Below are 144179 nucleotides of genomic sequence, written 5' to 3'. Positions count from 1 at the left end.
TTGAGGACCCTACCAACACAAACCATACTGTGATTCTATGATACTATCTGTCCCAGCATTACTCAGAGATACGCTGGACGAATCATACCAAAAAGGCCCAGAGATATGAAGTAGAGGAAGTCAAAACCAGCTAAGTCTAACCATGTAGCTTGTTTTCAATCAAAGGCATTTTATGGAGTCAATACAGGATTTCCTTGAGCAAAGGAGGCTCTGAGAGCATTGCTGTGTAAGGCAGTTGTAACGAGGACTCTTGAATATAGGTGCATGGTTTGTAGAACTATGTGCCCCATCATTTCTGCAAGGATTTGTAGCTGTATTACAGCTCACATGAAGCCTTTCCAATAGGGTAAGTCAGCTGTGGGAGATAGAGGTATGAAATGAAAAGATGCTGTCAGACCCTCTGTTCCTCCCCTGGGGAGGAACCACACCTTCCATCTTCCAAGGCTTTGGTGGCAGATCAAGGCAGATATGAGTTCCTTCTAGCAGTCAGGCTGGAGAAGACCTGGGAGGTCGATTTCCGTTATCGTTTTCAGGAATTCTCAGAGCTTTGTAGCCAATACTCTCCTTTCCACTGCTACCTCATAGCACGGGAGCACACATTTACATTTTCTGAATAGGGCAATTAGTGTTCGCTCCTTCCCCCATGTCGCTCGCACCTGGTCTCCGACATTCGTGCCTCATCAGTACTAATGGCTCGACCATTAGTGGTGATTACTGGCCATTGTTTCTATCCCACTGACCCTCCTGAATGGCAAAGGCATCCCTCCATCGTCCTCCCAGAACAGAGCCTGGTGTTTAATAGCCCAGTTTAATACCACAACTTCCAAGTACATAAATAAAATCAGACAGGCCCAACCTATATTTTGTACGGCTAGAGAGAGGTGAATACATGTTTTTCTGTTAATGCTGCTGTTTATTATTTTCATTGCAGTCGTTCTAGCACGTTCAAACGTCACATCCTATCAAGGGTGAAGTAAAAAAATTTATTAGAACAAAGATGATTACTGCATCAGGCAGATGGTATTTCAGGGCAGTGAAGACCTAGCATAGCTTATCTCTTGGAGAAGTACAAACCAAACTCAATTACTTTTAAGGAGTTCAGAAAGTTTACCAGATTGCATACTGTGTATGCACAGGGGCTTTGTTATAGTTATGAGTGAAAGAGCTCTTCTAGCTCTACGTCCCTACTTTCCTTTGGGCATGAACCACCTGACTTCCTACACATCATACAACAGTTCTTATAGCTGCTGTATTAAAGAAGAAATTACTGCATTTAAGAGTATAAATAGCTTTATTATTATACCTTCACTCAGCTGGCCAAGGTGTTCTTCTTCAACCAGATAGTGTAATAAAGCCTAAGATTCAGAAACATATTTGAAAGAGCAGTAGGAATTCACATTTGTTTTGCACAGTCTTCTCTTCTGTCATATATATAAAAATAAGAGCAAAGAGTCATCAGGGGATTTTCTTTCTGTAAATTTCCTTTCAGCCTAATTGCGAGGCAAATTTTTAGCCAAATTCAGCTGAAAACAACCGTTCTTCCCAGTTGCATTTGGGTTGCATTATTCCAGCTATTTACCAGGTGGCCACGGGAATTTTCTCCTGGTTAGTCTGCAACCTTGAGCAATCTAATTGAAATGTGGGACCATGAGAGGATTCCACTACTCCAGTATTAAAACAACACGCATGAATTTGGTTAACTAGCTAATCTTTTTTGGTGCCTTTTCAGAGGAAACCTGTCTTTTTTGAATTTATGCTAGTGTTAACATAGATTACCTAAAGGTGGTCAGCTGAGGCCGAGGTCCAGCTTGCTGCTCTACCTACCGCTTCAGAGATAATTAAGCTCTATGTTCAACGCTTTTTAAGACTTCTCTGTAAACTGTGTGACAGGATTTGTGCATGGCCTTTAATGTTGATCTGGATTTTACCTTGAATGAATAATGTTATCTGTATTATAGCTGTCACAGATGAAAAAACAACTTCTATAGATGAGTGAATCCATTTGTTGGTTTATGGATCCCAAATCCTCCGGGGCAACAAATCCATCTGTCATCGCTGAATGCTTGCATTTTATTTGGTGCTGCGAGTCAGCTGACAGGTATTAAAATGCACATGGAAGTGGACTGATCTTTGCTGACTTCCCAGCAGAGAAGGCCCATGGGTGTTTTTATTCTAGCACATGAAGTAAAATAACATAAAGTCAGGAACCTATTCTTAGGGGATAATGCAAATTGTCAGCTCTAGTTAGGATCGATATTTGGGCAATAGGCCTTTGAAATACCCATCTGCCTAGGTCACCCTCGCCCACTGCTTACTTCATTTTCCTTACTGCTCTTTTCTTTCAAGGATGCATCTCAGAAGAGCCATGCTCTCTCAGCCAGTCTCTTGTGTTCCACTTCTCTTCCTTCTTGTTCTTGCATTTACTTTTCTGTTTGCAGGTCCCTTGTTTACCTCAGGAGGAGACAAATAAAAAGTTAGTTATAAAAAGTTGAGTAAACACATTGTTGTAGCAATGTGGGAATTGCTTTCTCTCTAGTTTCCAACTAAGAGGAGCCTAATTCCTTCAACTATTCAACTTTCTTAGGCAAACACTGCAGGACTGAGTTTTGTTAGGGATCAATTCAGCTGCATCAACATTGGAGAATAGCACCTGCCTTAATTAGTGATCCTTCCAAAACTCTTTCTAGGATCTCTCCACATGTAGAGTCAAAGCAATTTAACTTGCTTCTTGCTCTGGATCATTCTCAGAGAAGCTTATCTTTCTCCTCTTGTAACAAAGTTATCTAAGTGAAGAGTCAAAAGTTGTTGTGAATAATACCTGATTTGTCCAGTCCACATTTAAATCATGTAACCCAGTTATGTTGTCTATAGTGAAAGACAACTAGCGCACTTTCAGAAACAGTTGAAAGCGCAGCATGGACAAAATCTACAAGGCCACCACTTTTTACATAACCCTGAAAACACATTGTATAATCAATGAATGTACAGACATCATAGTTATGAAAAATACCAGAGAGTCTGGCTATGCAGTTATTATCACAGAATTGTAGGGGTTGGAAGGGACCTCCAGAGATCATTGAGTCCAACCCCCCCTGCCAAAGCAGGTTCCCTACACCAGGTCGCACAGGTCGGCATCCAGGCAGGTCTTGAACATCTCCAGAGAAGGAGACTCCACCACCTCCCTGGGCAGCCTGTTCCAGTGCTCCGTCACCTCACTGTAAAGAAGTTCTTGCGCATGTTTGTGCAGAACTTCCTATGCTGCAGTTTCCGGCCAATTCCCCTTGTCCTGTCTCCACTCACCACTGAAAAGAGTCCGGCCTCGCCATTCTGCCCCCCCCACCTTAGATATTTATAGACCTGGATCAGATCCCCTCTCAGTCTTCTTTTCTCGAGGCTGAACAGACCCAGTTCACCCAGCCTTTCTTCATAGGAGAGATGCTCCAGGCCCTTCACCATCTTCGTGGCCCTCCACTGGACTGTTTCCAAGAGATCCCTGATTCTTTTTTGTACTGGGGAGCCCAGAACTGGATGCAGCGCTCCAGATGAGGCCTTACCAGGGCAGAGTAGAGGGGGAGGATCACCTCCCTCGACCTGGTGGCATGCATTAAAAAAATGCACCCCAGGATGCCATTGGCCCTCTTGGCCACAAGGGCACACTGCTGGCTCATGGCCTGTTGCCCACCAGGATACCCAGGTCCCTCTCTGCAGAGCTCCCCTCCAGCAGGTCATCCCCCAACCCGTACTGGTGCATGCAATTATTCCTCTCAGATACAAGACTCTACACTTGCTGATAGGATGCTTACCCATATCCTGGGCTCACTATGAAACTCCAGAAAAGGGGATCTCCAGAAGAGAGCCTTCCCCTCTGGCAGTCAGCTCTTAAATGGGTCTAGGAGAGGTGCAGCCATGCTCCACCCCTTCCGGCAGCACAGCTAAATTGCCTTCACCTGTGTTCCCATGGCTGACTTATTGCTAGCCTCAGGTGATCAATCACAGGTTTAGGCTATGATTCAGTAGTTCCCGTACACACATCTGCTCTGGTACTAGCTCAGAATTGGCCATCTGTGGTCAGCACCTGGTGTCCTGCAGAAGCGGGGGGAAGGAAGATTATCTTCTAACTGGAAGAAGCTAACTCACAGCAAGGAAGTGTGTCTGTACGCCCTTTGTGCCATCTGGCACACACACACACACACACACTCACACACACACACAAAAAATTGCTTAGACTTTTTGCACTTTGTTCATCGGTTACTCTTCTTTAGTAGCCAAATTTAGAGTAGGAGTAAGGCCCAAAGGACCCATTCAGTGATTCGACCTTCTTGGCTGACCTTTCAACTCAAACAAGATATCCCTATGTTAAGAACAAAGGTTCTCACTCTTTTTGTAGAATCCATCTCATCCCAACAATCCCTGCATTTACAGTTTCTTTATTACTGCTGGTTATTGTTTAAATAAAGCATGCATTCTGGTAAGTAGCAATTGCTCAGACATCAGCAGCTTTAAAGCCAAGAAGTAGCCCTTCCAGTTTCTAGATGAAGAATGATTTGAAATGAATTGATGTGTTTTGACTGGTGAGTCAAAATAATTCATTTTTTTCCCCCCAGTGTTAAACCAAGTCAATTTTTTTCAAACCATATTTGATATCTTATTGTTTATTTTCGGTCAGCAGACAGCAATTTTCAAGAACTGCTCTTGATATACAGCTCAGATATCTTACAGGTCACATGTCATTCAAGAAAGGTCAATGATTCATTTAAAGTTTCATCATTCTTCACATAAACAGGCAAATACCATTTCATTCACAGTGCAGGCTTTTGCAGCAGTGATAGGCCTCTGTAGTAACAAAGTCTATGTAATCTTATTCCCTGCCTAAGAAAGAGAGAATTGACATTATTATCATTATCTTATCGTATTCTCGTATGCACTACCAATAGAAGTATGTGGACCTAAACAGAATTTCATTTAGAGTCAATTCTAAGGACTTTTGTAGATCTCTGTTTTTTGCTCTGATTGTTTTTCTCATCATTCGTAAAAACTGAAATAGTGTTACACAATTACACCTTCCTGGCTTGTTCACTCAGAATGCCTACAGGCAGATATTGCAGTGGAGCAAGTGACACATGCATCATTGGCAATGCATTCATAATTGTTTGCTAGAATTAAATAAAAAATTTTATTGTTGTTGATTTCCTAAGAAAACAAGAGCTTCAGTAGAAAAAGCACATTTAAAAATGAAGTTTCTTATACATAAGCAATGGTAGATGATGTTTTCTATTTTCTTTCTGCATTGTCCTCAGTGTAATGTTTCAAGTTATTAATTTCACTGAGCAGCACTAGGACTAACTAAATAACAATGCCAGCTTCTCAGACAGGATCCAAACAAACCTGCCTAACCATCATCTTAAACCAACTTCACTGAAATTTTAAAATGCAAGTTTCTTACCAGGAGTGAAAAAAGCAGATAAACAAAAAGTAATAAGTTTTTTTTCCTATGAATTAAAATTTGTTTAAAAAACAAATGATGACTGCCAAGCTCCTTCTGCTCCCATTAAAGATCTCTAAATGCAGAAATGAAAGGAGAGGTGCAAGTGCTTTCCCTGGGGCTTGAGCTGATTTAGCCATCAAACTTTCAGTTTGTTTCAGTTGTGTCTGTGTGCCTAATTCCTGCACATAAGTGTTTGGGGAGGCACCCATGGCACCTTTAGAAGTCTAAGTATTTTTCAACATTTATACCTTTTCTACCTCACCCATGAACCTTTCCACCAATGCAATGATTTAAGGCAAATTGATCACCCAGAACCTCTTGAGAAAAGTATCTTTTGCTCACTGACTATTAAACGTCTTTGCAAATCTGGCTGTTAATCTTGACAAGCTAATGATGGGACTGCCCTTGCTGAAGAGGTTTATGGTGTATTCTGCTCCGAATATTTATACATTCAAAAGTGTGGTCTACAGAAGTTAGACAGGTACTCAGGTTAAGACCTCAATTCTATATAAATCACATTGGTGATCAGGATTGTACTGTCTTCAAGATGAACAGTAGCAGCAGTCAGAATTTTTAGAGCTACTCAGCAAGTAGGGTTGTCCTGTGAGATTAAGGAGTCCTGCTTGTTGACCCATGTTGAAATTTCCAGCATGTGGTGCAAAACCTGGAGTTAACATTTTTATTCTTGCCTCTGTTTTCATTATGGAATTACAGATAATGTCTTGCTTGAAGCTTTCAAAATCTTAGTTGTTCAAGCAATGCATGCAACTAAGTAATATCATGTAATGAAACAGCTGCTTTAGTATTGGGTTCCTTTATCTTTATCTATCTAGAAGCCATAATCTTCTAAGGCTATTGGCACCTTTTAATTTTTACTGTCATCTGTATGTGTTCATGGAAAGATAGCTGTAGAGACTAATGCTTAGAAGATAAAACAATGCAAGAATTCCACTGAAATTGTAATGACAGCAATGTTTGTCTCTCCGCATACCGTACAAATCAGTTAATTCAGAAGTTCAGGATAGAGCTTACTTGTATGTTGGCAATTATCTGTTACTCAGCCTGTGGGTGAACTTCACTGTGGAGGAATGAATTTATCCATTCATACTGAAGAGTGCTGGCAGAATAGGCCCACAGCAAGGAAAAGAGAAAGCTGTTTGCATTTTGCAATCTGACAATGAAAATAGCTTTGCTAAAGAGGAGCAGGAGTTTGATAGTTTGAACAAAATGCAGCAAAACATATTTGCTTCATGAAGTCTTTCAAATGCTTTGGAACAGGTTTTAAATAGTTCATTTTAATTTCAAAAGCCAAAGACAATTTGTCTTTGATTTTCCCATTACTTGGGAAGTAAGACAGCTTATTAGCAGGCAGTTTTAGGGAAAAATCCTCTTCCCAGACCTGTGCTGCCTCTTGGCAAAAAGTCTGTGTGTACAGATGGTGTCTTGTAGGCAAAATTTTTGGACTGTGGTGGTGCAGGAATACATGCAAGTGTTATTTACAATGAATTTTGGAAATTCTTATTGTTAGTACTTTTTCCACACTTCAGTTTTACAGCAGTATTAAGGATGTACTACAGACTGCATTGAGGAGGTTATTATCTAGCAGGGCAGAAACAAAAAGAACTTCTGACAGACAGAAGACAAGCAATACAGCTCTTTCCATCATCAGTAAATAAAGAAAATGAAACAAACAAACAAGAAAAACCAAGATAATGTCAATAACTTTAATGTAGAAAGGCGTTTTCCAGACACTGGATAATTTCAAACCCTCTTAGAGGTCTTGAACAGAGTGACCTTGATTTTCTTGGTCTTACTTCTGTAGGGTGAAAAAGTGAGAGATGTTGAGCATATCCTAGGGGATACCACATGCTCGTCCTTCTTACAAACATCAGCAAGGACTAAGGGTATTCACTTGCTCTTAGGGTGGTGTATTGAGCCTTAACTCTCCTGCCTATGCAGAAAAATGAAACATAATATTGGTTCAGTGCCATTCTGAAGGAATTTCCCTCACTGTAATTAAGATGTTCTCTCTGAACTCAGATTTCCCTTATTTTTAGCATTTATGATTATCAATTAAAAACAAACAAACAAAATACAACAGAACATAGACCTGAGGCAGTTTAAGCTTTTTGCCCAAGCCCAACTATTCCTAGGTGGTCTCAGTAGGACTTCATCCTTGTTCTGCTTCCTCAGCAAGACAAGTAAACTCTAAGTGAAGATCAAATAACCCCTGCTAGAACTATTTCCATGTAACCTTCTTCAGAAACCAAATTAAAAAGAAACCAGTAGGTGGGATCCTTGGATCTGGCTCCTTGCTGAGCTTTTCCCATGTTCTTTCACTCTTCTGTTATATATCCCATGACCAAAGCAGCATTAGGGAAGCTAGGGGGAATTTTTTGATATTTGCAGCTCCTATCTGGGATTTGGACTTCATGGACTCTAGGAGTTGGACTCAATGATCCTTATATGTCCCTTCCAACTCAGGTTATTATATGATTCTATGATTACAACTGTTTGAAACTGCCTTGCTTCTGAGGAAGGATCTTGTATTATAGCATCATGGAATGTCTTAAGCTGGAAAGGACCTTAAAGATCACCCACTTCCAACCCCCTGCCATGGGCTGGGGTCCTCCCACCAGATCAGGCTGCCCAGTGCCCACCCGACCTGACCTTGAGCACCTCCAGGGATGGGGCACATCAAAAACTTTAACAGAAGTGCTGCCAGGAGCAGTTCTGTCGGTCCACTGAGGGGGTGGAGAATATACTCATCTCCAGACATAGCTGCAACATCAGGGTAACCAAGGGTATGGCATAGCCCAGCAAGGCATCACAGTGAGCGCAGGAGAAAAGTCAAACAGGGCATCAGCATCTGACCCTCTGTGTTCAGATGGTAGATTTATCACTCCCACAAAATTTTAATAAAGCAATAAATTACAGCCCTTGTAGATGAGCACTTATAGCTTGGATTTGAAATGACAATACAGGATTGAAGGGCTTCCTGGGCCTTATTATTGATCCGTGAGCTGGCCAGTCAGTTAAGAATCATTTTCAGGACCTGGTTCGTTAAGCACTGAATTTGCATCTGCACGCCGAATATGTGTGTGTAGTTCTGCCTGTGTACAAATTGGGTGACAATGCAAATGGCCACACACTGCACTTAAAAATCTGCCTTAATAGGCTTTTAAAGTAATTAAAGTGTTTACTTGAATTTCTCATTAGGTAGCACTTTGCACAGAACACAACTGTCATACACCTTCAATAGAAGGATGCACTTGATTAGTGAGAAATTTCAATTAGACTGGTGTTCCACACAGCAGATGACAATTAATGAAGCCTACAAAAAACGCAAAAAAGGATGTATGCGTTAGCCAGCTCCTCCTGAATTTTGCTGGTGGTATTTGTAGCATACCATTAATGCAGTTTCACTCATCTTTTATTGCCAACTTAGCTTCTTTTTGCTGTTCAGATCCAATGAAAAGCAAAGGAAGAAGTGATCGTGAGTATCTGTGGTTTTGTTGTTTTGTTGGCTTTCTTTTTTAATTACTTTTTACCATTAGTGAGGTGGGAAAAAACAGAAGGGTCTCTGCACAAGTGCTGCCCATTGAAAAATATCATTAACTTTACTCTCTCTTGTTTTTATTGTAGGACCCATTAGTAAAAGATGTATCAGTGAACATTTCCTTGTCACACTTACACTATACCTCCAAGAAAGGAATTTTTTTGTGGCAATCCATTGGGTAGCAGCACATATGCTTTTTTATTATTGCTAAATAAATGATACTCAGGTATGGCAACCTCTCCTATAATTAGCATAGCTCCTTAGAATTGATGTGGGTGTAAATAAAAGCACCATTTGACCCATAATGAGTCAAATGTGTGCCCTCTCAGAACAGAACAATAAGTTTTGACTTCCACATCTGGTCTTTGTTTTAGGTCAGGAACTAGCAAAAGCTCTGGGTCTCTACTGGTATATCTGTAGTGTGTGCAACCACAGGCAAATACACAAATACAAATACCAAATAACACTGGTAAGTGCCATTTCTCTAAGATTTCTCTAGAATTCCCTGGAAGTTCTTATGACAAGACCTTACTTTATATTACTTACTATTTTTTCTTTTTTTTAATGTGAACTGGTCCAATTGAAAATTTTCATGCTAGGCATCTCTCCTGGCTGCATATTTTAGAACAGTAGTCAAAGTGCTGATGAGTGTAAAATAATAGAAAAATACACTGTGTTCATGTAAGAAAATTTCCCTTCTTAATAGTTTAGTGGGGAGATGTATCTTCATCATGACTTAAAGTATATTAAGAAGCAGTTGTTCTGCAGCTCTGCATCTTCTGAAATATGGCTACACTATATGCACATCTGTAAGCCAGAAGAAACCTCCTAGAAAAGGGCAGTCAGTGATTTCCTCTGTGTTAGGCATAGTCCTCTCTGAAATTGCAAAAGGAGCAGAACATCCCTAGCAATTTCTTCCAGTCTTGATGGAAGAAGCTTGTATGAGGTTTTCTCTCTGCAGTGGGGCAAAGGAAGGACCCATCATTTGATTTGTGAAGGAGCTGGAGAGGGTAGCTTGTAATAGCCAGTCTGTAAGAAAAGTTGGTGAAGGAAAACGTGTTTGGTTGGGGAAAAAAATTCTGGGATTACAGCAAGGAGGCAGATGATGCAAAGCCAAAGCAAGAAGCTGAGGGGTGGAAAAAGATGAGTAATCAGTGAGGAGAATAGAATGAGGAGAGTGGTGAGTAGCATGGAGCACTTTCTTTCCTAGGCTGGAGGATTAATGTGTCAGTAGCAAATTCACAGGAATGGGGAAAGGAGACTTTCTGAAAAAGGGAAAATGACTGCTGTTTTGTCATTGAAGGCATTTTGTGTTTGAATGAGGGGAAGATTGGTTCCTGCTTCAGCATGACCAGAGTTTCACAGATGTCTCTCCTTTACCATAGTAACTACAAGCAACTAGGATTATGCTTGAGGCCTGAAACCCTCATCTGACTGTGGGCATTTTTGTGACATAAAGATTCCTTGTGATGCAACTCCTGCTTTGAAAGAAAAGCATTTAAATTTGCATGATACAATTGAGTACTAAAAAGATAGTAAGGTTGAAAAAGCAAATATTAACAAAGATGAAACTATGAGTATTAATGCAGTCCTCCCTAGAAGGCAGCCTTCTAGGCTGCGCTGATATCTCTAGGAGCTCATCTGATGACCTTTTTCTCATTTAAGATGAGGCAGGTGGGAGCAGGAGTAGGGAACATATGGCCAGGAAGGTAGGTGCAAGGGTAACAGAAAACCTCAAACTGGATCTTGTCTCAGGCATGTGCAGATTGGAAACATGCATGGAAAACTAGGTGAGAAGAGATTTTCTGCTACTTTATGTTCCAGGTAAATTCCATTTTAACTTCCTCTGCAATGGGAAGAAGAATTTCAGGTCTCATATTTCCAAACAACTCTACGTGTGGGCAAGCAAGGTTGTAATTCTTTCTTAAAGACGAGATGAGGATAAAGTGCAGTAAACTCATCACAGAGTCACCGACAGACAATAAAAACAATACTGACTACTTTCTCACTGCTCCTTTTCTGTTGAATGAGGCAGAGCTGCTGGAAAAATTCAGCTATTACTGAAAACTTTGTCATGGTGTGCTAAAGATCAGGGTGTCTTAGCTGTGGCATTTACCAGCCTTCAAACTCTGAGCTTTTTCATGTTAAGGTTTGTACATGCAGACACATCTGTCTGTATGTACTCACGTGTGTCTGCCTGCAGAAGCACACATGCTGGAGGGGCAATACTAATTGTACACATATAGATAAATTGAGACTTTTTTCATGCTACCGACACTATTCAGTCAAATCCAGATCTGTAAACAATTTTAGGATTTGCCTTTTGGTTTAAATATTCAACGTGTTCTGTTATTTGTAGTAAAATGCTGATGTTGATAATAATCATAAGTAGCAATGTACATTGCTGTAACATATTGTTTTCAAACATGGTACAAATGAATACATGTTTATATTGGAGCAGTGTCCATCTCTCTTAGCTGAGAGTTTTACCCTAACTTCACTTTTTGGATGCTTGCACAGCTCCAGTTGTCTGGAGTTGATTATTTTTGGAGTGTGGCTTAAAGACAATGAGTCTTTCGTTGTTCCCATCAAGGAGAGGTGGGTAAACACATTTTGCTCCTGAGCCATATATTTTCTCCTGATGGTTACGCAAAGCTGAATGCTGTTTAGTTGAAACAGGGAAACTAACCTGAAGGAATGAATTTATTACATATATTAACAACTAACTATGTTTCCAATTGATAAGGATGTTATTTTTAAGCTCAGATTTTGCTTCAAAGTAAAAAATTAATTCAGTTAAAGCATCTGCTTTCTTGTATTACTTCTGAGTAGGGTGATCTTTTCACCGAATACATATACAGAAGCTTATACGTATGCGCCCAAATGCACTTACAGGGAAAGTTTTCAACAGTGCATTACACACAAGAGCAAGCAGCAGATTGCTTAAGATTACCCCGACATCCTGGACCAGTCTTGGAGCAGTAATATCTTCATGTTTGCTGTCAAGGCCCGTCACCCTTGCTGACCAGCGGGGATGCCAAGGCAACCCACATTACTCAATCAACTTTAAGTGTTATAAATACTAAGGTCCATAAAAAAGTATAATGTAATGATGACTTAAACAAACCCAATTCATCATTCCAGCTGCACACATATCATTTCCCCCAGGGTGACCAACCAACCATCAGTTAACGTAACCCAGGACAGATTCAGATTCCATTTCTCTTAATCAATTTGACTTTTGGGTTTACCCCACTCCAAAGGAAATGAAAAAATATCCCCTTAAAAATGAATAAAAAATCTCACAAATCAAATACAACTCAGCTATGCAAGTCCCCTTTTAGTTGTTGTACTCATGTCCATGCATTTTGCCTCTAGTGATACAAAGGGAAACCCTTCAATTTAAAGGTCAAATGGGGGCCGTTTGTTTTAACCCAGTGAAGCATGGCAATGGTATTCACATATATTATCTTTTGTCCTTCAACAGTTGTTAGACTTGTAGCCAGAGGGGAGGCTTGGCAGATTTGCTTGCACTGATTTTTTTAAGATATAAAAATACTAAATTTCTGCAGTTAAGTGTGCTTGATTGAGTAATATTCCAAAAATCAAATCAATACCAAATCTGATTCTCAGTCAATGATAAGGCACATTCACCAACGCTATTAAAGTTTATGGTTTCATTCATTTAAAGAGGAAAAGTAAAGATTCACAGTTTGTTGTGGACTATTCCCTCTCCTGCCTCTATCCTCTTCAATTTCTCGTTTGATTTTACTGTTCCCCTTTTGGTAATAACAGGGATGTCATACAAGAACACAGTTAAATGTTGTTCCACCTTCCAGTTCCTGTGACTTCACTGTGAATTTCATCTCCTGTTCATTAAAGAATTGCAGTTAGAGGACACGGAGCTCACTAGATAAGAGAGTACTGGTACAACGTGCTGGTTTAGGTGAGATTCCAATTGCTTCTCATATCCACACAGTGCAAGGGGCAAGCCAGTTTGCAGAGAATGGGATTATTCATTTTTTGTGCTATATTGACGTACATTTGTTTTTCAGCTGTTGAATTACTGCTGCTTCTTTCCCCACAGGTGACTGAATTTTAAAGGACACATTTCTTCTGTGTACATAGGTGCACAGTTTGCAACATTTGTACCTTTTTCCATGCTGTTGAAATTAATGGATGGAATATGATAATCAGTGGAGCTGGAAATCTGAATTGCCAACAAAATTTGTCTTTAGCCTATATGCATGTTTGTGGAAACATCAACCTAGTTGGATGCCTCTCTATGAAGCACACTGGAGTAGCTGCTTGCCCTTCAAGTTGCCACAGAATTCAACCTTGCAACTAGGAAACAATCCCCAACACAACTGAATTTTTCCTTTCAAAATTTTCATTGCACTGCTATTTTCTGGTGGGAAAAAAATAAGTTTCCTAATATATTTGTTTGTATGCAGGACCTGAAAAAGTGCTGTTGACTTCCTTTTCTCCAGAGATCATAAAAACAAAATGTTACAGTAGAACAAACTAAAACTAAAACAAAAAACAAAACAAAACAAAACAAAACAAAACAAAAAATTTAGTCTGTTGCTATGAGAAATCTGGATCATTAACTTTCAGATCTTCATCTTTGAAGGTATAATATCCTGATCCCTCTATTTAAACTGTAAATGCTTTATAGCCAGGCTGTTCCCACACAGTTGGAAGAGACCCCCAAGATCATCCAGTCCAACTGTCCACCAATATTTCCCCACTATACCATGTACCTCTGTACAACATCTAAACATTTCTTGAACACCTCCAGGAATGGTGATTCAATCACCCCCCTGGGCAGCCCATTCCAGCACCTGGCCACTCTTTCAGGGAAGAAATTTTTTCTAATATCCAACTTGAATCTCCACTGGTGACCAGATCTTTGCTCTTGGGTGAGAATCATTTTGGAGATAGGTTTTCAAAGGACAGGAATTTAAATAGAATTGGGATGTCCTCTCAGAGTCTACATGCTCTACCCACATGTTAATGTCTGTTGAATATATGGATGTCCATCAAAGACCTGGCCAAGAGATTTCTGTCTACTATGTGTATTTCAAAAGCCATTACTCTTTATCTTTTAACTGATTAGAAAATAAGGACTATGTCCTTATGTAATAGGACATGTATGTAATATGTCCTTATGTAATGTCCTTATGTAATACAGAAAAAAAAAAAACATCACAATGGTAGAATCAAAAAAAGAATCATTCAAGTTGGAAAAGACCACTAAGATTCTCTAGCCCAGCCATCCCCACCATGCTCACTAACCATGTCCCTCAGTGCCTAATCTACATGTTTCTTGAACACCTCCAGGGATGAGGTTAGAGTGGTGGTGGAGGCCTAAGTCTGCAGAAAGAACAGAAACAGTCATATTCTATCATGGGAAAATAAAAAGCCCCCAAATCCTCTGCTAAAGCAGAGTGGCAAGTCCCTGGCATAGCTACAGAGCTGCCTAGGAGTATGGCCATGCACCGTTATCCCTTTGCCATGAGGAAGACTGGTCAGTTTGTAAACCTGTCCATCAGTTTGTAATTCTGTCTCAATCCTACAGCAATAGGCTTACTAAGAAGGCAGAAGATAAGATTAGACAACTGGTCTCTGACAGGCAGAAGAAATGGGTAAATACAAAGGAACTGAGGCTATGCCATTGCCAAACTCTTGAGGACAGTGTGGTAACTGCCTCTTGGGGTTAGACAATTTTGTAGCAGATAATCTTAAATTATTGTTAGCACCTCATTACAAAATGTTGATACTTGCTCCATTTCACGTTGAAGGAGTTCAATATATTTCTTGTCCTGGGTAGCGATTACCATGATGCTGTGAGGCCCTGGCACAGGTTGCCCAGAGAAGCTGGGATTCCAATCCCTGGAACTGTTAAAGGCCAAGTTGGATGGGGCCCTGGGCAGCCTGATCTAGTGCCTGATTTAGTGGTCGACAACTCTGCCTGCAGTGGAACTGGGTGATCTTGAGGTCCTTTCCAACCCAAGCCATTCTATAATACCCAAATTCTGATTGGCATTGCAGCCATATCTCCAATCAAGATCTGACCCAAAAATCTGGTGCTAAAGGTCAGGTTGAAAAAATGTTCAGAAAAAAAAGCAAACACCATCTGGTGACTTTGCTGAAACTGAATAGGTGTAAGTATTTATCAGTTCATTCTTAGTCAAGTCTGAGGTCAAATTCAAGTCAAGTTTTGAAATTATTGAGTAAGTTTTTAGTGTTGTTTGTTTGTGTGTTTTTTAATTGGCCTTATAATAAAAAAAAATATATATGAAAAAGATCAGATTGCTTTAACAGCATTGCCATTCATATGTATGTTTTTCTTTTGTGCTATTAATTTTTGACATTATACAAATGATTTAGTTCCCTGAAAAGCAGGTAACTCAGTGATTCTGTGGGATCTGAGCACTTGCAGCTGACAGATTCTCCCTTGAGTTGTACATACTGCAGCTTCTATCATTATAATACTTTGGAGTCTTCCGAAATCTAGCAAGCTGATCTGGCATGCTGCTCGCATGCATCTTATATTTCTAGTTCTACTATAAGAACCCAACACTCCATATCGTTTGCACAGTCCTCTAACTGATATCCTCTTCTGCAGTCTGGCCATCCATTCCCTTTGGTTATCAATGTCTGTTTCTTCAAGAAGACCAACACACTGGAAAAATACTTTAAAAAGTCAAATTTCCCGAGGTGCTATCTCTAATGGGGCCATTATTTGTTGTATTGCTATATCCTGTGCTATTTCTGTTTCAATCCCTTAGTGAGTTTGCATGGAATTTTTTTTCTTGAAGGCAGATCATCCTTTACTTACTTTGTTCCTCTGTGATTTTTCATTCATCTTCATACAATTTCTTCTTCTTATTTTTTTTTTTATGCTCAGCTTGTAAGTTTATTCTCTAAGAATGCTGATCTTCCACAGACACATACAGTACATATATTACCATTCTGTCCTTCATCAGTTCTTGGACTCATAGCCAGAGGCAAAGATGTTAGGATTCGCTTGAGCTGAGCAATACAATATTTTTGTTCAGCTGTGAAGATGATTAATAATTTGGAAATTAAATCAATATATTCTTTCATTTTCATTGCAGTAAGGTTTGCATGTAAACATTTCATACTAGCATTTGCAGCCTGAGTAGGGAAATATGGGAAAACTAAGTTAACAGTTTTGGTGTCATTTTCCCTGAAACACAGCAAAAACAAAATGAAACTCCAAGGATTAGCAGCTTGATAATAAATTCTGCGATTTAACTTCCTTGATTATTCTTGATCACTGAAACAGAAAAGATTTTGCAAACTTCTAGCAGCAGTGTCGAATAAAGTAATTTACTTATTACAAAACTGAGCTCCTTTTTATCAGACAAATGGGATTCTTTCAGTGGTCATGAAGCTCCAAAATTCTATGTCTGACAAAGCTCTGTTGTCTTTTAATGGATAATAGAGGCTGATTTTCAGAGGTATGCAATTTCAGCAACTCCAAAAACAAAACAAAACAAAACAAAACAAAACAAAAAAACACAAAAAAAAACCTAATAAGAAACATTCCCTGGGTAAGAAAATATCATAAAACTCCATTGAATTCACTGTAAAGACTGCAAATTCCAGACAACTTGTGCTAAAGTCCAATGTACCTAATTCTAGTTAAAATTGAGTGAAAGCTTTGGCTTGAGATTCTTGCTGATGTGATTTACAGAGCAAACTTTCCGAAACATTACGATGGGAAAGTCTTTATAAATTTGTAAACGTACTGCGTGATCTTAGAAGGATCTTTCAGACTTTGAATCAGATGAGTTCCCTGTCATTGGCCCAGGCAGGGACAGTCAAAAACTGAAAATTTCTGCAGCTAATAGTGTTGGTTTATTCCAGCTGTGTTTTGGGAAAGCTGTGTGGTATGTAGTTAACCTGGGTATGTAGCAGAAGACATTAGACAAGTTTTGTGATGTGCCTTACAGAGGTGACTAAAAGAGCTTACTGCAATTACTAAATCTAACAGTGCCTGAAGGAGATGCAATACTCCAGCTGGGGTCTCACAAGCACAGAGCAGAAGGAGACAGTCACCTTCCTTGCCCTGCTGGACACCCCTCTTTTAATGCAGCCCAGGGAACAGTTGGTCTTGTGGGCTGCAATCACACACTGCTGGCTCATGTCCAGCTTTGCATTCACCAGGGCCTCCATGTCCTTTCCTGCAGGGCTGAGAACCTTGCACTTGGCCTTGTTGAACCTCATTACGTTTGCATGGGCCCACTTTCCAAGCCTGTCCAGGTCCCTCTGAATGGCATCCCCTCCTTCTATTGTGTCAACTGCACCGCTCATCTTGGTGTCATCAGCAAACTTGCTGAGGGTATGCTTGATCCCACTATGTTATTGGTAAAGATCTTGAAAAGCACTGGTCTCAGGACAGACCCCTGAGGAGCACCACTCATGACCAGCCTCCACCTTCTTTATCTACTGAATAGTCCAGCCTTCAAATCCATGTTTCTCCAATTTAGAGATAAGGATGTGGGGGAGGACCACATCAAAGTCCTTGCACAAGTCTCAGTAGTTGACATCAGTTGCCCTTCCTTTGTCCACTGATGCTATCACACCATTTTAGAAGGCCATCAGATTGGTTGGATGCAAGCTGCCTTTGGTGAAGCCATGCTGGGTGTCTCAGGTCAATCACTTGTCTCACATGTGCCTTAACACCTCTTCCAGAATGATCTGCTCCATGATCTTCCTAGGCTCAGATGTGAGGCTCACTGACCTGCAGTTTCCCAGCTATTCATTTCTCTCTTTCTCCTTTGCCTCTTCTGACCAATGTACTTATAAAATTCCTTCTTGTGTTTGTTGTTGTTGTTGTTGTTTTATTTTATTTTATTTTTTCCACATCCATGACCAAGTTTAGTTCCATCAGTGCCTTGACTTTCAATGCCACATCCAGATGGCATCCCTGTATTCTCCCCAGGCCAGCTTTCCCTGCTTCCATTGCCTGTACATGTTCTTAGGCATTTGGTACTGCAAAATGACCTCCAAGACCCCTCAAGGAGAGACTCCTAACTACACAAAGAATGAATATGCACCTCGCTGAGGTCACTGCTATATTAGAATCCCCATATTTTTGCCTTGTCCAGAGGAGATTTGAGTCTCACAAGTCTCGTAGAAGTTCTGGGTTCATTCCCTAGCAGCTCGGACTCTTGTAATTCACACATTTCCATGAGACGGTGGTACACACTATGAGAAATGAGGAGACTGAGATCAATTTTTAAGGGCGAGGGTGATATCATCATGTGTTTCTGCAGAACCTAGTGCTATAGGGCTCTGGTCCTGAATGAGGTTTCCAAGTTATGTTGCAATACAAATATACAATCATAATGGAGAATGGGTAAAGATAAGGGAGAGAAGTCATGATTAATTTTGATCAGACTTCCTTCTGCTTTCCACAGAGCAGTTCAGTGTGAAGTCAAAGTTCATTGACACGTTCTCTGTAGTCGGTGGGATGATTGTTTTATATTAGCCATTGACTTGGCCTGCATTGATCCTTGAGAATGTATCGCACAAATCATTTTGCACTAAACTGCTGAATCAATGAAGAAATCTCCTGGAAAATTTATATTAAAAGTCGCTGTTTGCCTAAATGAGTTTCCTGTGCCCCATATTGAATATTTTGTTGATGAATTGAATGAGTTTAAATTTGAACATTGCAGACCCATTAAAGAATGAATTCTTAAATCAACTTCTGCCATTTATGATTGAAATGAGATTTCCCCTGCAATAGACTAGCTGTTATATAAATCAGTTGTGCATTTTATACTGTACCATAAACAAGATATAATTCTTCTAAATACACAACAGGTGCCTTAAATCTTTTGATGCATCTTGTATTTATCTGGTGTTGATTTTTAGTATATTTACAGCAGGTAACTAACATGGCTTTATAATAGAATATAGTTTCTGAAGGTTAAAGAAACCATAATCTTTGTTTTTAAATGCAACTGAGTTTTCAGAGATTATACTCTACATCACTGCTCCACAGCTGAAATCTAAATTTAATATAAAATGAACAATTGTCCTTTGCACCACAAAAAAAGCAAGCTGACTTGAGTAAGATTGTGATTAGAGCAAATCTGACTTCTAGTGTGACATAGAGGAACATTTTTTTCTGTTATCTAGTTTTATTATTGCAGTGAATATTTGAACTCCTTTCCTTTATACCAGGACTCTCTGCACCCTAGGCGACCTCTGTATTGACTCACACAGGTAAATTCTTTAGGCTAGGACCAAAATTTTTTCATGCACTTGTCCACATACGTGGTAGGCCTTGAAGTTATCCCAGATACACTGATAGTTTGCTGGAGTAATTGGTATCAAGGACAATTCTTCATTTTCTCCTCAAATAACAGCTTCTTACAGAGATCATGTTCAACGTGAGAGCTGGTTGTTTCCCTCTCAAAGTGAATGAGGAGGTCACTGCCAGAGTCAAGGATCTTCTGATCTTACAGGTTGTTCTTCATGTTTCAGAGCCTGAACCAAGTGGGTTTCTAAGAAGCAAAAAAAGCTCCAAAACATTCTTCTACAGGGAACACATGGAGCAGGATCTAAACCAAGAATGTGAGGGTCAAATCAGCAGCTGGAGTAAATAAGTGCATTTTATCTTTAGGAACGGCACCAATGTGGGCTTTATGTACTCAGCAACTTTTGAATAGATGAAAAATGCCAAGAAATGACACAAGGAGCTTCAATAGCTACAAATGAGGAGTAGCAGCTGCACTGTGGATTAGTGAACAGGCAGGTCTGGAGGTTAATTTGACATTGCTCCTTTTTTTAATCTAGATAATGTGGTGTTTAGAAGTGCACACAGTATAAGTAGGGGAAAAATGCCTACCCATTAATTCACAGTAGTGTATTTCTTCTCTGATGAGGCCTCAAACATACCCTAGAAGGCAGGTCTGGGCTCCAGCATGCGAACAGAGATGAGGCCTGCAATCCTCCCCTTCCGTTGTTCTTGTCCACACCTCCTCAGCCCATAGAGTAGCCATGTCCCTAATGATTTAAAAAAAAAAAGCCAGAACTCAGTGGGTGCAGCAGCTACATTTTTCTCTACATACATAGAACTTACCTTCTCTAGATGAGAGAAGGAGTGAATACAAGGTACTGGGAAAGCTCTTAAACAAAGAAAACCTTCCTCAATTTTGTCCCCTTCCTGCCAGTAACAGGGTTCAGACACAGCTTCCAGGGTAAGGATATCTTTAAATCACAAGTGCTGAGAAAGGTTGGAATCGCTCACTTTAACCAGGCTGTAAAATCCTACAATTGAGGCTGTAGTAACTAATGTTTCGTCCCATGGCTGCTAATGTGTTCATGTCTCTGTGGGACTCTTTCAACCAAGGACAAACATCAAGGTTTTTATAACTATCAGTTGATCATTTCTGCTAAAGTAGGGCAGGTGGATTCTCAGAAAGATAACAAAGGTGTTATCTCTCTCCAGCGAGGATATAAAGGATATTGAGAAGATAACATCTAATTGAAGATTCAATTTTCCAAGTGTCAAATTGTTTTGATGACTAATTGATTTACATAGTCTCAATTCATCCTCAAAGAAAATATTTTTTAGATCTTCCTCACTGTCTTCTTCTGTGGCTGGAAATAGGAATTGATATTCCTTTAAAAATGAATACTGTAAGACTGGCATGGAAGATGTTAATGAATTTTAGCTCTTTACCTTCTAGGCTACAGTAGCTTGCTAATGTCAACAAAGGTGTGATAGAGATCCAAACCCAAGACTAGAAGCCAGGCAAAGTCAAGATCTAATTACTCTGCCTTGGTGCTAGGAGACCAACAAAAACAAGAAAACATGATGGCCTCAGGCAGAGCTGTTTCACAAGACTTCTTTGGCTTGGTTTAGAAGAGGGATAATGGGGCTTACTCACTTTCCTCAGAGGGATATTGTGAGAATTAATTAGTTAATGCTGGCAAACTGCTGTGAAGGTCAAAAATACTACATAGTGAGAATGCAAGATGAAGTGGTGTGAAAGATTAATTGGGATACATTTAGGATCGCTTTAAAAGTGAGATGTGACAAAAACATCAATGAATTCTGCTGGAAATGTAGTGGAGCTAATACATGGTTCTGTCCTTAGAGTTAGCATTCTCAGAGCAATATCAATGAAGTCTTTTTTATCAGGAATCCACTTTCAAATCCCTCTGCCACTGACACCAGGACACTCCCCGTCTAAGCCTTAATCAGAGGCAGAGGCATTTCTTTCTTCATTTCTCTCCTCCATATCTTTTACTTCCTAAGGATTAATTGCTCATACAATCTCAAATGAGATTCCAGAGCCGGATTCCTCAAACTTATATGTTGCCACAGAAAGCAGCACCTTTCCTAGCACCTTATTTTAGACCTGTGTAAACACATGTGCACTGTATGACGTATGGTACAACTCATAGACTGTGTAGATGGAAATACACAGGGTTCCAAATATGTTTATGCATATCAAGTTTTCAGTAAAAGCATTTTATCCTGGAAAAAAAAAAAATGCTGGGAATGCCTTGAATTTTGAAATATTGTGAGAAAATTAACAATTTTTGGAGATTTTTGTACAAGGACATCTTTGAAATTTTTTGAGCATCAAAAGGTTTTCAATTTGATAATTTCTGAAAATACAAAATGCTACTACTAGACTTCCAAAAACAAATCGTGTTATGTGTTTTGAAAGCTATGTATTTAGGTGACCTTTCTCAATTTTACTTCCCTTTTCCTAACAATTGCTCATCCTCTATCAATCAATAAATACTATACTTATGGTACTAACGAGATTTCACATTCTTAGTGCAAAAATAATTTTAAAATGTTGATTTTCTTCTCACTGTACATGTTGTAATCATATTAAAGGTCACACAGGAAATTAATTTTCTGTGTGTTTGCTTTAGCAAATAGAATCAGTATACTTTATTTTTGCATGTTTTCATTTACGTTGTCATGTTCTCACTAAAATATTGCCATGTTCAGGTATGACCTCCATCAAAAGAATATTCCTGTTTTCATCATTGTAAAGGAATTCCTTGAAAGATTTGTGCTTACTCTTAGATTTCTGAATGACATCATCCATTATCATCACGGATCTGTAACATTTCTGTCCGCTTCATTTTTGTTATCATACCCAAAAAGTTAACTTCATAGTGTTTCACTTTAGCTTTAAAAGAACACATTTCTCCAAAAATACTGAAATGACATTTTCACTTTTTTTTAACAACTTAAAAAACTTTATTTTCCTGATTTTGTCCAAAAACCTTAAATTCAACTTTGCCCTTAAAAAAATGCAAAAACTTTTTAATGAGAGTTGCTATGCACAGAACATTTATCTAGAGCCAGACTTCCTGAAACTGAACACTGCAATGCCATGTTCACGTAGCTATATCTTTTCCATTAAACTGTTTTATATATCTAAAGTACTGCTTAACAAATGATACCAACTGTTCCAGGGGATGGTTTGGATGGAGATCAGCTGCGACTGCTTTGAGGCCCTCACATTCATTTTGTTTGTAAACAAAAATCTCATTCAGCTGAAAGTTTTTTAGAAGAAAGAGTAGCAAATCAGTATAAATCAGTATGTTTGTCCCACTGACGCTTGTACGCTTTTCTTTTTTTCTTGCACATTTTTCAATGCTCTTTTTACAGTGGAGAAAATGACAGAAAGTAACGTTGTCTCATTATGACAGATCTCTCTCTCTTTTTTTTTTTTTTTTTTTTTGTATTTTTAAAGTAATTTTTCAATTACTTTTTCGTTTTCTGACTGCTAATGCAGAAGGAACATGTCTTTTCAGAAGGCATGGCTGACATAATTGCTTTTACAGAGTAAATCTAGTATTTTTCCTGTTGCCATTTAACATTTCAAATCATTTTGCATATACAGAACATTTGTGTCTAATTAGATCTTAATTCTTGTTACAAAAAAAAAAAAAAAAAAAAAAAAAAAAACAACAGAAAAACAACCCAAACCTGTTAAATTGATATTACTTCATTGATTTTAATAAAGCCTTTGAAGATCTGAGAACAAAAAGGCCTATTGGTTCTTTAATTAGTAAAGGATTTATTCAATAAGTTATCGGACAAGTTAATTTACAGGACTTAATTTTGCTATTGAAAGCTTTAGCCTCCTTCCCTCCAAAATTGGGACGATGGACCATTCCAATACTGTGAAGGTGATGACCTTGTGATAACCCGTGTGTTCATCAGTCAAATTACTGTCCCCAGTAATGATAATGCCAAAGCTCTGGAACACTGGGGCAGCTAATCTGTATTCAAATTACACTCAATGAAACAGCAAGCACAATTCGAGTAATAACTCACTAGCTCTGAGAGGTGAAGGGAGATGCTCAGACCCCTTCATGCAGATTGGACATTATCATACATTTCTTAGGTGTTGGACAGGTCTGCATGAGAGGGCTGTTAATGAAAATATCAATCAAAAACTCTGCTGACTTAATGGTCAATTTAAATTAATTAATTGGAAAGGAAAAGTTGAGAAGGACAGCATTGATTGTTTAGCTCAAAGCAGCTGGCAGTTGAGGAGAACGAGGTTGCCCAAATAAGATGATGTTTCCTAATGCCAACTGATGCTAAGTGTAAAATCCTGAGCCTGAAAAGACGTGGAAAAACAGTAGAGATGCTGTAATTTGAACACTTTGATACTTTGAATCATGGATCACTGGATTTGGGGATGGGGTGCTGAATGTGATGGTACAATATCAATCTTGGGAAGGAAATCCCCATGAAAGGTAGAAATGGGTGAGTATAAACCAGCTGAGGATTTGACCATCAGTTTGCAGTCACATGCAGGAATTCTTTCATTCATAATTTTTTTTTTTATCCTCATAGCTTGTAATTTTGAACTCGGAATATGTTCATTAGTTGTACCTTAAATCTTGACCCTCTGGAGGTCACTGCAGGACTCCTATTGGTTAAGGGAATGAGAATTTCAGGCTGTATCTTCAATGGGTATCAAGTCCATATCCACCTTCAGCCAGGTATTTTGTTTTTCACTTATTTCTCAGTTCTGCTGTTTCTAAATCACACATTGTCATTTGCATCAGAACAGAACACAGACATCAACAGAGCACAGACAGTGCTGCAGGAAACAAATGTGAGATGTGAAATGAAATGTGGATGCAGCAGTTTTATTGCAGAAGGAGTCTGACAGAAAGCATTGAAGATGTTTGTGATGTTATTATTATCTTTCTTTTTATTTATTACAAAAAAAAGATGAGAACCGTAAATAGGCCTAATGAGACAGAATAAAGCAGAACTGAAATAAAGCAATTAGCCACTAACACGGTAAGTTGATTATATATTCAAGTAAATAACAAGGGGAATGGTACATGACACATTATGAGGGGAATAAAGACACTGAACTGAATTTCTATTCTTTCTTGTCTCATCTTCTTTAACTATCCTTTCCCCAGAGCAGTATTAAGATGATAATAATGGACTCAACTAAACGTTTTTGTAACTTGTTCCTCAGCAGACTTCGGGGGCAAGTCTCCATCTGCATTTCACGCCTGACTTCTAGAAAATGAATAGTACAATGAACATACAGTGAGTCAGGTCTGCAGTGCTACCAACGTGCTGCAAAGAAGGTATACCTAGGATCAAAATGCCCCATGGAAACCATTACATGGTGATGTTAATACAGTCAGTCTCCAGGAATCTCCCCGCAGCCACACTGGAAACACATGGTGGTTTTTTTTTTTAAATTTTCAGAAGCACTGAGGCTTTTTAAGATCTGTCTTGCAGGTAGCACTCAATTTCTCAAAGCGATCTTGGAGATTTTTTTCAGCCAGATCCCAAGAGAAAACAGTAGGAGGAATAGTCTCTGACACTGGAAGGGCAAGCAGTGTGGTAAGCAGAGCCCATTGAGGCACAGTTTTTTCAGCAGAGCAACTCAGCACAGCCCAGACCTGATGATTCTGCAGTTTTCAGTTGTGCCTGGTTGAATCGACTTCTTTCTTGCTGGACTGTGTTAAGATAATGGCCATACAGCTAAAATGTAATCTCTATAAATGGTGTTTGCTGTTTGCAAATGCCCTAGCTTTGCTTTTGAGTCTGATCTCCCACCGAAGACATTCAATGTGGCTTTTACTGATTAACTCCTGACAGCAGTTTAACCCCTCTGGGTATGATTATTCTTCCCCAACATTCAGTACAGTTGTAGTTATGTCCCTAGTTGTGGTGTTACGTAGCATATTTAGGATGTCTTCTTTATCTAGAGTATATCAGAAGCCTTTATACAGAGGTTACTAAGTCTATCCCTGTATATACTATTCTGTTGTAGTGGTGTAGTACTGGAGAAGTATGTTTATGAAAGAGAATTGTATTTATGAAGATGAAACGCCTTGAAGATTGTGGATGAAGAACAGATCAGAAAGTAGATGATAAAATATGGCTACTCGTGCCTTCATCCAGCTCTGCCTCAGTTTTCTCATGTAGGAGGTGAAGATAATAATCAGACACCAGATAGTTTTCTATTCTCAACACTGATTCTGTGATCCAGGTCAGGTCACTTAGGCTGAGAACATCATTTCACCATCTCCAAGAGGGAAACAGAAACAACCAGAAACAACCAAGTGTTCATTGATGTTCAGATCTCTTCTTCCCAGGAGCATCTTTCCTGTGTGCAGTGGAAGGATTGGACAAATCTGCCCCTGAATTGCTGAGTGGTACCTTGCCTGGTGGAATAGATTCTCCCAGCAGGGCTCAGGAGCCTTGCTGGAGCAATTAGGATTGTCTATGGAATCTAACAATAAGAGCCAATTTTCCCTTTGGAAGGAGAGTAATGAAAAAATGTGACAAACTATTTTTAGCTGAGCTATAAAAGGAGAATTAAGCTATCAGAGGATATAATTAGAACACAGCCACTGTTCTAAATTTGGGGATTAGATACTACACCTGTGTAATTAATCAGGCTAAATGAAGTCATCCGGGAATATAATTACATGGACATTTTATTATTCTTCTGTCTCAGGGTAACACATTCTGTAAGTACTTATGAAGGGCAAAATGGTGGAGTGGTAGAAGTGAGTTGGGAAATGGCCATCAGCACTACTGGAGATGCCAGGAGGCCTCAGCCCAGTGTTGACTTGGCTGTAAGATCAGCCCTGATTCCTCAGCCCCCATTTTGCATAACCTCACATGGTGTTAACATTGCCCACCATGAAAAGCAAAGCATGCACTGGAGTTGTTAGAAAAAGATTGCCTTTGCTATGGAAGCATATCAGGACCCAGCCAGGACCAGAAAGTATTATTATTATTTTGTTTTCTTATGAATAACAATAAAATACTGCACTGACTGCAAGCTCGACTTGAGAGCTAGTAATATTATTGCTCTTGTAGTATTTAGTTTGCATGTATTTTCTCCTGACTCCAGATGGATTTTAATTTTGTGTATGGAAGCTACACAGTGTGCACGTAAAAGGTTTAATAAATCTGCTTGTTCAAACTGAAATAGGCATTTTGTATTATGAGACTGCCTTGCTCCAAAACAAATCCACACGATTAGAGCAGTGGATTTAACTAATTGTCCTCCAAGCAGCTCCTGTGGGAAAACAAAATGTTGTCTGTGTTAATAGGGCCTCAAACAGGGATCAGTCAGGATCAGGAAAAGCATGATATCGTGTGCTTTCATATTGCATTGTTTACCAGCTGGTAGGAGGATAATTTACATAAAATCATTATCGCTTGCTTTAGGGTAAGTAGCATCATAAAAGCTGGTATCTGAACAGAGTCCAAAATCCCAACATGTAATTACTGTTTAATTTCTAGAGAAGTGCATTTTGGTGCTTAGATCCCAGAAATCATGCTTTGGATTTGGTCCACAGTGAGATCCTGAAATGTGAGGGATGTTTTCCAGACTGAACTCCAATGTATTTGGTAATGTAAGATATCACACTGACAAATGCTTTTTGTAGACCTCTTCTCCAGAAGCCAGCAGAATCTACTATTATAAGCAATATTAATTAAAATATTCCTAACAATAACATTACCAGCTATGTGTTGTTGAAACATGAGAACAAATATCCCAAACTGCTCAGATGATCTGTGCTTCAGAAATGCCTCATAGACAGTAAGGAGAGCCCTGTGACCCCAGCTCAGGTACAGATGTCTGTTGTGGGCATTAGGAAAAATTTCTTCTCAGAAAGAGAGGTAATTCAATGGAACAGGTTGCCCAAGGAGGTGTCCTCCCTAGAGGTACTAAAAAAACATGGAGATGTGGCAATGAGGGCCATGGTTAGTGGGCATGGTGGGGGTGGATTTACAGTTGGATTTGATGGTCTTACAGGTCTTTTCCTTAACAGTTCTGTGGTCCCATAAATATTACTGCATAATCCTACTCACAGGTTTGCAGGGCAGAATAAAGGTAGGGATAATTTTGCCTGCTGTGCATATTTACAGGTTATGAGTCTTCAGGGCTATTAAATTGTTATCTCCCATGATTGCTTAGATCTTCAAAGAAGTTTTTCTAAAGTACCTAAATATTTGAATTTCACTGCTCACATTTCTTTCCAATACAGCTCATTCCACCTTCACTTGCCTAACTTCAGTGTTATGTTCCTGTGTTGTCATTTCTCTGATTGTCTCTTGCTCTGTGGTATCTACTGGAAGAGGGGCTGCTGCACCTCTGTCGTCCTCATACCTTTCTGCCAAGCTGGTGGCTTTGGTTAACAAGTACCTGGTGCCATGGGTATGCAAACAGCAATGAATGCAAGTTCAGAGAGCAAAAGTCTAACCAGAAAGTCCATGTAAGGTATGGGAGAGCACTTAAGCACCAAGGAAACCTGTAACAAAATTCTCCTGGCATCAAGGGTGAGACTCCGCTGGCCTAACCACAACAGTATGAACAGCAACATGTGAAATGATGGTGCTGGAGTGCCTCCATATTCAGCAGAGCGATGCAATGAGAGCTGACACATGCACAGCATAAAATGGACTTTCTTTTCCATTGACTAGAAACCTGGGACCCTACATGACCCTGGAGTATTGGCTCAGCCACAGAATCCTACCTACAGACATTCCAAATGCTGTGGTTGAATTCCTTCCAAAAGCCACCCTGATGTCCTATTTGGGAACTCTGTTAATAGAAAAACGATTTATCCAGCCAGCTTTCATCACAAGCAGTTTCCAACCTGGTCATTAATATGCTATGTAATTCCAACCTAACTATTCTAATGTGCATTGATTTCATCTTATGTGGGAAAAAGAGCTCATTTCTTATTATTGGTTGTAATATATCTCCATGGAAAATGTAAAAGCTAGCCGCTAGCCTCACATAAATGACTATTAGAGGAGCTTCCAGTGTTTGCTTAAAATGGAGCATCACAGCTGAATGCCTTCCATCCCAGAGCACTGGGATGCCAGGCTGCCCTGCAGTGGGAAGGAGCAAGTAAGCTGAAGTAGGGGAAAAATGGAAAGAAATAAAAAAGCAACAGGCCCGTGGATAAGTGCATGGTAGGTGGCTGCAGTTGGGTAGTGGTGTTTGTCTGCAGGTCCAACACAGCTGTGCATGGGTGGGTGGCAGCAGTTGGGTGGTGGTGTCTCTCTGCTGGTCCACCACCACCCAGTGATGTTTCTGGGTGCAGGCACCAGGAAGGCTTTGCAGCAGTTTCTGCAATGGCAGAAAGCTTCCCACTATCATACTATAGCTGCTGAACCAAATCGAACTGCAAGTGGAAAACACTTCTGGCGTACAGACCAAGAGTCACATATGCTAAGATAACAGTAGAGTATCGTTTTCCAGCACTTGAGTATTGTCCTTCCCATCCACTTACTGTGCTATCACTTGATTCAAGACTCTTTTTTTGCTTTTTTTTTTCCCCCAGTTTTATCTGTTTTTACTTCACACCAATTGCTGCTCCTGAGATTTTTTTCTGAGCTCTTGTCTGTGGAGCTCAGTCCAGTTAGAACCCTAGGTTTTTAAAGCAGTAGAGCTGTAATTTATATCCATATCTGACACTTTTTATATGAACTTTGGATACAGCCTCGGGGCTTCAGCTTCCATGTTATACCACTCTTTAGAAATGCTAAAAGAGGCTCCTTGAAAAAAAGCCTTCACACAAACAAATGGAGAAATACAAAGCAGAAATATTGTTGCCAGGCTATATAAGGTAAGGAAACCAGCATGGTCTCGGCAGGGGTCAGGCTTTTGACCTTGCAGGTGCTTCCATGAAGTGTGGCCCACACTGTTTCCCACCCCATATACAGCAGCAGCTAACACGCCCGCAAGGCTCTTTTCAGACTAATTCCTGCTAATGTCATGCATGGCTAGTTAACCTCCATTTGATCTGTCTTTTAGAGATTTATTCATCAATAAAGGCGTTATTACTCCTTTGATGATAGTTAGTATCATTTATATGAATTGTCTATTGACGGACACATTTAACAAAGGGTGTTTATGTGCTGAACAATCACATAGTTTATTTATCCAATAATCACATAATCGATTTGAAAAAAAATTCAAGTTGAAGGACTTCTTTGAGATTTAAAGATTTCACAGTTTCCATCTGTGTCTAAGATGTTTAATTTGTGTTAGCTTTGTATTACATTTCACTAGTATTGTTCCTGAAATGGGATCTTATAGATCAACCTCTGACAGCTCTCAGGTAAAACTGAACCTGGCTGGCTTGTTTGAGATGATTGCTTAGGTATTTTTAATCATAAATGACACTATAAAAAGTTAGAAATACTCTGTGGAGAGTATCTGAAGGCACACTCAGAGAAGTTTATTACTGATCACTCTTGCTTTCCAACAAAGTACTGCTTCAGCACTGTCAACTTACAGTGGTAGCAAACATCCACTGATGTCTGAAAGAAAAGTCTATTTCTCTAAGAGCTCTCCCTGGATGGTGTTGTTATAACATTACCACAAGGCATAACATTGTTCACATACACTCAAAAAGAACCAAAATGATGCAGAACACCTCTCTTGTTGAACAAGTTCTGTAGGGCTCCTGCTGTGAAGAGTCCTTAGCTCTTGTGCAGGAGAGTTATGCTGGATTCCCAGAAGGGCTCAGATTACCCTGAAACCACCAGAACTGGTACCACAATGCTTTTGGGAAGCCAAGGAAATGAGTTTGGTGTGAACACTGGATTTCAGTTTGTAGTGCCCAGTGTCTCCCAAGTCCTAAGTATAAAGCCATCCATTACCATGTTATATCTGGCTCCTAACATAGACATTATAAACACTCAAGGAGTGGCTGTCAAGGTTGCACTTGTTGGTATAGGCAGGAGTCTGCTGTTTGCCTGAGTTTAAATGGTAGATATTTTATTTTCTAAGGTCCTGACCTTGGCAGACTCCTTTTGTCAGTTGTGACCACTTCTCAGAAAGAACAAGACTGCATTAACTCCTTGTAGGACTACAGTTTTTGACAGATAAGAGATGAGGTTTGTCTTTCCTCTTACAAAGATTTCCCCAATTGTGCTTACTTGGAAGCCACCAATTCATTTGTTGTGGTTGATTTTCACAGGACCTGGGCTGCATTCTGCAAAGTCCAGCAGTGGCCGGCTCACAAAATTGTCATTGCCAAGGGGACACCCAAGGGACAAAAGTTTTATGGAACAATTACTACACTACTATACAATATATTTATTGATGAAGAAAGCAAGAGAAAAATCCCAAGGATCTCGAGAGCTGTCAAGATGCTCAGAAATCCTGTTTTATCACTCCTTTGTGCCTCTGCAAGGATGAACTGAGTGGTCTGAGCTCATGTTGGGACCTTAAAAAGTAGCTTCTGTGATCAGAGCCCAGATCCACAGAAACACAGTCACAGCTCTCAGTTCAGGGATGCCTAGCCATGGCACAGATTCCCTGCTAAAACACCCTCATGCACAGGGAGACCTAAAAGGGATTGGTTTGCAATTATTCATTACTGGCCAAAGGCTTCAGCACTCTGGTTTGAAGGAGTTTTTGATCCTTTGATTTTACAGTAGACTGGAATTGATAAACCGAGTGATTTCAAGGGCTGCAGTTTCAATCAGATCCCCCTCCCACTGCCCACCCTGGAGGCCATGACCACAGAGAAGAACAGGTCCTAAGATTTGAAGGTTTAAGCTGAGGCCAAGTCCCATAGCTTGAGCACTGCCAGTTTCATAACAGCATGGGCTAAGCTCTGGGAGCAGCAGTTTAGCTGGCCGCCGTCTCTGTTAGACACATTAACAAGTGGCAGAGAATAAATCCCTGATTCTGGAAAATCTGGCAGCTGGGCACAGTGGGCTTTCAGCATCGAAGGCACATGAGTAGAAAAGCACTCCCTTGTGTTTGCTTAGGGGCTCTGGTAAAGTCTTCAGATAATTTGAGCAGTGGCAGCACAGAGATGCAGTTGCTGAGCCACTGTGTATTATACATTTCTGCACACATGGGTGTGTAAGTGTAACAGTTTAAGCATGTATGCATGCTTAAGGGTGAATAGCATGTGTGTACAAACATATGCATATCAACAGTACAATGTAGGTGTTTGTGCATCCTCAGCATTGCCTTCATAACAAAGATTGTGCATGTCATACACAGAACTGTGCAGTGAGAACATTATTAAATGCATAATCCTTAATTACAGGAAACAAAAATACAATAAATTCATTTGAGCTGATAAAGTTATAACAGCAGAAGTGAGGGAGGTCTTAGGAGCAGCATTAAGCTGAGAAACTTGCCCTTTATATCTGGGACACTTGGAGCTGGTATTGGAAATGAACTTCTCTGGCTCAATATATTGCAAAAAACTTAGAGGAGAGAAAAGAGGGAATAATAGGATGAGAGGGAACGGCCTCAAGTGGCACCAGGGAAGATTCAGGTTTGATATTAGGAAAAACTTCTCTGAAAGAGTGGTCAGGCACTGGCACAGGCTGCCCAGGGAGGTGGTTGAGCCATTGTCCCTGGAAGTGTTCAAGAACTATGGAGATGTGGCACTGGCAATATTGGTGGTAGGTAGATGGTAGACTAGATCAACTTAGAGGTCTTTTACAGCCTTAATGATTCTATGGTCACCAAAGGCAATGGTATAACTGACAGCCTACTGCAACCACCCAAGCTGCAGAGGGAGAATCCCCATATAACTAACCTGTTGTCTGGGCTGTAGAGCATGGATGGTTAGATCTATGTCTCACGATGCTCAAAGCCCAATTGCTCCTTTTCTCGCCTCTTCTAAGGTTGCACCACAGGTACAAAACCTGCTGACAGCATCTCCTGTTCCATGCCCACAGCTAATGGCTGAGTGGTGGAGAATGCCTCATTTCTAAATGTGTTTCAGATGTAAACTGAGTTTCAATACTGCAAAGGTAAGTGGCTCCTGAAATCTGCAAATGCAGTCCTTCACACCAATGGCTAATGGAGCACAGAGGGAAGAGTGCAGAAAAATGGAAACTTTCTGACAGGTGAGAAATCTCACTGCCAACTTCAGAGATGCTATGGGAATTAATTCAACACTGATCCAGAACAAGCCGAGTCCTGGAGAAGAGCTGAATGACAGCGCTTGGATTGCCCTGCCAACATCCCATTCCTGGGGTGTTCAGCTCGCTCCCCATCTCCTCGGGTGCTGGAAGGGTGCCGGGCCAAGGGGCAGGACACCAGAGCCCCGGGGTGATGCTCGCCCTCCCCAGCCGCTCCAACAACCCCACTTTCCGTGGGCTTTGGTGCCATCGTGTGGCGTCACTGAGAAGCACTCCGAAGTTCCCGGGAGGCTTTGGGAAAGAGACGAAGTTTTCACCCAAATTAGGGTGTAGAAATGCTAGTGCAGTGATAAGCAAAGCCCCTGAAAAGATGTCTTTGAGAAATGATGAATCCTGCTGACATCAAGTGTGGTGGAAAATCATGTCAATATTCTCCAGACTTTCAAGTATAATGGGACTTCAACCACGTAGAATTGCTGGGTGCTCAGCTTGGGTAAACTGAGACATAAAGTCAGTGCAGCCAGACTTATCTTACCAGACCGATTCTACCACCAAACTAAAATGTGTACTTTGCAGTTTTCCTTTTTTTTTTTTTTTTTTCTTCTTTATTTTTTAATGTATTTAACCTATCTGCTCTGAATTTGAAGCAAAAGGGAGATTGTGACATCCACATATCAAATGCATCAAGTCCTCTGTACTTGAGCTTGCTTGGCTCAAGATTAGCATGGCATGAGGAAGATCAAAATAAGAATTTTTAGCAATCTCCTTTTGGCTCTATAAAAGGATGGAAAAACTATAGTCTTTTCATCTAATTCCCCACTAGGAAAAAGAGATTGGAAAAACCATAAATAATTGGTATTTGGATGTTGTTATGTCTAGTCCCAAGCCTTCCTTCTGGTGCAGGGTTCAACAGGCTCTTCCATCCTTCTCCCATTGTACTGGGCAGATGGTCAGGTGTAATTTTGCCCTCCAATTGATGGCTGTTTGCTCTTTCCCAGAGCTAAAAGGAGGGAACCAAGTTGATGTAACCAGAACAGAAATAAGGAGATTTTGGCAAGACCCCTGCCCTGAGTGGAGCTATGTCAACACTGCTTTACAAGGTGTACATACCCAGGCATTTTGCCACTTAAGGATATTTTCTCCCTGAGTTCAAGGCAACCCTGTCTGAGATAGAATTAACATCTCCTTGCTCTGTATTCTTCCCTTACACTCCATCCATTGCCCTGTTGCACTCTCTGCAGCTCTATTTTTCTGGCATTTACACAGTATTACACTTTCGTCATCATACAGTCAGCTCTCCAAAATGGTGACATCCCATGCTGCCTTCCACTCCCAAGCTGCACATGTAGGCAGCACAACCCTACCTTCAGTCCCAGGCTCCCCCAGATTTGCTGCCTGATTTTACTGTCACTGATGCTGGATTACACCATTGCAGGCTACAGCTGTGCATTTGTGATGCAGCACAGGTTATATCCAGTGATTTTCCAGAGCACAAATCTAGTCACCCCTTTCCTCCCCTTATATGTGGGATGTGACACCTTAGACCTTCACAGTTGTCTCCACAAAGATTAATCTGTTTAAAATGTCCCTCAGTGTTTGCCTTCTCTCCCTACAAGCTGAATATTTGCACTGCTGTAACTTGGAGAATCACTGCAAACAAAACAGAGGCCGAGGCTTTCTCAGAAATGGCTTTGGCACACAGTGACTGGGCAGATCACTTTGATTTGATGAATCTCTTCATCTCATGTCAAAAATCTTTCTCAGATGTACTACAGAAAGCAGAAATGCAAAAGTTAAAGGTCCATTTCCCTAAGATGCTTGCAGCAGAGGCTATTTCTAAGAGCATCACTGACACTTGGTGGCATGAGGAGGAACTGCACATCCCTGCTCCGGATGGGCAGGCTGTCTTTACACATCACTGTCCCCGTGCTAAAATTAGATTATATATAAAATAAAATAAAACAAAATAAAACAAAATAAAGCGGAATAAAACAAAATAAAAATAAGGGGAATGGAAAGGGAAAGGGAATGGGAAAGGGAAAGGGAATGGGAAAGGGAAAGGGAATGGGAAAGAGAAAGGGAAAGAGAATGGGAAAGGGAAAGGAAGAATTTAAGGTCCAATTCTCCATGCAGGACACTAAGAGATCTTTTATGTCTGCACACAGAATTATAAACACAATAATGGGCAATGATAAGTAACAGGGACAAAAATTAAAGCCAAAGTCCCATAACTATCAGCAATCAGGAAAATGCTCTTGCAAAAGCAACAGCAGCTAAAATATGGAAGAAAATGCATTGCTGTCATGCTGCACAGCCATCCTCCTGGTTGCATGGAAGGATCTGCCTAACTGAACCTAAGCTTCCTTAGCAGTAATCTGTGTCATGGGTCCCCCCAGGCTTGTTATATTCTGCTCTTTTCTCACTGTCACAGTCTTTCAGCAATGATCATTGGCCAAAGTCTGCAGGTAAGAGATTGCTTGTCTCTGGCTGTCCTCAGTGTCAAAGACATTTCTGGACTCAATGCCAGGGGCAGTGGTGTGTAAATGTGCAGGAGTTCAGATCAGACACTTGGTATTCTCTCAAAATCATTGAATCTGTGGATCCTTTGAGATACACCGTGTAAACCTTGTCTAAGGAGAAATATTAACATTCCCTTAGCTTTTCCCAAAGAATTGGGAAGGATTTAGATTTCTATAGTGTATCCTCACCACAAAGCTGGTGTGGCTTCCCCCACCACATTCAAAGCAGTCTTGGTAGGGACCACATACTTTATCAATAATTAGAACCAAACAATGGGTCCCAAAGACTGAATGAAACTAAAATTAACCCTATGCATATCTGGTGGAGGGTTCACCAGAGAGAAGTCATAGCAGGGCAGAAGTGAGAAGTTGTCGTTGGTTAAGGCTCTGGATTGCAACTTAGAGCTGTGGTCCAAATTCTTCTTGCTTTGCAGATGTCTCTATGATTAAACATTCGATATTACAGTCCTCTGTAAGTCTAAATATCCATTCTCTAGATGCAAAATCCAGTGCAGTTCTTTTGTTAATTTTATTTGTTGTCTCTTTTTCCCATTTGCAGCATAGCCTCTGCATAAGCATGCCTTTCTTCTACAAGGTACTAAAGGCCCTTCAGCCAGAATCTCTCAGCATTACAAAAGTTAGTGGCTTTTTACCACCTGTACTGCATGTCTGGTTCATAGGAGATTGCAGGAACAGCTTCATATCATTTTGAAGAGTTGGCTGCACTCATTTCCCTTCTAAAACAAACACAAAACATAAAGTCTGTTTTATTTCTGCCTAGGTGACAGTTTCTTGTACAGTTCACAGTGAGAGAGAACTCAGAAGGATTTAGCTTCACCTCTGCTCTCTGGCACTTGGGAAATCTTGCGTTTTTTTTAATGCCTTTTGAGCAGCAGCTTTGCTCTGTAATCTGGATTTGCAACAGAAAATACATGTGCTAGCTGGCATCTTTTTTACAAAATGTTACAGAGGCCCCACTCACTGCTCTTGATACAGTCCCAGAGCAGCAAAAGGCAGATTTGAGCTGTCATGGTTAGTGAACAATAAACCAAAATTGTGGCTTTACCGTTGTAGGGATCCTGGGTGTAAATCCCAGAAAGATGGAGCTGCAGTGAGAGCAACAGCTCTGGGCAATGGATGGAGTGGAGGGGAAGAAATATGCTCTCTACCACTAAAGCAGAGGGATTTTCAGCTCCTCATGCTTCAGTTGGACGCAAAGAGCTATTTTGGCAGCTGCCAACAAAATGTGGAGTGAGTTTAATGGCCACAGGTCTGTTAAACATAAATTTGAACTTTATGTTTACCCTGCAGTGATAAATGTTACAGCCACTCACTCCAGCACTCTCTGTACCATGAATCCTCCAGAGAAGCACCTTCTGCCTCTCCCTGGAAAACACCAGTGCTTAATAGCACTTCAGAAATAGACTATCTTCAGAAATGCCTCAACTTGTAAGAAGAAAGAAAAAAGAATATTTTCCTACAGCCCAAAACTGTCAGAACAATGTTTCTTGCATTTGGATATGCCTTCCAAAATAGTGAGTGTTATAATAATAGGGTTTTGTATCTTGGGGTTTTGTTTTGTTTTCCTGTCTATCTCCCCAAAAAGAAAGGGAAGACAAGGAAAAAGGAAAATACAAACACAGTTGCATATCACACTTCTAGGATGAGAAATAACTTTCACTAACAAATTGATAACAAATTGATTTTAAATATGTTCTTAGTCTCATGCTTTGGGTCTTGTTTTGAAACTAAGTAGATCTGAGTTGATATCCTTCCCCGTGCAATATTTCTGACCTATGATTAATCAACTCTTTGCAATAGTGCACAGCAGTGACATAATGTTATTCCTTTGGAAGCATAGCAGAATTTTTCCATTCACTTCAGTGAGAGCTGTGTTTAGAGAAAACTGAAGTACTTTGAAGACTGTGAAATTGTCCATCCTTCGCTCATTCCTGAAGGGTCTTTACTTCCTCCACTGATTATTTATTTAGTCTTTTTATGTGATCAGCCCTCAGCGTCTTTTCTTTCCCTTTGTATATTTATAGAGTATGAAGTGTGGTGAACTTTGACACTGGTGGATACTCAGGAGGTACTACAGCAACAAAACCAATAACAACAACAATAAATGCCCATGGTCAGGGCTGTTGCCAATGATTTTAGAGTGTTTCTATTATCTTCTGTATCCATTGAAAGCTCCTTTTATTTCAAAATATCTTGTGACATGGAGAAAAACAAAGCTAGAAGTTAGCCAGGCCCCGCCTGGGAACCACCTGCAGAGAGTCTTGTGGCAACTGGTCTTGAAATGAATAGGATGTCCTGGGTTGATGTGGAGTAGGTAGACCTGGTCTGTGGATGACTGGGAAAACAGCAGGAAATTCTCCAGTTGAGCAAGGCAAAGAGCAGCCCCACCCCTTTGTGCTCGAGGCTCATGGCTATGCCTGACTGCACATGGAAGGAATTAGCATTGCCAACAGGAGCTGATCAATAGGAGCTGTCTGGGAAAGCGGCTTGTTACTTTTAGACAAGCAAGGGGTGGTAATGAGAACGGAGTGGCACGTGGTCTGGGTTCTTAGGGAACTGTAATGGGTTGCTTTGTTTTGACATAACTGTAATGCTCCTTTCATGTGCAGCTGTATGTAGATAAGACAATGCCAGGATAATACTGGACATTCAGATGTAAATGAATTGTATATATAACTGTATATTCAGTTATTTTTTTCTTAAGGATTTTTGGAAGACTTTTTCCCTGAGAACGACCACAGAATCATGGAATTGTTTGAGTTGGAAGGGACCCATAGAGACCATCTAGTCCATCAGATGCTCAGAACCTCATCCAGCCTGACCTTAAGTGTCTCAAGACCACCTCTCTGGGCAACCTGTGCCAGTGCCTCACCGCCCTTGCTGTAAAAATTTAGAATCACAGAATCACAGAGTCACAAAAATTGGAAAAGACCTCTAAGATAATTCAGTCCAACTATCCACCTAAACTTCTAACTTCTCCTTTATATCTAATCTAAACCTCCCTTTTTAGTTTGAAACCGTTTTCCCTTGTCCTATCACAACAGACCCTGCTAAAGAGCCTGTCTGTCCTTTGAGTTGCGACCCAGCCCCATTCATGTACCAGGTTGCCCAGAGAGGTGTGGATGCCCCATCTCTGGAAGCACTCAAGACCAGGCTGGATGGGGCTTTGAGCAACCTGGTCTAGTGGGAAGTATCCCTGCCTACAGCAGGGGGGTTTGAATTAGATGATCTTAAAGGTCCCTTCCAGCCCAAACCATTCTATGATTCTATGAATACAGCCTTGCTATGGAGGAAATATCTCACAGTGTGTCACCAGCTCTATTTTCAGTGCCAGCTGTTTTCTGGTAGTGCAGGGGCAGAGAGATTGATGGTACTTAGTTTGCAGTGAGTTCACAGTTCTGTCTTGCCTCCTGCAGGATGAAGGGACTTGTCAGGTCTCTGAAGAGAAAGAATGTACTGAGATCCATCTGTCTCGTGGCCCATCACCCTAGAAACTAAATCAGTAAGGCCCCCAGAAAGGCATTTTTCTGGCAGTTTTTGGGTACCGGAAGCATTGCTCATTACACTTGTAGATCCCCCAGGGACCAAGCCTGGATGATACAGGCAGGAATGCCTTTCTTGGTTCCTGCAAAGATTTTCTTAGGACAGAGAGAGGTGCAGAGGATCTTTCTTCCCCACTTACATCCCCATGCCAAGGTGAGCGCAGTGAGTGTTACAAGTGTGAGGTTCTTGCCAATTTCTGAGACATCCTTCCTGATGCATATGGGCAAGATGTGAGATACAAAGTCCTGCTTTGCATCACATTCATATCTTGTGATGTTGAGGTATTGGAACAGGCAGCACAGGGAGGTGATGGAAGTCACGGTCCCTGGAGGTGTTCGAGAAATGTAAGGATATGCCACTGAGAAACACAGTTAGTGGGCACGGTGGAAATGAGCTGATGGTTGAACCAGATGATCTTAGTGCTCTTTTCCAACCTGAATGATTTTATGATTCTATGGAGCCCAGGTTAAAAACAGTAAGAACTAGCCCAAGGTGAAAACAGACCTTAATTCTGGTAGTGACAAGTCTGCGGCTAAATAGATAGGAAACAAGCATTGCTTGAGCAGGGTTGTAGGGTCATGAAAAATTCCTCAATGTATTCTTCAAGTCAGAAAAAGAAGATAAATGTAAGCTGCTACCATCCTAGAGACCTGGACTTGAATGTGTCTGCAACAAAAAAAGTAATTTTAGCCACAGAGCATATTAGAAGCAAAGCATAGAACAGCTTCTTTTTGTTTTTGAAAACACCCAGAGCCACCAAAATACATTGCTCTCATCTGTAGAGCTTATTGGTAAGTGGCTATTTGGGAGCAGCCTCACTTATGCCATCCCCCAAACTACACTGCATGTCTGGGGCAGCACCATTAGGGTCGAAGTAGACAATAAAAAGCATAGATGATTTTAAGGTACTCCTCAGGCCAATGATTTGACTCTAGGTAGTTCATGTACATAGGATGTATATAGCTGCTGTGACCCAGACAGACTGAAAAGCATATAAAACTGATCTAAGAGTTCAACACATTACCAGCATGTAATAAAAAGCATGTCAATCTTGATTATTTCTCCTAAACAGGAATCAGCACCAATACAGATCCTGCTCAGTTTCCCCCTGCCCTGTATCAGAAGTGACCCACAGACAGGCTCTAATTGTGAATAGAGTCCACATCCCCACTGATACTGTGTTGTATGGCTGACTGCCAAAACCAGGCTAATGTAATTAAAAGAAAATTGCATCTCTGTGGGTTTTCACTTCCTTGGTCACAGCAGGTGCCTGTACAGAGTGGTAAAATGCAACTGCAGCTGCTACAGCTGTTAGTCTGGCACCAAAGCAAATGTCCAGAAAAACCAAGGAAGGGTATACTATATTCAACTTGTAAACCTCTGACAGCAGCTTGCCATCATTTCATTCCAGGGCATTTATTGAAATTAGCATGTGGTGGTTAAGAGTTCTGCTGTTTTTTGTGCAGACTTCTTCCCTCCTCTCCCTTCCTCCCTCCCCCCACCTACTTTTTTGGGGACAGATAAAAGGGGATTGTTTTGAGATTTTTGTTGTAAACCACTATCAGAGGAAATTATCCAAGCTAATGGCACTGCCAACCACTCTCCCTGCAGAGATGGCTCTTGGTGCAGGGTGAGGTAATGAATGACACATGTGAAGAGCACCAGCTCAGAAAATACTGGGCCCACTGACAAGTCAGGCATCTGGTGTAATTAGAAACCGGCTCACTGAGCTAAACGAATCGTCTGAGTCACCTTTAGACAGCTAAGTGCCAAAGCACTGTCTACAGTGTAATTTGCTGGTCAATATTTTTGACTAAGGGTTCCCCCTTGGTGCTGCCTCCAACGCCTTTGTTCACTGATTAGAACCACTTGAGAGTTGCAGCAGCCTGGCAGCTCCTTTGGCATCCAGTGATTTGCTCTGAGAAACCTGTAAATCCATAGAAAAGCTTCTGGTTTTCTCTCTGATTGTCATTCACTGGGGTGATGAGGGGCAGAAACAGAGCTCTCTTGTAGAAAGCAGCTTATAAAGACCTGTTGTGAATAGCAGAGATTATCTATAAAGAGAGGCAAGGAGAGAGAACTGGTCTATCAGCAGCAATGGAATAAAGCCAGTTTTAAAGCATAATTTCCTTTTGAATAAAGAAGCTTTTACCCTCTGCACCTTGTGCTTCCATAGCCATTGAATCAATAGTTGCTACTAGAGGGCAGCAGATTTTTCTCCATAATCGGTGCAGAGACAGTTTTTAATAGCTAAAGTATCTCACCTGTGCCATTCTGTTGTATTGGTTCATCTTGCCTGTGAGCTAATTCTTGGGAGATGTAAAAATGTGACATAAAAAGACAGTGCTTGTAACATGTCAGTTTCTCTGCAAAAGCTGATCTGTAATGGAGAAAGAGCATTAAGAAGTAAGAAGAGCAGCAGTGGTAAATGAAGGCTCTACTGACCTCCATATTCTCACATGCAGAGCTGAAATATCCCTTCTATCAAAATAAGAAGTAAACAGAGTAATGCTGTGCACAGCAAAGCGGGGGAATAGAGGAACCTTCAGCAGTTGCAACAGCTGTGCCCATCAGGAGCTGACTTCACAGACAAGTCCCTGACTGTAATTCTGTGAAAGAGAGGGCTGACTTTGGGTCAAGGAGAAGATAATAAAAGGAATCCTTAGAAAATTAGAAGCTCAGATGTTGATTCTGTGGGCATAATACCAACTGCAGTGTTATCAGTGAAGGTGTGGGCTGCTTCTCTTGAACAGCACACCCTGTCAGAGATTGGTGCCCCCATCTGTGTTTATGGGAGCAGCTCTGCTTTCAGGCAGAGACTGCCACTGGAACAGAATTACAGAATGGCCAGGGTTGGAAGGGATCTGAAGGATCATGAATCTCCAATCCCCCTGCCACATGCAGGGTCACCAACCTCCAGATTTAGTACTAGACCAGGCTGCCCAGGGCCCCATCCAACCTGGCCTTCAACACCTCCGGGGACGGGGCATCCACAACCTCTCTGGGCAGCTGTTCCAGCACCTCACCACTCTCTCTGTAAAGAATTCCCTCTGATGTCCAACCTAAATCTCCCTTCCCTCAACTTAAAACCATTTCCCTCGTCCTGCAGTTAACCCTTAACCCTTAACACACTTTCTGTAGCTGAATACTTCTTTGTGCCTCTTGGAGAGATAGCCACAGTTCTTGTTCTCTTCCCTCCAGAGAGTTTCTGAAGAACCATCTTTGCCATCCCAGCAGAGAATCCCAGACAGGATCTTTTCATAGAATCATAAAATATCCTCAGTTGACTGGGAACACATAAGGATCATCGAGCCCAACTCTTTTCAGACATCTTAGAAGGCCTGAAGTTCCATATACTTATGTAACTTTTAATTAACCCTAATATTTGGGCATAATACAACAGTTAGAAAATAGGAAAAAAGGAGCAAGGGAAATTAATGCACTATCATTGCCTGAGGTCTCACTTCTGTGCAGTGCAGCTCGAGCATTGGTTTCCTAGGCTATTCCTCTGGGCAATATGTTATATTATTTCAATTTGGAAAAAAGTTTCTAAGGTATAGTTGAGTGATCATATTTACTGTTGAGACCCACATTCTGAAAGCTAAATCTCTAGATGTGATATTGTTTTGAGTCTCTTTGTCTCTGAGCATCCACCTCTACTTGAAAGCTATTAGAGAGTTGCAGATGGATCTTACAGAGCACAGATGGGAATGTTGTTGAGTTAATTTTGTTATTCAACTGAAAACACTGGCTTTGTGTAGAAGAAAACCCGGCATCATTTGTTCTTTAATATTTTGTCTTATATTGCACTGCCTGCAGTACACATAGACATACATACACATTCTACATTAAGCAAAACCTGTGAAAAATGTGATCTGGCAGGCAGTGACCAGATGAAAATCTTCAAGTAAAACAGAGACAACTGAAACAATCTCCAAGTTTGTGTTGCACTTTCCTGACTTAAAAAACATCAAGAAAAATATGAAAGCAATCAAAAGCTTCTCAAAAATTTGTCGCTGGTATATTGCAAGTAAAACTTAAATTTCTTTTTAAAACAACCTTTCATATTGAAATCTATTTATATTTATTTCTATGAGGTTAAAAATGCTTTCCAAACAAGATAAAATGCTTTATTTCAGAGTTATCTTCTTCATAGATTTTCATAGCAAAACCAGGCCTTTCTGTATATTTATTGTCATGGCTTTGGACCAGTGAGAGGTGAGTATAATGAGTAATCTGATATTTCCTATATTAAAAAAATAGATGTAAATATCTAAATTTATACAGAAGTGGAGAAAAACATCAAAATCAGGGCTTGCACAGATATATGACCTGAACAATTAGAACATTTTGCCTAGGTTTTGCTAACTTGTCTTGTAATACACTGTAGAGAGTGATTTAGAACTTCAGCTAACACAAATCACTCTATCTCAAAGGATGTCATTCACTGAGCTACTTCAGTTTTCCCCCTTTGGAAACTTTCTGGCTCATTCTTAGCTGTTGGTCAAAGTAACTTGCTGAGTGTGGCCCTTAAATATTTCAAAATTGGTCTATGAAGGTTTGGTTTATGTATTTAGAACCAGCACTGCATAGTTTCCCTTTAGGATTTGCTGAACATTACTCAAAGGAAGCATTTTTCTCTTCCTATAAGTTAGTATCAATGGAACTTGACGGGTATCATTTGTATTTTCATGAATGAGGAGCTGAATTTTGGCCTTCAGGTGGTTGGGGTCTAACGGTGTGTTATGCTACGCTATGATAGACTGTATATATTTTACATGATGTGATGTTATTTTTGCTATAAAACTTTCTGGATCTTTACAAACTGTGTATGGATCTTCAATGTGAATATTCCACATGCTTATTTGGAAAAGTAAAAATAATTTTCCTCATCGACCATACATGAAGATTACTTTTGTTGACTGAAGGAAAACACCTTAAAATATCCATCTTTTAAAACTGATTCTAAAAGAGTCAATTGAAATATCCTTACTTGGAATTTTTGCTTTAGATTAATCATAGCAGTTATTTTTCTTATATGTTCCAGTCAATTGTTTTAATCACTGTGGTCTTGTTAGGTTATTTCCTTGAGAAAACGGCTGCTCCCTTTTTTCCCCTGTAGAATTCTTAGAATAAAAACATCATTTTACTGTCAGCAGTGTGATGTGTTTCAGGGGAAGGAAATAATGACAGGTCACAACTCTCTTCCAGAAGGAAAAACATGCCTTCTTTAAAACACTAAAAGGCAAGTTGATTGCCTATTCACTATCTGGGGGTATTTGCTAAACCCAAAGGAAACGTGGTATGATTGTCATGTTCCTGCAGTCATGGAAATGTAGAGTGTCTTAAAAACAGCGACCTTTTGCTCTCCACCTCCCTCTGAAACAAGCTATAGTAGAGAGCCAAACTGAAGGAAATCAGTGCAGAATTCTCTGTGCCTGATCACTCTCTGCAGTGCTTTAAAGTTGGCTGTTCTACATCTCAGGGATCAAATTGTTCAGATACAATGCTGTGTTTTTTGGCTAATGTTACTTTTGAAGAACAACATTTGCAGCAGCTCCTCTCCCCTACAAACACACACACATATCAAAATTTCCGAGTGCCCAGCACAATCTGACACAACTCATCACACATTTGGCCATTGGAATCAATATATATTTTTTAAAAATGTCACAGCACCTGCATGGTAAAATAACTGAACAAGAGCAGTGACTAGCTTTCACTATGATACATTTAGACCTGGCTGAAATGCTGATCAGAGATGGTTCTCTGGCCAGTGTAGTGTAGACTGTTACAGTGCAGGACTCTCATCATGCCAACAGTCCAAACACCTAGATGAAACACAGTCAAATTCTTCCAATAATGTATTTTTGCAATTGGCAGAAGTTGCTGTGAGAAGAGACAGTATGTCTTCCATCTTCCATCTGTTCCTTCTCCCATGGCCACGTGAGCACCAAGGAAGTTCTTTCCTACCTCATTTCACCTCAGAGGCAACAAGCTTGCTCTTGGTGATCTCATGGCTTCCATCATTGCAGGAGGGAATTTGCTAGGGCTTGGTGGAACAAATGTGAATTGCTCTTATAAAATGCATCCTGCAGACCCAACTTTGAAAAATGTGTTCTGATCCAAGTAGCAAGAGGTGATTATAAAAGAATTGCTGCAGTTCAAAAGTGTTTCTGTTATTCTTGGTCCATCTTCAGAAGAAAGCACCTTGTTCAGATTAGAACGGTGTTTGCGTTTAAAAGCTTGACATTATAATTTGATGAGTACACTGTTTCCTCTCACTGAAGAAAATAATGTATGTCTTAGACTGTTAGAGAGTGGAAACACATAACTCAGTTACTTCCAATCCCTGGTCTCACAGGCAGCGTAAGAGGAGAAATCTCTTCATAACTGGCTAGCTTAGGGAGTGAGAGGGGCAAGCAACCTAGTTTCAACTAGGTGAAACTGGCTTCCATCGTGCCACCAGGACCCATGTTGTCCCCATGGCAGGCATCCAGTCATCTTAATGTCATCTGCATGTCTGCTGGCCAAGATACTGAGATGAATGCAGAAAGTCCTTACATTCGCCTAGTTCTCACCTTCTTCCCTAAGGGACCCACAGCTGCCCACACACTGCACCCCTGGTGCAAGGGCAAGTCCTGCAGGGATTCTCATGGTGAGAAGCCAGTGGCTTGCAGGGAACAACATCCATCCCTAAAATAGCCTTGATGCAGAACTTGCTGGTGTGATACTGAGCAAGGCAATTTTTTTTTCTCGCAGAGCAGTGCAATGAGTTGGGAATACCTCTGACAGCTGTTTGTAAACTCATTCATGCTGGTCAGACTTTCTACTGTGTGACAGAAGGACAGTGTGGATTTTCTTTCTGCTCAAATTCATTTTTTTCTTTTTTTCCTTTCTAATGCTAGAAGTCCTGATCCCTATTACCTAATGTCACATAGCAGGAAATACCTCACGATAATTTATTCATCGTCTTCTTTTGTTTAATATGTATTGACTATTCCATTTTCAGCTGTTGCTGACTTTTTTTTTTTACTGGAGGACTGACCTAAATTTTTTCTAAGAAAATGTTAGATTTAGTGAGTGTGGTAAAAATCATTTTGAAAACAAACAAACAAGCAAACAAAAAAAAACCAAAAAAACCCACAAATAAAGCTCCATTAGTCCAAGGCAGAATTGTCATGTATTACCACAAACTGGTAAACTTTATCTCCCAATCTAACGTCTGATTGCTCCATTATCTTAGTATGCAGAAATAAATGAAATTCAAAAGAGAAGAACATTCAGCTCAGATGTTTTTCTGAGTTTCCCAGACTATGCAATTTTCTTACACTCTGCCTTTATGTCTAGCCGAGGCTCAGGTTTTAGTTGATCCTAATCTGTTAATTATTCCAGATTACATGATGGTTATGGATTACGTAATAGAAAAGCAACACATTTCTTCTTGCTAGCTTTGATCTGAACTCAAGTTTCTAGAGGGCATAAATAAGACCAGAGGTAGTCACCTGTTCTCCAAGTTATTATTTTCCTAATTTAGCTATGTATAAAGTATGAGTCTATATCCATGTCTTCTTGGCAATAACATGATAACCTAGAGAAAGCAAACAACCTTCTGTCTGAACAGCTTTTTTGATATAGACATCATTTCTGCAGAAAAATTATATTGATATCCTCTTTGGAAAGGGAAACTCTGTGCATTTTCTTTATGACTTTTCCAAGATTGATTTCTTCTGACTGGCCAGACAGATTGACAAGAAGTCTTGTCCAAAGCTAGCAACCTATCTGTCCCACCGTGAGAGAAGGAAAATGCAGTGACTCAGAAAACCTGCTTTGTTTGGGGGTAATGCAATGGACGTGAAATTCAGATTACACTTTCTGAAATACTGGCAGAGAAGGCAACCATTTTGTTGAATCTAATCTGTTTTGGGCAACTTGGGGTCACTGAAATGGGAACTTTGAGATTTTGTGTCATCCCAGTTGACAGTGAGCAGTTTCTTTGAGGTAGAATTTGAGGGTCAAATCCATCTCTGATTTAACTGCACATTCTTAGCCCACATTCAAGTATTTTGTTATTGAACTCTACTGAAGAGGAAGCACTCAGACACACACATGGCAAAATGTAATGACATGAATGTGTCCTAAAGGCCCTCTGGATATGCCCCATCCTCTAGCTGTCCATCAAGTTGAAAATTTGCCTGAGTAATTTACTCAAAGCAGAGATAGCTAGGGGCCTTCAGCTCGGTGTACTGCAATCCCTCATAACTTCAGTGAATGTTCATAACGTCAGTCCACTTTGTTAGAACAAATGTTGCTGTCCAAAGAATTTTTAATAATGTACATAGCAATTTCTAAGAAAGTATAGCAAATAGACATGTTTAAACATGTTGGAAGTCTGCTTAAATGAAGTGTTTATATTTCTGTGTGTTCAGTATTGCTGTTCTAAAAAAGATTATACAGAGAAAAAATTGGGGAAAAAATTACCAAATACATGCCTAATATTATTCTTTCTGGAGGAATTACTTTGAAAATATGTTTCTTGTTATGACATCAGGTTTATATAGTGCTTTACAGATTTCTGTGCCTGTCCAACAAACATTTAGCTCTGAGGCACTTCCACAGAAGTTGTGTGGATTTCTTCTCTCATTTTGACAGGACATCTGGTAATATAAAGTCCTTGCCATTATATTCAACATAAAAACATCAACTTTAAAAATACAGACATGCTTCCAAATCCCTGTTGAGAATCATGTTTCTTAGAATGGTTCTCAGAAGCAGGTTTTTTTCTTTTTCTAAGAATCAAGTTAAAGCTAATTGCAAAAATTCAAGGATAACATTCTAAATGTCCCCAAATTTTTGGTTTTGCTCCCACTCATTTCTCAACTCCCTTTATTTTGTATGATGGCTTTTGGGGGCTCACTCTGTTTTACAGTGTTTCTTCGAAACAAATACTTGATAGTTTGGAAAATAGCAATAGTTATAATAAGTAATGCTTTTTTTGCAAAGTACCACCAGTTCCCACATAAAAAATCTGGCCTTAATGTATGTTTAGAAGTGAATAGTTTAGTTTGGCTAACAGCGTGAATCTTTCTCTTCCAGCATTTATTCCACACACAGAATTTCTCCTTGCTGTTCCTATAAGTTTGCTGATTTCTAGACAAGTCTTGAGGGCTGATGTGACTGGTACATAAACCGTCTGCTCTCTTGTTCACCTACCTTGCAGTTGAAAAATTGGGCCTGCTCTTTTTCATTTCCTCTCTTCTTCTGCACTCTGGGCCCTAGCCTAATAGCCAGCATACATTAATGGAAATAAATAGACAAAGGAACAATAACGGCAGAAGCCAGAGCTGTCGTTTTGTTGCCTGATGTGATTTTGTGCCTTCAGGCTCCTCCCTGCTGCTGTTGTGCATGTGTGGGGCTTGCTCCATCTGTCAGGGACCTGCATCTCCTTTGCTTGGACCTTGTGACAGCAGCAGCCTTAATGTTTCAGGTAGATTTACCTCCATTAGTTGCTATACATGGACGTCAAGGGAGATGGCCTCCCTGTTGCCTTGACCTTGAGGTGGCTGTTTGCAAGAGTGACATTCAGTCCTATGTAACAGATCATGCCATGACTTACCTCATGCAGATAGCAAACTGATGGATTGTCCAGCTTGTGTGCAAGCTGGTTAAATACCCAAAAGTATTGGTTGAATTACAGGAAATCAAAGCAAAATTTTTATCTCATTCGTATCTTGGGCCTGGTCAGAGCAATAAAAGCTTTTGTTTAATACCATATAATAAGTAACAGCTTATTCTGCTAAGGTTTTTGTACTACATTCAAAAACCTAAGATCTGGAGGGTCTTTATTTAAAACCACTTCAAATTGTTGGCAGAAAACTTTGCATTATTGATTTTAAACATATTTTTGTCTTCTGATAAACACAGTGTTTTATTCTTAATGAAGCTTAAAAGCCCAACTAAGCAGACACGCTGCAAACAAATGTTGCTAAAATCATTAAGGAACGCACAGATGGCTTATATGTTCCCGTGTCAAAGAGACAGCTTTGAAAATGAAGCATATGTAATAATCATTTATGATTTATTAAAAAAAAAATGTTCAGGAAACATGCTTACAAAGAAAAACATTGACCAACTCAATTGAGAGATTTAACATCCAAAAAAGCAGTCTAGCCCATATGCTCGGTAGCAGCTGTAACCTTGTGAAAATTGACCTATAACATAGCCACAGGGTTTTTGATTCCAAGAAGAATCTTCCCTTTAAGAAAATTGATTTGCTTTACAAACCTTGACCCTTCACTATTTTTCATCCTCCATCAACCCCTGGGGCCCACTGACCTCACTGCAAGAAGTCACATGTATGAGACAACCCCCTCCAACCAAGTGGAAAGCTTTCCATGTAGGGTTTGTTGGGCCAATGTTCATAGCAACAAATCTTTCCTTGTTCTGCTCCAAGATTAAGTCAAGATGACTGACATAATTGGCAAAACAGTTTTCTAACTGGCTTTTTACTTTTGAGATGACCTCTGTTTCTACCATTCATCTGCTGATTACAGGTCAATAATACTGTCAAGGAGAGATAAAATAATTTTGTCACTTAGAAATATGATAATGGGATAAAACCCCTGGCTTGTCATATCACTAAATTTGAAAAGATAATTGAGCTGTCAATTTAAATATCAACTGAATGTCTCCATGCAAACAATGTTAATAAAACCTGAGGCAGGTAGGTATGAGCTCAACTGGCAGGTGAAGGGAGAGGGGAGCAAATTTTGGTGCCAGAGAGCCCAGGAGATAGGATAATTCTCTAAATTTGCTCTAAAGTAACCTGATCTTCTTAGTTCTACAAGGCTACACTGGGTGCATTTATTTTTTGCATATCCTTTTATGCAGTCCTTGAACCAGCCATAAGTAGGAGATGATCTTTATTAAGAATGTCGTTTCAGCCTGCCAGCTTCTTCACCTATTAGAAAGTGTGGAGACATTACAAATAAATTTATGGCCTACTTCTTGTTACCTCTGTCTAGTGAATATTCCTCTCAAAGGTCGCTTGCTTGTTCAGATGTCATTGAGACAGCAATCAGCACATGAATCATAGAATCATAGAATTACAAGGTTGAAAATGACCTGTAAGATCATCTAGTCCAACCGTACTCCCATTACCATTGCTACCACAAGCTACTAAACCATATCTAAAAGCTCCTCATCCAGACACCTCTTGAACACAGCCAGGGATGGCGACTCCACCACCTCCATTCCCCAGAAGAATACTGTGAGAGACCATGTCAAAGGCTTTGCTGAAATCTAGGTAGACTACATCAGCAGCCTTTCCCTCATCTACCAGTCTGGTCACACACTTGTAGAAGGAGATGAAGTTGATCAAGTACAACCTGCCGTGCTGGCTGGGCCTCATCCTCTGGATGCCACGCACATGCCATGTGATCTCACTCAAGATGATTTGCTCCATGACTTTCCCTGGTATCAAGGTCAGGCTGACAGGCCTGTAGTTCCCCTGATCTTCCTTATGGCTCTTCTTGTAGATGGGAGTCACATTGGCAAGCCTCCAATCCTCTGGGACCCCTCCAGATAACCAGGAGCGCTGGTAGATGCTGAGAGCACCTCAGCGATCACCCCCGCCAGCTCCCTCAGCACCCTAGGATGAAGCCCCTCCGGTCCCAGGGATTTGTGACAGTAATATGTTTTCTTTGTTGCCTACTGTGACATTTGTATAAGTCAAATTTTGTACCTACTCCTATAGAAATAATTACTGTCAATGGACTAAAGTGAGTGACTGCGGTACTGAAGGCCTGAAGAAAAATTTTTGCATTGGGTTTCAGTGGCTGTTTGCTATATTTGCCTTTTTTTTTGCATTTACTAACTGAATTCTGTGATGTGCTTAGCTCACATTTCTGCTTTTGAATTGCTCTCAGTTCTCTCTGGTAGATCTTGAGAGTTTCACTGGTATAAGTGAGAAAGAATGAACTCAGCTGAGAACATCCTACTGCAGTGAGATCACATGGAGCACTCAGATCTTTTTGGATCCAAAGCACCTAGTCTCCACTGGGAAAAAGCACTGCTAGTATCAACCACAATTAATACTGTTCAAAAGTAGGAGCTGTAGGGTGAGAACCAGGCTGGCATATTTGAAAATTTTTGTGGCTGCACCCCAAAAGTTTCATCAAAAATAGGAGTGATGGGCTGGCCACAGAGGTAGCAGCATAAGCTGGGAAAGAGAGGCCAATATGTTTGTCTGTGTGCAGTTGAGGGAGAAGAAGGAATTTACATCAAAGGATAGACAACATTTATAAAGCCAGCAACCAAGTCATAGTTCACATGAATGAGTTATAGCCCATCTGAAGAACAACATCATTGTGCAGAGCCATGAAAGAAGAGGCTTTTTTTCTTTTTCTTTTTTTTTTTTTTTTCTTTTGTGGAAATGGTATCAGGATCTACAACTATGGAGGAACAGATGAAGTCTACGGCATTCGTTTAGGGTTAGTGATGTAGAAATGAGTAAACTCTATAAATCTGCACTGTACAAGGTGACTGCAGGCCAAAAATATTCCTGATTAATATTTAATCAAAAGCAGGTTCCTGGGTGCCTTTACATTTGTGAAAATAATCAAATTGGACATTTTCATTGTCAAATTTATCTTCTTCACTTTCATGTTCAATTTTTGATGCTGGCGAAGATTTTAATCAGTGGTTTTACAGGTCTTTGGGTTTTACAGCTCTTTGCAACATAGAGGCTTTTCTATCTGCTCATGGATTTTGTTACACAAAGTTTTCTTTGTACATTGGAAAGCTGGAGAACTGGCTCTATGTGAGCCTTTGAGTTTATAAAACCTGAAAGCACTAAACTCTGTTGGCTTTCCCTGTGAAAATAAATGTAAGTCTGGAAAGCCATGATCCTGACTGATACAGAACCCACAGATACATAAAATCTTCTTGACACAGGACTGCCCCCACCAGTGTTCCTTCATGTAACTTAGTGGTAAATACCAAGCATTCAGAAGTCTTAAGTCAGCCTCCAAAATCTTGAAATTATCCTTAAAGTCATGCTGGGCTAAGTAAATAAATAAATAGATGTTTGATTTCTTTGATTGCTTTCTGTTTCTGGGACATGTGTGGCCAACAGTTTCAAATTCTTATCTTCGGTGAAGAAATATATTCTTTTACAAATAATAGCTGAGTATCTTATAATCAGATGACTCAAGAAGCTGAGGATTTCAAAACCCATGGCATGCCAAGCCTTGCATCCATTCAGATTCATTTACAAAATTTACTCAGGGTGGATGAAAAGCAAATCCTGATCTGCTCAGTCAAATAAATAATTGTCTCTTCCTCTCCAGACATAGCTGCTAGTTGGAACAGAGAGCATACATTCTGATGTATGGAGCAGCTTTTGGGCCTGTAATGGTTACCCTTGTAACACGTGAAGCTGTTCATCACTGAATCACTCTCAGTATCTCTGAAACGCATCCAAAGTTTAAATCTTCTTGAGTGCAGCCGTAGCTGAGGGAGCTGATTAAAACACTTAAAAATTAAAACAGAACTGAAATAACATTGGCTTTCCATTGTTTCTGCTCATACGTATTTGTGCCCCTTTCATCTACTGGTATATTGACACTGTCATACAATTGGAGGCATTAGAAAGGCTGCAAGGGTGAGGGGTAGAGGGCTGGGCTGTGTCCTGTCATCAGTTCCACAGTAGCATGGGCCTAATATGGCTTCTCAGTAGCCTGACCACTGCAGTTGTGTTGATTACCTCACTGAAATCAATCCCTTCCTGCTGCTCTTTGTGTGCTACTCCCCTCCTGCCCCAACCACCGTTTCAGCCTTTCCAGGGGAGGTTCTAGTTGGATATTAGGAAAAAGTTAATCTCAGAAAGAGTGGTGAGACATTGGCACAGACTCCCCAGGGAGGTGGTGGAGTCACTGTCTCCAGACATGTTCAGGAGCCATGGAGATGTGGCACTGAGGGGCATGGGTTAGTGGGCATGGTGGGCATGGTGGGCATAGGTCAGGGTTGGACTAGATGATGTTAGAGATCTTTTCCAATCTTAACAATTCTATTATTCTAAGATTGACCAAAACAAGAATGCTTAATTTTATTTTATTTTTCAGTAAATAAAGCACATATAGCCCACCCTTTCCCCCTCACCAAGCTTGTGAATATCTATTTCTAGTCATCTTCTGATCCTTCTGATTTAAGCTGGTTTGTGTGCAGCCAACATAACTGCAAATTTGGCCTCAGAATAGGTGGTAATGGTTTCAAACTTCTGCCTTCCATCTTACGGTTTCTCTTATGCTTCAGTGTGTAGTCACATCTGCCCTACCTTAGAAGAGAAGCCTTTTACCAAGCAAACCACAGAGAAAATTAATTAAATCTAAAAGTCAATCCCCCTATTTTTTTTTATTTCAAGCCCACTCACATCTTAAAGCTGTGCAGTGAAGTAATTAAATGTTATAGGAGTTGCAGCTTCTTAAATGAAGATTTATCGTATTAAATACAGCAGGGATAAGCATTAATAAGGTATTAGCTTGGCCTGAAAGAGCCATGGGAACCAACAACCCCTAAATAATTAGCTTGGTTCTAATACTGATGTATTTTGCAGCTGCAGACAAATGATTTACCTTCTTTACCTTCATTTTCTCCTCTGTATTATGAATATTGCATCTTCAATATTGCAATGATGGTGTCACATTTTCTTGCCTGCTGTAAGACAACAGGTTTTAGTGTCTTGGGAAAATTGAAATAATGGTCTGGGAAATAATGAGAAAGATTATTCTTCTAGTGTCAATTGCTTTTCTGGTGTGGGAAGCTCTTCTGTCACCTCTTCTTCTTACTGTTATTTATTTCCTGCATGTGATCATACACTGGCCACACTGACTGGATTCGCTTAACTTTAACCAACTAAAAATGAACTGTCCATCTCAAGTAGATCTCCCAAGCTTTCTTTAATCAAAGGAAAGTGAGAGAGAACTGTGGAAGTTCTGTCTGTTTCAAACACCTCCGGATGAACTGCCCTCTGGAGATGTTTTTATTTCTCCCTTGGTTTTAGGGGAGATAGACACAACGCCTAGTTTTTAGATGGCCAAAGATCTCATTCTTCGAGTCTATTTGGGAGTTTTTTTTGAAGTCTCTAAGCACGGAGCAAAATATGTTGCTTTGTCAGAGATGTGAGTGTCTGATCAGGGTCCCTGGTTTCTTTGCTGTGATAAGATACCATTACCTACTCCCAAAGGATTATTAAGAGCTCGCACTAGTCTGACGCAGTGCAGAGGGTGTGCTTGGCTTTCTGCACAGTAGCAAGTTTCTTTCACCACAAAATTCAAGTCAAGAATCGATCACATACCCTCGCAAACAAAAACATACCAGCAGAAATAGCCACTACTTTTGCTTTTCTACTGATGAACATTAAGGAGGACTCAGGACAGGGAAAGTCCGCAAAGTCGAAGCTCATAACCCATATATCTCAAAGTCAGCAGTTAGTACACACAGCTAAGCTGAGAGGTGGTGACAACTCCCACCAGCTGACAGCTGCTTGGCAGGTTTTGAGAACTGACTCATCAGCCTTGACCCAATTTCTAGCAGACAGGTGCTCTGACCACAAAACCACCATCACAGGTGTCACTGCTGTCAGTAGTTTCAGCAGAGGGACCACTGTCTGATTGTGTAACAGTTAAAAAGGTCATGGAGACGAACCCATATACCAAATATTCTTCTTGAGTAGTTTTACTTACAATTTGCTATGGTTGAGTCTAGTGATTTGTACATCCTTCCTGGCATTTAGCCTGACCCGTTGTCTGTTTCCCTAAAGATATTTACTGGATTGTTGGTGTAAACAGTCCTGGAAGGAAACCCCATACTTAGACAAGGAGCCTGTAAGCTTTAGCCTATCAAACTAAGAAAACAGCCTCCCTCTTTGGACTACAGTAAGGAGTTGTTTTTCACAGCTCCAGAAATGGATTTTAGGGCTGCTGTATTACTCCCTGAAATGAAGACTTTAATGGTAAGAGCTTTATCTGTGCCTGAGTGCTGGGAATTAAATGACATTTACTCAGAACTCATCTGAAATCTTTGCTTAATGAAAAGCTATTTATCATCACATATTCATCTGCCTGTAGTTGGTCCAGGTTTAATTGCTGTCCGAGCTAGCACAGTCCTACTGAAATCAGTGCCCTTAGTTACAGCCAAAAGTCGGATCCCAAAGTTTTATTGCACAGAGGGACTCTGGCACTGCTGTCTGAGCTGCCTGGGACTTCATACACGATGAGTACACAGACACCTTTTCAAAGACAGGCTTTCTAATAAAACAGCCACTGTTGACACAAATTACCCACATCTCTGATTTGCATAACCTTTAGGAAGCTGGATAGCAGAGGAAATAAGCAATAATAGCAATGTAAATGGCCTTAATGATAGCATATCAGTTACAATGTACCACTTCAGTCTACGAAGTTAGTTTATGCTGGTGGAAAAAATAAGGGGGGACATTATGTCTTCATGAAAGCTTGACCTCAGGTGCTTTGAAAGATAGAAGAGACTACATTCAAGGCAAAACATGCTTTCTGTGCACAGTTACTCTTCAAGAGGCTTTGCTAGGGTTCACTTACACACACCTCTTGCTTATGAAATGAGAGAGGAAAGGAGCACCTAACAAATGAATGTATGTAGCTCAGCAGCTCCAGCTGGACCAGCTCCCAGTATATTTTGCTTGATAAACAGCTAATCCCCAAGTATAGTGTGCCTTGCATTCCTCCAAACTTATCATTAATCATGGAAAAACCCAAGTTGTCCTTGCACAGTGTTTGCGCCTATGAACAGCTCCTTTGATAAGAGTGTTTTTACATGCCTAGAGGGATTTAGCTTTTTGGACCTCCATCCTATAAGTAATAGGCAGACCTTCCTTTGCATGTGAGTCTGCTTTCATTGCTGGGTTTCAAGCCACAGAAACTTAGCAAGGATCTTTAAATGAGAAGTTGTACTGTGCTTCTTTTTCTCCATTGTATTTGTGCTGTTTCATGTCTTTGTTGCATGGTGTGGTATTATAACTATGCATTTTCAGCAGCCAGAGAGGCAACAGGGGAACAGAAATAAAAGGAAATTTCTAAATGGAAGAAGGACAACATTAAATACTGGCTTTCAAGTGGCAAAACACTTAGTCAAAAAATTATGTTTTTTGTTAATACATGAGGTGACTAGATCAAAGTAATAAACTATTTACTGTTTATAGCTGCCCAAGCAATGGGAAAGATAGCTGTGAGTCTTTTCTCCATGTCCGTAACAGATGGATTGTCTTTCTAATAGGTAGAATTGAACATAGGCATAAAGTATATCTCTTTTCTCTACATGACAGTAGTTAATAGCACATATCTATATGGTCTATCAGACACTTTTGAACACTCTGGACTGTGGGCCAGGCTGCTTTATTTCTGCTACCTGGCCTGACCTTGGGCATAGGAAAGAGAAAAATCCTGTCTATGTGATGGAAGGCCAGTGACTTTCAGCTGATACAGCACCTCATGCCTTGTACAAAGGTGAGTCAGTCCTCATCTGAAATGAGAAAACATTCACAATCTTAAGTGTGTTCTTTATTAAAAAAAACAACAACATGAAACTAATTTCTGTTTTGCATTATTTTAACCTCAGCTTTCAGTCTGTGATGCCTAACCATGACTGAAACAAACAGCTCTCAACAAAGAGATAGTTTTACTTTCGTTGCCTTCCATCTTTTACTTGCTTCACGTTAAGCATTGCAGTTCAGATGAACGGTTTAAAACATACAACTGCAATAAGCAGTGGTAGACCTGAAGAGAGGACTCTAAGAACTTTAGTAAAATATAGTCAGGTAAGAGTCTTAAATACAGGCAGATTTTGTTTTAAAGATACATACCAGTATGAGAAAACTGACATGCTGATTGCCCAACCTTTACTTGCATGGATGCAAGGAAGAACAGTGAAGTGGCAACTCAGGAAAAGAAGGCTCAGGGCATGTTCCCAGTGAACAGCTGCCCCTTCCTGTGCCCTCACACACATGCATGCACTCCTCCATGGGCTATTTGACTTGTGAGCCATGGAGATGAGACAGTACAGCCACAGCTCCCAGCTCCATTCCCACTGTGAGCCTGGAGCAGGACAAGAGTGTATCAAGTGAAGTACCAGCGTAACTTTATCCCTCATTGGAAAGTGAGGGAAGCAAACATGATACTGCCGTTGTCTGAGGTCCAAGAGCTACAGCAGTTCCTGAGCAGTGCGAATACAGGCTGACCCTTTCACATGGTCATTCTCTAACAGCACCAGAGGTCTTGGCTGCACATAGACTGTTTAAATAAGAAAACAAGGCTTCTGATTTGCATCTTTTGGAGTCAAAGCAGAGCAGTAGAAGGCAAGGGAATAGGTAGTAAACAGGAAATGGTCGCAGAAAAAAAGGCAACATGCTGCATTTCTCCACTGATTATTTCCATATATATAAATATTTGAGGATATTTTTCTTACTGCATTTCTGCAATGAAATTTACATACAGCTTAATGTTTACTGGAGTCATAAATACTGTCCTCTTATCTTTACTTCCTTCTGAATAATTTAAATATAGTTTTATCTCATTTCTTTTAATTTGAGTAAAGAATGTAAAGGGAATTTTGTCAGGTAATGTATGGACAGACCAGAAAAATACTATTTTAGTGAAGCTATAATTGAAACAATCTTTCTAAAAAGGAATATTGAATTGAAAAGAAAATGGATTTTTCAATGCATAATTTCATGTGCTAATTGTAATGGATTTAGTCATTAAAACTGGACGAAAAAAGAAACAAAGTATTCAGAACACCACACTGTAATTTTGAAGCATTTTCGAAATGAGAACTCAGTTATATAGGGAGAAAAGGTCTACAAAGGCTCTGGTGACAGAGACAGACATCCATTTCTGGGCCAACTATCTCTCTGCTCGTCTCTCATAAGGTCAATTTCTTCTACTATTGAACTATAGTGACTCCCCTCCTGCCTGGCAGAGTGATGGCTAATGATATTTTCCTAAGATGCTGAAATTCAGGAGGACTTTTTAGTCTGATAATTGGTGACACAAACAGAAATGTTTGAGACTATTTATTAACTGTAGTGTTTTCCAATTTGCAGAGCATAAGCCCATATCTATGATAATGGAATGCAAAACTTTGCACTCCTTCACTGCGCCACATAATGTAATTATTCCTTCATAATACCAATGTAAATAACAGATCTGCATTCTTTGCCACAAGAACCATCACTTGCATAAGATAAATCATTTTGAAAAAAAAAAATCTCAACCAAGATGAAAGTTCACTTTGTGCACAACAGCAAGCAGATGTGGGCTAATCCCTACTCTCAGTTTCATGGGTTTTGGGCAGTGTTCTCTGCCCTTTTGGAATGAAGTGGACCAGAGTACGTATTTGTTCCTGGGTATCTTGGAAGAATATAAAGGCACTCTGAGAAGTATCCATTTCCTCTGGATTAATTCCTGAGTCGTGGTAGGCTCCTGTCAGCCAGTTCCAGGCTGGAATGCCATTTAAATTTCTCGTTAATTTTAGAAAGTGCTGGAAGCTACGACTTGGATAAAACCAGGCCATTTCTTTGATTTGATGTCCAGCAAGTTAGCAAACTTGTTTGGTATTTGTTTGGCTACTTAACAGCTTACTGAGGATAGTTCAGGTACTATTTGTGCTCCTGAAATGTCTGAGAAACAAATGGAAATTCCCACTGCTCACAGTCCTCAGACTCTGGTCTGTGATGGACCAAGAATGACAATCACAGCAAACACAGGCTCGGATTTGCTGTTGGTGAGCAACTGTCAAAAAGTCCCTATAATATACCACTATTTTTTATCCCAGAGTTCTGCAGGAGAGACTGCAGCACTCCCAGCAGTGCAGAGATATCTTTGGGGGAGGATAAAGGCCTCAAATCATCAGAGTTTATTGACATACCCCTCTTTTCAAGGATAGCTTAAATAGGCTGGATGTGGTTTTATTGTGGTAAGGAAAAGTACTTTTCTTAGCTTTTTATCAAAGCAGTTTCTTTTCCCATATATTTCCACCCACACACAATAAGTTACACGTATATTTTTCATATGTGTGTACTCACACATCTTTATGAATGCCCAGAGAAGTGGTGGAGTCACTGTCCCTGGAGGTGTTCAAGAAACATGGAGATGTGGCACTGAGAGGCATGGTCTGTGGGCCTAGTGATGATGGGTTGATTGTTGGACTTGATGATCTTGGAGGTCTTTTCCAACCTTAATGACTCTATGCTATGGGTGTATAACACTTGCTTATTGTATCCATGAGCATGTGTGCATGTTCAGTTTGGCTTTCCTCTTAAATATTATCCCTTTAAAAGGTGTCATCAGAAACAGGTCATACATGAAGAAAATTAAATTAATGCAAGCAAACTAGTTAAAATAAAAACACTCAGAACAAATTCTGACTTGGATACTGGAATGGAAGTGCAGGCTGAAGTTTAATTGGTGTGCACTAAATTAGTGCCCGTATTTCCAAACAGAGGCAGAAGGGAAGCTAATCAAAGGGAACTATGAAACGACTGCTTTAGAATGAATTAAATTAATCCAGAAAATAAGTGTATGTTTAAATTAACTGAATTTGCAGAATTTTTTCAGTATTTCATGTTGAAAGGAAATAAATATCAGAAACAATCCCATAGTATATCACTTAATGAACACTCGTATTCCAAATGTCCTTGTAAGTTCAGAAGCTTAGTGTTTATGCTCAGTATTCCAACTATCTACTGTGCATACGGTACATATTGAACTGTGGGACTTGTTGCCATAAGGCATAGCAGGAAACAAACAGTCTCCCAAAAAGGGTTATACAGCCATACAGAGAAACATTCTTACACTCAGTGGAGCACCCTGTCCCCAGCTGAGGTGCCCTTAAACTCCTATCAACAGAAAATCACTATCTTAAGAGGGTATTGGTGGATATTTAAAATAGTTTCGGATATACAGTTATTTTTGAGTGTATTCTTACTAGCTTCTGTATTTTCACTTTTTCTTCTCTCACTGCTAAATTAAACAGGTCTTTGTAGCATATTTTACCCTTGGCTCCTTATAGCTGTTGGATGCTGTTGGAGTGCCCCATGTTTACATCTTGTCTCCTACCTGCGTCTAAACTCATGATCAATATTTCATAAATAAATAGCCATGATTGGAAGTTAAAATAAATAATTTATTAAATAAATAGGTGTCTAAATGGAGGCTTCCAAACCTGAATGTTAGCATCCAGATACATGGCCAGCTTTCCAAAAGCCAACCCCCTGGAAATTTCCAGTAATCACAGTTACCATACCAACGGCTGTCAGCACTCCCGCAAAAACAGGTCATGTATGTAGGTGCCAAAATGCAGCAAGAGGGGTCTAATTTCAGGCTTCACCCCCCCAGAAAGATCTGGCCAAGAACACTGATAATAACTGAGTACAGTTTCACCTCTGCTGCCAGTGTCCAGCTGGAGTCATACAACTGCTTTGAGTTAACAGAGATACCCCCCAGTTTGATTTGAGGGCCAGCAGCCAAAGCAGTGCAGAGATCAGTGCAGGCTTATTTCTTCGGGCTCTGAAAGCTGGGTGTCACTCAAATCCCTGGATGGGGAAAGGTTTGGTGGCTTTGTGTTGCAGCGGGGAGTATTGTGGAGCTGCCATGTGAGTGGGTACACAGTTGAGTGTTCACCCCTACCTTTATACAATGGTGGAAACACTTTCCACTTGCAATCCTTCCGCTTTGTTGGGATCATGTACTGCTCTACTTGCTGCTTGCAGCTCCTCTGTGTAGGCACCACTCAAGATGTTAAGATGGCAAGGAGAGGTGTGCCCCAATTTGGCCCTCTGTCTCCCAAGGGCTTTGGGCACAGACCCTGTGCTCCCTCTGCCTCAAGCAAATCATTTAACCTCTCTGTCTTCAAGAGAGAATTAAAGATACTTCCTCCTGCCTGCATTTGTCTTCTTCAGCTCAGGTGTAAGCTCCTAAGGGCAAGATTTGTCTCCTCAGCGAGTTCAATGCCTATCAAAACAGAGCCTTGATCTCAGCTGAAACCTTGAGGCATGACTGCAGCACTATTATTATCATTAATAATGATAATAACAAATGCAATCAGATCAAAGACAGTGACTGTATGAGTCATTTTGAGGGTAAAGTAGTCATTCCAAAGACCAATAGGTATATGTAAACTTCAGCCAATGCCAAGGTTTCTGCTTTTTCCCAGCATTTAAAAATTTGCTCTTGGGAGTATGGGTGAGCAATATGATCCAAAAGGTCTCAGCCCTGCCGGATAGGCACTTGTGCTCACATGTCGACAGTTGCAAGGTTAATGGTGTAACTTGGCTCTGTGTAATTCAGCTACGTAAATACCCTGTGTGGGATTTTTGGATCATAGGTGAAACTGCTTTTCACATCAAGCCTTCCCTGCACACAACGCAATCTTTGTCACTGATTACTATTTGTCACTGATTGCTTTCATCTGGAACTGGACCTTATGAAAACCAGTAGAACTAAATGCCAGAATTATATTTTTCCTGTTATTAGTTTAATTTTTCAGTTGTTTGGTGTATTTTTATTTTATTTTGGTTTTAAGGCAATAAATTTGTCTTGAAAAGAAAAAGAGAACTGATAAGAATGAGTTACTTATTGAAAGCATTAAAGAGGTTTTTCACCCAAGAACAAAAGGCCTGCTGCCAAACAATAGTATTACACAAGTGCAAAATGGGACACAAGAGGGAGCTCATATAATAAATAATAGTGATAAATAAATAACATTTTGAAAACAGTCAAAAACCTATAGAGAAATGGAAAAATAATTTAATACATTCTACTTTCCTTCTTTGCTGTTGGTCTTATCATTATCTCTGCAGCTATTGTCACAGGCTACAGGAATATAGTCACAGAAAAGGATCTCAGCACACCAGATTTTGACCACATAGCACAACAGCAGTGCCTGGTTCAAAGAGCCTGGCCCAACTTGGGAGGAGCATAGAAAAGGGATAACCAGGTAGAAAATGACCTGAGTTTAGAGGTGTTCCATGGATTATTGTTAGATATTCAGTGCACTTTGTCATTTAAAAATACATTTAAATATATACATCATTTTTGTTTTTCTGAAAATGACTGTTCATATTAGAGACAACCAAGTCTACAGAAAACCAGAGGGTTTGAAGCTGAGCCTGTAATCTAACAGTTACATTTTATATGTGGGATCAGTAGTTGCATTTCAATGCCTGCGATTTTAGTTCAGCAACTGAATTCCAGATGTCTCATAACTTAAAGAAACCATTATCTTGTGACAAACTCATCTTCATTTTTAATTCTGATCTGTCAAAACCTTTTGATTCATAAAAATCTTATAAAAATAAGAAAATATGTATTAGTAGCTATATTGATCTTGATATGTTTTCAGAGATGCATGCCCACAGCTGTTGCAATCGGGAGTGTCAGACATATTTCCACTGTGCTGGGCCCTAGACCTTCCATCTTCCTAAGGCTGCAACTGCATGCCCTCAGCACCTTTCCAATAAACTGACATATAAATAGAAGAGCTGGATGCCTGCCCACTAAATTAAGGCCTCCCTATTGCAGCAGATGTGGGCATGCATCTTGAATACCAACTGACAGGATGTTGGATAGTCATCAGAGGACCACTAGTTTGTGGGGATCCACACACAGATATAGAAGATGGACATTATCCTCTGAAATTTATCACCTCTGGACAGGCAACTGTACCTTTTCCATTACACTGCAAGGGACACAGTCCATATGCTGGTTTTGGTAGAGATCATATAGCTATCTCAAGCATCTCCCTCCAAAATTACAGAGGCAAGTTAAGTATTTCTGTCCAGTTCATTTACAGAGATCTGTAATTAACATAATTACAAAGAATGTACCTTCCTTCACACTGCAACTACTCTCTGGTCTTCAGCATCAGTACAGCAGCAGCAAGCCTTAAAGCATGGGTGCCCAACTTTCTGACTGCATATAAAATATGTAACATAGTAAGTGTATATAAGTAACAGAATTTATTTTAAAATATTTCCTTGTTAAAACGTGAAAAATGAGCAACAAATCATATAACTAGTGGGATATTTGAACTTGTTTTTGTGAAACTAATGGATCAGGCTGGTTTGACTGAAGTGGTTGCAGTTCTTACTGAGTTCTCAAGGTGCTTGTTAGAGATTTTTGATGTCATTTTACTCTTCCTCTGCTTTGTCCTAGAATTTCATGTTCAAATGTACATGCTGCCAAAAAGCCGTGACATGAATAAGATGTGATTGTGAAGTTAGGGATATCTTTCATTGGTTAAGAGAGGCTTGTAAAAATCCAGTAAAGATCCATGATCCAATTTTTGAGTTGGATATCTGATTGCAGCTCTATACATTCCATTTGAAAATTTGCAAATGATGTATTTATGTTGACTGAAAATGAAGTAACAAATATAAATTAAAAAAAAAAAGTTATTTTTTCAGCAATCTTGAAACATATTCTCAAGTTCATTTATAAAAACAGAAAGCACGGCTGCATATTTTTTTCTGTTTTCAGGACCATGTTTAGCCAGTGTATCAAAATGTATAAAATTATTTGCCATAACCTGATTTAGCACTGCACTGCACCCTCCCCATGTCCAGGTTTCAACCCTGACAGTGCCAACTGCACACCAATGTTTGGTGGCTGCTGAGTAACGGCTGTGTGTCTGAGGCTGGGCTGGGCCACAGTATGAGCTGTGCTGGGCCATGTGCAGTCAGAGGGCTGTCGGTTGGACTTATCTGTCTTAGAGGGACGATCTATACCCTTCAACCAAGCAGAAAGATAATTCTTATGCTGTAACCTCTGAATCCATGATGTGAATGTATCCACCCATATCTGCAGTAGCTCCCTTTCGTTCCTCTGCTCCTGTAGCACAAACAGGCTTTTCCAATCAATAGTGCCACTCATGGAGAACTTTGCAACATGTTCAGTTCCTGACAGATGTTTGTCAAACTGCCCACTGAATAGCTCAAGACCAACTGGTGCTGCTTGCAGCACTGTGTTAGCCTTATGACCATGGATTGTTGTTGACTTTACAGTGTGGTACCCCTCAAAGACCATCCAGGCACATGCATTAGGAGCACCATAGACAAGAGGGGGGCAAAAGTGAATGTGCAAGGTCTGACAATGGAGTGCTAGCCCTTTAAGTGTAGCCAGTTGGAAGGGACAGTGCTATTGTAGGTATCCTACGTCTACAGAGACCTGTCATATGCACACTGCAGAAGGGAGTAAAAGTTTCAGCAATCAAAATAACCAGTTTATACTGACAAGTCTAAATCCTGAGACTCTTCGTTATCATGAGAGTCCAATATACAGTGTTCAGCCTGTAAGGCCACCTTAATCCTGGATACCCCGGGTCTCAACACTGTGAGTTATCTTTCCATTCCTTTGAGCAAAATTGATGAATTCTTCAGCAGGAAGGCTATTCTGCAGCCAGATTCCACAGCTGTGGAATTGTAGAAAGCTGGGCCCTGGATCCTGGGCTGGCAGAGACCTCTCTCACAGTGAACTTGATGCATTTGATCTCTGGAGAGGAAGGAGTACATACCCAGCATGGCATCCTGGCCAGCTGGCTTGGGAGAAGCAATGCTGGCTTTGACTATGTAAGCAGGTGTTTTCTTCCCTTCCCCATCAGATGTAGAGAGTGAAGGAACAGCTGTAAACAGAGCAAGTTTTTTTAAAAAAATGAAATATTGAAGGATTATTTTTTTTTAAGGAAAAAAAAAGCCAAAAGAAAAGAAAACAAAAAACAAAAAACAAAAAAATACTTGCCAGTCTGAAAGGTTGACATGTTTTTCAGCTCAATTAAAGAGAAAGTTGTGCTAGTATTTCTGTAGTAAAACAATTGCCTAGTACCAGAGCCACACATTTTTGAGAAGTGAGAATGAGCCATATGTCTCCCATAAAAACACACTGATACAGTTCAGCCTGTTCTTTATACTTTCTGGTAATTCTTTTTTTTTTTTTTTTTTTTTAAACAGGCCATGCTTAAATCAAGCAATATTATTTCTTTGTCAGAGTATTTACAGTGCTGTGTTATCCTTTGTGTCTACCAGTTTTCATTTGTTCTCATTGACACATGGTAAAATAGCTTGAATTATCTCCAGGCTCAAGTACAAGGAGTTTTTATCATTCAGTTGGTCCTATTTTACTAACAGTTTCTAAGCTGTCATAATGAAAATGTTACTCAAGGTTTCTTCTTCCATCCTCCCCCCTCAACTTTAGATTATAATGAAGACAGCTCACTTGAGTAAATAGTTCCTTTGAAATGTTAATCCACCTCAGATGTGTTTTTTGTTAGATCAGCTGCACTGTTAAAATACTTTCTATTTTCCCATTAGTTTGAATGCAGAATAACACTTATTAGCCATATGGACACAAAGTAGCTCGCTGATGAAGACAACTGAATTAAAGCCTCACATTAAACAATGAATTAACTGTGATATAGAATGCAAAAACCACAGTTACACAAAACTGTGTGGTTTATCCTTCTCTTACTCTACACAGTGTTTCCTTAAAAGAAGAAACGTATTCCAGACACTGCCCCCAGTGAAAACTAAAATCCATACAAAAGCATACAAAGGAGGGTGAATGTAATAACCTACAGCAAAGGGGCTTATTAAAACATTCTTATTGAACATGTTGTTTTAAGCTAGTCTTTATTTAGCACTTAAAGAATGAAATCCCCAATGAGCAAAACCTTTCCTTCAGAACTGCGTGTGGAAGCACATCCTCACTGCAGGGCTGGCTTTGTTAATGCTCTCTGCCTTGGCTCAGGTGTGATCCAGCCCAGCATGAGACCTCACACTTGAGGCTGTTCCTCCCTCCTTCTCTGCCCACAAACACAGTCCGATGAGCTGCTGTGCTCAAATAAAGTAAGCAGGGCTGTGACTATTTCTTAAGAAATTGTGGGTGAATGTGTAAGTTATCCCTGCAGTGTAGATAGAAATTTAGTTGTATCATTGGCTTTCAAATATTACATTACTTGTGCAGGTTGTGTAAGGTTAGTGGAGTGAAAGAAGTGGAGCCAAGGGATGCTAACTCAAACCTCCATGTAAATCAAGTGGCAAGGAGAAAAGCTTTGCTAGATTCAGGTGAGAAGAATCTGCTCTGGAAGACATTCAGGATAATATTAGGTGAGAAATTCAGCTAGTTCTTAGTGAAGATATACCTATATTTCAGTGGACTTCAGTAAATGCACTTTCATTTTGAAACTGCCTGTAATCTCATAACAGGAGACATCATAGAATCATAGAGTCATTAAGGTTGGAAAGACCTCCAAGGTCATCTGGTCCAACCACCAACACACCCCACCATGCCCACTAACCATGTCCCTCAGTACCACATCTCCATGGCTCTTGAACACCTCTGGAGATGGTGACTCCACCACCTCTGTCAAGATCCTTGGAAAATTTTGAGTCCTAGGCTGCAATTCAGTGAAAGCTCAGCACTTCTGAAAATACACCCCTCATTACTGTTTCTTGATTTAAACAATCTGTGTGTCTGAACACGTACGTACAAACAATTAGGCAATAAAAGCTGGGGTGCGTGAAGCATCAGTTTACACGTACAGCTTTCAGAGTTTCAGGAAGCTGGTATTATTTGCTTAACCAGAACAATGGATCAGTTGCAGCCAGTTGCTTTTCAGCTGGTGTTTCCATTGCTGGCATGGATGGGCTCATCCGCCTTCTCACAGCCTCAACTGCACCCCTACCTGCTCCCTCCTTTTGGCACTCAGTGATGCCTTTTGCAGCAATCAGACAGATTTCCAGATTCCAGCAACTGACAGTGAACAAATTTGCAAATGTGCTGTGCTAACATGATTAGGCCTGCAAACGTGCAAATCCTTTAAATGAATTTTGGTTTTATGCAACTGACGTAAATAAAAAGGATCCTGTTTATATACTGTCTAAGCAGCCACTGTACGAACCAGACTGCCAGAGATGATTTCATTCACCTCTTTAGTGAAACATTCATAGAACTACAGTGCTGATGACCCCAGGGTATAATTTTCATGATAATCAAAACACAGACACACTATACAATAGTTCACAACAGTACTGAAGACAAATATCTAATTCCATGGAAGTAGGGAAGTTTTCATGTGTGCAGAACATTGTAGTTGCTCACCATACCCCCACAGCTACTGCTAAAATAGGCTTTTGGGGAGCAATAGAAGGTCCTTTTCAGATAGATCCAACAGTACTTCCAACACACTGAGGCTGTGACTGAGTTTTGCATTCACACAACTAGGCATACATTGCTCTTGATCTTGTGTTTTGGCTAGGATCAGCACCTGGAAAATTTATCTTTTCATGTATCTTTACTATTTGTTTGACTGATGCATTCTCCATGAGATTTTTCTTTCAGCATCCCATCATGCCTTTGATTTGGGAGCACGGTGTCCTGAGCAGAATGGCTCTTAGACAAACTTGTCCCAGAGAGCACCCCACAAATTACCTTGCTTTGCAGCTTGCTGCAGTGGAAAACAACCAGAGCTTCATTCAGCAAAACCTCACACAGAGATCAATCAGGTTACTCTGGTTAATCCTGACTCTCTCACTTGGCAGCAGATTATAACCTCTCACAAGGCAATTTTTAATTCCTCCTGGAGAAAGTAAGGTGGATTCCAACCACACTTTTGGCACTGGCAACAGCAAACAGAGGACAATGTGCTCAAGTTTTCTGCTGAAAGGCCAAAATATTGTGCTGAAAGTATACTAGGCTATCCACACCACACCATTAGTGTGGACTTGTGACCATTTTACTCGGGAAAAGAGAATGGGGAAGAGGTGTCTTTGAGTGGATGGATACTCTCAGCAATTATGTTATGGATGATGCCACGTGGGCCTTATCTAGAAAGCCCTTGATTACATGACAGGGCATTCAAAGAAGTCCTTGGGTAAGTGAGTATTAGCTCTTGATGGTGATAATATAGCTGTTTCTTAGAAATATTTAAGATAAGCTGAGCTAAATTTTTATGGGAGAGTAAGAAGCCCAACTTTTCTTTGAAAACCAGGATATCATGAAAACTGGGAGAGATTTAAGCAATAAGAGATTCAGATACCTGAAAATTCTTTTATTCTCACAGTTTACTTTTTCCCCTTGTACTTTTTATTTCCCTCCTTCTTCTGTAGTAGTAGAATGAAAATAGAGGGGAAATAAAAACACTGGGATGGGATAGAAAACCCACATTCAGAATTTTCAGCAAGCAAAATGACAACAGGCCAGCTCACTTCTTAAATCATTTCTTCTCCCTTCTGTGCTTTTGGTGAAGCTCAGGAAGATGTCCTGAACTAACAATACCCACATATAGAGTCAGATGATTGCACTGATATATCCAAATAAGTATAGCTGAGGTTGAAAGGGACCTTCTGGAGATTGTCTTCTCCAAATCTGGACTGTTCAGAGGAGGGTCAGCTGAAACAGATTGCTCCAACCTCTTTTAAAGTTTTCCTTCAGCTCCTTTTGTCAATCCATGCTTCCATCCCCGGAGGTGCTCAAGGCCAGGTTGCATGGGCCCTGGCAGCTTGATCTGGTGGAGGGCACCCAGCCCACGGCAGGGGTTGGGGCTGGGTGGGCTTTAAGATCCCCTTCAACCCAAACCATTCTATGATTCTATGAACTTTAGCTGGCTTTCTTGTATTTAAAGTACTTTGGTTATGGCCAACAATATTATGTCTTTCATTAGTTCTACATTCTAAGGTAGAAACAGCTGTTTTTCTTTTTTACTCTCCAGAGCAAAATACAGTTTTTAAATATCTCGAAATGGCCATTAGAATTTAACATACTTTCTCTCTGAGAGTTCAGCCATTTCTAAAGGCAAATCTTCAGTTCCGAGCTGATTTAACTGTACAGTTCTTTTGTTGGTTCCAGTGGGATACTTTGAAATTTCCCTAATTTATATTTTAATGTACTGGGCATACTGGTCATTCTTTCAGAGGAGAATAAAGTAGTTATTGTTAATACATAGATCCTGGGTAACAGCAAATGTTTCTGGAGTACTGAGCTTACTGTAATGACATTAAATGAAGAAAAAAATAGGAGATGAAGTAATACTGATCTCTGTGACAGCCTCTGTCTGCAGGACAAGGATTTAATTCAGAATTAAGCCACATTAGTGTTAAAGAAGCCATTACTCATTTGCAAATTCCCACCCCCCAAAACCATTTCATTGCTCAGTGCAATAAGCTGGTACATTTATCCACAAACATTTGATGACTGATGCTTTATTTTGCCTTTGAATGTTTCTTTAATGAAATCTGGATGCTTAAAAATATCCAGTAACATAGTTAACCATTCTGCTTTCACATTAACAGAGCAGTTATTCTATTGGCATTTCTCATTGACTTAGCTTTGAATTGTGACCCTTTTAACAGGAGAAAAAATAATCAGGTATCAACAAAGATAAAAATCATTTATAGAATTTTACTGAATATAAATAGCTGTGTCTTTTTGTGTAGCTTTTTTGTCCTTTGTTAACAGGCATAAATTTGGTTATGTTTTACATTAGCTACAGAAAACTTCCCTTGAGGTTTATCAAACTGCCTAGTTCTTAGTATGGAGATACATCTTCCTTCCAGGCTTAGGATGTGCTTTGTTCTCTTTTAAAAGTTATGGTGTAAATTTGCTGAGGGACAGTTAGGCCAGTAATGCTGAGAGTCCAGCAAAACTATTTCTGGGCTAAATGGTTCTCCTCGTCTCCAAGGAGCTTCTGCAGCTGCCAGAAATCCCTGGGACATGTGCATAACTCTTTTTCCCAGGCTGGGCTGTGTTCTAGACCTGCAATGTGTGTATGTGTTGATAAAAGGGAAGATTAATACTACACCAGCTGAACATTGCCTGGCACTAACTGAACCACCCATTCGTGGGTATTAATGCAAAGTGAAACCACCATAACCAGGAGTTCGATTTATGCATCAAACAGACTCAGCAGGCTCTTTCTGAGTTAAAAAGGAGGAAATTTTGTGTGCTGAGCTCCTTCCTTCTGCCCGCCCCCAGAGTGGGGTCACACCTGTCTATCGGGGAGAAATCTGACATGAAGAAAGCTGGAAGAAAAGAAAGGTGCAAGAGAAGAGAGCTGCAGGGCTTTTCCCAGAGGAGCCAAGCAGACTGATGGAGGGCGGCTGCCACCCGCAGCTCACCTCCCTGCAGCTCTGAGCTCCTGCACCAATGCCTTTCACTATCGCCATTGTAGTCCTATTGCATTTGGAGTCCTAGGCCCCAAACCTAGAAGATTTTATTTCCTTGACTGTGATTTCTCCAGAGTATAAACAAGCCAACAATGTGTTTCTAAGGAAAAGGTTGCTGCTGTCTTTTAAAAACTATTTTCTACTGATTACTGCCTTCCTTTATAACATTGGCTTCTGCCACCCCTGGTGTTTGTGAGCTCTCTCTCCTCCTGGCACTGAGCAAAAGCCTCACCAAAAAGGCAGAAAGTTTCAGTCCTGGCTCAGCTTGACATCAGGTATCCAGACTCTAGGATTAAATGCTGGAGACTGAGATTTTTTGAGACCTTAGCTAGTTTAGCACTTGGAAATGGGTTCCAAGCACAATGGAGAATCTGGTTATCTAGATGGGTGTGTGAGAAATGCCATAGGATGGGCAAGATGAGTCATTCACAGGATTCTATTTTCTCAGAACAAGCCCTGGTGGAACTGCACTTTAACCCTTAGTTTTCCATTTCTTAAAGCTCTTTCCTTCCTTAAAGCCTGTTCCTTTCATTTCCCTTAAAGAGGCCCTTTTGTTGTTTCCTTTCCATACATACCATTGGCTTGTTTTTGACTCATGCAGTTCCCTTCCGAGAAACTCCTTCTGGTTTTTAAGGGTTCTTTGCCCTTTGCAGCAACTATACTCTCTCTGTTGACATGAGCCTTGCAGAGAATTATCACTTGGACATGCACACTGGTGCCAAATGGAGATAATGCCATTTTTTCATAGTGAAGCCTGCCTGTAGGAGTGTTTCCAGTATGATTTTCACAGTCATTACTGCAATTAATCTTATGCTTGGCCTACCCTCCTCTATGTAACGTTTCAATAACTCTTTCGGGGTGGGAGAATGCTCAGGGTTTTGCAGTGCTGCATTCACCTCCTTATTCATTCTTGCCATGTTGAGGCTTTTGACCAATGTCCAGGTTAATAGGCAATTTCACCATTTCTGTTATAGTGAAGGAAGTTATCTGACTTTTCCAGCTAAAGAACACTGAGAGAAGGAGGAAACAAGCAGGAGGTGCCATGTAGCACAATGGTCAGTAAGTATGTGGATGTAATTTAGAGGGTTTATTTTTAATCCAGGACCTACGTTAAGAGAATGACATAAATTGAGCGAATCAATCAGGCTGTTGCAAAGCAAGCTTGAAATGAAAGGGCAGTCAAGGAGGAAGCGGTAAATAACACATAGGACTGATTGCTCCTGGGCACAGCTAGGGCTTTGGGTTTAAAGAATAATTACCTGGTTACACCTCACCTCTTGCTTGTGTGGGATGTGCAAACTACATGTGGAAAGCCCACAGACGTCAACTGAGAGATTGCCCTTGGCTTTTGACAGCAATTATTTCCTTAGTGAGAGTCAGTTTGTGCCTGATTTCAATGAAGAAACTGGAAAGTATGCAAGTTCCCAAGCGTTGTCCACCTGTGAGTTCTAGTCTCCTCGTACCATCAGAGTCCAAGTGCTTCAGATGAAATGAGGGGACAAAGAAAAAGTATCTGGAGAGGTGATGTTATGCTCCTAGATAACCAGGCTCTGTTGGGAGATGAATGTGCTTTGAATATCAGCATCTTTTGAGGCAGAGGTCTTCAGAGATGAGCCAGGAGAGCTGTGCTCTGGTTTTACATTTCCTGTGAATTTTCTCTTTGCTATTAAGCAAACTAATAGCCTGTAATTTTCAAATGAAGCTTCCTTTGGGAAAGCTTCTGATTGTCTGTGTGTTTCTAGCAGGCAACAAGTACCAAAATCTCTGTCTCAAACCATCCATAGTGCAGACTGCCCCACCATGACTCTCCTCTATTTTTTTCCCTTCATCCTCATTATCTGTAGACAATGGGATAGATGTGCAGCCTACAGATAGATGCTGCTAGGTCAGCTTATGTATCATCACTCTTGAGAACACAGTAAATTCTTTTCTTCACTTTCTTTGTTCTCCTTGTTTCAGTGATCATCATAATAATTCTTCACCTGATATTCCTCCATACTCTGTTACAATTCTGCTCATGCAATGTAATGCTGCTACTTGTTTGGGCCACCTCTATGTGTACGTGCAGGTGGTTGTGCATCTAGAATTACCTCATCTTTAATGTGCATGGTGATTCTGAATAGCTAACTGCACATTGGGCCAAAAGGACTGGATGCCTCACTGAATGCTTGATTGATTGTACATGGGGACATTTGCTTTCATCACATGCAACCGTTTCCTATCTCCTCTGCAAGGCAAGGGACAGGCTGGATGCACACGTCTGGTCCACTGGTTGGGATCAGACTGTCCTCTGGGATGAAAAGCACATCATGACTACAGCCAGTCTCTTTTTTTTCCTTTGTATCTCAAAGGAAAAAAAAAAATTCAAGACAATGGCATTTAAGGGTGAAGGAGAACCATAAAATAACACATATTGGTATTTAATAAACAAGGTATTATGTGTACAGCGCATTCTGAGGATCAAACCTAGACCTTTCAGGCTTACTGCTTGTCCTGAAACACCTAAAGATGAAATACAGATTGACCTAAGCATCTCCTGGGGCCACGTAGCAACTATCAGGCAGAATCAGTCTTGGGCACACAGCGAGTAAATGATGATTTCACATCATCCACGTATGTGTGTGATGCATGGATCACATTCACTTTGCTTCTAACTACACTGGGCAATGGGATTTGAATTTGTATTAGGGCTCTCTACTCTGGTATTTGAATCAGTTTTCATCTGCTTTTAATATCACATACCTGGCAAGTGGACTGCAAATGACCTGCACTCTAATTACCCTGCATCAGCATGAGCCTTTCCATATAGAGGTTGACTCATGCCAACCAAGGAAAAGACAAAGTATACATGTTTTCTTAATAAATTTTTCTTAATAAATTCCCCAACTTTCCTTGAGCCTGAGCTAAACCTTCTTATCTAATATCAAGTAGTTTAAGCATTTTTAACATTCTAAAGACAAGTTAATCCTTTTGTATGGTAAAGTCAGAAAATGGGCTTAGAATGACATTTTAACAATGTAGATGGTATTTTAAGCCTATGAAAAATTCTAACAGTGGTCTCAAATGTTTTTGGCTAAAACATAACTGTGATCTTCAAGCACAGGAAAATACAAGCATCGTACCAAATTTCTTTGGTTTCTGTATGGTTTTAGAGCCTATATTTCCTTAATTTATTTCTGGTTTTGTGAGAGTGTGTTGATATCGGTGTTTTATATAAAAGATGATTAATGAACAGTCCTGAATTCCTCTGTTTGTCCAGAGATGAAATAACGTAAGGGTTGATTTGTCCAACACATTCCTCAGAAGTTAGAATCATATCTTTCAGGCCTTATTGGAGATGATAACAAAATATAAGAAAAGTTTCCTCATTTTCTATTACTCAGTGTCCAGAGAGGCATGTAGATTAATATATTTAACAAAGCACTCAAAGAGTGACAAGATGACCTACAGGGCCACCACACAAGCCACCATAGTTTGAGAGCAAAGCTGTCCTGGTCATTACTAAACCCATCAAATGATCCAACTTTTAAACATATCTGCTATTTAAACATCCACCAGCATGCATCTATTGTCTGTACTTGGGAACCACTGATGTGTTTATCAGAATGCTGAGCCTATTCCCAAAAGCCCTCAAGCACCCACTGGATCATTACCCACACCCTGAGTGCCTCTCCCAAAAGTGCACACCCAAGAGTTCACTATACTTGAATCTTGGTTTGTTTGCTTTCTCCAAGCCTGGTTTGCTTTCTAAGTCTGTCAATGGAGGGAACGTCCTCATGGAGGAATGCAAATGTATGTTCTTCTATGTTCAAACTGAATACAAGCTAAGACACCCTGAGATGGACACATGCCCAGGTCAGGACCTGTAGGAGAACTGTGCCTTCCTAGATATGCTCCATGGGATCTCAACTGGCTCCAATGGCCTGCCTGGTGAAACTGAATGGAGCCCTGGAGTACAGCTTCTGAGTGAAAACAAGCTGTGTGTATCCACTGGATGTAAATGAAAGATGGAGCTAATTCATGTTTGGAAATGAGCATCTAGCAGTTTACAAGCCTCAAATACAGTCCATGTTGCTGTCTGGGAACTGATCTTTGCTGTCCTTAAGAGCACAGTCTCTGACCTTGTGGCATGGCAACTTGCAATTGTGGCCTCACTGAAGCTAAAAGTCCGCTTTGGTACATGGGAGAAACCTATGCTGAGTGCTCTTCACACTACTAATAGAATCGTAGATTCACAGAATCGTTAGGGTTGGAAAAGACCTCTAACATCATCCAGTCCAACCCCAACTCATCCCCACTAACCCATGTCCCTCAGTGCCACATCTCTTCTTGAGCACCTGAAGAGACAGCAACTCCACCACCTCCCTGGGCAGCCTGTGCCAGTGTCTCACCATTCTTTTAGAGAACTTTTTCCTCATTTCTGACATGAACCTCCCCTGGTCAGATCTAGCACATCACCCTTATAACCCAAAAGAAGAGAGTAAAAAGGTGAATTAAGTTTGGAGCTGAATATTGCAGCTATGAAATAGAAGTCCCAGTATCTATTCCTTGCTCAGCCAGACTCCTCCTGCAAGATCTGCAGCAGGAGTAACTGAATATATTCCCATTTCAATCTGTCAGAAGTATAGCTCTCACACTTCCCAATCCTCTGAAGGATCTGTGGAGAAAAAAATCCTTTCATGATGGAGGGGGGATACTGATGGGAAAGAGGCTAAATAATATGATAAAAAATAGATGACTTCTCAGATCTTCATCTCTTGCAGGGGCATTACCCTAGACTCTCGTGCCTTAGTTTTACAATCAACACATGAGTTCTGGTTTGTGGCATCATGTTTTTCTTATTTTAAATCAAGCAGATAGGATATTCCTAGTTGACAGTTGCAGAAGGGGTAGAAGCATGTCTTAGCACCTTCTACATCACCCACAGGAAAAAGGCAAGAAAACAGCATACAGCAACCCTTCTGCCCAGTGCAGAAATAGCCTGTGGCAATGTGCAGAACAGAGAAATATCTTACATTCAGTCTGTATCATAAACTGCCTTTGGTTTATAAATGATCCTTTCTTTACCATCAAACATGCTGGTAAAAAGTTTGAAGCTCGAGTTCACCTCTTAGTCCCTAAAATTTCAAAGGAGGAGCAGAAAATTGCAGTTATCTACTGAGACCTTTGGTGATTGGCAATGAAAAGCGTTTGATCTCCACCTGACAGTAGCTGAACAGAAGCCACACTTAGTCTGAACTGCTTAATGAAGGCAGAATTGCAGAGCTTTCATTCCCCCATGGTTTAAGATTAGTAGCAGCAAACAGCATTTTCTGTTTGTTTTAACAATAATATCCTGTTTTGTAATCCACAGGAAAAGGAATATGAAAGTCACAGCCTTGGCAGGGAGTGGGGGCCAAGGGCCTGCTGCTAAAATCTCAAAGCTCAGGAACACAAAGGCTGGGAGGAATTTCCACTATAGCAAATGCCAAATGGTAGAGAATGTGTCATGACAATGAGAGTGCAATTACTTATTCACTGTGTAAATGTGTCCTTTTTCCAGAGTCATTTTTTTTCTTCTTTGGTGACCAGTTGACAGATGGTTACTTCTAACTGCTCTTAAGTTAGCAACTACTCAATGTTTAAGGATTGATATTACTTTGTTTTTCCCCAGGATGAAACAACTTACTATAATAATGATAGTAATAATAACAATAAAAAATGGGAGACTGTTATTTCAGCCCCAAAAAATGAACAGCTGAAAGATCTGTGAAACGCTAATAGCCAAGCCAAGAGTGATATTGAAGAGGCTAATCTTTAGCACATCTGTTCAAGGTTTGCATGGTGAACTCATGATTATATGTTTCTTAACAAAAAGTAAATGAGTGAACATATCCTTGCAGTTCTGGTTCAAAGACTGGAAAGAAAAGCAAGTTAGGACTAGAGAAGACAATGAAAAAAATCCCATTTCTGTCAGAGCACTTTCAAAGGGCTATAAGCTAGAATAAATACTGACACAGTAAGGAAAAAATATACAACAATAGCAATTGTTCAGAGTGGTAACAAATTCGAAGCCAACAGATCAACACTGACCTAAATAAACCTGGCCAGGGGCCAAGGCCCCAAATTTGAAGTTACTTTCGGATTTTAACTTCCCCTGATTTCAGTATGAACTAGACACAGAAATCCCTTTGTGAATCCTGCTCTGAACTGCTTGTTTTCGACCCACTTCCCAACCACAGTCCTTTCTGCTATGGCAAGGAGAAGCTGAGCAATGAAGGAGATGAGTATTGGCACAGAAGATGTCACAGAGTTTCTCTGGCTCTTCTGTTTGGGGTCTGTGTTCAAGTCCTCGACCTGCATTTGTTTTCTTTTAAGCTCATTACTCCTAATTATGCCCTTTCACGCTTTTCTGAATAGCTTCTGTTAGTTCTTTCTCTGCTCTCTGATCATTTTCTTCTAACAGTTCTCTAAGCATCACCGCTCAGGCAGCATGGAACGCACTGTCCAAGCGTATCACCATGGTGGTCCACAGTATTGCTCAGGTTTCACCGGATAGAAATGTGGTCATATACGCAGACTCAAATGCTCAGCAATGATTTTCATTTCAGGTCGTTCCCTACACAAAATCTCACTGGTTTTCTCCATGTCTCCAGCTTTTTTCACTTTCAATTCTCATTAGCCCAATAAACAACTTAATTAATTAATTAGTTAACTTTGGAAACTATTTCGGCCACATTTCTTTGGAATTAAGGTTTCTGACAAAGCGCAAAGCAATGAATGCTTCTTTTCTTTGTTCTTTTTTACAAACTTGGTTGAAATGAAAAACCTTCAGTATTTCACTGATTTACTTTTAATGGACTTTATTGGAGCTACTTCTGATTCTCTGTTGATTGTAGGGGAGTTGGACTGAATAACCCTGAAGGGTGTCTTCCAACTCAAACGATTCCATGATTCTATGAGTCTATGATTCACATAGCCATGTTCACCAGAAGGATCTGGTAAATTTGCCTTGGAAGCAACCCAGTAAAGCTCACAAAATGTGGCTAGTTTCTGTTAACATCATGAGATAAGAATTTATGTAGGTTTTTTTGTTTGTTTGTTTGTTTTAATAAAGTGCTGATTATAATCTGCTGCAATATTAGCAATCTGGGCCTAAAATACAGTCACATTAATGGACTTTTAAACTGACACTCATTTCAAAAGCAAATAGATAAACTAGTGCCACAGAAGAATATTTTTTAAAAATTATACTATTTTTTCTTATACATTCAAGCAGCTTGATGCAATGAAACAATATTTACATTTTAAAAGGTTCAAAAGTCTATGACACATTTTGCATTCTGCACATAAAATGTGTCATCGTGATTTTTGATCAACATCTGTTGGTCACAGTGCTCAGAGCAAATTCATCAATGTCCTTCTTGAGCAGTGAGGTCGTTTTAATTGTGTTCATTTAATTGGAGAGAGAAGGAGACAGCATTTCAGATCACTTTGATACTTTTACTGCCAAGCCAAAATGCAAATATGCTTTGGTAGCTGCTAAAAAAGGAGAGGTTTAAGAGTGATGGCGTCACCCAAATGCCTTTTTTACAGCTCAGAGAGGCAGTTCAAGCTATCTTACCAGGACCATATTCTTGTAAAAACCCACTTTTCAAAGGAAAGATTAAGGTGGCAAAAACCTCGTGCCTTCCTTTTCTTGTTTTTACTGACAAAGCTCTTTAAGTGAATTCTTAAGTACCTCTGCAGTCTCACTTTCAGGGATGACTGGGACACTTCAGTGTTTGTTAAGGCCGGATCTACACACGAACATTGTGCAAATAGATAAACTAGTGCACATTCAACTTTGCATGCAGTTACAGTGCTGGCAGACCAGCTTTATTTTAAGAAGTAGCTGCAGTGAACATTTTTAGTACAAATTTGCTCAACTCCAGAGAATAAACTTTACTGATTGAAAAACAAAATTACTGTTTCCCAGAACTGATGCTGCTGTGACAAACCTGTGTGTAGATCTGATGTCTATCCCACCAAAAACTGTTTTTGAGAACGGAACTCAGCAGTAGGTATCAGGTGCCTAAAGATAAATGCTGTCAGATGGGATCCTCAGAGGTGCTTTAGAAGTCATCCAGCAGTTACCCACAATCAGTGTCATTCAGCATGGAGGGCACACTCCAAAATCAAGATTGCAATACACAGGAAAGCAGCAGAAAATAAAGAGCGTTCAGGAAAAAGGGGACTTTAAAATCTCCCTCTGTCACAGTGAATAAAAATGCTAGTTTTTTTTCCCTTAATATGTGCCTATCATGGTGTTCATGGTGTCAACTAGCCACAGTGTGCATGTCAGAGCTGCAGTGAGAAAAACACCAGGCCGGCAGTGCTGGTGACATTTCAACAAAGCTGCATTGTACTGTGTTAGGAAGGGTGGCTTCTTATCTTTCACACACTGCATTCCATGTTCAGATGAGGAGGTACAAACATTGAAATTGAGATTCCTGATAGCCCTCCCTTAAGGGATGTTTTATCCCCTTACCTCTCCCTCCTCCTTACAGGAAAATCTCTGGAGACCAGGAACAAAGTAACACACACACACACACACACACACACACACACAAAAAAAAAAAACCAAACAAAAACCAACCAAAACAAACAAACAAACAAACAAAAAAACCACAAATAAGTCCACAAGTAACTTTTATTAAAGGAAATTTCTATTTTTGACACAGGAACATGCCAAGGAATGGCAAAAGAAGGAGGAAACCATCAAGTGTTCATTGATTTTCAAGTGGAAAAGCAGAGGTGCAAATGAGAAGGATGACATGCAAAAGAAACCCTGGCTTAGGGCAGTGTTAGAGTCCTGACCACAAACACAGCACCTGGGGAGAACAGGCTGGTTGTCTCATGGCTCTGTGGTCATGTTGCACCAAGAAGGCTTCCTCAGGGGCAAGGCTGGCTATGTAGGGTGTGTAGTGGTGTTCTTCATAGCAGGTCCAGCACAGGCCAGCAGTCTGACTATGAGTCACAGACATTTAGCAAGGAGCACCCAACACCATCCTACTGCAATGGCTTGGAAAAGGGAGGTAGAGATTCAAGCAACAGTCTTTACTAACGTTCTGGCCCCACTGTGCCTTTCAAGTTGTCCTGTCATCCCTCGCTCTGCAGTGACTGTGCTGAAAAGCAGAATGTTAATTTGAAACCAAAAATATTAATTTATGTTTTTCCTGTTGGGTTCCCTCACTTGAAAATGTGGGGCTAAGTATCTCAAGAACACTGAAGGAATGGTCTGTGTGGACAAGAAAGAGGCCTTGGGATCATGTGTAGCATGGCTGGATATAGCCTAAAAAAAACCCTTCCAACTTTAAATATTATTGTTTTCCTAAATTAACTCTGGGAGATTTTAATCTAGATCTTGAGTCTTTGCCAGGGAACACACACCGCTCCCCACATCCCTGAGAACATTGTGGAGTCCTGTACAGTCAGCTGGCTCAATAATGAAATAGCAGTCAGTTAACCCTATCACTTCTTCATAACGTCTTCTTCTCCAATGTGTTCTTCCTTTAAATCATTGTAGTTCCCCCATTAGCACCCTATGCTGGGAAACATAGGTCCTGTGTTGTCTTTTGAAAGATTTTAAGGAAGGTCACAGTACTATTTAGAGAAACTAAAAGGAGGCCTTCATACACCAGATCACTTCCTACAGTTCAAAGGAATATTCTTTTGATAGTACTGATCAGCAGCTCAGGCTAGATCAGGAAGGGTTGCTGGGATGTCTTGAGATGCTGCCTAAGAAAGACCCTCAGTGGTGAAAGCAGCAGGGATTTATAGTGACTGGAAAGCTCTAAAAGCACATTGTTTGGGCCTGAATTCAAACAGGGCCACAGTGAAAGGAGACTGGCCAAATACAAAGCGAGTGGAGCGCAAACAAGATGGCCTTCGGGGTATACTCTTGCACTGCATAAAATGAATCCTTGAGCTTCCTTTTTGTCCTGCCCAATTAAAGAAAATGGAGATGTTGCTCATTGCTTATAGATCGCTGTTTTCAGTCCTTGTAAGGGAAAATTGTCCCATGGGATATAATCTGAATAGAGGAGGGAAGGTAGAGCATGGAGTTTTGCCAGCACCTGTATTAGTTTCCAATGAATCATTGCAGCCATGTAGGGGAAGACAGAGGAATTCCCTCACTTCTTAATCAGTCTATCTGCATTGTAAAACGGGAATATTTTTCGCTAAATGCACTGTGCATATCTGGCACTCAGCCTCTTGTTCCTGCCAACTGTCACTCTGATAATGTGTTATAAATGATGGCACAGCAAGCAGACAAGGCTGCAAGCCCATGTGATTGTATTGCATTATCAAAGTGACAACCAGAAAGAGCTCAGACTGCTGAATTGGTCCATAAGTGGATTTTGTGTTGTTGATATTAGTATTTACACATAAAAATAAGGACATAAATGTTTTTAGTATTTCCCCAGCAGGAGCCATAACACTGTTATGGCTTCATTTATGGAGAAATCCCGGATAAGGCACAACATAAAACTTGTTTAAAATTCTGTTTTCATAGACAAATCAGGCAAAACAATGATTGCTAATGACAACTTACTCAAGTATATACTTCTGATTTCACATGTGTAAGCACAGGAATCTTAAGTGATTTGATTCTTAAGTTAACGGGCGTCATTCCCTCAGTGAATCTGTGTTCACATTATCAAATGCCTTGAAGATACCCCTACGATCTAGAGATGTTACACAAAGCCATGACTCTCAGGCAATGTATTCATTCAGGCAATGCATATATATCCACATGTATCCACACATGGAACAAAGTGTTAAAATCTATTGCAGAATCTGATTCAGCAATTCATTCTTGGATTAGTACGGGAAAAATCTTTTTGCCAACTGTGGAGAAAGACTTTTTGCTAGTACCAGGAGATTCTGTCACTTTCTAGTGCCACAGCCATGTGTGTGATTGTGCTCTTCCAGAATGTGTGACTTTTTGATGTGACTTTTTGTACACGTGGATGAGAGAAAGCCTTTACCAAGCATAACCTGATTCAGCACAAGCTGAAGACTCAAGCCAGCTCTGGTCATGGTCATATTTTCACACTCTACTGATTTCATCTGCATTTGAAGGAGAAAGTAATAAAGTACTAAAGGAAAGGCTGTTCTTAGGATTTCTCTGTTTGGTTTGCCATGATTGCGTATAAAGATATATACATAACGATATCTCTGGTCTTTTATAGGAAGTCTAAACATAATTACTCTGAATCTTGGGAACTCCTGCAGTTTCTGAGCATTTCACAAGATAAAACAGTCACAGTTTCTTCTGAGAGATATCTACAAGTAACAAAACTGTGGCTTATATACAACTCTCACAACAGACATTTCTGTATAAAGTTCAAAAAGCCTCAAAGACAAACTCAGAGATATTTATTGCTTTAGCACATAATTCCAGTGATATGTGCAGGATTTGATTATGAGGGATGGAGGAGGAGAATACATAACAGAGGGAAAAAAAAAAAATCATAGAGGCAACAATGATCTTAATCCACCCAGAAATGTATTGATGGATGGTTCAGGACAATTGTAAGAACAACCAGATCACACTACAGGAAGTTCTAAAGAGTCTAATGTTAGATTTGAAAAAAAAAAAAAGGGAAACAAGCCATGCACATTTGCCATAGATTAGAGCCATGAACATATTCAACACAATCTATGAACAGAAACTTCTACAAGCTGAAATGACATATTTCCAGGAATTAACACTGCTCATGTCATTTGAGGTAATCACTCTAGAGACAGCTGGAAACAATATTTCAAAACAAATTAATGCTAAGGTTATTAAATGATGCAAATATGTCAAGAGATATAGGCATATCATTGATGTAATTATACCAATAGGGACATTTCTACTGATGAAAATTTACGTAAATTGTAAAGTATCTGTAAGAAAATTTCACAGAAGTTGTTCTGTGAATAAATACTCCCTGCTTCATATCTTTATATGATATTATTGTTATCAGACAATACATTAATTGCTTCTAGTCACTAGATTTGTACTTGGGTATCTGGCTTTGCTGCTTTGGACTTGCACAGGAATGTTGTTTAGTCAATGAATTCAAATAGATTTAGAAATCTTTAGGCTCAGAAGGAGAGGTGATAACCTGTGCTATGAAGTAACTGTAGAAAGCTATTTAGTTATTTTCACAGTGAAAGCAATGATGCTTTTCTATATAATGCATGTAAACTCTACTGAGACCACAGTCACAAGGGTGAGGTTAGATGAGTGGATGGTTTGAACTGATCCATGGAGCAATTAACGGTCATGGTTAATTCTGCTAGACAAAAAGAGGTGCAAAGTGCTCCATTATGTTTCAGTGACACAAAGGTATATCATGTACAAATCACCTTGTTCTGGTTGTCATTACAGACACTGTTCTAATCCTGAAGCAGTTGTGCAAGTCAAGCATCCCATTCACCTTTAACAAGAAATGCTAAATACTGTCCTTTAGGATCAGCACTGAAAAAAGCACTGAAGAAAGGCATTTAATACGGGAATCTGAGCAAAGAAAAATTCCACTTGATATATAGTCATCAATAGTATCCAGAAGCTTAGGAAAAAAAATGGCGCATCATAGAATAGCCTAGGTTGAAAAGGATCTTAAAGATCACCTAGTTTCAACTGCCTTGCCATGGGCAGGGTCACCAACCACCAGACCAGGCTGCCCAGAATCACATCCATCCTGGCCTTGAATGCTTCCAGGATGGGGCATCCACAACCTCTGTGCAACCTGTTCTAGTGTGTCACCACCCTTTGAGTATCCATAAAAGCAAAAGCACCTTGCTCCAGCCCTTCATGTAACATACTTCAGTGCTATATGCAATAGTTATCTGAAAGAGCTGTTGACTTCAGCCTCTTCATACTTCTTCTCTAATGCACAGACCACATAGCAACCCATACTTCTGTATCATCACAGATCAGCGCACTGACTAGCAAACACATAATTAATCTGGAAATTACTCTGCCTTAGTCTCGCTGATTGGATTTTGCGTGAGGCTGTAAGGTGGAGTAAGTCAAGGAATAAATCTTTCCAAGATTGGAAAGACCACTAAGATCATCTACTCCAACGATCAAACCATCAGCACCGTACCATTAAATCATGTTGTTCGGTGCCATATCTCCATGTTCCTTGAGCATCTTTTCACAATACAGCTACTTTGTTTTTCCCAGCTTTTTGTTGCTACCCTTATAGCCATACTTGTTATCAACTTATTTTCATAGCAAAATCTACTCTCTGATTTTAGGAGCAACATGTAAGCGCTCAGGCTACAGCAAGTAAAGGCTTGCTCAAATGCAACACCTGTGAGCATAGAAACAAAGAAAATAAATTTCTCACCTTTGGAAGACCTCAGGTAGAGAGGGATCTCCAGTAAGATATCTTTGCCTCCACTGCCAACCCTTAAATGAGATCTGGGAAGGGGTGGAGATGGATCCTGGCTTCTTCCCTTCCAGTCACTCAGGTGCTTTGCATGCATCTGAGCTCCCCTGGGTTGGTGCTGTCTTCACACCAGGTGCACAATCACTGGTTCAAGCTATGATTCAGCATTTCTGCTATACTACCATATATGGCAAATGCTGTTGCCAAGCTATAGCAAAGCCTTGGGATATATTTTTACTCCCAGGATTTTTTTTTCTCTCTTCTAAATATCTCACCCCTTTCATCCGTAACGATTTTCAAAGTTAAGTAGTTATGCAGAAGTGAATTAGTTTCACAAGTCTTGAGTACCTACACACTGTTTATTTAACTGGGATGAACACTGGTGGTGCTCACTACTTTGAAATATCACATTTAGAGAAGAGAAGGAATATGCCTTGTACTCAAAGATTGAAAGCATAGGCTTTTCTTAATGCATACATAAATTTGAGATAAATTGTTATATCTTCAATTTAGGTTGTCTTCCATTTTTCCTTCTATAGGCCTAGTTTTAGCTGCACAGATTTGAAAATGCTAGCATTAACTATAACCTATACTCCCGATCGGTTGATTTTTAACACTAAAGTGATTTTTTTTTTAGATTTTTTTTAACAGTAAAGTGATTTACTTAGAAAGTACACAGTTGTCAGGGAGAAAGCTCATTTTTGGGGTGTAAAAAAAAAGCCTTTCTATCTCTGAAAATAATTTAAATGGGTTTTTTTCTGCTAAGCTAATCATTTGTAAAAGGTAATGAAGAATGAAGGGTGTGCCTCTATGAAAACATAGGCAAGCTATATAAATTCACTTAACATCGGAGTCTATTTCATAGTACATAGTCTTTGATACATTAAACTCTTCTTAATTTGTTTGATAAACAAAGGAACAGTATTTTCATTTTTATTGGTCACACTGATTTTTCTCCATGGTCCCCAGATTACCAGCTGGAAACCTCATCCGATTTTTTTTCCAATTGCCAGTTGAAAGTTAGAGGCAACATCATCTCTCTGTTTTCACCTTTTCTTAGGCAGTGTTCAGCATTTCTGATGCCTTTGGGAAAACAGTTGTGATTCAGAGGAACTCAGGATCTTCTGCAAGAGACAGACTCTGGTGGTTTGTGCAGGCTTCTACACACTGTGCTGGTGGTGGTAAACAGACAATCCTCTGACAATATTTGAAAATTTTCCCTGTGGTTGGATGGCAGCCTCCATGCGTGTGGTTTGCTGATGTTTGGCATCAGGCTTTGCACATTGGATATACCCACACAGGAGGTCTGAAAGCTAGAGAGAAGAGACAATTTGAGGTATGTTACCCAAATAGAATCAATCAGAATGAAAAAAAATATCCTCAGTCAACAGATTCGGTATCATAAAAATATAATCTGATTTGGGTTAAAATCTAAGGAAAAGAAATATTAAACTTCCCCTCAAGACTACTGATAGTGAGATGATGAGTACTCAGAAAAAATGAGCAAAAGAGAAACCCTAGATAAGAAGAGCAATGAGTTTTATAACTAGCAGCAAACCATGTCTAGACCTATGATGCATGATTCAGACATGTTCGCTGAACTCCTGTGCCTTCACTGGGTGATTTTACTCTTTTCTCTGGCTCAGGCCTCCAAATGAAGCAAATCAAATTACTTTAAAGAAAAATGTGGTTCTTACATAAAAGTCAGAGTAGGGTGGTGTGAACTGTCACGCAGTGTTTGCACACACTGCTTTTGCCAAGAGATTATAAGTTCATAGTAACAGTCAGTGCCTTTACAGTTTTCCTGGGGCTTAGTGAGGCAAGTCACAGCTGCATTAAAAATTAAATGGAAAGAACATTTGCAACTTGTAGGCAAACACAATGAGCAATAATGGACTCGCCAAGTCTTTGAGGACATAAATCTTTCCATCTGAGGCAGCTGAAGGACTTTGTAACTGTATGATTAGCGCCGTGTTTTGGTTGGATTGGAATGCAGTTAAGGATGTTGCGGGTTCATGTCCACTTGCTGCAGGTGGTAAAAACCAGAAGGAGCTGGATTCTATGCAGCTCAGAAGCTCTTCTGATAACCACAAAATGGTTACCAGGCTCCTACACTATTACACAAGAAACAAAAGGAGACACAGCTTATAGCTGGGGGCTCAAGTGAAATGGCAGCAAAGGTATTTCTGTATCCACCAGGCTCTGTTTGTATTTCTTCATGTATTCTTGATGTATAATATCTCCCAGCTCACGCTGTGGCTCTTTCTTTTCTTTAAAATTTGTTTATGGTTGGAAGTATCGCACCAGAGCCAGTATAGGTCCAGCTTGGCTGTAATCCACACAGGAAGTCAGGGACTGAGGAAAGCAGAACTGGTTTACATCCAGTTTGCTCTTCATGGCTCCAGTTCAATGGCCTAAGGACAACTCTGAACAGCAGTAGCAGGCATGTTAATAAGATCATTGCTAAGAGCTGAGGTAGTGAATGAGAAAGTTAGTAAAGTTCTCTTAGGAGGCTTGTAACCAGTTCTTCCTTTGCTCCTTTAATGAGGAGGTGTTTGGTACATCACTAAGTGGATGAATGAGATGGACTTTTCTTATCCTTCTAAGGCACACAGTTTAATTTTCAAGTCCTTAAAGATCTAAAACTCTCTATATAAACATGGACAAATTGTGGCCACCAGCATTTCCAGATTAAATTTTCTATGGAGAAAGATATTGTCTACTATCAACAGAAATTCATAACTAACTGAAAGAAAGCTGTTAAGAAAGTACATAAACTTAAAAGTTAATGTTCTGACCAATAGCAGCTGACTGGTATACAACAAGTCATAGCTATCTTCATGCTCTTGGTTAGTAACATATTTTTTTCAAGACTATTTCATGAAATTAGTGTAAGAAAATTTTAACTTACCAGTTAGAAAAATACTATCCCTGCATGTCTATACCCCATTTAAACCCCAGTCAGAAGATCTGGTAAGAGAATCAGTAGGGATTCTGCTACAGCCAAAGCTGCAGAATAGCAGTTAGCTCATGTCATCTAGAGGTTTCTTTTTCATTTACTTTCCATAATTGCTCCTGGGCATTAGATGACTTGCGGTGCCAGAATTGTATGTGTCCAGACTTATTTAAGACTGAAGATGCTTCAATTCCCAGTTTGACTCAAACCAATATGGTAAGACCTGCAGTGCTTAAGGTACATGAGCTTCCTAGCCAATAGCCCAGTAGGAAGTCTGGAACTGGTATCACCCTTGACTGCCTGCATCTTCCTATCTTGAAGATACATATTTATATGTGGATCGACTGAAAGTGGCCTTCCTTCAGTGGGGGTCTAGAATAAGGCTCAAACTCAGTGTCAAACTGTATTTACACACAACTGTTGTGGGAACCGTTCTTTCATTGAGAGAAATTGCATTTTCTGAGGGTAATTTTATCAGTTGCTTTACCCCAGTCTAATACAGGAAAATATTTTTTCATTAGCCCCTTCATTGCAATAGGTGAAGAGATTCTTAAAACATTCACGTTCCAAGAATGAGGAGAGATGGGAATTTTATTTCCTCAAAAAGCAAAATGTCATAACACAAAGAGCACAGAGCTCTTTATCTGATCATGCAATCCTGATCTGTCTGTCCAATCTGTCACCCTCAAAGCTCAGTACCACTCCCTACAAGAATCTCTGGCAAGTCTTTGATGTCCAGTATTTCACTAGGTACTGAAAAAATACAGATTGACATCGTAAATTTCCCTAACTCTCTTAATGCTGAAAACCCATCCTATTATATCTGCAGTTGCATGAGAGAGAACTGCAAATGGTTATTGGAGCTCTTTATTGACTGCGTAGCATTCAGACAATGGCAGAAACCAGCCACTTTATCTTCTGAGCTTCAGTGGCTTGACCTCTGGCAGTAGCTTTTATAATCTGGTTATGTTTAGACCTGTTTTTTTCCTCCCCATCTATAAGCTAATGCAGACTCTCCCATGAACTCTGAGTCTCCTTCCAGCTTGACCTCAGGTTCAGAAGCACCTACTCTCCCTGGAGCCGTGGGCTCTGGTCTCTGCACACATAAGTTATTATGTTCTTTTGATATTCATCTGACCGCCATGCTTTCTGAGAATCATAGAATCGTCTGAGTTGGAAGGGACCCTTAAAAGCCGCCTAATACTATTCTCCAGCAAAGAACAGGGCCACCTACAGCTGAAGATGCACTCAAAGCCCCATCCAGCCTGACCTTGAATGTCTCCTTAGAGAGCAAGACACCACAGCAAGAAGAGACCACTATTTACCCCACAACCTGTCCTTTCCCATATAATAAAAGGCATCCAATTATCTATGCCTTTTGTCTGTGGTAAGCCAATTCATCCTCCATGGGCAGCACAGAGATATGGGGCTGCAATCTCAACGTCTCCCATCTCAGTTCTCCAGGGACTTGCTCCGGGGGGTGATAAGGGAGCGTGGGTACTTCCTGGGTGTGGGGAAAGTTGCTGGGTTTGGTCTTTTCATGCAGGTGCTAGAAGGGAGATTCTTGTCTTCTTTCGAGCATAGTGTAGCTGCAGGCACAATGCAACCACTTGTGTGGGGAATAGTGGGCGATGATCACACGGGCCCTTCACATGGGATGTCCTCTTGCAGTGCAAACAAGTTAGGAGTCAGTTATGCATAGGGGCTTTCCCTGTACCCTATCAGGAACCATCCCCCCTCCCTCCCAGCTTTGCATGCCTCCTGCTGTGCTGCCTTTCATCCTCCAGCCTCCAGGTAGCTGGATTCCAGCGGTCTTGCCTCTGATGCACTTGGAGATGAGAGTCTCTGTGAGATACAGAGACTGATACTGGAATTCACTGCTTCTAGGGAGTCAGTCCAGGTACAGGCTGCTGTGTGTGACAGCAGAATTAGATAATGGTGCTAAAAAGCTTAGGTAGAGAACATCAAGTTCCTGCAGCTTCCTTGAGCAAAAACATTTTGCAAAAGAAAATCTTGCATTTATTATCCTCTCTGGCATGCTCTTGTTTCCTTTTCTATGTGGTACCTGTCAAAAAGTATTTCTGAATGGCTGCTATAACATGCCAAATTTTTTCATATCTGATGCCTTAAGTTTAACTATATTTATCTTGTTTACGAAAGCTGACAAGTGATACAGCCATAATAATGCCAGCAGAAATTGCACAGCAATTTTACTCTGGTTCTTTTCAAGTCAGTGGAACTGTTAAATGAGATTAACACACTAGAAGGGTTTATTGTGGCCATGAGAAACCAGATAGACACATATCACAGAGAACCAGTGATAGACTAAGAGGATCACATAGAGAGACATTGTGCCAAGGGGGGATTGGCAGGATAACATGAGTGCATCTCTGAGCTCTTCGGGGCTGTGTCTTACTGTATTTCTGATATGGTTCCCCATTCATCCCAACAGCTGTCTTTTCCTTCTCCAACACTTTGTGTATCTTTCCGTACCTTATTCTAACACTGGTCCTCCTTGTTTGGTGAGGTTTGTTAGGAGTTCTGAGGACCTGGGAAGAATGGCCCCTATATTCTCTTTAGAGTAGCCCTGGAAAACCTGTGTTGGTGGCTATTGTTTTCGTTTGTAACTTTCCCTTGTAAAGTGCAGTTGTTACATATGTTATGACATACATATTTTTATATACATGTTTTTATATATACAAGTCCATGTGGCTGCCATCGGGGATTGAACCAGAGACCTCTGGAGCAAAGAGCATTTTGTTCATACTTGCAATCTTAGCAGCAGATGGAAACATAAGCTCCCTTTCTCTCTGGAGCGGACATAACTAACAGAAGATCACATAAGGAATCATTGAGATGTTGCTATGCGGTTCCAGCTGGGATGCAGTGCTTTTGTCCCAAACTGGGTAGGAGCCCAGCTCCTGCTCAGCGTATTTCCTAAAAGCCACTTCCTATGTGTCGTGAAAGTCTATTCACATTTCAGCCCTGGCAAGAGGCAAAGAGCAAAATCCAGAAGTGTGTCCAGCTACCAGGTGGAGCATTCAACTATTCAGCAGAAGGGTACAGACCAATAGATCCCACAATGAAGATGTAAGGAAGGGAGGAGCAGCTGGGCAGTGGACAAGGCTGTGAGCTTTCCAGCTCTCTGGAACATGGCTTGAATTTGTTCCAGCCATTCAAGATGATCTTTCACTTCTTGGCAGAAGCTCACAAAGTTTTTTAGCTAAGCAAAGAAAGCACAAGTCTTCATTGTGCATGGATAGAGACAGACACTGGTCATTTGATTATTGTTGTTGAGAATATAAATGAGTGCAATGTTGCAAATGCCACTGGAGGAAGTAAGAGACTCCCTCACGAGGCAGCCTTGGATGCTATTTGTATCCAGAAGCATCCTGAGATGAAATCATAATTCTTTGGTGGAGTGACCGTTCCCGCACTCTTTTGTGTTGTCTTTTAATTGCACTCTGGAGGCTACTGATGAAAGCTAAGCATTTCCTTGCCTCCCTACCAATATGCTTTCCTTCTCTATCTTCAGGGTTTCCTTATGGATATATGTGCTTTGCAATGATCTTGCAAACTTTTCTTTACAGACTTTAGACAAGGTCTGCACCCACACCTAATAAGTTGCTTTCCATACCTCAAATAGCTAATGAACCAAACAGAAGGGGGATTATCCTCCAGACTTTACAGATGGGGAACAGAGGCACAGATAAACTACACAACTTGCTTGTGGTTATTCTGGAAATCTGTAACAGAGCCAGGCCTTGAACCAAAATTTCTGGTGTCCCTGTGCCAGACTGCAACCACAGTCTGGTCTTTCTCTCTGAATGTACATATTTGTGGAGTTTTAAGGTCAGAGGAATGATCACCTTATCTGGTCTGACCTCCTCAGTGTCAAGTCCAAGAATTTCTTTGATCAAAGCATACATTACAGGATAGTATACAATCTGGATTTGACACCAGGACATAGGGAATAATTTTACAACTTCCTTCTGTACTTTGTTCCAATGGTTAATCATCTTAGCTGCTAACTTATTTTTCATATGAATGGGTCTGGATTTAATTTGGTTCCTGTGATGTTTCTTTTCTGATAGATTAAAGGACCCCCACTATCCATGTTTTCTTCCTCTCCTTTTTTCATGTGTCTGGAAGAAGCGGTCGGGTTGATAAGTTACTTGCTGCTGAATCCCGGGCATGTTTTTCTTTCACCTTGTGTCTGACTACAGTATTTCCCTCTCCTTTCACAATACAAAAATTGGAAACTTTTAAAGAAAACAGAAAGGAGTTGAATGGAGGACATAAGCAAGCAATATTCTTCACTCTTCTTACAGGTGTGGTGTCAAAGCAACAGGATTGACAGCTCTGATGCCAAACAGTGTCCTCACTCATATTTAGAATTAGAGAGTCACAGAGTGGCTTTGCTTCAAAAACTTTAAAGATTACTTAGTCCCAACCTTCTGCTATGGGCAGATCATGTTGATTTAGAGTGATATAATTTGAAATTTGCTTCAGTTTGGTATTGCTACCTGACATTAAGTGGGAATCCCAGCAGAATACATACTACAGAACACTGATTCTATGGGACTCCAATCCCAGTATTAAAAGCCAGTATTGCAGTGAGGCTTCCCATTCTGTGGCTTAGAATACGCTATGGACTATGTTGGATAAGAAGAAAGTCTCAGGACCACAATTCTCATCCTTTTACTATTTACTGAAGCCTAGATTTGACAACAAACCTTCAGTATTACATGGCTAGGCATTTTCTTGTGGGTGTGGTGGTGACCAGATTGGTGGCACTGAAATGATGTGAAACACACTGTTGGGAAAATGCACAGGAAGACTTGTGGAGGTGAAAAAATGTAGAGACTGAATAATAAGTCATATCTTTTTTTTATAAAGAGTGTGTAAAAGTGTCTAGAGCATTAAAGGAATACATTTTCCAACATGAATGTTACTTAGGTTGAGGTGATAATCTGTGGTTTGTGTCCATGGAGTTTAACATCTTTTGCTCTGTTCAGAAATGGATTCTGATCTATAGCTTTCAAGCTCTTCCGCTTTCCTTGTCATACAGAGGCCACCAGTCTGGTGGACTAACAGACCACTAATGCATATAAGGTGTGAATGCAGAGCACAATGGTGAGAGATGAGTCAAAACTGATTGACCACTTTTTTTTTTTATTTAAAAAGGCATGATGTCATCAAACTTTCAGAGAAAAACATTAGCGGACAGGAAACTCTGGTAAAGTGCTGGTGGAGTGGAGTAGAGTATTGGCCCCTACCTTGACCTTGGCATTTTATCTTCCATGTGACTGGCTTCAGCAACACTTCCTGCAGAGGCTGACTGCTTGCACTGAGTAGTCATTATCTCTCCTTTGTATTATTCCGTTCCACCAAACTGCATGGAGAGCCCTGAACATCAGCCTTCTCCAGAGAACCATCAAGTGCAGGGAGAACACTGTAGCCACAAAGGAGGCTAATGCTTTTACTTTACACTTATCTAGTGTGCAGCTCTACTTTCATCAGACTTATTTTCTCCACCATATTTAGCAGAAACATCAGTTATCATTAGCCTTTACTAGTGATGTATTTTTAGCCAGGATCTCACCCCAGGAACTCAATTGCTTTCAGCCTCCACCAGCTAACTCATTTCCCCCAGTGGATTGATTCCAGTTTGCTGAGTACATAAGTCAACCCAATATCATCCTCTCAAAAATAAAGGATTTTGTAGCAGCTTCATGCCAGCAACAGAAGGACACAGTTTACAGAGAGTGGGTTGGAACTTGATGATGAGGGCTGGAGCTCAATTATCTTTAAGGTCCCTTTCAACTTAAGCTGTTTTATGATTCTGTGAAGGAACAACACAAAATGCTTGGGAGATGAGTTTTCCTTGTGTTCACTCATCTCCTTGATTTTGCTTCTAAATTGTTTGTAGTATGTTATTCTCAGTGCCAACAATCATCGAGGTTCAAGGTGACATGAACGGTGAGTTTTATGTGCTGCATAAGAACAAGATAAGATCTCTTTTAGGCTATTCAGAACGTTAATGCATTTTATTTTCATCCTGCTGCACTTTCTGATCTCTTTGCTGTTTGCAGGTTGTGGCAAGGAATGCATGTGTGGCAGTTAAGAGTCTGGATCAAGATTCAGACTGCTCGGCAGGTTTCTTAGAAGACATCTACCCTATGTTACAGCTGTGAGTGCAAGAAGTGAGTGACAGACAAAGCAGGCTTGAAAGCCAAATTTAGCCTCTTGTTTCATTGAGGAAACAGCACAACCATTGGCTGCAGCACTATGGCATCACTCTTGTGATTTTAGTTTGAAAACTTCAATGTTTTAACTTGGTACTTCATGAAACGTGAGCTAATAAACATTCCAAATCAGATTTAGGAACAGATAAGCCAATACTTCGCTGCACAGGAGCTTCTGCAGAGTATGTGACAGTTACAAAAATTGTCACTCTAATGCTGTAATGTGACAGAAAGCACAGCAACGATAGCTGAGTAGGAAAGTCCTAGGCTGCAACAAGTGAGGATATGCCCAAATGCAACAGCCACATACACAGAAACAAAGGAAAAAACTGCATACCCTTAGAAGACCTCAAGTAGGAAGAGATGACTAGCAAAATCCACTTGCCTCCACCGCCAACCTTTAAATGAGGTCTGGGAAGGGCTGGATCCTGGTTCCACCCATTCCGGCCACTCAGGCACACTGCATGCAGCTGAGCTCCCCTTGGTTGGCCCTGCTTTCCCACCAGGTGCTCAATCACTGTTTCAAGATGTGACTCAGCATTTCTATTGCAGTCACCATTCACTAATTATTCTTAAATACCAAATTTACTTCTTACAGGCTTAGGTGAGGCTTTTCTTTTTCTATATTGTGTACTTATATAGAAACGACATTTAGAATTCAGGTATCCCAAATGATATACAACATCTATTTCAAGCACCAAAACAGAAGACTCTCTGCAGAACATACATTGCTGAGAAATCCATACATTAAGAGACATTACTAATTCAGCTTTTTTTTTTTTTTCTTCTCTTTTTTTTTTCTCAGAAATTTCAAATCAAATTTGGGTAAAAGTGAGAGTCAAAAGGGAAGATAAACAGAGTACCTTGAAACATTAATGTGAAAACAATGAAACTATCCACAGCTCTAGAGTGTTCCCAAAGCCCTTAGTTTGTTGTATTCTCTAGAAGAACTGTAACCAACATGAATTTTATTGGCTGAAAATAGGAAAATCATGTCAGGAAGGTCATTATACTGATGGGAGAAATGCAAAACAAAATTGAAAGGATACCAGAAAAAAATTCCACTAAAAATGCATTTCTAATCCCATTTCTGCTTCTGTGGTTACTGTGTTATCAGGTAGATGAAACCTCTAATCTGCAGAAACCTGTTTTTTCTTCAGGGGGGAAGTAGATCTCTGCTGATTAGTGTTTTTCAGATATCAAATGGAAAATACAGTAGGTGCTGCTGTCCTACACTGAAAAACGGGAATTAAGGAGGCATTTCCAGTGTGCGAGAGGAGGCAAAGGCACTGGGGACTTTTGTCTTAGATTCAGCAAAGTATGTCTTATACTTCAAGCAGAACTTTGACTTCAGTAAGACAGCCTCCATGCTTAACACTGGACATACAAAGTCCTCTTTACAGACACTGGAGCTACAGTTTTACCAACCCAGAATTTCAGTATGAAGGCCAAAGGTAAAAATTTAGGATTAAGAGAAGATAGCTATGTGCTCTACTGCAGAAGAAGTAGGGATTACTGGAGACAATAATCTAATAATCCACATTTCTGTAACAGAAACTCAGATCTCATTTGCACTTCAGAGCATCTTCCAAGAGTGCAAATGTTTTTTGAAACTTGATTTCACTGCTCCCTGTGAGGAGGAAAGCTTATGGCCATGACCTCACAAATTATAAATAGATTTCAATGCAAGCAGAGGGCTAAGCATAGAGTTGCCATCTAAGGTGTAATTTAAACTTTTGCTGATGCTGACAGAAACAGCTTCCATTGGGACTTCTTTGGGTGGCACCAATTTGTTCATCCATATGGGAACAGCAGAGAGGGAGGGGAATGCTTCACTGTAACTTATATAAGGCAGAATGGAAAGATGTTTGAGTGTCATCATGGGGGTGAATTTATTATATATATTCACTGAATATTTTCCTCTTTGTGAAACTCGTGTCAGTGTCAGCTCTTTCAGATATGGAGGAAATTTACACAAAGAAGATGCTTCCTTCTATCGCAAGTTCACTCTGTTCTGGCAACTCTGCTTTCACTTGGTGAAAGTAGATCAGAATTTACCATGTTAATCAAAAATATATTAGAATCTGACCCACTATCTGCACTGAAGAAACCAACAGTAATAGCCTGTGCGACAGCAGATTCTTAATTAGGCCTCTTATTAATTGCTGTAGTTTTGCTGGGGAGCACAAAATCACATCACAAAATCCTCTAGATAACAAGGCCTTGCAACTCTGTCTGAAGCAGGAAAGGTGAGGTTACAGGAGGACAAGGTAAAGCCAAAGGAGGTCATGGAATGAGTCATTCTCTGTCTCAGGTATGTGCAGCTACCATTTCCTGGTTCCCATTACTAGACAACACTTATCTTAATACATTATTCCCAGGTTTCTAAGATTTTATTTTAAAAACCAGAGCACAGACTTCGGATGATCACAGGCTACGAATCATGCTCTCAGAGGCAAAGACTCACACAAGCAGGTGAGCTCACCGCGCACATCCTCCGCCTCCATTCCTTCTCCTTGCTATTAATATGAGTGTGACAGGACACAATGTTAAATGAGATCAGAGTAACAACAGCCATGGGAGGTCAATACATTTGTATAGTATATCATCAAATCTGTGCTTTGAGCAGGTAGAATCTCGCTTTATGAGATCGTGGGAGTTAACTTTCATTTAGCAGAAATAAGTATTCAGCCAACTGAAGCCCTTCTTTTTTACATACAGATAGGCTCCTCTGTTCATCTGCATTCTATAAAGCCTTGTTATTCTTCCATGTTTATCAGATCTGTGCTATCAGGAAGAACAGAAAACGTGTGTGATATCCGCCAGCTGGATTCCATCTGTCTTTTCTCTGCGGAGATGGAGTTTCAAAGGCTACATCCTATCTGCTGTCACACCCTCTCCCAACATGAGAAGCTAAGTGTAAAGTTTGGCCAAAGTGATGGAAAAAAACAATATCTCTTTTGTACATCACAACTATTTCCCTACCTACACAAAAGTGGCATTCTCTTGTTCTGGCATGCATGATGTATTGTTGCGCTGTATTACAACTTTCCTATTAAATAAAAGGAGTCTGGCCAAAGGGATTTCAGAGAAAGTAAGCTTTTTTAAAAATTTAGGACTCTGGGGATCTGTGTGAGCGTGCTGGTTTGTCTGCCAGAGCCAGTGCAGAGAAATTATGATTGACAAGTATAAAAAACACTGTTTGATTGCAATAGAGGATATGGCTCCATAGCATTTCTGGAAGGGGAAAAAAAAACACCTACCTGAATAAAAGCCCAATTTTTTTTCTCTTGAAGTGATTGAGGCTTTGCCATTCACCTCACCACAAGCCCTGCAGGTCCGAGGAATTTCAGTTTCTCAGGATAACACCCAGGATGGAGCAAAATTGCAAATCAGCAAGACTCATGTTTTCTTGCCCTAAAATCTAGAGTTCTCTGTTCTTTGAGTCCAGCAGCTTCAACATTTCTGGTAAAGTCCAAACCACATCATATGGGAGCATGAGACATCCCAGTTTTCACCAAGGAGCTGGAGGTGTTGCTCTGACATCCTTTCTTTTCCCAGTGAGCAGTCCAGAATAGCCATCTGTTCCCACTAGATCGACGGAACGCTGAAACATATGAAAGGCTGGAGCTGCTTCCTGAGTCCTCCTTGAGCCTCGTGTTCCTCCTTGCTGTGAGGCAGAGTTATGTGCCCCACAGCTCATGAAGCAGGAAAGCAGCAGAAAGGACAACATGGACATTTGTCTCCAGTCCTCCCCAGCAACTCATATTTCATCATGCTGGAGGATCTTCTAAATATTTTTGAAAAGCTTTTGTTAATTTACCTGCCTATCATTCTTCTATATACTTCAGGGATTAAGGTACTTGTCTTGTGGTTTAGAGGAACAAGGAGTACTCAGACTTTGGTCAGCACATCCATCTCATTTTAGTGGAAGAATAATTTCATCAGATTATTCTGGGGCACTTGCATTCTTTGACGATTAACTAGGTAGTATGAGGTACATGTCCAGACAAATCTCACAGGAAGCCACTGGACTACATAAAAACACAAAGGCCTCTAGTACCTGTATGTTAGTTATGCATCTATTGACACTGCAAATTCTGTGTCCTGATCTATAACTATAGGAGGTAGCATCTTAGAATACACACCTGGGAAAGTGATGACTGAAGACCGTGAGTGACATTCATTGACTTTTCTACCAACTGCCTGTGCCATTACAGGTTCTTACTGAAAAACCAAGCTTAATTACTAGTGTGAGTGCAAACACAGACATATGGCTTACTTTGAGACCTCAGATAAATCGAAATTACTTTGGCTTTGTTGAATATTGGTTAGGAATTTCTATGCATGCATTTTTGGATCCACAAGCACTTTCTGAAAGGATACACAGGGCTTTCATAGCCTGCCCTTCTATAGTTAGAGTGGGACTGAAATAATTTCAGCCAAGTAGAAATAAACAACAATTCTAAGTAAGCTCCTGGGGTTCCTCATGGAGCCAGAAGCAAGCTATAGCAATACCTTTAGAAGAAATTTCACCCCATCCTGTTATCCTTCTGTGAGGTGTTCATCTCTCTAGACTACTAGATAAGATGAGATGCTTTTTAGATAGTATTGAGCTAGTTAAATGACTGGGACTAAGCTAACATCTGTAGCTAACTGCATGATCATTTAACTCAAGAGTTGGTTAAGCTTTATCACAATGCTCCTCTGATCTCTCCAGTCCTACTATAACACACTGATATGATATCTGATATATCTCTTGGTTTTAGCCAGACAGCCTGAAGGAATCTTCCAATACCAAGAGAAACCAGAAGTTATTTACTTGTTACTGATCTCAACTTGCTCCATGTGCATAGGAAAGAACTTGCAGTTCTCTAGGCAAATCATTTTTTTGCTGTGACCCTCATGTAGTCCCAAAAGCAAAGTAAATGTGTCTTGAGTCTTTTGTGGTCAAATGAAGTCTTCAAAGATGCTGGGTTTGGTGTAATTTGTAGTCTCCTCCAGTACAGAACTCATGTAGTCCTCTGACACCTAAAAGTAAGCAGTCTGATCCTGAAGTCGATTAGACTTGAACCATGAATTGAACTGTGTTGTCAAAAGCAAAGCTTTCTACAAATCTTTTATGGGAGAGAAATTAAAACAAAAGTCCCAAAAAAGCATAAGGTGTTGAAGCATGTATTTGTGGTGGAGGATCAAATGACCTCTTTTGAGGGTTATGTACTGGAAGTACAGGAGGTCAACATAGAGTGTTTGGGAAGGATTCCCACGGGAGCTAGTCTTAGAGGCATAAAAATGCAAACAATCTTTGAAATAAAAGATGAGTCAGACAAGGATGGAAATCAAGCTGACGAGCTCAGATAGCTCATGAGTAGTTTAAGCACATGCCAGGCCCAGAGGCAACTCCTAAGTTGCCAGCACTGTTGCCTGCAGATTTTGCAATAGATCCTACATTTCAGGATGGTTAGAACTCTACCTTGGATATGGATCCTATGAGAATTACTACCAAAGGAGACTAACTTACAGCAGCCTGAGGCGTAGAAGTGGCATCCAGTCTCCATCAGAATTTGTTCTTAAGTAGATACGCCCTGGCCTGCCAGCCCTAGAGCATGGTATACAATCTTTTGTGAACAGGCAGAGTGTGATCACTGGCAAGGCAAGCTCCCAATCTTCCCTTATTTTCTTAAGGCAGCACATCTCAGCGTGCAGAGTTTAGTCTTCCTGCTCATTCAGGCTTTGGCTACCATCATTTCTCTGCTTGCCAAAGGTTATGATTCTGGTTATGACGTCTTTGAGCTCACTCCCCAGAAGTTCCTCGCCTGACAGTGGCCTTTTGATGCGAGCCAAGGCACATCACAAAGATGTTTCCCACCTCGGAGACTTGATAAATGCAATAGACAACACAAAGAATAGGAGGATAGAAGGATTATTATGAAATGGTGAAGCAGTTTACCCCAAGACTGGCAGATTCTCTCCCAGACTGTGCAGGTAGAATGCAAACAGCTGTGAGCAATGTCCAGAATTTCTGCATCTCTCTCTTGCTCTTTGAACACAAATTGCGTATTTTCAGTAAAATGAATGGAGCTTCACTAGCAAGGGTTATTAAGGGTATTAAACAGACAACTGACCATTGAATATCAATCAAGCAACATTTTTCAGTCATTATAGACCGAAGTTTAATCTCTCATAGCAAACTAGAATAACTAACTGAAGACTGCAGATCCCAATAGGTGGGAAGTGCTGAAGTTTTCCCATTCAAGGCAGTGCTGTACTACCTGAACTAACAAGGAATGGAAGCACAGGCTGACCCAGTTGAATTCCTGAGTGCCTTTTGATACTAGTATACAGTACAAATTAGGTACCACATTAATAGCATTTAAATCTACCATGGGATCTAAAAAAAAATCTACCATGGGTTTCCAAAAAAGGACAATCCTTTAAATACACAGACCATAACTGTCTCTCTTTTTTTTTTTTCTTTTTTTTTTCTTTTGTGTGTATGTTTAAGTACCCTCAAAACCTTAACCTTTAGGTTAGAGTGACTATAGGCACACAAGACACTTGCAATGTAGCCAGGCATGGAGGCCTGATCTTACAAGGTCTGTAGGAAGCTCGAATCACAGGTTTAACCAACCTGTCCTAAACGTTTTTGTATTTGAAATCAAGACAACACCTGTCCCACACTCAAACCCTTACACAGCAGTTTTCCCAATGCAAACTGGATCTCTGTATCCTTAGTTGCTTCTCTAATATAAATAACAATGACTTAAATTTCTAGTCTAGCTACAAGTTAATGGATTGAAGACCTGGGGAAATACATCATCTTATTTATTCCATTATTTTCTTCAAACCACTTTTGTAAACAGTCATAAAACATGCAATAAACAATTATCTTTAGATCCAGAGCCAAATGTTGCATCTTGTAACTCAAACACACCCAGCTCATACAAACAGGCTCTTACAAATTCATGATGCTCTCATTTGACATGCAGTGCCCTTCACCCTTTGCTCATATGGCATTCACCAGCCCCTCAGGTAGCACGAGTCCTTCTCTTAATTCATGTCTTAGTTCAGTTCAGTTCTAAATAAATTTTCTTTCAGAATATATACAGGTCATGTCACAGCTCAGTCACGTCTTTCTGGAACCCTAGACCATGGTGAGTATCAGTTATTGTAGTGGGTATCACCATTCAACACACCTCAGGAGAAGATCTTGTAGAAACAGTCTATCCTCAACGTAAGAGTAAGCCTCTCCAGTTAAAATATCCTAACACAAAGAATGAACTTTTTCAGTTTATTTAGTCTTATTTTGAATAAATGCATACACTGATTTCGTTAAGAGACATCTCTCTCTTGTATTTTGAACATACACAGCAGTCAGTATTTCCTGAGGGATTTCTGTTTTACATTTCTCATTTCCTTACCACTTTTATTTTGTAATGCAGATCCAGTGTTGATCAATGTGATGTCCATAAAGGCATGGAGTACAACATTCCGGTAACATTGGCCATTTTTCTTATATTCCTACACATTAAATTGCTGAGCTCTATCCAAGCATCCCCCAAACAGAAAGGATGTTGAGGTGGGTCCCAGACTTAGGTTACACTCCCCATACAAAGTCAGTAATGGCAATGTTGAAATAATCAACCATAAAGGCAAAGTTAAAATCTGCGTGGTTAATGGCAAGTGTGACCAGTACATGAAAGAATCTTAGGAGTTCAAGTCTGTCCGGTCTTTCCTCAGGAGTGACAATGTCCCTTTTGCTGTGTCCCCAGGAGGATCCAGAATCCTCCACTCCCTTTCTATCACATTCCCCCCATAAGCAGCCTTTCATCCCTCTCCTTGCAAGTGACTATTCTCTTCTGAAAATCTGGTTTTGCACTATGAAATCCATGGCCTGAACATCAGTGCATGGGCGCAGCCAGAAAAGTACTCCTTCAGAGTGCCTGGCATAGTACTGAAGTTGTTATCATGAGTTAATGTCTCTGTCAGAGTATTTTCATTGCTGGTCTTAACCTGTGCAATGTGGGTTAAACCAGGAGCAACAAGTCCACATCACTTTTGTTGTGCCAACACTTGCTTAGGAGTCTTTCCAGGAGTCAGGTGTTATACCATTAGGGCACTCCTCTTCCAAATAGGAATAATGAAAAGGAATACTAGAAGAGTTTGGACTGGAGTTTAATTCAGGATAAAAATGCAAATGTTGAAGCTGCAGGGCGGGCTGCCAAGGCCTCTTATAATTGGGTGGGTACGGTGATGTATGTGGGAAGAATGGCATGCCTCAGTTGTAATGCAATGCAGAGCACATTCAGCACACTATTGGCATGGCACTACCCTATGGCTGACATTGTTCCCAGCTCCAGGGTCAGATACAGTGCAGGCGATGTCCTCTGTCTTTAACCCCAAAGTGTGGGCAATCATGGATTGCAGATGTGCTCAGTTTGTGTCACTGTGTGTTGGGGCGTTGGTTGGTTGCCTTTGATGTGACTGTCCAAGCAGGTGGCTGCGATGGCTCCTGGCCTGCATTCCTTGCTTCCTTCCTGCTCACAAATGCTCTCCATGACAAAACCTTTCCATGCACAACATAATGGGAGGGGAAAGGAAGAGGGAGAAGGTATTTGGAGAGTTGCAGAGATGGCTGTGGGTCAGCTCTCCATGCACTGGGTTACAACTTCACCTCCTGTTCAGCTGTGAACTACATGCAAAAGTGCCACATCAGGGCACTGGGATTTGAATGGTGCAAACAACAAAATAGGAGGTGGGGGGAGAGGCAGGAATGCTATTTAAGGCCAGTAGAAAACTAGAGGGCTGAAGGCACTCACATGGGAAAGTTATTTTATACACAGTACAGGAGTACAGGACACAATGATCCCTCATAGCCTTATGGCCCACATTACTTTTTCTATAACTTTCTTGATCCTGCATGCAAAACCTTGTTTTCACTGGACCTTGATCCTTCAAGTAAACTCTCATTAGAAGTGACTCCTAGGTTTTCCATAGCAATGACTTGAAAAGCATGGTTTCAGAAGGTCCAAATTACATAAAGTTAGAAGGACCAAACAGATGTAAAGCTTATATAAGGAGGAAAAATATCTATAACAGGCAGTATAGACTTTATGATTGTTTAGTATTACTTCCTTCATGAGCTATAGAATTTTACTCAGTAATTTGCGAGGCCATGGAACACTCTGATAACAAGGATCAGACCATTCCCAGCCCTGACAGCACCAGGTGCCAAAAGAGAGCGAGGCACACCTTCTCCATAAACCTCTTCCCCAGTAACATAGCCCAGAAAATGAGAATTATGGCATCTCATAACCAAAAGTACAGTCGCTCCACTGTTTGTGGCAGAAATGGAAAGCTGGAATAGCAGCCTTGGATATAGCCTTCTCATCTAAAAGTTGCTTCATCTCAGAGAACTAGAAGCACATCTCATAGCTATCCAGAAAGCAGTCACAAGTATTCAGTGCACATGTGTGCTGTTCTCACCTAGCCAAAGCAGCTTTGGTGGGAAGACTAAGAATCTGTGGCTTAAGCTAGGATTTAGTTCAGTCATTCTTAGCTTTCTAGCCTGAACCAGTTATCCAATCTATCTGCAGCCCATGGGAAAGACTGGCAGCAGCTAAAATATTTCTTTTAGGTTAGGATGATTTATCATCTGGGGGTGTCTGCCCTCATATAACAGGATTATATACGACTAGCTTAGGTTGAAGGCAAATGCATAAATGTGGATAAAGACAGTGAGACAATTTCCTATGGCTGTACCAGTATAAGTTCACACCAGGACCATCAGTGAGATGCATGATATTTTTGAGATTTCAAGTAAGCTAGAGACTAACATAAGACTCCACTCCAGAATGGAACCCTTAGGGCCACAGGTTTCCCTTGCAATCTTGGGAAAGTCAGAAAGTCACGCTATTGAAAATTTTAGGAGGACATCAGATAGGGTCATAACGACATTGCAGTTAGCATCAGTCAGCTGCAGAGTACTGCTGTTCCTCTGAGTCAATTCTTCATGGCTGGAGACATCCTGTAGCACTGGGTTTGGGGAATTGCTCTGGAGAGCAACGTCTGTGTCCAGCAGGTTACCCACACATTCAGGGGACTAGGATCAAGAGAGCACCCCAGCTATGTGCCAGCCAGATTGCCTTTGAGCTAGACCTCATGATCTTGATTGACAGAAGAGAATGGAAGCTGGACTACCTATCTGGAACACCTATCACAAGGACTATGTACTTCAGACGACTCAATAAACTTACAGGTGGCTCATCACCCTTATTACATTATTTCACTAGCTTCTTTTCTGCACATACATTATTTTAATGAGTATTTGGCCTTTGTACTATTTAGAAAGAAAGATTTTCTCAGTCTTCAGCCCATTTAAGTCTGATTTCCCATGTAGATCGCTAATCTGTGATAGAAAACTACACAGACTTTCAGTCCATGTGTCAAAGAACTGAGCTCAAAATGAGACATCTTCAAAGACAGGGGCAGTGTGGGGATAGGAAAATCCCCTTAGGTCTTTGAGCTTACACAGTGTAAGAGAAACTAACTCTATGAAGCCTACCAAATGCATCATACAGAATCTGCATTCCATCTTTAATTATAGTGTCCGGTTATTTTAGTACTAAGTTCTTTAACTTCATTTGCTACAAGCAACACAGGGTCTCTTTGCTTGCACTGTTTGAAATATATGAAACAAAATGTTCAGCAGGAAATGGAACTAAAATAGCAGAATTAACTTCACAGGTGCTGTGAGCTGTGGGAAGAACACTTTGAATCAAAAAAGCACCAGTCATTCCTGGGTTAGGGCATAAGAAGAGCTCACTGAAAGAAAATACTGATTATTTCCTCTTTCAAAATTATTGTTTCCATCAAAATACATTAAAGTTTTTTGTGTGCATTAAAAGAGGCAGAATAAGTTAACCTCCTCTGTTTCAGTCTAAGTGGATTTGACACTTGTGGGAGGGGGATCATTGGACATTTCTAAAACTTTCAGTCTCCCCCGATTATAAATTAAAGATAATACTTCTCTCCCTCGTCTTTTCCTTGATTGCCCCATGCATTTCTCTTTCACCATGTCTGATTTTTGTCATTTGGTGGCTTTCTGTGTTGTCAGTAGCATTTCATTCCACATACATCCAAACAGGTCTAATAATACTGAAGGGTGTTTGTGTCTGCTTTTGAATGCTTTCTTCCCCTCTAAAAGGCCCCGTCTCTGTGATTACCTTCTGCCTGGTCACTGTGTGTAAGCCAAGAGCTCAGCAGTGTGGGAGTGTGACAGTCTTGAGACATTTCCACAGCACCCCAGGGCAGTAAATTAATGCTGACATGACCCACCAAGCACATGGCAGCTCCATTGTCAGGGCTCGTCTAACAGGAGAGATTGAATTTCACACTGCGTTTGATATTAAATCTCTCAATGCACAAGCTGACCTGAACAGATATCCAAGTATCAGCAGTGAGAGCTTCAGCAAGGGAAGGTGCTAAATATTAGCTGCCCTCATTTGAAGCATTGCACTGCAATCACTGCCTGATCTCATTGCACAGCTGATATTATGACTACGTCTGCCCTGTCCTTTGCAGCCATCCCACAGCAGAACCAGCAGCTCTACCACGTCCCTTATCATGTTCCACCTCTTCTCACTGCTGTCTGCATGCCCCTGGGATACCTCCAGCTCCACCAGCCCGACTCTGATCTCCAGTGTTTCCTCACCTTCTCCCATTTGTTTTACTTGTTGCTAAGCCAGGAGAAGCACATGCTGTTTTGCTGGCCATCCCAGGCTACATGGTCAGCCAGAAGATGCCTGGAAAGCAAGGAGAGGTCACCTTTGAATCAAGTAAACAGTCTAAAATAAGCAAGTTATTCAAAGTCTTCACTGATAATCCAGAAAATACTCTTTGGAGTGGATCAGGAGAGTCTTCATATAAGACTGTAAAAGTCAGTGCTCAAAACATTAGACTCAAATCATCCTTTTTGAAACTGAAAGGAAAACTAGACTGAAACTGTCCAATCAGGAATCAGTAGAAAACAATATAAACACATTAATTCACCTTGCACTCTCCTTACAGTCCTCATGAAGGCTACTTTGTAGCCTCTCACGTCTATTCTTAGAAATCCAGAGCTTGATGAGCAGGTTACCTAAATTACATTTGATTAGTAGTTGCTTGATAAGCAGTTTACACTGGATATCAGTCAGTGATTACATCTGGAGATGTGGGGAGCCAGGACACTTGGAAAGCATTTGATGGGTATATGCAGGGTTTCTCTTTCCACTGAATTTGTTGTGCTCTGGCAAGCCAGAAACCAAATCAACCTTTCATAGACATCTACTTCTATCTGAAGAGATAGATGTGCACTTAGATTCCTTCATGGTTTTCGCCAATGTCAAAGATGATGGAATTTGGGAAAACTCACTAGCCCAAAATGTTCAGACTTGGAACTCAAATGGCTCAGCCTGAAATAGCACAATGTACAATTTTGCTTATAATCTATCAAGGTAAAAAAGACGTGGAGTCAATCTGTATAACCTTTTTCTTTTTTATTTTTTTTCTTTAATCGCAGGACAAGACATTTCTCCCAGTGATCTGATTCCAGGTAAAGAATTTTCATTTGTGCAATACCAAAGTACATCTTTTTTTTTTTAAGAAAGGCCACCAACCTTTGTCTGAAGACAATATGGGATGGAGAAATGGCTGTTTCTCTTGATGTTTTTTTTTCAAAGGTTAAAACTTCTATTTCCTTCTTGGTTTCAAATTGTCTGGCTATTCCCCACAAGCCAAAAGAACATTTTGATGGTACCCTCCCCATGTGGAGGTATGTAGATGTTGTAACCCATTCATTTATATCATTTCCTCTGGATTGGCTGGAGACATAGTACTCTTTCCTGGAAAAGTTCTGCTTCACTACAGCTTATAGATGTCTGGGACCCTCTTTTCCTTGGGTACCAAAAGCAGCCTCTGGTCTATTCACCCCAGACCACCTGGAAAATCATCAAAGAAAGGAAGCTGCACATGTTTCAGCCCTCTACAGTCTGAGTCTACCTGTCTGCTCAGAGAGCAAATCAAACTCACAGAAGGATAAAATTAGTTGCATATATGGTTTATATGAGCAAAATAACTGCACATAAGTATAAAGAGAAAGAAAAGTGCACATACAAGTATGTACATAGTCTGGCTTAATTCTGTCCTTAAGGGACATTGTCTTCTGATTACTTGCCAAATAGAGGCTGTGCTATTCAGTGATTCATTTTTCTACATTTGCAAGTCGTAATCTAGTCTGAATCTCCCCAAGGGTCATACACGAGCACCAGATCATTCACATTTGCTCAGACAGCAGAAAGTCTTTAGCACACTATGCACAAGAGAACATGCTGAGCTGAGGGATCAGAAAGGTTTTCAATAGCTTCCACACTGGGAAGACCAGCATAAAATAGTTACATCTGCTTAAAGCTGATGGAATAAACTACTTGTCATATCTTCATTTGACAGAAATCTGTGGATGTTTGTTGACTTGAAGTAGTTGACTTCGAACAAATTATGCTGATCCAACTGGAGATCTGATCTCTCAAAATAAGAAGATGATTTTTTTCTAGGTTTTTCATATAAGAGCTTAAAGACTGTTAGATATACTGCAGATCTTAAAGTATGGTATTGCCTATAGTACAAGATGCAACTCTGACCAGAGATGTAACAAGAAAAGATATGCTTTTTCCAACTGCTAATGCCCAGACATAGCCTAGGAAACTATCAGCAAGTAGAGAATCAGGCAGCTCTATTGCATATGAAGGTAGGTCTACTACATCACTTTCAGGTTCACATTTTACCTGACTGTCAGTAACCCTCTCTGTAAAAACAGTACAGATTTCAAACAACCAATAACAGAGTAATACAGCCATTACTAGTGTAAGTCATAACAATGGGAATATGTTTGCTTGTAAATGGAGTAGGAAGTCTTTGGCTATCTGAATTGATCTGTTTCATTATCTTTCTTGAACAATATTGAGGATCAAAAAGTTTAAAAATCAAGTCTACAAAGTTTTGCTGAGACAGCCTTTGCTTCTCATCTGTAAATTACATCTCCACAAACGAGAAATAGATGCCATTAACTCTGAAAAAGAAGGGGGGAAAAAAAAAGAAAGCATGAAGGAAAAAAGAAAGAGAAGCTCTTGAGCTAAGAAATCTAGTTTGAGAAATCCAAAATTGCAAGAACAAAAAGTGCTTGGATGAGTGTTTTAGTTCAAGGCAAAGCTGACATGCCAGGTCTAGACTGGGACAAAATTCAGACATTAGTTATTAGCAGTGCCAGTATTCAAGGATGCTAGAATCAGCGTTTTGCTGAGATTTCATTCACAGAAATGCATTTCAAAGTAAGTACCCAGACAACGTGCTGTTGAAAATCAGTGGGCCCACTGTAGATTTTTCACTGAAAGAAGTGGATAACAAAGTACTTGGACAACTGATGAAAATTACTAGAAGCAATGCAGTTCATATGAAGTATCTGACCAAAAAGAAATATTACTGGCAGGAGAAGGTCTTTTAATTTCTAACTGGACTCCTTCAGGCTGGCAGCTCTGTCTGGCTGGGCTTCATGCAGGTGTTTTTCCACTTCTGGCTGTTCTTTTCCCCATGAAGACAAGGGCCAGAGCTCTTCAGCATCCCTGGGCACCAGATCAGATCTGAGGGAGCGCATGAGGATGCAGGGGGAGACTTTTATGCAGCCAAGCAAGTTTCTGGCCTCCAGCTCTTGAAAAAAAGTTTCCACGTTCTGCCAAGCCCTCCAAACTGCCCAAACACTTCGGAAATTACAACATCCCTTTTTGCTGCCAACTGGGAAATCTGCTTCACTCCATCAACTGGCAGAAAACAAAACACACCTTTTGGGAGGAAGAATATTTTTGCCTCATAATTGCTAAAAGGGCAGTATGTGTCTCTTAGTGGCTCGCTTATGTTTCAAAATGGGGCACAGGCACCATGATTTTCACATTGGTGTGGTGTGTTGAGGGCAAGGAAATTGTTTTTTCTGCTATTGTTGAAGTGCAGTGACAGACTTAGCCACTGAGCACGGGTGTGGTGTTCCATACAGGATTCCTCATGAGGGTCCTATACCCAGAGGCAGCACCAAGGCACTTCTGTATTTTTGTTTAGGCTGAACATCTATACTTATACCAGCTGTAGGGCTCTGGCTTGTGTCTCCTCCTAAAGCTAGCATTTCCCCCTGATTAGTGTTCTCCTACCAGGGTTATTAATGCAGTCACATTAGGACAGCTGGTTGTCCCATGGCCTGGAGAGCCTATATGCATCCCAGAATTAAAGCCTTGCAGGCGATAAAATAGTTGGGACCTAAGGGATTTCTTGGAAATGTGCTGTGAATGAGCAAACAGAAAAGAAATTAATGCTGTGTTGATACTCTTGGCTCTAAGATCACCTCTGGTTCATTAAAAACTAGCATGAACTAATGGGAAGTTAAACCAGCTATTAAAATGCTTGTGTCACATAATTTCTTCTAATATATCCAGTTAATATTTCCAAGACTACTGTCACAACCAGTGGCTGCCACAATGAGTGTTCTAGGAAGGGAATGAACTGTCACAGACACACTAAAGATACACTGAAGGATAAAGGACCTAAGGGACTGCACTAAGGGACTGCACTAAGGGAGCAGACTAATTTAAAAGCATTGTTGCTACACGCTGGCCCTTTAGCTAGAGTAGAATGATGGTCAAAATATTTGGACATTAATAAAAGCATCAATAAAACCTTCCCTCCTAAGAGTTGACTGCATGGAGAAGAAGATAGTTATACATACCAAAGATAAGAACCAGCTCTCTAGCCCGGATTCATCTGATCTTGACTTAGGTTTGTGCAATACATACACATCAGAATGCACACCCCAGTACAAACCTATGCTCCAAACAAAGCAAATATTTCTCCCTCTAGATGGTAGTTTAGGTCACAAAGATCTGTGTCGTAGATTTGTCTCTAACTCCATTTATCATAGAGACCCTATGGCAATTTTTTTCCTAACTTACACATTAGCAAGGTGCTAGTGTTTATATGGGCATGTATATGGGTTGAAATTATGTTTGGACTATAGCCATGACTCTCAGCCATATAACTGTTCTTCTTGTTCTGAAGAAACAACCAGCAACAGTGAAGGTCCTTATCAAAATAAGTTGCAGTTTTCTAAACAAATCACAGTATCTTTTTGCTAACATAACTCTTGAAATGTACAGCCATAACTTTACTCTTTTTTAAATCAATTACAAAATATACAGATTACTTTCTTGGAGGCTAGATGTCGCCCATAAACTGCTACGCACATGCAACTCCTAGGACACCATCTCAGTTCAATCATTTCTACTCCTTGGTTTGCAAGTGCTGCTAAGCTCAGAGAAGTCTTTAACAGGCTGACACCTCTGAATGCACATTCCTTCTTCCCTTGCCAAGAGGCTGCTCCCTATCCTTTGGTCCTGTGAAGATAATTTAAGAAACGTGAAGGAAATGGGAGAGAACATCTAAGCCCTGAATGTACCAGTGGATATTTATGTTTTACCCAGGCTCTCCTGGTCCCTTCTTCATACCTCTGCCTGTGGCCCAAGAACCCATTTCAGCTCAGCTTGGTGCCATTAGACCCAGCCCCAGATGCTGGTAAGTAAGTAGTTCTTTCTCCAGTCTCATCTCCTTTTGCTCCTGACCAGGCTTTTGAGTGGACAATGGTCTTTGGTCCTCTCAGACACCCTCTCCCCAAATGGAGAAGTTGCTTATTTCTCTCCAAGTACATGCAAATGCTGGCAGATCAAGATGTGACTCTACAGTTCTATGTTTAGAGTCTTCTGGGATTATAACATGTTATCTAAAATCTGAAATGAATTTGTTTAATTTTGAATTGTTTCTGTGTATTGGCCATTGTATCACTGAAGAACAGAGTAGCAAGAAATTCCTGTTCAGAAATCACTTTGAAGAGAGATCATTCAGTGAATAGGGGCAAGACAGAGAGGGGCTGGCCTCAATCCTTTCCTAAAATTTAGGAATAATGTTGACCTTATGACTGATTCAATTCTTGGGATCTGAACCAACTACAAGCTGCTGTGTTTATTCTCCTCGCTCGTTTGCATGTGTAGGAAGCTTTGTTTCTGGGTTGTATAGGTGAACAAGTATGGAGTATAACATTCTCTAGGAACAGTGATTACCCATTCATCTAGGTACTCAGCCTTGTTCTGATCTGCAGTTCCTTACTGCTGTGTTCTTTGCAGAGAGTAGGAGACAAATTCTAAGTTAAGGCAGAAACTGGGTTCCAGAAGGCAATGAAGAGAGAGCTAAAATAAGATACCCAGCTCAAAGCCCGTGTCTGTTCTATGAATAATACCATAATATGTCCATGAACTACTTGAACTACTGAGTAGGCTGTGCAACCTCGAGAGATACTAACACCTCCCACTATACCATGACCACATTCAAATATTTCCTGTAATTTCTCAGTGTCAGCAGTAAAGTATCTAGTATACACCACCTGAGGTGATTAAACGTGCCTTATAAATGTCAAAACACTTTCCAGCATAAATCTTCAAAGGTCTGCATGAACTCTTGTTTAAAACTGGCTCCCCTCTCTCTTTTTGCCTGTTGCAGCAGGAAAGGAAAACGGCAGTAGATATTATAGAATTTCAGGCATTTATTTCCACAAATGGTAGAGTACAAAACTACATTGAGATCCTATTTTTTGATATTTTATTTTATATTATATATTTATATATATGATATTTTTATATATTAATATATTAATATTTTAATATTTGATACATCAAATATTAGTTTCTAATCAGCTCTTGAACATCTATCTGTTAGTAATAACTACTCTGGTAAAAACATCCTGTGGCCTCTGTCAGCTTGGAAAATCCATCTTACTTCTAAAGTCAATTGGAAATTGTATCTGGTAATCCTTGGATGAATTAATCTTAGGGTAATATTTTTTCTGCATACAAATAGTCCATCTAGGAAAATATTCTACTCTCCATAGGGCCATTTTTTCCTACAGGTATGAAATATAACTCATTCTTTTATGGGAACAATTGCCTCTCAAAATGTGGATCATTTAAGGGTGATGCCTACAACTTCAGACTTGAGAACATTTACAAGTGTGAAAAGGCCCTGTACTGATAGGGAGTAGCATGTAATTAAAACAAAGCATATCAAGTCATGCCACCTGTTCCAGCTGAACATGTATTGTGCATGCAGCCCCACTAGCACTGCCTTGTCCTACCCAAGTAACCCACAGAAGTTTGCATCCTCACAGAGAAGGTGCATGCAGTTCAACCATCAAGCACCAAGTTGTTCGTGGTAACCTATCATTTAGTCTAAACTACTCTGTTTTCTCTTCCTTATCATGAAAGAATATAATTTACATTCCATACTACCCATCCAATTAAGAAAAGACTAGCTTAAATTTTAAAGTTCTTTATAGTTTTCCAAAACTATAAGCAGAGTAAGTTGGTTTACTTGAAGCCTTTTGCAGATTAAGTTGCAGGCAACTCCTCTCACTCAGTCAACCCTTTCCCAGACTAAAGACAAACATTTGGGACTGTTGGTTCAGATGTACCTCTGGCACTGGGTCTGTACATGCTGTGGAAATACATTTGGGTGGGATCAAACACCATACCCTGAGTTGTAATGGAAGTGAACCCGTGTCCAAATAATTTCTCATGAAATGTAGATATAACACAGACTGAGAGGGAAAAATCTGTGCTAATAGAGATCTAAACTGCCTTTGGACATAGTTCTGGAGAATATATGTTATGGAAATGACACAAGCAGCTGTAAGAAAGTCTTGAAATAAGTGGTTTCCGACATAGAGTGGCTTCATTTGTACTTTGCAACTCTATGCACATGCAGAAATGGCCATGGAGCCAACACATAACTGCACAATGAGAGAGACCAGAGAGCTCACTTCCACCTTCTTCAGGAGTTCACCTTGGATAAGTCAAAAATGTCGATCTACCATCAAAGACTTTAGGGCTTTCCAGCAGCCTCAGTATTTATAATAGCTAACAGTACCAAAGACAAGCCTTGCCTTCAGTGCATGCTTTGTGTTTCAGTTGGTTCATTCTATAGATGTGCCCATATGCAGTTCACTTTCCACTGAGGCGCTGTTGCAATCCCTCAATCATAGAGCATTTGTACAGAAACCTGCTTTCTATAATCAGGAGCCATAAGGAGAGCGAGTTTCACTTTATCACTCTCTGCCTAAATATATAAATAATCCAAAATCTGAAGTGTATGTTGGACAGCACCCTCGGGCTATCATTTTACACCCAGCTGTTATTCTCAGAGGTTTCTCAGTAAATCCAGGAATAGACCCAGCCAGGAGTCGGGAACAGGCTCAGAGGAGAATGTCACCATATGGCAGCTCCTGACTGTTGCATAAATATATTGATTAGTTGAACCAGCTTCAGGATGTCTCTATTGAGGAAAGAAAACTAAAGAAGAGATATAAATTCTCAGAAAGATGAAAAAGTACCTGAATTGGCCACTCCTTTCCACTTAAGTATCTTGTCCAAACCGTGACACCAATCGCTTGAGAAAATTGTCAATTTCAGTTTAAATATGAAGACTGAATTCAATTCCTGAATAAAAATTGAACAGAATAATCATATATTATTGCTATGACAACCTGGAATAGCACATTAGCAATCCAAATGACAATATTCTTCCCCCCATTGGTGAGAAAAGAAATAACACTGTAGTTTTTAATATGCATTTTCAAAAGGGAAAGATATGATCATATATTAAAACTCACCTTGAAATCCTTGAAGACCATTTTCCTCACATTTTTAAACAGCTAGTGAGTGGGTCTTGAACTCTGTGCATTAAAGCTGAGGGGAAATGGTAATAACTGCTCTCCCATTCACTTTCTATGTGACCTCCAGCAAATCATTTTAACCTCACTGCTTTTAGCATCAGCCCAAAGGGGAAGAAAGCTGAAGACTTCAGCTTTGTCTGGGACCCAGAGGGCTTATTGTGTCCATTTTGATAGCAGGTGGCATACCTGGAGCAGTGGTTGATACTAGGGGAGGGCTGTGGTGGGTCAAGTGACAGGGACAGAGCACTGGGGATAAAGCATTGTGCAGCTTTGTACCATGAAGTGACCCCACTTTGCTCTAACAGCAGCACCCGATCGCATGCTGGTCAGGGTGTGAAAAATAGATGCCAGACAATGAAAGCCAAGTGCTTAGAGGGGGCTTGGATGGGGCTGAGATGGTAGAGAGGTAAGAAGGAATGACAGTTCATTATTTTAAAAATGAAACAAACATCAGGCTGTTGGGCATTCCCCAGTCTCTACTAACACAGTTTTCAAGGATCACCAGATACAACTTCCTTTCTCAAAAGGAAGTAGTGCCCTCATCATTACTGCTGTTCCTACCTCATCTGAGTGTATAAATCCTGAGGGCACTATGCAAAACTGAATTTATCCCTCAGCATTCACAGAGGCAAAGAAAAAACATTCCACGTGTCTATAGCCATGTACCCATCCCTGGCATAGGCCATACTCCACAGGAAAGCTTTAGTATGGTGCCCAGGAATGTACTCACTCAGCTTCCCAGTAACAGCAAAATGATACGTTTTTTCTCCATTTTCAGTGTGCCTGGGTAGTTTGCTCATGATAATTTTCTGACCGTGATGTAGGAAGAGTATCTAAGTTGTTTTTAGGGGTTAGTTTGGGTTGGCCTTCCCTTTTCTGGCACACAGAATGAATATTACAGCATGGCACCAGGGACCTCTATGGTGTGGTCAACAACATGCTCCAGATAAGGAGAAAATCCAGATGAAAACCCAGGTTTTCAATAGCTTATGGCTTTAGTTGTTTTGCATTTCTGAAAAGACTGAAGCTAGTTACCATGAGGCCAAGCCAAATTCATAGCTGGATGACAAGTGAAGAAGGATAAAACAGCAAACAAACTCATCCTGAAAAGTTTTCTGTACTGCTTTTTTGGGTTCAAAATGTTCGCAAAGAAAGTTCTGTTAGTTTAGAGCAGTGTTGGCCAAAATGGATACATTTTCCAGGGAAATCAGCCAGTTTTTAAAGGAGGCCAAATCTGTTTCCACATGGAAATTGGCTCATTTTCTGAGTATAGATGAGTTCTGCACAAAAATATATTAAATTCCCTTCCCCACCCCAAACTGTATACACTTTCACATATCCTGATGGGAGAACTGCTGTTCCATCAGCAACAGAGAACTGCAATTCAAACAATTGCAGTATTATTCAATTAGAATGACAATCATGTCAACATAGATGAGACAGGGAAAAAACTCTAAAAAACAAAATGTACCCATTTCAGTCAGCTCTTGAAAATGCCTTTTCAATCTATGCACTCCTACAAGCTGCACATGGATACAGACAGCTTTCAATTTTTGTTTTAAAAAAATAATAATCAAAGACTAATCAATAGAAAATAGAATTAAAAAAGTGACAGAACTATTAACTAATAAGTGATATATATTGACATTAATTAACAAGAGGCCAATTATACGGGTTGGACAATTGTAATAGCCTTCATCCTGAGTGCATTTGGATAGCAAAAAGGACCATAAAAGGACCAAAAAAGTCCATTAAGTTCCACGCCCTCTTTAAAAAGTGTTGTAGAGAGAAATGTTTTTTAATACATAATGTACCAAAGAACCGAGATGTGTCAAAAAACACATGGCATGTACCATTGAGTGTCTCTGAAGTGTCTGCCATTTGGAATACTGTAATTTAAATACTTTGCCTGTTTAGTCTATTTTGAATGGCTTCATTATAGAACCGGTGGGAAATTCTCCAATGAAACAAAAAAAAAAAGTGTTTTGGAAATAATTTCAGATTCAAGATTGTCAGAATACCCTTTTTTACCTTTCTTATAGAAGAAGAAAATGATGCTCTACTTTCTAACACTACTTCTTTCTGCAACCTGCGATTACTAAAATACACAGTAAATACACAAAATACATGTGAATATGTATTCTACAGCATGTATCCATCAGATACATGCAAATTAATTGAGATTCTTAGAAATAATAAAAGTAGAAGATTTAAACCAGCGTGCTTTAAATGCTAAAGGATTCAAGTAAAAAAATGTCAAAATCTTAGCAGTTTGCATGGGCTGGCAAACCAAGGCTTGCCCTCCGGTAATCCTACACATCTCAGATCAGTGGTATCTTTAGTAAAGGGCATCCTTCTGCTGTCCATAACTGATTGACAGAAGGGCTTTTACACTACAAGGATGTGTAACCATGGCTCTTGTGACCAGGCTGGGTATCTGGAAGAAAGCTGTGCACACATGTAGGAAGCTTAGTTCAGTTGCCAGCTCATCTCTTATGGTGAAAGGTCATCGTTTCATTCAGGTATTTGCTAAATATAGGAAATGCTCAGGAAGCTGAATGCTTTGATCTTGAAATACTTGTAAGCTTGGTGTGATGAAGGGATGAGGGAAACATTTAAAACAGATCGAGGGAAACAGATGTTTGGCTTCTTCCATCCACTACCACTAAATCAGTCACTGACCCAAACCTGTATTTAGCACAGGTGATTTTCCACAAAGCTAATCCTGCTTTCACTCAGGACATTCTTCTTCCATAAAAATCCATCTGCTTGCATAGCTTCAGAGATCGGCATAAATTGTAGCTCACCCGAACGGGTTTTGCAAGGGGGTCCCTGCACCAAATCTGAGAGCCACATGTTTCTTGGTGAGAAATAGCAGAGATTCTCTCAGTTTGGGCTTTCTGAGTCACCAGCTGATGAGAAACCTGATTTTTTTCTTGATATTTCCTGCTCTTTTTAAAGCAAACCTTAAAAAAAAAAACAAAACCATAACAATAAATAAAACCTATGGGCAAGCATTTTTTTTCATTTCAGAGGTACTCACCCCCCCAGTCATGGTTAAATACACCACAGAATCCATTTTCTACTGGATTTTTTTCATTTATTTCTTGCCTGCTTCCTTTCGTGGTTTTTCCCCACACACTTTAGCATTATCTTCTCCACTTGTGGATGGCCTGTGAGCACTTAGCTCAACCCCTACAACACCCACAGCAGAGAACTAACAATCACTGCATGCCTCAGCACTTGCACCCACAGCCCCTTAGCCAATGGGATGCTACAGCAAGGTGGCTTTTTCTAAAGGTTGGTGACAGCAGGAGGGTTGGCTTATGAAGTTTCACAACAAAGGCACAACTGGAAATTAAGTCAACTAGGTCATAGAATCGTTTGAATTGGAAGGGACCCTGAACAGCCACCTTGTTCAACTCCTCAGCAATGACCAGGGACACCTACAGCTCCCTCAGGTGCTCAGAGCTCTGTCCAGCCTGACCTTGAGTGTCTCCAGAGATGTGGCACCATCCCTCTGGGCAATATGTGCCAGTGCCTCACCACTCTGTCATAAGAAACTTTTTCCTTATATATAAGGCCTTCACCTTGCAATCTCACAGGATGACCTCAGCCCTAAGTCAGGGCTCAGTGAAGCCTTCTTTGGTCAGTCTATCCTGAATCCCATTTTCATGGCTTTCAGCAGCCTCCTGTTTCTTGATTTCTCAATTTTTCATCTGGCTGGTAAAGCCCGGCAAGCCGTAGAAGCAGATGTTTATGGACCAGTCAATAAGCACAGACAATTGTTTGAACCTCTTAACTCCGTGCAACTGTCCAGACAATTATCTGCTTATGTATGTACATCATTCTTATTAACATTATGTTTCATCAGCAGTTTATCCTCTTCATTTTATCCTCTGCAAAACCCCTGCAAATGTCTACCATGATAGAACAATAAGTAATGCTTAAGTTAGCATTTGATCCTCATTTTCTTATAAGTGGCAGATTCTTCTGATCGTCAAAATAGATCTTATCTTGAAAATGCTGGGGAAACAAACAAACAAACAAACAAAAAAGCTCCCATATTGTCAACAAAAGCAAGTCTGCACTGGAAAGTTTACAAGTTCAACAAAAGTAATTCTGCTGCTTAACAAAACTGTGACTGCAAAAGAACTCAAAACATTTATTCTGCCAAAAGTGTAACTTAAGGCTATTTAGTTTTTGCTCAACCTTTTACAAACGAAGTGTTGTTTCACCCTGTGCATCACATCAACCTTCACACTGCAAAATCTAATGAGGGATAAGCAGTCATGAACATTGAAGTTGTACTACAATACAGCAGTTTTGCAAATAAATGAATACTTTAGAGACAGACTTCTGTAATTTTTTTTGTCACGTTTTTCATAAGGGTTTGCTGTAAGATGTAACAGCAACGGAATGTAAAGTAACTCTTTAAACAATGCAATTCGCCTCAAAGGTTTTTTTACCAGTGTGCCCTATGGTAACATATACTACAGCAAATTAAGCAGTAACAAAATAGAACCTCACAGTTGGTGCTTTATTACACAATTCTGAGTTAGACCCAGATTTTCTGTAGCAGGTTAAAGCACTTCTTGTACATGAGGAACCATATAGAGCATAAACTTCTGCAAGCTCGGTTCGTCAAAGCTTTGTCAGCGTGAGAACCTTCAAGCATGTTTCATTTCTATCCAATTCTGAACGAATTGGTAGATGTAATTCTCCCCACAGATGAGAAAACTCACATCCAATTCGGAGCTTTTCACAGCCCCAGTTAAAATATATATATATATCAGAGGTCTATAAAATACTTATTTTTGAAATAATGTCTAAATAAAAATCAGCATTGTGATATATGACTGGAACCCAAGTGCTTTCTCAGCTCTGGCTTTCCTTTAGGAAATTCTCTGTTATGTGATCAGTGGCAAAACCAACTGAAATCTTTTCCTTTACCTTATGAATAATACGTGCTGTTCTGTTCCTGGCCTTATGGACTGAAATTGGAGGTGAAAGCTGTTTTGGGTAACAGGAGTATAGGGCTGATGTATTGCTTCCATTTATTATTTGATCTCATTCTATTATGCGTTTCCTTATGGCACACTCAATAGGCTGTAATCATGGGGAACAAGATAGAAAGGGTAGGGCAAGTATTTTATTTCCTGCCTTGGCTGCTGCATAATTTTCATTAGAGCTTATTTTGAATCACAACTTCGAGTTAAGTATCAAACAAGAAGGATTACAGATACAGTGTACTGGGATTAAACCTCCATGGTTTTGTGTGTGTGTGTGTTTGTAAGCAGTGTAAAGAGTTAATACACTGTCTTCATTTTTATAGCTGAAATATTTTGAACTTTTGTTTAAAAAAAAATAGGAAATGGTACAGTGGTGCTTAAAAAAATTGTTTTTCCAGCTCCTTTGGTACAACAATTGTTTGATATAAACTTGCATGACACTGTGAGCTTCCTCTCCCTAATAGCCTAGGCGTTCTTTTTCCAGCAGGAGGAAAATGATTGTGTCCAGGATGAGATCACATCAACTGCTCCATTGCAAGATGCCCCACTATGGTGCCAAAGTAGGCCTGAAAGACATGCCCAGTGGAGGGCTGATGGCAAAGACATAGCCAGCAAGAAGTGTGGGGATGGGCGTTCCTGCTCTATTCCCAAGAAAGACTGTTCCCACTGCAGAGACGGACACCCCCAGACACAGACATCCCACCCCTGGCCCTCGGGCTGGGCAAGGCAGAGGGCTGCACATCCCAGCAGTAGGTTCCCAGAGGCCAGAGCTACGCTTTGATCAAGTTGTCTCTGCTGACTTTTGGGAATTAAGCCTGAGGAAGTGAAATAAAACTTTCAGTACAGCCACATGGCTCTTTAAATAATAGAAACCGCTTGAGAAGCTGCAGGTTAGGACAGGTCTGAAGATTTCAGAAGTTTTTGGTGAAATCTTCAACTGCTTATTCAGGCAGCTAGTTGAAGTGGAGATCTTGCCAGGCTGTTACTCACAAAAAGAGCTGAAAGATCCCAGAAGAATTCTTGCCTAGAATAGCAGGTTGCATAAACTCAGGCCACCCAACAGCCTCTCAGTTTGATCTGATCAGACTTTGGGGTTCCATTACAAGGCCTCGGCTGCACCCTTTACATACGTAACATCATAAGTGTAGAACAACATAATGGACCCAAACCCAAACAAAACCCAGGTCTCTTCAATTACTGTGGTCCAACAGCTCAGGTGGAAACAGGCGTCCTTCCCATCATGGGGACACTGGCAAAGACTTTGCCTGCAAGATTCTTTTTCCAACCTCAGACACTTAATGGCAACCTGCAGCAGGTCCCTCAGGACCCAGAGTCACGACCCTGAGCTCCTTGGGACCAGTCCCCCAGCTGGGCTCTGAAGAGTTCTAACACACAGGCCAAGACTCTCTGCTTTCCTCCATGGATAAGCACACCAGTGCTTATCCTGCCTCACAGATGTCCTGCAACACCCTGATTTGCCTTCAGTATACCATTATACCACCCCCTGGATTTCTCACTGTGGATGTTATCTAAGACATTTGAAATTTTGCATGCTTTGTCTCAGACCTTTAGCTTCAGTAGCCCTCCGTGGGCTTGTCAGTGCTGATGGGATGGCATAGATAATGCAGAAGCTCTTCTATGCCAGTTGTGCAGCAGTTAATTTAGATGGCGAGAAGCCCACAGTGTCCTGTTCCTGTGTCCTGTCCAAGAGGCGATGACATTTTCTGATTGCAAACATGATCCTACGCACCTCAGAGTCAATTTTAGTCACAGACGAAATTGTATAAATCTGCTTTCATAGAAGATAAAATCTTCCTCTGTACTTTTCTTTTTTCCATTGCTCAACTAACTATTGTTTTGCTCAGCATGTTTTAATCATAAGTAAGTTCATTAATAGATGTGCTCTTTGGAGCCATGAGGGACTCTGTGATATGATGGCATTAATATTTTTGAATAACATCATTAATATCATTTACTCTAAAAGGCACCCACAGTGGCCTCGAGGCAATTATAAAACTTTGTTTCATGGTACTGGATGAGCTCATCCAAGTAAAATGACTACAATGCATGCCTACATAATATTGCTGCTAGTTGCATCCTATTTATTTATGAGACTCATCAGCCACTGTGAGAACTTGTTGTGAGCATATTTGTCCTTTCACTGTAAAGTCACCATCTCAGCTGGCTCCAACCACTTGGATCTCAGGAGAGCTGTCCTTCAGAAGGGTCAAGAAGGAACAAGAAGCTCCCCTAAATTTGGAAATTTCAGTGGTGGTCTCCAGGGCAAGTTAGGGGTTGTTCTACAGCTAATGGCTGCTCTGGTGGGAAAGCTTCCCACTGAGTTCAACAGGGATGGAGATGTTGAACCCCACTGATATGCCTACCATCGTACTGAAACCAAGTCTCTGGGTGAACACGCAGTAGCTAGAAAAGTGAAGGTGCAGTGTTTTGCACTCAGTGAGAAGCCAGGTCATGTCTGTTAAGATCCCATATCTTTACATATATCAATACATATCTTCGTATTCTCCGTCCTTCCTTCCTGGAGTCAACATTCAAAGAATTTGAGTTTACTTTTTGATCATCTTACTTCCACATAAGTAGAAGAGCTCTTCTCTCCTTTATGAAGCAGGCTGAGAACTATAGATAAAAGTTCCTATACAGAGGCGAGATACCTTGCTTTCTCCATGTGTGCACTGGATAGCTGCTGTATGCTTTGAGCAGAGCAGCAAAGTCTGTGGGTTTGTTTTGTTTGTTCTGACCATATTTGGATGGGAAGAGGCATAGGCAGGAGATGAAAATGGTTCGTATAATAAAACTGGTCTTGGATGAAGCTCAGTAGTATATTACTGTTTCATTTTAGCGCTCCTGAAATAGTAAGGCCTTGTCAGATTCAGTCCCAGGGGAGTACACCAGACAGATTTCAGTTTCAGCTTGTGCCATATAGTTGCACTTTGCCATATTTACTCACATTATGGCATATATGTGGGGAGGAAAAGGAGAAGAATTTCCCTGTTTCTAAGCTGTAAAACATCTTTCAACACCTCTGTTCCATATTGAAGCAGCAATATATCATCGCTGGTCACAGAGCAAAGCAATTACATGAGTACAGGTACTCTATCTGCAAACGTGGCAATTCAAAATGTGGATCCAGCTCAAATTTAGGCAGGAGGAATTAATGTTTTATTCTTAAATTCCCACTTGTTTCTCAAGAGAGGGGAAGGGGAAGGGGAAGGGGAAGGGGAAGGGGAAGGGGAAGGGGAAGGGGAAGGGGAAGGGGAAGGGGAAGGGAAAGGGAAAGGGAAAGGGAAAGGGAAAGGGAAAGGGAAAGGGAAAGGGAAAGGGAAAGGGAAAGGGAAAGGGAAAGGGAAAGGGAAAGGGAAAGGGAAAGGGAAAGGGAAAGGGAAAGGGAAAGGGGGAGTTTTTCCTGGGAAAACCTCTGTGCTACAATTGCCTCCTCTGTAAAGAGGGAATATTTCCTTTCTCCCATGCCAGGACTGTCCAAGCTAGTTAGCTGTTCGGGCTAGATTTCATCTGGCTGCAGCTCTGCAGATAAGTGCACCCAGTGGGAGCTCTGACCTCAGCCAGGCCAACAGGCACAACAGCATGACCAAGCAGCAGCAGTGAGCTCACACCCTATGCTCCCAAACAGCTTTTCTAGGGGTTGTTACAGAGTTGTCAGAGTCAGGGATGCTGCTGGACCAGCAAAAGGAGGATGAGTTGGGATTGCATCATGCCTCTTTCCTTGCACACTGCATGGAACGTTACAGAAATAATCCCTCTGCTGCATCTCAGAGCAAATTGCTGATTGCAGATTTGTTGCAGAGAAAGTCGTCTCCTGGCTCTTGAACAGTATATCTTCCTTAAACTTAAATTCTGTGCCATCACCCAAAACTTCCTGCCAAAGCACGGCTCTCTCTGCATATCCAACTCCTCTGTTCCCTCCATCTCTCTTTCCAAAGCCGTGGGAACGGGCTTCATCACTTGAGAAAAATGCCCCGCTCATACCCCCCGCTGTTGCTTGAAGCAGACAAAAAAACTTAGTCTTTTGAGCAGAGAATCTTTGTCAGGACAAGAAATAATACTGACCTCTGTGAAGATGGCATGTGCCGCCAGAGAGGTGGTTCAGGCTGTGTTCCACAACCAGCTGTCTGCCGGACTACAATGCAGGGTAGAGTATATGGAATATAATTTCCCTCCCCATTTGCATTTAATACAATGGCTTTGGACCACACATTATTTAAAAAAAAAAAAAAAAAAGAAGTAGTCCAGGCACTTGGCTTTCACTAATGGCTTGTTACTCCTCAAGCACTGTCTCTTCAGTGCAGAATGACAGCGTGATTTGTGTCTCTCCCAAAGCTTCTATTTGCCTTCCTCCCTATCCTCCCTGAAATTTGCTATTTTTAATAATAATAATACCTCTATGTAACAGTGGGAGGACTGGACCCACATGGGTGGTCTCTTATAATGAAGATAAGGTATCTGGGAACAATATTTTAATGTATTTTGCTTTTAATTGAGTTTTTCCAGTGTTTGGGATAATTATTTCTACCAATTAGCCCACTGGTATTGTTAGCTGGAGGCAACCAGTCCTCCTTCAGGCCTCTGACAGAGGTTTACAGTATGCACAATGGTGCATAGTCCCATTTATGAGAAAAAAATTGCCCCTCTGCTCCCAAAACTATGGGAAAGGACTCCATTGTGAGACAAATATTTCCCATGGAAATTGTTCTGAGAAGCCTGACGAGGGTTCATGTTTCAGATAAAAGCAAGTAGTTGGAGATTCTAAAATGAGGCTCAGAATGAACACAGGGTAAGGGAGGCAGCAGAGACCTGAGCAGGCAACTGACAGCGTTGACCATACAGAGATGATAGGCACCAAGCCTCCAAGACCAAGTATATCCCCAACAATGAAGAAACAGATCAAATTTAGTGAGAGTAAATTTGGAGTATATATACTTCAAGACTTTCTTTGCAAACAAGCTGGGTGTCAGATGTTTGTTTTTTGTAATAAACTGTATCTGAATGGTGATGCAGCTGCATGAGTGCTGGAGCAGTGGCCCTGGGCACGAGCATGTGGTGTGTTTTTCCTTACATCAGCCTTGAGCAGGAAAGTTTCTAGCATTGTGCAGCAGGAAGCTGTTCATGCTGGGGAGAGAGGACTGGCAAGACTTAAGTGAAAAGATCCTGTGGCAAAAATATGTAATTGTTATACAGGCAAAGAACAATAAAGAGTAGGATATGACCTGGTAGCACATAAGCACAACATTAAGGAATTACAAGACAAGTCCTGTGGCACCAGAATCTCTGCCTGGGCAGAATTCAGTGAAGAGAAGCAAGGAAATTTTCAAGTCAAAGATGAATGAGGCCTTTACATAGCTCAAAATGCAAATGACTTGATGATGGTGGCCATGTAAATATGATTTTTTACCTGCACTAAAAAAAACCTCCCCGGCTTTTTAAGAAAGTAGAACAGAAATTGTGATTATAGATCAGGAATTTATCAGTGAAATCCTTTCCATCAGAAATATCAGAATATGCTCATTCCTGTTTGCCACAGCAGATGAGTCTCAGCAAAAAAAGATTCAGTGTTTAGGATGGAACTCATGGGCTGCCCAAGGTGTTTCACCCTAGGACACCCACAGTCTGCTGGAAACCTCTTGTTTTTAGGCACATTTTTCCATTCCATGAAAACCTAAAAAGCCCACTGCTGCATCTGTGCAAAGTGGAGCTGCTTCTCTCCAGTGCAGCCCCAACATGCGATGGAGCTAACAGGGTGCTCAACGGTGGACACTGCCAGAGGGCATCCCAAAGAGACATTTTGCTGGCTTAGGATCTGTCACTAATCATTCAACTGCAATCTAATAGTAACATCTTACTAGTTTAGGATCATGGCCCCAGTCATGCAACTGTAGTCTAACAAAACTTATTGCAACATCTGCTGCTGGTAGAGGAAACGTGGAGAGAACATTGAAGAAGCTTGTTGTGAAATCCAGTCATTGGGAAGATTTTTACAAACATGAACAAAACAATGCTCCTACACCAGAAAAGTAGGTACAGTACAGTGGAAAGGGATTTTGAAGATAAATCCTCCAGAGACAGCACATTTTATGTTAAACCAAAGCTTTTAAAAATATATATATATATTTTTTTTCCCTTTTTTTCCTCTCTTTGCCTCTTCACTTTGCTGGTTTCTGAGTTGTTGGCAGCAGTTTCAGAGCTTTAGCAAAGAAGCAGAGAATCTATTACTGAGATGAAAGTCCCAACCAACCTTTTTAGCATGTGCCAGAAGCCTTGGCAGTGAGTCCTGTACACAGTAAATACCTCCACACAGAGCTAGGAAGGCTGAAACTTCAGCAAGGTCACTCACCTGATGGCTAGGGAGGTGAGGCACACAGATTGCACTGACCTCGCTTAGGATTACACAGTTAATTCAAGAAAATGTCAGAAATACAAGTTATTCATACCTACTGCCTTTACCATGTCACCTCTTACTTTACTGAAAATTTTATTAAAATGTGTAAAAATTGTACCTTAAAAGACTTTCATCTCTGTTCTATAAAACCTGCAGTGATGGAGATTCTGCAGTACCCCTTGTTAATCATTGTTTCATTTGAAATGTGAGAAAGAAAGGGTAAGTATTGTTAAGGAAGAGCTGGATAAAAAGGAGGTTTTCTAACATGAAAAAAATAGTGCTTGATCTTTCACTCACATTGCTCCTTATCCCATACAGATCAACACTATCTAGTTCTTGGATCTCAGTTTTAACTACCTCTGACCAGCTTGCACTGGCTTTTACAAAAGATAAGCAAGTTCTATTCTGACTCCAGGTAGGAGAGGTTTTTACTGAGACCACACTGTAATAAATTGTCTGGTGTCTGTTCTAGCAGAGATTTAGTAACCTTGAAAGATGTAAAAAAGATTAAATCCCAACTACAAAATCTTGAAGCATTTCCTTAAGAAGAGAGGTCTGTCTCAGATTAGAAGAAAGTCCCACTGTGATTTTCCACTAGCTCCTAGAGAGAGACTTAAAATAGTGAATCAGGCAGCAGCCAACAGGGACACCCTGGATCAGTCCTAATGTGCATCCATGCATGCAAGACATTTTTTAACATATAAGCCAGCATCAGAAATCCATGCAGCTGTGGGATAATCTCCCTGCCAGGACAATTTCATCCTAAATCTTTATACTTAAAGACTTAAAACCTAAAGAATGAGTTTTGATAATATTTCCAAATCTCCAGTTTTTGTTAGCTTTAGAATTATAGTTCCCTGTGCACTTACTATCAATTTAAAATGTCCAATTCCTATTTGAACCTAAATCCTTTGCTTCAAAGAGCCTTGGTTTCTACAGTCTATCTAGAATTCGTCAGTAAAAGGAAGGAAAAAGAAAAATCTTTGCAAGTGCCTTGGTTATCAGAACCAGCTCCGGGAGAATACAACTCTGGGAAACAAAGAAGTATAACTTCAAAGGGTCAGAGAACAAATGAATGAAACAGCAGAAGAAAAGCCATCTCTCATCTCATTTAAGATAATCGGCAGAAGAAGAAAAGGTTACCTGCCTCTGCCATGCAAAAGCAGGTTTCCATTGGTAAACATGTTAAACCAAAGCTGTTTAAAAGCACTTCTGCAGCAGATGTTGCCTACATTTGCACACAGGAACTTCAGGAAATGCTTGAGGTGAATGCAAAGAGTCATGAATGTATGTACCTGGAAACACTTTATAAAGTGCTGTAACTTTCCTGCAGGCAATGGAGCTCCATCAGTTGCACAAGACAAGAATCTGTCCTATTCATTAAAGCTTTCAGATCTCCAGAAAATGAGGTATGTGTTTTGAGTTGGTCTTCATGGCTTCAAATCCCAAGGAGACAGCAGCAGAATGGAGCAGCGCGTGTGAAAATCCTCCAGGTAACAATAGGTGATAGTTCAGAGACATTGTTACAATAACATTCAGTTTTATCAAAGGATAGAACTGTAAAGGGATCTTAATTTTGCACATCTTTTTAGGAGGCAAAGAAGGGCACTGCCAAAGAGATACGGGAGCACAGAATCTGCTAAAGATGTGAAATCAATCCTAAATGTCTGGGTATAGTAGAAGTTGGTCTAAAGTAGTTAAAATTTTGTTTTGGGAAGTACTGCGATATTTTTAGCTTAAACTACACACAGTTACTCATTTCTATCTCTGTACAGAAAATTCTGGGCAAAAATATGGAACGAGACTAAAGGAGATCACCGTAAGCCAGGGCAATGCCTCACTTAGCCCTATGCTCACCAGTATCAGTGCCTTACGGGAACAACATAAAGCACATGTAGGGCAAAGTATTTCTATGATGTACCCTCCCAACCAGCAGTCATCCAGGGATTTGCACAGATGAAGAACATTACATTTAATAATGGACTCTTCATCCTTGAAAATGCCTTTTTGAACTAATTTATAATTTCGGCCTCCATATCATCCCTAGCAAAGATTTCAGCAATTCCACTGGGTGAAAAATTAGTGCTTTGGTATAATTTATTTTAAAACCTGACAGTTTGGCTGAGTGCCCTTGAGTTTTTGGGTTGTATTCACCTTCTCTTTATTGTTCAAGATTTTCTATGTCTTTACTGTACTACCTTCAGCCATCTCACTTCTAAGCTGAAGGGTCACAGCTTATGCATGGAAGTTGTTCCATTCTTCTCTGTCCTTTTTGCCTTCCTTTTAATGCTTCTCCTATATTTTTTTCTGAACACAAGGGTGGCTAGGATTACACTTTATATCCAAACAAGAAAGGCACAGCATTGTGTAAATGTTCTCTCTTTTCCCCAGAAAAATGCCTTCTAAAATAAGATAATATAGGATTTGCTGAGATCTCTGTAAAGCCTCATTAATTTTATTGTTTCTTCTCATATGCTCTGCACACTAAACCAATTTTTCAGGAGTGTATCCTCAGATCCTATAGACTTGGCTCTTTTTCTAATAAACTTCAAATCAAAGCCCTCACTTTAGCAAGCCTTCTTGCTTTTGCACTTGATTGCACTTTTTGCACTTGACTTATAATTGTTCAGCCAAAACATCCTGCCTCAATGATGCCAGGCACTTTAAAATGAAAATATGCAGAAACTTGGGACAGCTATACAAGTTATTCCAATAATTGTTGGCCTGCCATGCTATGTTTGATACAGTTCTGTGTTGCAGTGAACATCTGGTGTGCCCCTGGATAACTCAGTGCTTTAGTAGGAGCTCTGATTTTGGGCTATGTAGCAGGTTCTGGAGCTGATTGTGACTTGAGATAAAGCTCCCAGGAAATCAGCATTCTGGAGTCACTACTGGAACAGGATTTGTAGGAAAACTGTCATGCAGAGGCACATTTTTCACAGTATTCTTTCCAATGCATTCTCTATGACAGAAGGTCATGCTTGCTCTGAGTTAGTTCATAGAATCATAGAATCATTAAGGTTGGAAACAACCTCATCTCATCCAAGCATCTACCTACCACCAATATTCCCCCATTAACCATGCCCCTCAGTGCCAGATCTTGAACACCTCCAGGGATGATGACTCCACCACCTCCCTGGGCAGCCTCTTCCAATGTATTACTACTCTTTCAGAGAAGTTTCTAATATTCAGACTCATATCCAGCTCATTTCATTCCTAATCTGCCTCATTTCTCCTCACATTGTGTGTTTGGGTTTCAGGATGTAAAGTCTCATGCTGTGTGTGTGACATGCAGCCTTGCTGCCTCGTGGTGGGTGACCTTCCCTTCTTCCCTGCCTGTATCCCACTGGGTTGCTCTGGGCAGATGACTATTTTGTAGCTGTTTTGGGAGCCACTGAGGAAGGACCCAGCCACTGTCCAGGAGATGTTCTGAAACAGGAAACACTGAAAGGTCCTTTGCTAGAGACTTTACAACAGATGCAAAGTGGTGAAAATGATTTCACACAACCAAAGGTTTGTAGTGTCAACTGTTTTCACATAACTGAATGGATGGGTTGCATGTGTTCTGCTCCTCTTTATCTGCCAGCCTCAGGGATTGTGTGGTGAACTCTGGGAGATCCTTAAAATAATTTCAGAGTGATAATTAAGAATTAATTACTGGATATTTACTAACACATCAAGTTGCCATGTTCAACACACCTGGCAAACAACCACCTTCAATTTATGCAGGGTCAAACTTGCTTAATCCATTAATCCTCAAAACGTGTTGAAGCAGCCAGGTTTTATTGTCATTTTTCTGCAGAAGAGAAGAGCTCATGAAGCAAAGCTGGATGACTTTCTTTAGTCACAGAGAAGACCTTTCTTTTAGCTCTTCTTCCTGTTGCCAAAAATCCTACCTTTTCTAAAATAAAAGGCTTAGTTGGAAATGCACTTAAGTCAATGGGAAGACAGGCTGCCTTTGCATCTGTCTGGGCTGAGGAAATGGGGATTTACACCACGAGCTGTGCTGGGATGCCTCTCTGCACCTCTCACATGACAGTCAGTTCTCACGCTCACACCCTTGTTTCATGTCTTTCAGGCAGATTCAACTCCCTCCAAATAACTCCTGGATTAAAAGTGCAAGCTCATGCTCATCCAGTGCTAAATGCCTGTTGTTCCTGCTGCAAGAGGAATGAAGAGTACTCAGCTCAATAAACTGCATAAATTTAGTATAATCTAAAATAGCATTATTCAAAAATAGTTTCAGAGTAATGAGAACCAGCATTTCTTGTAATTGTAATTGCATGTGCACACTACAGAACACCTTTCTTTATAACATCCAGGCTGTAGAGCTTTCTGTTTTGAAGAACACTTATATTTTCAGAAAAATAGGAGATCAATAAAAAGCATTAAACACAGTTCATGGTAACAAGAAACCAATGGAAGTTTATGACCAATCAATCCATTTAATTCTGCCAAAGCAATAAACCATCAGTGTAGTTATGAATTGTTATGCCAAGCTTGGAGGTTTAAAATGTCATCCAAAATCAATTGCTCCCCCAATTAGACCATTAGTTGTCAACAACTTAGTTAAATAATAAGGCAGTGGTTCACATCTGCTTGGGAACAGTCAGGGTTCCACTGTTTCCCTGGCTACTTGAGCTGAATTCAGGTCTGTTGGCATTAACATGAGTGTGGGTAGGAAAGCAAAAACTATGCTGGAAATGAAATCAAGTTCTCCTCCCACTGCCCAAAGCACATAAATCTTCTAAGTTAATGGTGCCACAGAATAGCTCTGATTGACTTCAGTGGGGGTTGGGGATGCACAAGGAATGTGAGGTCAAGCCCCATGTACTGCTGACCTCTCTTAGGAGGTGTGTTATTGCAGCCTCCACCAAAACTGCTTCCCAATGCCCATCTGACATCATTAGTGTCTATGTATATACAGTGCTGACAGCTACTATAGACCCCCTGCTTTGCTTCATGTCTATGCAAGTAGCAAAGGGAGGAGCTGTGCTGTTAAGAGGGCCTAGAAGGATGTGAAACCCAGCTCCTGCCCTTGGCTTTTGGGGTCAGTGGATACCAAACATCAGAGTGGAGATCACTCCTACACAGGATCAGCTTCATCCTTTTTCATCATGGAGTGAAGTTAGAGACACCACATGGAAGTGGGAAGATGAGACATGAAGTACAGAATCATAGAATCATTAAGGTTGGGGAAGACCATTAAGATCATTTAGTCCAATCATCAAATCATCACCATGCCCACTAAACCATGTCACTCAGTTCGATATCTATCGTTTTCTTGAAAATCTCCAGGGATGATGACTACACCAACTCTCTGGGTGGTGAGGTGTAGTGAGACAGAACAAAAATACAAGGAGGAGGAGAGTATTTGGGGTTCACCAATCCTATGACAGTGGGCCACCACCTAGTATGGCCCACATCAAAGAGGGCCCAATCTACTGGGCATCTTCCTGCAGTATTAGCACCAGTGCTACATCATTCTGGTGCAGCTTGCAACATGCATGGCATCCCATTGTGGTGTCTACTTTCATGGGACAGACAAGAGGACAGACATTGCTATAGGCTGATGTCAACCAGTATCTTGTTTTTTCCAGAGGGATCAATAGGAATCAGGCTATTGGCAGAAGGTAAACTTTAAAAATTAAAACTAATAAATACAATCACCATGCCTAATGGAAGTTATTCTCACACAAATTGTATGTCCTGCCTTTTCACTGCTTTTCCCTATGAAGCACATCCTGTCTTCCTGTATGCAGTTATTTATATTTCTGGCAAGCTGTTCTACTTAGCACCCTCCCAGCAGGACCTCTCTGCAGCAACACTGGTTTTAACCCTAGTATTATAATGACCATAATTTAATGCCATTGTATTTCTCCTCTCTTCAGTGTTAAACATTAACATTGGGCCCACCACTGACCGCTGAAGGCATCTGCTGCAATCACATGGGAAATATTGGGCATTATTTGGCTCCTCAGGAGATGAATGCATAGAGTGGTTTGTGCATTGCTGGTTTGGGAATTCTCTGTGGAATTAGTTTTAAAATCAGCCTTTAAATTGGACTTTCATAACTTCTGCTTCCAAAGGTTGGCTCAGCAAAGCACTAAATCTTTTTCACAGCCCTGAGATTCAGAAAGCTCTCCTTGATGATCAGCCTTGTTAGATCCAAGGCCCCATTCTTTTGCAGCCCTTATTGTGTGGCAAGAAGAAAGAAAAAATGAGTTCTTGGAAGTGAAGACCTTCCTTCTGTTCAGGTTTAAATAAAGAAAGGGTCACTGCCCCCAGCGATTGCCTCTCTCTTTTCCTTTTCTTAGACCACATAAATAGTGAAGTAACACCAGCCCATAAGCTGAATACATCAGGTTGTGATCAGTACACCAAAGCTTTTACAACACGTGAAACTCATATATGCTGTCATGTGCACAGTGTGTCACAAGCACTTCAATTCTACATTGGATTAAATGAGCAGAATCTTGTCTTTCTGTGGTGTCTCTTGTTGCATAATCCCTGAAAAGCACCATGTCTCTGGAATAAAATCTGAGAATGTTTTGAACATTTTTAAGATCTAAATAGAAGGCTGATGGTAGGATTAGTAGCACAAATGGAGAAAGGACTAGCATTGCAAGTGGGAATTCTAAAGCGCACGTCCTTTTCCTTTATTATCTCCTTTATTATCAGAGCTACCTCAGTCCCTTGTTCCTTCTCACTTCATATTGCCTACAAAGTGCCACTCACCAAGTCAGCTGTGGCTTTCAGCATTCCTTTACTTTTTCAGTATTTTGAAAAATTACCATGCTTGAAAACAAGACAAATCCAACCTAGCTGTCCTCTGATGCTCCCTCGCACAATTTGCAGTAGATTAGAAGCACCCCACAACAAGATCCTTCATGTGGGTGCATCCAGCTACACGGGGACAGCATCTCTAGATGCAGTTGGGGCCATCTAAGGATCTAATGATGGTCCTGGTTGCAGGCACAGCGCAGGGCAGCCCAGGACTCAAGCTGTTTATGGACAAAGGTGACAAAATCTCTTGTTCTCTGATGTAAAGTGGGATGCATAATGCCAATAGTCACTTCATGGTAAATACAGCTGGGTTATCACCATATTGATCCCTAGGTAGGTACAGATACATATATATGTATCTTCTTTATTTCAATGCCTTTGCCATAGGGTGCTGAGGGTAACTGCTCTACATAACCCCAGTTACACCCTTCTCTGTTCTCTGAAGACAGAGATATTATCTGCGCCCCTGTCTTTCTTTGTACTCTGTGGAATATATTCAACAGAGTATGTTTAAGTATGTTCTCCCTTGCTTGTTGTTTTCTTCTTTAGCCTTGTGTCTTACAAAACACAAAAGAATCACAAAGAAACTTTTTTTCTTTTTTCATTTATTTTTCTTGAAAAAAAAAATAAAGCCAAAAGTCATTAAATATGTCGGTCTTCTCTAGGTCATCTGTACCTCTCCTGTTCCTCATTAGGTAATGGGTTTATGCCCGCTGCTGTCTTCACTGTATTTATAGCACCTTTCTCCTTGTTTCCTAACACTCCTCAGTGGTTGTAATTCATTTAGCACAGCAACCTTTCTGCCCTACATGCTTATTTTATTCCTTGATCTCATCCTCAGTAATGTGACCTCATTCTCTTTTTTTAAATTATTCTTCTGGGACTCTTCTATCCTTATCCTACCCTCTGGCTATCTGCAGAGGGTAGAGGTGGCTCTTCCACCATGGGCTTTGTAGCCTGGCTGAAGTGCTTACCACCAATGAATGCAGTTCCTTCTTTCCAGTCATGCCAAACAAACCTTCCAGGATGTGGAAACTTCCTCAAATGGGGACAACACAAGTCTTTATCAGTAACATAGCAACTACATCACCCACGGGTAGGGCTCTTCTCCAAATTTAGGCCATACCAGGGATATGACAGATGAAAACCTCTTATCCACATCCCATGTATCTGACATGCTGTGACATCAATGAGTGGGAAACTGTGGGCTCATTCTTTCCCATTCTCCATTTCTACTAGAACCTACAGGGAAGAGAAGGGGCACTACAGAAACATCTCAGCCCCCTGTTAATGAGGGCAAGTCATGGCAATCTGCCCTCTGTTTCAAAGTCTGTTGGACCCCTTAGAGTCAGTTAGAGCCTTATTTAGTCTTATTCCTCAGCAGAGATGAGCATTTGCATTTGCAGAGCCACTGTGGCAAGTTTTAAAAGTTTAAAAGGAAACCGTCTGTTCTCCCCACTTCCTGCTGAACACAGGAACTGGCACCTCCCAAAACCACCTCTAGAAGGTCTGCAGTGAATTAATGAGGCCCTGGTAAAATTAAAGCTCCTTTGGCAAAAACATCTGATAGAAAAAGCAAAAGCAATTGCGTGGTAAGGATAACCTGAACAGAAGCACAGAGAGTGTTTAGTCTGTCCCACCAGTCCCTGACAAAAAGGAGTTCATGCACATTTGAAGATGAAGATAACACATGAAGACAACAAGTGGTGGTCAGAGCCTTACCTGTTCCTTCCATGACACAAGCACTGGACCCGCTGCAAGAAAATCCCTATGTTCTTCCGTACCACAATGGGCAGAAATATCTGTGGAATGATGGGGGAGTCCAGTCCCAGTTCCTGTCACCCTGCCCAAAACAAATCAGACAAAGAGTTGATGGCGACTCCTGTCCAGGTAGGACACCAAGAAAAGCTAATCACCACCCAAATACAGGTAGGACATCAATGACTTTCTGTGTCCAGGTAAAAATAAGAGTAAATCTGCTAAAACCTGACTTGATGTCACCAGGAAGCTTTTCTTATTGGTATCAGATTCCAGATAATTTACAGCATTCTTGCAATTGCATTGATACAGACTGTCTCCTCTGGCTGAGCATTTTTTTGTGTGCATTACCTAAATCCCAGAATGTGCCTCCCCAGGATCTTTCCTCTCTGGGATTACAAGAACTTAGCATTATGAAACTGTAGAAATGGAAAGCTATTGTGATTTTGGAACAAGCAGGCCAGAGTGTTTCATTCCAGTGTACCTGGAAGCCAGCATAGAATCATAGAACTACTTGAGTTGAAAGAAACCCATAAAGGCCATCTATTCCAACTCCCCTGCAATGAACAGGGACACATACAGCTCCATCAGGTGCTCAGAGCCCCTCCAGCCTAACCTGGAGTGTCTCTAGGGACGGGGCATCCACCACTTCTCTGGGCAAACTGTTCCACTGTTTCACTACCTTTACTGTAAAAAACTTTCTTTCTGATATCCAGTCTAAATCAAAACAGCTATGGAAAGGAACATTTCCTTCATTAAAGGCCATAAACAGGGCTGAAAGCAGAAGTCAAGAAGCCTCACAGTTGACTCTTCCAAACTTCCTAGATAAAAATCTGATTTTTAATTATTATGAAGTTCCCTTTTTAGCACTCATTTACCCATACGTCAGGTGCACAAAAACATTGGTTATAATATCACAGAAGCATTCTCCTGCTGACACGTCTCTAAATGATCCCAAACTTAATCACAGAACAGCGTGGGTTGGAAGGGACCTTAAAGATCACCTCACTCCAACACTTGCTGTGGGCAGGGCTGCCACCCACTAGATCAAACTGCCCAGGGTTCCATCCAGTCTTTTATCCTTGAGAGGATTTTTTTGTTTAAACCTTAGTAATTTAAATTTATGTAGATTACAAGGAGTTTCCCAAAGCCATCCTGGAACTACCTGCAGTCAGCCTAGGCAGCAGGTGAGTGAGGCTGCTTTGTTTTCCAGGCCTGTCTCACTCCCTGTGACCCCAGCTGAACCAGCAGGACACAGCAGCTTCATATCAGGCTGTGTGAATGCAAACTAAATGCAGTAAGCAGCCCTAATTAATGTTCTTCATGTTTAGTTGAGTCACCAAAGATACACATCAATCTAAATAGTCAATTTCATCGTTGCGTGGGGACCATAGGGCTCAGTTTGTTCCCAAATGTGTCCTGGATAGAGCCCAAGATATCTAATACTGTGGAGAAAACACATATTGAGTGTCAAATTAAAGCAACAGCAGCTCTGCTACAAATGGCAACTTCCTTCTGGAGGAGTCAAAGATGCCTGAATGTGCTGCTGCTTTTAAATGTACTTTCAGAGTATTAATAGAACTGATTTGTTTAGAATAGTTCCTCTCACTCCAGTTCCTGCTTTAACTCATACCCAACTGCTAAGCAGACTGTGGCTGTTCTTTTGCTAATGCACTCCCTCACAAATCACAGCCGTGCACAGGTCCCCTCTCAGTATTTTCAATTTAATGGTTGACAAATGTGTCTGTTTTGCTGACTGCTTAATGAATCTTAAAGACTTTCCAGGCGTGCAATGGGATGCTGCTTATTAGAGCTGCTTATACATTGTTGCATTTGCTTACAGGCTGGGGCAAATATAACATGTGCATCAGTATATTAGGTTAAAAAAATAGAAACTGCAGTGGGAGTAGTCCCATTTGCACTTGACAAGAGTCAGAAACCAGCACATCAAACTGACAAGATGTATACGTAAACAACTGCTTCACTTGCGTAGTTATAGGGCAGCTATTGCTCTCTGGCTTCACATTGTGAGCCTCCTCTAGAAACATCAAGGCTCCAGCCCTGCCAACTTCAGATCTGCTTAATTTCATGCACCTGGGGTTTATTAATGGCTATACATAGAGACTTCCTGTTTGGGTGGCCATGCAAAGGAAATATATCTCTTTGTGGATTTGTACACACATTTTGGGGTTGGATATATTTATTATTTAATTACTTTTAGGGGAACAACACCAACAGCTGCCACCAGCAGATAAACATGGATATTATCACCTGCCTTTCCACCTGCTCTTAGCCACTGGTGGGAAGTGTGGTTTGAGGGACAAAGGAGAATGCAGTAGGGGAGCCCAGGGTAAGGATGTTCAGCGTATGAGAGCAGCTGGAGGAGATGAGGGACAGTCAGGGATGGAGGCATGGGTGGGAGCTGAAGGGCTGTAAAAATATAACAAAATTTTGTCTATGGCTTGAGCTGGTTTTCACTGGCAAATCTATTGCCATCTCTCTCTCCATTTCTTCACAAAGGGATGTGTGGGGTGCTGGGATTTGTATGAGCTGTGGGTACGTGGCTGTGCAAAGCGCTTTCAGCAACAAAGAGCCAGATGCAGTGAGATGTACCAGTCAGATGGGGTTTGGGGAAATAAAGCACCCCAAAATAGATGGTCACTGGAATAGAAACAAAAAGAGAAATTGTACATTGACCCTGAGCTCATCTGACCAAGAAAAGGAATAAATCCCTCATTTTTCCAGCATAAAAACCTATGCCATTTTCTAGAGACTCAGAGGCCTTAGATCTCACTGCTTTGTCTTTTCTACTGCTAGTAGGGCATTCAGCCTTAAGAAAACCATTAAGAATATGTTTTCCCAGGGTATCCCAGGCTTTTTACTATTCAATAGCAGGGGGAAAAAATGAATTAATATTATCCTGTTGATTTCACAAACTGAGAGAGGACTGAAGGATTTTCCCCTTTTAGAAGTCTTATTTTGCAAGTCTCAACTGTACTAATATTAGCCACGTTTGCTGCAGAATGACCCCTTTAGAGTTTAGCATGGGTTTGAAATACACGAGCATGCCAGATGAAAACAGTCAGTCTGAAATTAGTGCATCAAGAGAGAAAAGCGCTAATCTGAGGATCTGACCCAATCTTCTTGGGCTGGCCACCGTGTGTGCATGCTCTCTGCTTTACTCGCAGTGCCCTTGATTTCTCAAGCTGTTTTGAAAGACAAAAAGAAAGTTGGTAATCATACACCAACAGATGGTTCCTGGTTAGCTGCTCTTTATTTAGAGGGAAGCAACTGCGATTCATCAGCTTTTTTTTTTTTTAATATAGCTACATGATGATGAACTTCCAACTCCAAATCTATTTCTAAGAAATACTGAGCAGCAAAAGATCTATTAATAACAAATGTTGGGCTGACTGGAGATTTATGTTTTCAACGCACATATTCTATTGTTCATAATGTTCCTAAAGTTTTCCAGTTAATGCCATATTACATATATTGCTTTCATGCCTGTAACTAGAAATTAGGTATTTCTTACTTTTCTTTAACTTCACCTTAATTGGAAATTGTTAGCAAGTGAGCTATTCTGTGTTTATTTTGATCCTAACCATTTTAGGGGTAAACATTATTTTTGTAACACCTACCCCCATGCGTGTCAAAGTGAAGCTGCATCAGCAAACAGTCTCTTGAATGACAATGTACCACACTCCACATACACTTAAAGTTAAGAATGTCCCCTAGTAACCTAAGTAGTTACTAACCTAACTTGATGGTGGTTTGAACTGAAAATTTAACCCACTGCCTTGAAGATGGGAGAATGTCTCTCTATAGTAAATTATGTTTTACAGTGCAGCTTACGCCTAAGGATGCATTTTCCTTTTGATCTTTTTGTATTGATACCTTTCTTGCACAGCTTAAACCAACAAGAAGAGCAGTTTTCCCAAGATATTCTAATTAGAGCTAAACTTTAAAAAAAGCAACAAGATGCTTTTCTGGGGCTTCTGTTTCATGTTTCATATTTGTACCTTAGCAGACATCAGCACAGGCCAGCACCAGAATTTGTGAGTGTAAATAAGTGCACAGATGGAGCAGTGTCCAAGTTTTTTTTTAAGAGATGTGGAGGATGCTTTCACTGATATATGTATTTTTCCAACAGCACAAATTGCTCTGAATTGAACTCAGAACTACTCATTTTTTCATGTACTGAAGTGGGTTGAAATAAAAAGAAAGGTTGTTTGACTTTTTAAAAATTTATCTTAAAGAAAGCATTTGAGACTTGTGAAATAGGGGACTATCTCTATAATTAGTTACCTTAAAGAATTTAATACAGTTGTCATGATTTGTTTTAAAGATTACCTCTGATATTTGTGAGGAATAATACCAAAGAGCTCTAACAGCCAAATGCATTTCTTTTGTTCTAAAAAATCCCCATCCAAGCCTCCTCCAATTTATTTTTTTTATATATTTGGGCTAGGTTACTCTCTTACATACATGTGAAATTCAGGTTTACCTTAAAACCAGTGCCTAGCTGGAAGGACTGGGCCTCAATTCAATACTATTTCCAGGTCTCTGCACTGTGCAAGTTTAAAATTGGAAATTCTTCACTTTTTTCCCAGGTTATTACCATTACAAAATATCTCCCTCAAAGTTCTTACAAGGGAAAACAAAAGGAAGAATATATCTTTTGCAGGTTTTTCATGGATGTACCACATTCCTGGCCTTCTCACCAAAACAGGAGTCTACCAATTTCCTCTGAGGAACACTGTTGCCAGTATGTGCCACTCACTGCTTTGCAAACTGTTGCTTTCTTCATTTTCCTTTTGTAAAAAGCTCTCTTTATTCTTTTTATTTTTCTTCTGTAAGTCAGCAGACAGCTGGGCATTTCTTCTGGTATTGTATTCCCAGTTCACCAGTCAGGATGCAAGCATGCCCAAGCGCTGCTGAAATGCACCAGCATGATGCCATGTGTTAAGATGCCACAAGGAGACACAATGACAGGTCCCTTAGACACATTTATCCAAAAGCCTGAACCAGTGATTCCAAAGATGCTTTCTGGGGACATCCTCCCTGCAGGGAAGCTCAAGGTAGGCCCTTTGGCCAGGAGCAAAGTCCATCCCTACATCCCTGCCATGAAGCGAGGCCCATCCTCAGCTGAGATGCACTGCACTGGGGGCACCTCCATCTCCTGCCCTGGCTCTTTGGGTGCCCAGCTGCTGCTGTGCTCCTCCTCCTCTCCTCTTTGGCACTGACCTGAAACCCCCACAGGTCACACAGTGGGCAATGAGATTAGGAGTGGGATTTGTAAAGACGATGCCTTTTTAGACAGCTTAACAAGCCAGATGCTCAACTGAGGATCAGGCCATCTGCTCAAGCCCTACCTGTACCCAACAGGTTATTGTCAGCAGTGCAGTTAGGAGGGGGAGATGATCATAAAACCCAAATCCACATACCCTTCTATGCAGAAGGACCTCTTGACACAGAGCACGTGGAAGAAAAAAAAAAGGGAGATGATGCTCATGACTGATATAGCAAAAGGGAGAAGATCCCAGCTGCTCACACGCTGAAGGAATTCTTTCAGCACATATAAAGGAGCCCAAGTGTCAGTAAAAAGCAAGATTATAATAACTTTGAAACACTGCTGGAGTAGTGTGAACTGAGCCTCCCCTATAAATGAGAGTCAGGGCTGATCTCCAAAGCCAGCTGTTCTTTAGTGCAGTGATCTGTCTCCATGCTCACTGATAAGCAGTCTGTGCCCCGTGACTTATAATAAAAGGGAATGATGGTCCCTGAACAAACCCAGAGAAGAAGTATTGATTTGCAAATAGTTTAAAAGAATATTCAAGGGTCATGAGTTGACCCTTTTTCAGCACTGACATTTTATATCAGGGAGGATCCTATTGAGATGGGAATTCATATCCTAGACATTGTTTTGTCTTGTTTCATAAATAAGTTGAATAGCTTAATTGATTGACACCCGCTGCACTTTCCCAGCTTCTTCAAGCTCAAAAGTACACTGCTGTTTTCTGCCATAAATAATATGAACTTTCAATCAGCTGCCAGACACAAAAAGGAACTGAAAATTCTTCATACAATAGCTGCAATCTGGCACATGAGGCCCTGCAAATTTAAAAAGGAGAGCAATATTTGATATCACCAGGTATTCATTTTCTTGTAGCAGCAATAGCATTTTTCAAACCAAATGACCTAAGGCCTAAACAAGAAATACCCAGGAGCCCCTGCAGTGAAGAAGGCCATTTTGTTTCAGCATTTGTGTGTTCCCAGAGTGGTTGGGGAACTGATTTGCAATTCTGTGAATACAACACAGGAATGGACATACAGATCACCAAAGCCAGTCACCAGAGGTGCTGGTGCTGCCTCTATCCCCTCTGCCCTCCTCGTCTCTGCTCCCACTCCATCTCAAGCAATGATATTTATCCTCAGAATCCATCCTCATTTCTCTCCAGATTTCAGTCCTGCAGTAGTGATAAACTTCTGAATTTCCAGTCCATGCTAATACATGGCAAAATGAGATCAACATGTTCTCATGGCAGGTTTATTCTTTTAATTACATATATCTTTTTCTCCCTGAGTATTTATCCTCCATGATAGATTTACTGTTCATTTCCTCTCCTCAGCCTTTGTTTCACAAAGGGAAATAAAAAAGCTTTAACTTTGACTTTTTTAAAGGCAATTGAATGATCACATCAGCAATCCTGGTGACTTTTGCCAAGCTCTTAGGTAAGCAAAAAGCTTAACTTTTTAAAAACTTGGTACAAAAGTGAGTTTGAAAGTGTCAAAGATTTCCTGTTAAGGGAGAAAGACATGGATGTAAGAGCTTACCTTCAACTGCCCAACTTGGATGAAGTTGGCTTCTAACCTTCCTGTGCTTTAATTTCCTCAACTGTAAAACAGAAAGGACAGCACAGACCTCAAAGGGTAGTAATTAAGTTTTCTGAAGTGCTTCAAGATCTTCAAATGAAAGATTCAGTTCTAAATGCAAAATTATTTAGTCTGTCGTTCTTTCCTTGCTACTTCTTAAGGACTGCAAACTATGGAGAGGTGGCACAGAGCCAGATTAAAGCCAGGGGAATTCCTCCCTATTGATTACAATGGAAACCTTTTGTGCAAGGAGTTTCAGATTGAGTGACTGTCATCAGTGGCTAAGACAGAGCAATAAAAACTGGGAGAGAAGGAATACCGGTGGAAACTATTGCAAAGCCAAATGCTAATGTTAGTATTTTTCTTCTTTGGAAGCAGCAGCAAAGATTTAAGCCTGTTTTTCCTGCTTTCAGATGAAATGTCTCCAAGGACGACCACCATACGCATCCTCATCTGTAATTAATAAATGTTTGGAAGGACACTTTCCCACTCAACATATGAAATTATAGATGATCCCTTAATTCCCTAGACGTTTGCAAGCCTTCTCTTGTCAGAATTGAATTTACTACAGCTGATTACCCTGAGAATGCACTGACCTTCTTAGCTCCTGCTGTGGTCTTTATTTTTTTCCATGGCAGATAATATGGGGACCAGAAACCAGGGACTTGGTAGTAGGGGTTATTTGATACTAATGAGACAAAGCGTATTGTTGATGTTAACTGTTATTACCACTAAAAAAAAGTACACGGCTACAGACAGATGGACTTCACTTTGTTACACCAGGAGGGAGCGAATTAATGTTGACAGTAGCAGCATCTATTTAAAATCTGGATCACATCTGGTGCCTCTCCAAGGCAGACCATAACTGATCAATCAGAATTATGGCTTTTCAGTCTCCAGACGAGTTAGAAGAAATTCATTATCTGTTTTGAAGCCTGCTTCTCTTTCATCTATTAAAAGTGAAATAAGATTCATTGTCACTGGATCCATTTAGCTACTGATAAGAAAAAAAAAAAAAAAAAGGACAGTAATTAAACTAATTAGCGGGCTCCACATCTGAAGACACGATTAATTCTTTGAAACACTGTGCATGTAGGTACTTGGCCTGCACCAGCCTTCAGCTTCTTAGCTGACAAAATAAATAGCTTAGGATTGTATTTGAGTATCTGATTATTTGGTGAAGTCTTGGGAACCCCCAAACGAATTTCTTCAGGCTCCATCAGAGGTTGGTATCTGCCTTTCAGTCACATTTAGTCCTTGCACTGAACATGGCACATGGGAGATATCATCTTGTGGACAGCAATGCCCCTGTGGTGCCTCCTGCATCATCCTATGCAGCCCCTCCTAGACCAGCAGTTCCAAATGATGAAAATTGACACTGAAATGCTGGAAATTCTATACATATGAGGGCTGTTGCATTAATACATTCAAAAAGATGAAGAGAGCCTTGGCTTATGAATGTCTAAAAGCACAACACAAAAAGATCTGGTCTGGACCACTTAAATTTCTTCACGTGATTTTTCTGATTACAGAGGGAGTTTTTTCTTATGATTACAACAGTCACATAATCATGAATTAGCCTCTGAAATTCTTGTTGTCGATTCCTTCTTTATAGTGTGCTTTCTTCGAGATCTGCAAGAGCATAGCTCAGAGATGCATTTAAAAAGCAGTGGAGTTTTATTTCTCTCATGCATAACATTTAATAGAAAATACTGAAAAAATAAGGTGTCATATAGTTACTAAACCTGGAGTTGGTAAAAGAATAAAATAGGATTTCAGGGACAGTGAAATTCAGAGTTCAGTTTCTAGACTATTACTTGTGAAGAACAGCTTAACATGCTTATCAACAATTGTGAAATACCTCTCAAAACTCAGTCAAAAGTCAGTTTGCTATTTTTTATCTACTTGTGCTAATGAAACCCAGAGAAGACATCTACATTCCTGCACGGAGTGGAAGCAGTGACCATAAGCTTTCAGCAGGGAATCAGGTGCGCAAAAATGACCTGCACTGTCATTTCCTGTCCAAATACGCATTAGTTTCTTCTGTAGCAGAGACAACTCAAAAGCAAATGCATGTAGATCATGTCCAAATGAGTAATGTGCAAAGGGAGTTTATAATAGCCCGCCACCCCAAACTGTTAAACTACCCTCGAAATCAGGTGGGGCAGATTCAAAACCACTTACCTATCATGTACATGAGAATGTTGTGGAAACTTTACTCTGAATGACATATCAGTGATCTCCATCCAGCAGTACTAACTTCTCTGAAATTGCTACAAATTGTGGATGACAATGTTCTAACCAAGAAGTAAAGATTAATGGTAACGAAGGTGGAGATTGGTTTGTATGATTCCCATACAAGTAAGTTAAAAACACAAACTGTTTCAAGACAGCAAGTCTCAAGAAGCTGTACTCTAGTACAAGCAAGCTATAAGGAAGGACTGAAGACTAAAAAGAAGTTGTTTGCATTAAGAACAAGAGTATCCCTGCCTATACTATCAGCCCATCAACAATATCAGGAGAGTCAAAAATAATGAAGAAATCAGAAGTGTTCATAACACATATTCATTCTTTGTCAGGGAGAAAACCACAGGTTGTATTCATATCACAAGGAAAGAAAGGATATTTTTTCTCTAGTCATAATCAACCAATGTAAAACAGTCACCACTGGATTAATGCTTTAATATCAGTACATCCAAATACTTTCCAGCAGGATTGTCAAAAGAGCAGGTTAGGAAGCTCTTCTAGAGGCTGATTTTAATAACTCAGAAAATAAATATTTGGGGGCTAGGAAGAAGTGACACAAAATTCAGTATTACGCTCCTTGAAAAAGCATTTCTTATCAAATTTTGAAGGATAGAGGAGGTCCATTGAAGATTGCAAGCTCTAATCTGTAAATTCGTGGTTGGCTTTGGTGATGCAGTAATAGTTTTTTATCAGTTTTGTGCTACAGTAGTAGGACAAAGCCTTGAAGCAGAGTGGTCCAGAGCAGCTGCAGAAACCCATATTTAATATGAGATACTCTTCTCCCCTCTACTTTTATGCACGCTTAGGTAATTAACCTCCAAAATGAAAAAATAAAGCATCTGTGAAAAAGTAGAAAAGAAGTAGCCAACCTCATCTAATCTTTACCCAAGTCAGGAACAGCCATGAAGTACGGGCGCTGTAAATCACTGAACTATCCTTTTCTTTTCCTCCTTTTTTTAAAATCTGTAATTTCTTTGCTGAAATAAAGGGTGTTGAATTCCTTGAGGTGAAGAGACAAATTCCCATTTTGCCCTAAACTTTCTGAAATACTCAGCACACACTTCCAATCTCCAAACCACCAGTCCTGCTTTAAAACTGTCCCTGTTGGGTTGGGTGGGGTTGAACTCACAGATCAGGACATGGGAATGTAGAGAGGTATCCAAATTCCTGCTGCAGTCGCTGGAAACACAGTCAACACCATCAGTGAAATCTGACCTCCCCACTTCTAAGATGCGTCTCTTGACTCTTTTTAAAAAGGAAGGAAAATGAGAGCATTCCCTCAAATGCTGCATGTGCTTTTCTAGCTCCAGACGGGAAATAGCATTGCATCTGAGCCAGGTTAGCAGGGGATATGGAGCATGACTGTTTTCCCCCAAAATCCACATTATAGCCATCTTTATCTTTCAGCATGGAACTAAGAAATGATCCGCAGGTTTGCTCAGTCTAAGCCTTAACCTTTGGCGGAAATTCCCCCACCTGACAAACAGAGTAGGAACCACACGTGCAGCTTGAGAAACAAAGGTATAAAAGTACATTTTCATCAGATCTTAGATGATCAAGATATGCTGCCAAGTGACTATTTATAGGTATTTGGCTGTCGCACATGCTTTGCAGTATTCCAGAATGTTCTAAAAACAGACCCCAAATGGAGGCAATACCCTGCAGCACCACCTCTGATAATAGAAATATTTTCCAGGCTGCCAATTTCACACCCAAACCAGTGCCCGTTAAATAAACACCACGAGGAGAAACAAGGTACTGGCCCTGGAGTTTCATCCACAATTAAAGAAAAGCTGCCAGTTTCTCAGCAATCAGCTATTTTTGTTGGAGGTCTGTCAAACACTTCTGGGTGATATATGTTTCTCAGCTGTTCTCATTTGGAACAAGGGTATAATGCAGGTGTACAGTAATTTTAAAAAGCAAGAGAACCTGAGATGTTGGCTGAATTAGGAGGAATCCCATGGTAGAACTCAGACTCAATATTATCTAGTTTGCACTCATAGTCTAAGCACATTTCCATCCCAGTTTGTCCTTGGGTTTTAGTACAAATTACTTACAGTTAGACAAGACAGGGAGATTTTTAAATGTGTTGACGGTCTTTTTGTTTTGCAAGCCATGCCCGTTGTCAGTTATGCCCCTCACAATCTTCAGATCTCCACTCCTGACATTTTTTCTTCAAAGCCTTTTATTTCACATTCCTTGGGTATTCCTCAGAACCCTGCCCAATCTTCCCCCTTGAACGTCATTCACTCACCTTCCCCACATGCCAAGCATTACACCACTTGTTGACTTACTTAACAACACAGCCTTGCAAGATCCCAAGATGCTTGTCATCACAATGTTTGGTAATGTAAATACTCTCTGTAAGAAAAATGAAAGTTTTTATAAATTATTTTTTCGATTCCCTTTTCTATTGTGCTCTTATGGACGTTTTTCCAAAATAAAATTATTAAAACTGAAAGTTTAGCACTTCTGTGACTTTCAAAAGAAGCTAGAAAGCTGAAATATATATTTAAAAAAAAAAAAAAAAAAAAAAAAAAAGAAGAAGAAAGAAAGAAGTACACTGAACTAGACAGAAAGTGCAAAAAGCCAGTCAAAATTGAGGATCTTGGCATGAGTCAAGGTTCCTCCAGCTGAATTGCAGTAAACTGAGAACTTTTATAAAGCTAGTCTGAAATCTTCAGCAGCCAAATCAGTCTAGCAAAGTAGAGCCCCCTCCCCATGGTCCTCCTTGCAGCACTATTTGCCATCAGCCAAAGACCCAAAAACGCTTCCTGCTCCATCCCAGCCCCTCTGGGAGGTTG

General features: G+C 40.5%; 2 long non-coding RNA genes across 3 annotated transcripts; both read right to left on the bottom strand.

Moving 5' to 3' along the window:
- Positions 1-1312: 1312 nt before the first annotated feature.
- LOC125692232 (uncharacterized) lies at positions 1313-3838 on the bottom strand. The gene is made up of 3 exons (XR_007376529.1): positions 3804-3838; positions 2316-2451; positions 1313-2172 (listed from the first exon to the last, which is right to left on the bottom strand). It is a non-coding gene; the product is annotated as an uncharacterized LOC125692232 (long non-coding RNA).
- Positions 3839-63877: 60039 nt separating this feature from the next.
- LOC125692255 (uncharacterized) lies at positions 63878-143871 on the bottom strand. 2 transcript variants are annotated; one of them, XR_007376547.1, is made up of 5 exons: positions 143670-143871; positions 139090-139150; positions 132217-132337; positions 111943-112048; positions 63878-64280 (listed from the first exon to the last, which is right to left on the bottom strand). It is a non-coding gene; the product is annotated as an uncharacterized LOC125692255 (long non-coding RNA). The 2 variants fall into 2 exon arrangements; XR_007376546.1 differs by lacking the exon at positions 63878-64280 and adding an exon at positions 110254-111838.
- Between the last annotated feature and the right edge of the window lie 308 nt (positions 143872-144179).

Source organism: Lagopus muta, chromosome 4, assembly GCF_023343835.1.
Source record: "Lagopus muta isolate bLagMut1 chromosome 4, bLagMut1 primary, whole genome shotgun sequence".
Taxonomy (NCBI): Eukaryota; Metazoa; Chordata; class Aves; order Galliformes; family Phasianidae; genus Lagopus; species Lagopus muta.
This window is presented reverse-complemented; position numbering and strand designations above follow the sequence as displayed.